The sequence below is a fragment of the Amborella trichopoda genome, chromosome 3 (assembly GCF_054954075.1).
Source record: "Amborella trichopoda isolate Santa Cruz 75 chromosome 3, AtrichopodaSantaCruz75HAP2 v2.0, whole genome shotgun sequence".
In the NCBI taxonomy this organism is placed as follows: domain Eukaryota; kingdom Viridiplantae; phylum Streptophyta; class Magnoliopsida; order Amborellales; family Amborellaceae; genus Amborella; species Amborella trichopoda.
Genome location: NC_142338.1, coordinates 38,156,603 through 38,300,781, shown reverse-complemented (window position 1 = coordinate 38,300,781; position 144,179 = coordinate 38,156,603). Strand labels below are relative to the sequence as shown.

Here is a 144,179-nt window from a genome sequence, read left to right as displayed (position 1 = left end):
TTTTGATTATTTGAATTTTTATGAGTCTCTGGATATTTTATTTTTGCAAAATGGATTTATAAATTAAAAGATATTCAATTTATAGTATTAAATATTCAGAGAGAAAAAAACTTTATTTCCCATATTCTAAAATTTAATTTTATATTTTCATAAATCAAAAATGATAAGGGGGTCCATGGGGGGCCCACCATATGACCACATGGGATATGCATGTGAGGCCCACTTGGGAGCATCATGGATATCACGCCACCCTTAGTGGGTATATCTTTTTCCTATTGTTTATATCTTGTTAACCTAGGCAATTAACAAGATATGTATTATGGGAACTTTTGATAAATAAGAAGTTTTGGATATTCAAAAGAAATGTAATATAGAAACTACATATATATATAAGAAGATTGGATACCTAAAAAGGATTTGCATAAATAAAGAGATTTATACAAAGACGGATATTATTTGATTTTTTTTCATATTTTTAGTATTTGATGAGATAAGGTTTAGGAAACTAGAGGATGAGGTTTTACCACTTTCTTTTGAATCATGATGGTTGATCCAATAAATAAATGACTCATATCTCTTACCCAACAGGTCTGCTACGATCAATAGTTTGGATCTAATCTCCATAAGGATGGCTAATTCGAAGAAACCTTAATTCTAAAGAAAATCTATAAATAGGAGCACCCCCTAATTTTCTACACATTTTCTTCTCTCTCTTCTCTCTAGGATATCTATATTTCTTAAGTAATAAGGGCACTCCCCAAGCTAGGACTAAAGATGGGGTACATACAAGGTATTGAGGCCTTGTTGTCTATGTAATATTCTATATTGCTCTCATATTAATTAAGGGTTATAACCAAGGCTTTCCCATGTTTCAAATATATGAAATAGACCATTGATCTCGTGCAGCATTAGAGGAGGAGACCCAGGATAGGGTGTACTAAGTTCTGTTGAGGTAATCTTATTGTAACTTGCTTTGTGGTTTGCAATATTTTATTTATTATGTTTTCTTATTCCAAAAAATATTGTGTTATTTTTCTTTTATTGAATAAAAGAAGTTATAATAAGTGACAGCAAGAGAGAACCACTTTTGGTTATCTATTTGTTTATTTCTAAGGTTAATTGTACTTGGACCTTTGTAAGTGTTCTAGTCGGTGAGAAAAAAAATTAAAAACTATATACACCGTGTGAGATCACCATTGGTATCAGAGCGATGTCTCTTACTACCATATCCCTTTTATTTCATAGTTTTGGTAAGTTGAAAGCTAGAGATTTAGGAGACAATGGCTCTTTGGTCGTATGGGAAACCTCCGAAAATATTATTGACATGAATCCTACACCAAAAAGATACTCTGCATAATAGGGTATTCTGAGGTGTTTTGGACCAATGATATGAACAAGAGGATTAGGTATTTCTCTCGCACATACCTCAGTCATATTTTGTATATTTGAGAGTAGGATCTTGTTGCAAAATTTCATCAGGTGATCATGGGGCATTTGAGACTTATGGACTAATCATTGAGATATGTCAGTTCTGAACCTGCAAAACCAGAAATTGTACACTGAATTTAGTGAATTTTTTCACCAAGAAAATGATTTTTTTTAAAAGTAATATTTGACAGTAACATCAAATTGAGTATTTCAAAAAAAAGAAAAAACAAATTGTGGAGAAAACCAACGTGGTTTGAAAGATATAATCATTTTATTGAAGGGTGCGCAAGTGTTGTTTTCTGCAACAAAATTTGTTTCAATAAGATAAATGTCATGATTTTATTTTCATTCTTAACATAATGTTTTGAGGCTCATACTGAGTTTTAAGCATTCACTTTGAGTTTAGTTTCTAAAAAAAATTATTTAAGAGAGAAATTTCCATGGTAAATAAATAAATAAATTCTTTATTGAAAAGAGGTCATTCTAAATTTCTGTAGTTTGATGTATTTCATTGAGATGTTAATGTATTTATATTTGTCAAACATACTTAACATAGTGATATGAGTCCTGTAGAAAGACATTTAATGCCCTTCTGTGTCTTCATTTAAACAAAAGAAGCTTGAAAAGGAAATCTCATGTGGGTAGAGAGGAAATACAATTTTATTAGATAGTGTTCTTCATAGAATTATGTAGTATAACATATTTTGTAACATTAATATCACTCATTTAATTCCATGAAGAAAAATATTATTTGGGTTTCACACTATGATGTTGAGTTTTGGTTTTGAGTCTAGTTTTCAATAGAAAAGGATTAGGAAGAAAATATTTTGTGAATTAAGAGAAGTAATTATTTTATTGAGAGGTATGCAACCTGATTTTCTATTGTGAAAAACTATATTGTGACTTGAAAGGTACTAATTAATATTCATTAAATTATGTTATTTGAGGATGGCACTGAGTATTGATTTTATTATTTCGAGTCTATTTTTTTTATACGAAAAAAATTTCAGAGACAAACTCTTTGTGAGTTGAGAGTTATCATATTTTTTATGAGATGCTCATCTTCTATTTTGTAGTAAATTGAAAGATGTGACATGTTAAGACACATATTTGTACTCATCATAATGGAAGCCTTTTTTTATGCTTATTCATTGTTTTATAAGTATGCTACTAGTAAGAGAAGTAATACAATGTTGGAGAGATATGACGCTCTATGTGAAATGTGTTCAATCAGGGAACTGCAGAAAATAGAAGAAAGATATGACGCTCTATGTGAAATGTGTTCAATCAGGGAACTGCAGAAAATAGAAGAAACACAATACATGTAAAAGTATATTGGTTTCTCTTTATAATGAAAGAATATGCAGAGAGACACAGTGACAGCGTAGAAACTCTAATAGATTAGTGGGAGAATCGAAATTGTAGTTTTTAAAGTTATAGCATGAAGAAGAGTGTTTATTTATGGTATAAGAAAGGAAGAATCCAAACACCGAAGAGATTGACACTTCGATGACTAAATAATTCTCCATCAGGTATGTGCTTTCTTAAGACTACAAAAGTTTGTCAGCAAGAAAAATCAAGATCAAGGAAGCCCTAGTACCACATACTACGTGATCATAAGAAATGAAATCTATTCCATATAGGGAAAGATGATTCATTAATTTATTTTTTATCCTTTATGCCTCTTTAATTGTATCTTGGTTGGTTTTGTACATAAATATGGAGTGTATGAATGTTAGTTGATACGTGATAACAAGTTTAAAAGAGCAAGGTTTTTTAATACTATGTGTTTTTGTGCCTCCTTGTAATTGTGTGAACCAGCGTTTTAAAAAACGCCGAGTCGAACCGGACTCGCCCGGTTCGACTCGAAAATCGTGAAAGGGGACCGGATCGCCTAAAAAATCGGAAATCGTCCGGTTCTAGAGAGAACCGGACGATTCTGTACAGTGAATCGCCGATTCACTATACAGAATCGGCGAGTCCGTAAGGATTTTTTTTTTTTTTTTTTTTTTTTTTTTTTTTTTTTTTTTTTTTTTTTTTTTTTTTGTAATCCATGATAGATTTTTTTGTAATACTTGATCGATTTTTTTGTAATCCATGATCGAATTGTTTTTGTTTTTATGTAATCCGTGATCGAATTTTTTGGTTTTTTGTAACCCATAATAGAATTTTTTGTAATCCATGATCGAAATGTTTGTTTTCTTTTCTTGTAATCCATGATCGATTTTTTTGTTTTTTTTTTTTTTTTTGTAACCCATGATAGAATTTTTTGTAATCCATGATCGAATGTTTTGTAATACATGATCGAAATGTTTGTTTTTTTTTTGTAATCCATGATCGAAATGTTTGTTTTTTTTTTTGTAATCCATGATTGAATTTTTTGTTTTTTGCTTTTTTTGTAACCCATGATAGAGATTTTTGTAATCCATGATTGAATTTTTTGTAATCCATGATCGAACTGTTTTTTTCTTTTTTTGTAATCCACGATTGAATTTTTTGTTTTTTTTTGTTTGTTTTTTTTTGTAATCCATGATCGAATTTTATGTAATCCATGATCGAATTTTATGCAATCGATGATCGAATTTTATGTAATCCATGATCGAATTTTATGTAATCCATGATTGAATTTTTTGAAAATTTGTGATTTTTTTTTTTTAATCCATGATCGAATTTTTTTTTGTAATCCATGATAGAATTTTTTGAAAATTTGTGATTTTTTTTTTAATACATGATCGATTTTTTTGAAAATTTGTTTTTTTTTTTTTTTAATCCATATTATTCAAAGAGAAAATGAGAGAGATGATGATTCTGAGGCCACCCTATCCCAGCCATATTATTCACATATCGAGTCCCAACAGCAACAGTGTAGGGATGAGCATGAAATACTGTAAATTAAATGCTGAATGGCGGTTCATGCAGAGAAAGAACGTATCAATATTCGCATATTCATTCAAAAACATGAAAATTCTTAATGGAGTACCCTCATTTTTTATTGAATTCCTAAAAAACAATATTTATAATGAATTTTAATAATTTTTTTGAATTTTTTTTAAGCTTTATTTTGACCGATTCACCCGATTCCCGATCCGGATCTCCGATTCGCCGATCCGAATCGGTTTTTTGGAAGCCCAATTCGGGTCACCGATCCGTTTTTTAAACCATTGGTGTGAACTACTTAAGGTAGTAAAACACATGAAGATGCGATTTGATCAAGGTATATAGATCTAAGTATCAAACATGAGAGGTGGATACGACTCATTCAAATATGAAGCACAAATGGAGTGTCATGAAGGGAACCCGGTCTTGGTAATCATTCTATTAATAATGTCAAGTGATATGGTGTCTTGCATGTGATTAAGATCTCATATTTAGGTCTCCAAATATTTGCCAAGAAAATGTGTATTTTGGATATTTGTCGGATTTTGATAACCTCCTTTAGTCATATTTTATTTTTGGATAAAATCATAAGGTAGACTTTATGATTTGTTTTTGTGGCTATAACTTCGGAAATCCTTCAAGGTGTATGTGGCAAAATGATTTTTAAAGACTATGTTATTTAGAAATTAGATTGAACCTTTTATATTGAAAAACTCAAGTCTACGGATATAGATTTGAGAAAAATTTATAGTCTTGCTAAGTCCACTAAGTCTTGGTCGAAAACCATTTTAAACCACCATGCTATTTTCTAACTATTGCTTGTGAAAATATACCAAGTCAAGGGTTTTTTTATACAAGGAAAAACGTTAAGTCTTGAAGGTATTCTATAAATTTGGGAGAAAGTGTCATTTATCTATGCACTAGTTTTAAATAGCCATATGTCATGTAACAATCCTAAACTTTCAAAAAAAAAGAAAAGGGAAAATAAACTTTTAATAAGTGATGGTCCATATGAGCATGATGGTCCTTAGGGACCATCATTATTTTCAAAAGCTTTTGACTTAACCTTTTCTTATCTTATGACGTGGCTTGTAGTTTCTCTTATGTGTTGGCCCTTGACAATCCACTATGACGTGTAAGTAAATTAAATGTGCCACCTTCCTATGGTATAACCATGAGATGCGTCTTTTTAACTAAAACTTTTATCACTGAGCTCTTGTGCGTACTGATTCCTGAAACTTTTATCACTGAGCTCTTGTGCATACTGATTCCATAAGATCTACTGTAAACGGGCGGCCTTTTAGTACCCCAACTAACAAACACAAAAAGCATCAATTTCGTGAGTGATTATAAGTAAGTGACATCATCTTTCTGAAAAATAGTCTGTTTTTAATAAATAGTGAGATTTCCATCCAGGATCTTTATTTTATAAGTTTTGTGTGTAAGTGATCTCATTGTCTCGAAAAATAATCCACTCTTTTTAAAAATGATATGAAATAATTATTTCTGCTTATTATCATGAATTTTAGGCGCGATAAATTTTATGTGCACGTGACCTCATTATCTTGAAAAATAATCTTTTTAATAAAAATTGTGATATTTTATCTATGTTAGAAATTTTGAATGTTGTAAATTATGAAAAAATAAATTTATTTATTTTTTTTGTCTATTGTTAGAAATAAATGTGATATTTCTGCTTTTAGTAAAATTGTGATATTTCTTTCTACTGTTTTGAATATTTAGACATTGTAAAATTCATATGCAAATGACTGCCTTATTATTTAAAAATTGACATTTTTGCAATTGATTATAGTATTGTTGTGAAATGTTTATTTGTGGATTGATATCCCATAAATTGTGATAATTCCATATTCTTGAATTTCTATAAGAGTTTTTCTATACATATTAAATTGGCAATTATGCTAGAATGCCTTTACAAACTGCTACCTTTCTAAATTTGAGCCCAAAATATTTGATTGGTTATTTTTGAAATGTTATAGAGAGTGACTGTTATTCATGGTTTAAGTGAAATTCATATTAATGATTTCAGTGATATGTTGAGTACATGATATTGTTGCTTTCGAATGTTTAAAGAGATTTAGAAATAATTTAAGTATGCAAGTAGACTCATCTGGTTCGCCGGTGAGGTATAAGTGGACCTATCGGTAGGGATTAAGTGGACTCATCCGGTATGCCGGTGAGGTATAAGTAGACCTGCAGGGATTAAGTGGACCTATCTGGGACGCCGATAGGGATTAAGTGGACCCATCAGGACGCTGATGGGGTATATAGGTGACCTACTTGGGATGCCAATAAGGTATTTTGTGAAATCCTTTGAATTATGCACTGCCGTTAAAAGCGTTATAAGCATTTCAATTACTCACATTATACTTAATTATGCATTTATTGAAAGTGAAACTGTTGATGCATTTCTGTTAATAGATCTTCTTTTTGAAAATATTGATATCTTTCATTCATGATTATTTTTAGGATTATGATGATCACTTACTGAGTAGCCAAACTCATCAAACTATGGTAAACATTTTTTCAGGATAACTGCGGATTCATTTTGAGTGCTAGTCAAGATCAACCTTGGAAGATATTGTTGTTGTGCTAGCTTTCTTTTGTTACTTTGTAAGACCTCGCCACTGTAAATTTGTCCTATCAATAGATGTATATATGTTTTCTCTGTCACATCTCAGGAATAACAGTATTGTAAATTCTTGGGGTGTGACATGTCTTGACTCATGTTTTTCTTTTATAAAATCAATTATGTTACCTATTTTTGAGTTCTATAGAATTCTTGAATTTCTAAGACTATGAACAATAGGGAATGTGATAGGATAGCCATCTTGTTAGGCTTCCTCGAAACATTTTGTCTGCATAAGATAATTTGGTTTGTATTGGTTTACTATCAACAGACTAGTGTGGTGAACCTTTGTGATTCAAAACGGTTTTGCATATTACAAAACCAACGGGCATTGAATATTTTTTTAGCTTGAGACTTGTTGTGCTACCTCATAATATAGGTATGAGTATGCTCATAAATACATTTTTTATGTGTTATGTTTGAGTGGGAGTTGTAACAATCCCACGATCGTTTTTAGTAGCTTGGATATTCAGAAATACAGGTATGCTATTATGGAAGATCAAGATAGCTTAAAACATTTCCTTGGGAGTTCTTGCTTGTGTTTGGTAGGCTAGCTGGAATAACACACTCTAATATTGTTCACGCATAGAACCTGGATATGTTGTGCTAATTGCATGGCTACAGAAGGGAGCAACTTGATTGATTAACTCACTTGAGATGTTGAGATACAACCCTATGAAATGATGATACATGATGATCTTCAACGACAATGAGTCCATGATTCACGATGTGACACAAAAGATAGACTACGATCATGTTCGAGATACGATCCAAGCAGCAAAGTGAATAAGCTTCATGACTTCTGCAGAAGTTGCAGCTATAAATCATTTATGAAAGGATTGATGGTGAAATCATTAGCCAAGGTTAATATAATGAGAGATAATAAGTGAGAAATTCTTGATAGAGAGATTATATTGGAGGGATGAGAATGTAAGAAAGATAGATTGTAAGGCCTTTAAAGGTCAAGTAGGAGATGTTGAGTTTCTATAGCCATTAAAGGCCTTATGAGAGCATGTAATCAATATCTCATATAGTGGAACATAAACATAGCGAAAGTGTTGTCCTTTGTGGACCATGATAGAAAAATGTCATTTGCCGAAAATGTCATTTGCCGATACTCATACTTAGCTTGACGTGCATATCGGTTGACTTTTATCACCCAATCATGAATCCCTGCAGTGGTCTATGGGTCATGGGAACTGCGGGAAAAGTTTGAGAAAGTAAGTGTGGATGGAATGCAAAATTTAATTATTAAATCAAAATTATTTGGATTTAATTATTTTGATGATTAATAATTTTTAGATTGATTATTTGAATTTTATGAGTCTCTAAATATTTTATTTTTACAAAATAGATTTATAAATTAAAAGATATTCAATTTTTAGTATTAAATATTCAAAGAGAAATAAAGTTTATTTCTCATATTCTAAAATTAAATTTTATATTTTCATAAATTATATATGATATGGAGGCCTATAAGGGCCCACCATAGGACCACATGGGATATGCGTGTGGGGCCCACTTGGGAGCCTCATGGACATCATGCTACCCTTGGGGGGTATTTATTTTTCCTATTGTTTATATCTTGTTAACTTGGGCAATTAACAAGATATGTAGATGAAAATTTTTGATATATAAGAAGTTTTGGATATTCAAAAGATATGTATTATGAAACCTATGGATATATAAGAAGATTGGATGTCTAAAAAAGACATGTACAAATAAAGAGATTTATATAAAGAGGGATACTATCTTATACTTTCCATATTTTTTATATTTGATGGGATATGGTTTAGGAAGCTGGATGATAATGTTCTAGCAATTTTCTTTGAATCATAATAGCTGATCCAAGGAATGGATGACTAATATCTCTCACCTCACAGGTCTCGTATCAATAGTTTGGATTTAATCTTTATAAAGATGAACAACCCAAAAAAACCCTAATTCTAGAGAAAATCTATAATTATGGACCAAATCTCTACACTTTCTCTACATCTCTCATCTCTCTCTTCTCTCTAAGATCTCTCTCTCTTTAACAAAATTATTTCTTGAGTTAGAACTAGAGGCACACCCCAAGCTAGGAGTAAAGAGGGGGCACGTCCCACACATAGGTATTGGGGCCTTGTGGTTTATGTGATGTTTCATATTGCTCTCGTATTGATTAAGGGTTGTAGCCAAAATTTTCGCATGCTTTAAAGTTCTGAGATAGATAGATCATTAATCTCGTACGCCATGGGATGTCTCCATGCTTTAAAGTTCTAAGATAAATAGATCATTAATCTTGTAGTCCATTGGAGGAGGAGACCCGATGCGGGGTGTACTAAGTCCAATTGAGGTAATCTTTCGACAACTTCCTTTATGGTTTACAGTTTTTTATTTCTTATCATTTCTTATTCCTATAAATATTGTGCTGTTTTTTTTATTGATTAAAAAAATAGTAATAAGTGGCAGCGACTGAGAACCACTTTTGGTTATTTATTTATTTGTTTCTAAGTGAATTTTATTGTACTTGGACCTTTATAAATATCCTAATAAGTGAGAAAAAAAATTTAAAAAACTTTATATACCGTATTTGATCACCTTGTCGAACTTTCAATTAAAGAGAGAGAACAAGAAATAAGGTGTGGTGTATCAATAAGAAACTAAAGAGGTGGCTTCGTGTCTGTTTTTTTAATGCTTTTTTTTTAAAATAAAATTGAGCTAGTAATTTCTCTTAGTGCGCGTGATTACTAGTATGTGTGTGTGTCTTCGTTTTTATACTTCTGATTGCGCGGGTGCTCGTTGTGCACTTGGATTTCCGCTGTGTGACTAAACAATTTCAAACTCGTTGTGCACTCTTAATGGACCCGGCCATGGGCCGGTTCTTGATAACCCGGCTGGGTCTGATTCAACCAGGCCTGTTTGTCTTACACTGTGCCTTTGTATTTCACACCCTAAAGCACCTAATAAAAGTATACAAAAAACTATTTGAAGAACTTGCAATGATGGAAATACCCTCATGGATGGTTGGGAGCATGAGTGAGTATATCTATATATTTTACTAACACATCAGAGACGTAAAGTGCTATCAATATCAATTGTCAAATCTGGATTGGTCAGTCCAAAGCATGTCTGCGTATTTTAATTTTGAATTTTGAATTTTTCATTTACATTAGATAGAGCTGAAATTTTAGTGTACATATTAATATCATGCACCGCACGTATGAAAATATTAAACAATATTTTGTGAAAGGAACAAAATATCTTGAAACTTTGAGAAGTATTTTAGTTATTTTATTTTATTTAAAATATTTATTTATATTTCATCTTGATTGACTTCAAAAAAATAAAAAACTTCGTTAAAGTTTCGTGTCATATTTTTAAAAATGATGAAACAGCCACAACAACAACAAAAAAAGGAAGGGAAATACCCTCAAGTTTGAATTTTCTAGACAACCTTTCCCCAACAAAACTTTTCTTTACAACTTTTAAATCATCCTTTTCTAACAAATACAACCGCAAGTCGAAAAAAAAAGGTCAAAAACTAACAAAATGCCCTCCTTTAAGTTAAAAGGCCTCTCTCTTTTCAAGTGTTCATCTGGGTTTGGCAACAGGATAGGCAGTCTAGCACTAGCGGCATGCGGTCTGACACATCCAACATTTAGTCCGGCAATTGTTTCTCTGTCTAGGGTTTAGATCTAGCAAAAGGAAATGTGGTCTGGCACTGGGTGCCCTCAATTCGGCAACTGCTCTACACGGTCTGGCATGTGATGACTTCAGTCTGGTGTGTCTTTACCTCGATCCCTCACGTCTTTACGTCCGTCCAGCAATTGTTTACTACATTTCGGCAGTCAACATTTGGTTGTGTATTTTATGAGGATGTGATGCGAGCTTGTACGGACAATAGCATTTTGGTCTAAATAAATATAACTTTTAGATTTGGGAGGTATTTGTTAGAAAGATATTTTTTGGGTAAAAGTTGCGAAAATAAAATTGGTTTGGGGGAAGGGGGGTTTGTATAGAAAGTCCAAGGTTGGGAGGTACATGCAATTTTTCCAGAAAATAAAAAATAAAAAAAAGATGAGAGAGAGAGAACCCACTTTTAATTTTTTATTTTTTATTTTCATTTTTTAGAATCATGGACTTTGCTTTCACTATGACATTTCCAATTTCTTAACTCGAAAATGCTATGACTTTTCAAAAATTTCGGCATCTGGCAATCTAATTTTGAGTTGCAAAAATCCCATGAGGAGCTCTTTGGCCCAAGCATGGAGTATGGGAGGGGACCCTTGGAAAAGTTCATAAACATTTTACTATCCCATATAGCAAGTTAGGTTGGAACCATGTTTAATGATAAGGAGTTAAAGACTATCAAACAACCATAAATGCGTAATAATTTGATAAACATAAATAACACAAACCAAGCCAAGAGACAAAATTTTATTTTTCCACCAAAAAAAGCAGCCCCATGTATAAAACCTACTTCAAGGTATTTATTGAGCATTTGCGTGGGTAGTGGCCTTAGAAATCATAACCTCTCTTTTCATTGTTTATCCTTTGGATAAATTATGGGACATTCATTTATATAAAAGAAATAAAAGGTTAGTAGTTGATATCCAACACTAGACATTGATTTTATGCCAGGAAATTATAGTTGCAAGTAGTAGTACACACCGGCACGAGGTACGGGTGCTGCCATAGCGTGATCGAAAAAGTTCCTCTTTTTTTTACGGACACGGTTTTTATGAGTCTACGTATAAATGAGTCACCTCTTAAAAATCTATTTTTGAGATGGCTTTTTGGAATTAATTTTTTAAGGATATACAATCTCTATTATGGAGATGATGAATTGAAAAAATAAATAAATTTTAAAAATGAGAAATAATAATTTTATTAAAAAAACAGTTGGACCATTAATTTCAATTGTTTTTAGATTGACCATAAAGATTAATGCTTTACACCTTGGGGACCCCAAATGCAAAAATGTGGTCTCCGAAGCATGAAACAATTTTCTAAAACAGTATATGTTCTGTTCAGTAGTTTAAAACCTATATTATTGGGACGGAGGGTTCATTCCCAAATTCGTGTTGGATAATTAAATTGTAGATCTAGATCAGTTTTATATGGTGATCTAAAAAATATTAAAAATAAAAAGAAATAAACAAAAATAAAAAGGGGTTATGTGATGGGATTAAAAGGGATCTAAGAAATCATTATAGACAAACTTAAAAAAAGAAGAAATTACAAGAGGGGGAGTTTTAGGGGGGAATCAGGCCAATACCTATATCAGGTCAAAACTGGTTTGGTCCCAACATATAACATATTCTCAACTGGATCGACGATTCAGATCGAAAATCGTCAAGTTTAAAGCATTGTTCTATTGGTTGATGGGATTTCTAAAAGGGGTATTACGGGTGTTTCCTAGTGCAAATGATAAATTTATATTATTACAATTGTATGGTCTCAGTTGACATTCAGATTTCACATGGAAATCCCCTCTCTCTCTCTCTCTCTCTCTCTCTCTCTCTTACACACACAGCTATGGGGGATGCCCGTCCTATAACTATTATAAGGGTTCCATGGGGACAATGCTGTACATTGTGACCTCCCTAAACGATTGCGACGAAAAGAAATAATTAGTTGATATGGCAACACTCGACATTGATTGTGATGCCCAGGAAAGAGTCCAAAACCCAAATTAGTAATCAACTTATTAATATTGCACATTCTTCTTTTGCCCCCCAATTAAGTGCATGCGCCTCATTTTATTCACATCACAATGTGGGCATATTCATTATGGAATATATGAGAGAGTAACAACCATGTCGTTCAGATCAAGTAGGGAATATATATATACTTTTTGGTATTTAAAAATTTCAACTATATTTTTATCCACGTTTTTTTATCTATTTTCAAGTAGCCTGTAATTTTTTCTATCGAATTTCAAATAGCTCATCAAAATAAACTTGAAATTTATCCAATTACACTTGTAGTAAAATGTGAAATAGTTCAATTTTAGGTGTATTTTGTAAATAACTCTTAAATAAATATGTGAAACATTCTCCAAGTTTCAAATTTTGAGGTTGTCCTGTCCAACCCCTTAGAAATGTGTCCGTATCACACAATTTAAATTATTTCAATTTAAGTGATAAAAATGTTAATATTTTATAATGTCAATACGATTAAGTGATAAAAATGTTAACATTTAGCGAGAGAAATCACGTTAAATATATTAAAATACTCTTTTTTTATTTTTCAAAGCTGGTTCGTCTTTCATTCAGCAACATAAATACTTCAAAGAGGTATAATTTGTTGGGTTTGGTGATAGCCAAATCACTATACCTATATTTCTTATAAAGATTAATGGTATTATGGTGAATAAAAAATAGACTTTCTTGATAAACAAAAAGATGATATTTTTATAAGAGAGTGAATGAGGACATAATACTCGTCCGTTTGAAGGTTACCCTTTTGGGATCTCCAAGATAGAGATAGGTTTATCAGAGAGAGACATGGCCTCTGAGAGAGCGGCGGTATTCTCATGAGTTTTAGGTTAGTTAACTTTCACTTTTAAAGAGAGAAAATCTATCGGTTGCTCTCGATGTTATTTTTCCGATTGCGGTGGAAAAGAAGGTATTGATCAACGGTGTTGCTCAGTCAGCATAGCAAGTTTAGAAGGGAAGATCTGGTCTTTTATCGATGTTTAGGAAAATGAATATCTCTTGTAACTCAAAATTGTAATCTTCATTGTGATAGTGGATTTCTACTTGCCGCTACTGTGGATGTAGCCATACATGGTGAACCATGTAAATGGTGTGTTGTGGTATGCATTTTTATATTTGTTTTAGTTCTTACACTTGATTTATAGTTGTATTTATCTACTTCGCATTTAGTCAATCATGTATACGATCTTGGTAGGGATCCCAGTATTTGGGATTCTCACTTCCACAAGCTAAGGGTTCCTGAGAACCCTACATAAAATTACTTTATTTTCTTTAAAAAAAGTTTATATAAGATGTTAACTTTATACTGTACAAGTAAGGTGCACCTAAAAACCCCACCAGATAAGGTTGTTCTTAGGCTACAAAACCCTCAAATCGGTCATCTCGACTTTGAAGATTCATTCACATGAAAAAAGGGGATTTCTAGTCATTAAAATAATTCATCTTCTAACATATGGACTGTTCATTTTCAATCTTTTCAAGTGTCAATAGATCAGCTTTATCGTCATCATTCCTGGAACTTTAAATTTCGTAATAAAGGAAAACAGCAGGTTTTTCATATCATGGCAAGGCTTTGAGGCACCAAAACTGCATTTTCGGCATAGTTTTGAAATACACCTTACTTCAATAGCACACCTTATACAAACCTCACCCTTTTATTAATAATAGGGAAAGTTACTTCATTATTATTATTTCTTAACATTATTATGGACTGGTCCCAAAACACCCCCCCCCCCCCCCCCCCCCCCCCCGGCTAGGTTTCTCTCATTTTTTTCAACTAATTACACAGATCGGTCCGCACAATAATTTTTTGCAATTTATTTTTTGATACTCATGTGGTGGTATGATGTACATAACATCGGATCGCATAATTTTTTAAGAAAATGATAACAAACCGCGGTCTAATAGTTGCAACATTGCTCTGCTTTGTTGTTCACTAGCCGTGCTTGGGGCTTAAAAGCCCTAATTTTCCCCCATTTCCCATTTCACTCTCTCCATACTCGCTTTTGCTTTTTCTTTTTGACATAGCAAAGACACTGAAGTCAGAAGAACCAAAGCTCTTCTAGTAAAATATCGGGATAACCCAATTACCTTTTTTGAGGAAATCGGGATATTTTAAATCCTACTAGATGTGGTGAGCACTCCACCACAATGATTTCAACACTCAAATAGCATGCCCAAGATACAATAACGAGTGCAATATAATTGAGAAAAATATAAAAAACAATAAAACATGCAATATGAGAAATCTTCAAAGCACAACACAAATGGAAATAGAGAGGGACACACACATATACGTGGTTCACTCAAAATGAGCTACGGGTAAGATGACAAAGGTGTATTCACTATTAAGAGGAAAACTTACAAGATTGAGGTTTTATAGAATTATCTCATACAATCTCAAGAAATGCTCAAACAAAGAACTTTTTACCACAAAACCACCTACAGTCTTCAATTTACAGCAGCCGCGAAGAAATGCCCACAAAAACAGCCCAAGATGAGTCCAAATGGTGGTGCTAGAGTTATGTCGCATAAACCTCAAATTTTCTCCCCCCAAGACTAACTCTTCTTACGTTTTCATTCCTTTTATTCCCTTTTATAATCTCACGCATGCGCATACCTCTTTTCCACCCACGCCCACGTGCGCCTCTTTTTCTCTACCTCATTCGTGCACCTCTCTCTGTATAAAACCCCCTTAAAAGAGCCTTTACCTAAAAGGTGTATTTGATGAAAATGCCCTTTACCAAAAGGAAAAATACCACAGGAGTGGCGATTTGGCATTGCGCCCCAATTGGTCTACAGTACGCCAAATAATTTTAAATTTTTTGTCTCAATTTCTATTAGTTCGAAAAAATAAGAGCTTTAAGTTTCCTATTTGTGTTTGCTTAATCTTTTTATTCAATAATTAATTTTTACATTCATTACTTGTAGAGTGGTAGAGTGCATAATTATAAGTAACTTCTGTTTCCCATATTTCACTATGTTCTGGTATCTAGAAGCATATTTTATACTTTATCAAACAAATTGAATCCGTGTCTCAATGTTTCTTGTGCACTATCACAATTGAGGGATACTACAATTTTGTATATTTCATTCTCCTCCTGATATTTGGATGCATATTTTATGCTTTGTCAAAATAATTGAATTAACTTGATGTTTCTTGTACACCATGGCAATTAGGGGCTCTATGCTGGGATTTATTCCAACTTTTAACAAGGGGCTCACTTGATTCTAGAGAGATGTTCGTCATTTTCAGTTGTTGGTGGTTGTCTCTGTTTTTCAAACTTTATTTTTTCATTTTATTCTTTTTATGAACATAAAATTGATCCAATTGAATGCCTCAATTTCCATGTTTATTTTTCCTTATTTTCAATATTTGTGCAATTGCATAGCAATTGATTCATTTTTTAACCATGGCTATTTCAGTCTTTGTTGTTTATTCGACATCTGGTAAATTGGAGGACATTCTTTTTCTCATGCCATTCAGTCCGGTAAGTGTTTATTTGATTCGGATGCATAGTAATATTTTTTTTTATGATGTGGGTAACGTTTACTGCCGTACAATAATTTAAATGTAATTAATTTTGGGTTATACACTGAATTTTGGTTTTTAGAGTGTCTTTGATTGGGCTACCTCACATCAATTCTATAAGGCCCTCGTTTGAGTCATCACAATGGGCACATGTGGAATGAGGCTGCTATGTTGTTATGATGGTTTTTTCGAGAGAAGTCTAAATAATGGATGAATTTGTTTACGGGCGGGAATGTGAAAACTACAGTATATAATGGAAGTCACTCATTTGAATAGTTAAAGGCACATAAAGGGGTACATCATGTGTGACCCATGCAATCTGACAATTATGTATCAAAAAAATGATGATTTAGTAGACTTAATCAAAGACGGAGATGTGACATGTATGTTATGGGTGGCTTTCCATGCTCATGTATGTATTGCAAAGAAGCAACACACAGGGAACAACAAGAGTACCTTAGTCTCTATTGATCTTCTAAATAATAAGTTCGGACTCGGCCAAGGCAATACTTCAAGCATTCTATTTTCGCTAGATTTCATATGTGAACACTTGGCTCATCAACCCTAAACAAAGGCAATTTGGATATCTTTTAAGATATTTTTGAAGTGATACCTAAATGAAATGAAAGTTAAAAAGTAAACTCTGTTATTAATTAGAATTTTTCTCTCTCCCCTTTAAATGATCCTTTGCTTAATAGTATTCCTTCCTATAAACTTTGAGCATGCTCCTCAAGAGCATATTGTATGCTATATTGTATGCTATATCCCTTGGGAGATCTACAATAAAATATATTCTTTCAATTAGAAAAATTGATATCCAGTTAAAAATCTGTAGTTGATTATTTTTAAAAAACAAAAATTGGATATTGAATTACTTAACACCTGGATTTCACCCTCCGAAAATTACAAGGTCTTTGCGATCTTGTGTAATATTTTTTGAAAGGAAATTTTTCAAAATACCCATGAGAGATGAACTATTTGACATTTTGCCAAATTACAACTATCCAACTCAAGACAATGCATTTTTATAGGTATATTGAAAATATATGAGTAAAGAATTAAATTGTTCATCTCTTATGTGTAATTTGACAAATTTGACTTTTTGAAACACATATGCGATATTCTAAAAGTTAATTTCTAAGTTGTATATGCTACATCTCTAAAATTTAAGAAAAAATGTATCGGGAGACCATTTACCTTTAGTACAAAGTGGCCACAATTAATATTGATCATTGGATGAGAAATTAGATGGCTGCATTTATTCTATTGACCAAATTTAAACTTTAAAAGAAATTTTCTACAACTTTGCAACATACTCAAGCTATCAGATTTTGCATTGGATGGTTATAAATAATGGTGTAGTTTGTATAAAGCTTAGGCTCTAAACATTCAAATTAAAGTGCACATTCAAATAGTATCGAGAAATATGGTTTCAATACTAAAAATATTTGTGATAGCTTTAAAATATATTTTCATCTTTAAGTATAAAATTTAAAAATATAAAAACACATATCTATAAAAACTTAAAAATCTTGAAAATTGACGGTCCAAAAATACGTTACAAGATGTACTATTTTCAAAACTTGAAATCCATTTTTTCTCATATCCATGTATCGTGATGTTGAGAGGATCAATTTGACGATATTTGGGCATCAAAACAAACTCTTCTAGTGGAATTTTTTACTTGGGCTCTAATTTGATTGTTTAGATGCTCGGCTCTATATAAAATTTTTCCTATAAATAATCAGTGACTTCGTTTTTGTATACAATCTCAAATTTTAGAGCACTAAAAGCTGATGGATTGGTATTTCTTATGGAAGTAGAAAATCTTTTGGCTAATTTAAAATTTTGAATATCAAACAATTTCGTTGACACCGGAAAACCCCATGGTTATGACAATGGTTTCCCTGACTGTGAAAATACATCAACGTTTCCGGGAAAGACAAATGCTGCCCCAGACTCCCAGTTGAGTACGAATTGAAGCGGCTGTATTTTACAAGAAAGAAGAGGGTACTGTTTTCATTGTACTTTGTGGATGGACGCAGAAGAAAGGAAACCTAGTAAGCAGCAGTCCACGTGAGTCAAGAAAGCAACCTGCTCAATCTAATATAACACAGTTTCCCAGGATTTAATCCCGGTAAGATCGCCGTCAAAGCACGTTTCTTTGTTAGAAGACCTAGAGAGAGAAAGACGGTCATAAATAAGGGAAAAAAAACAAAGAAAATTGTTTCATGAGGGCTCGACCGCATTTCTATACATGCACTCCAAAAAGTGCAAATCATCCATCTTAAAGAATTCCATCTAGAAAACAATGGCAGCTACTGTCCAAATATTTTATTATTAAAATTATTATTTTTAGTTTTAAAATTTTATTTATTTTTCATATTCATGATTTTCATGATAGATATTACATATCCTTAAAAATTAAAGCTTAAAATATTTCTCAAAAATAGATTTATTAAAAGGCCCGCATTTCTATATATGCGAGCTTGACAGCATAAAAACCGGGTAAAAAAATAAATAAATCAAATTTCCCTTTATAAAACTGAAATAAGAAACCCCTTTTCTATAATATGGAGGCTCTTAGCCTCACACTTCTTCATCAGCTCTCTCTAGTTTTTAAATATGGCAGTATAACAAATTAGATTGGAATCGAATTGGGCACTTACCGTTTCCGCATGCATGTATGTTAAAAAAAAAAGGGAAAAAAATTAAATATTAGGAGAAATGTGTCAACTTTAAACAATAAAAAAGGCGCACCTCTAAATTTTATTGATAGTGCAAGACATCTTTCTGATAGTTTGATAATATTTTTAATTAATTATGCAATTTAAAGTTAAAAAATAATATAAATTGAATAAATCTATAAACACTTAAAAACCTTAAAAATAGATTGTCCAAATAATGTTTTACAAAACACAATATATATGACTTCAAAACCATTCTTTTTACATCCATGTACCTCAAAGTTGAGGAATTGAATTTAAGGGCTTTTCAACATGAGAACTATGTTTATCTATAGGTTTTGAAGTGTGCCTTACTTGTATTGATGCATTATACAAAATTTATCCTTTCTTTTTTTAAACATAACAGGAGAACAAGGGGAGGAATGCACTTGCTGCCGTAAGCAAGCAACCAAGAGAGAGAATGTGCTTGAAGTTGTGCGTGTGAGTTGGACCAACAAGTAAGAGAGCAGCGTAGGCCAGAGAATGGAAATGGCATGTGGGCAGCGTAGTGGTGGAATGGAGTGCAAGACCATGATAATGATCCTGGTCTTGATATGATAAAAAGAGGAATGACCATTTTTTCCCTATTTTTAATGGAATTTATCCTTTATTTTTATAATTGCGAAAAGAAGAAGGGGGAAGGCCTGGCCCCCGCTGCGGGATTCCCGAGCACATAAGTAACTCACAATTGGACTCAAATATTGTATTTGAAATTTAATTTAAAAATTGAGACATTGTTAAAAAAAGGGAAACGACGTCGTATAAAATATGTAAAACCGGATTGGGTGTCAGACTCCCGTGTTTACCGCACGGGTGATGGGACCACTCGCGATTAATTGGAAACATAAAAATAATAAGTTTCCCCCCATTATCAACAATAATATTTTCTGATAGTTTGATAATATTTTGTACAACAATAATGGTTAAGGTCGAGAAGATCGATTGGAAGGTTTTTCATCACGAAAACTATAAATTTCAATGAGTTTTAACATGAGGCTTTATTTATTTTGATAGAATTGCAACCATATCAAAACATATTCCTTTTAAAAAAATAATATGCCAAGAAAAAGAGAAAGTAAATATTTTTTTAAAAAATCATCAAATTACACCAAGAAGTTCAACTATTAACATCACATTTAATTCTTTTTGAGCTAGTTACGAATAAGCCACTTATTTCTTAAAATAAAAGTTCAAATAACTTACGCGGAAAAGTTATTTAGAGCCTAGGCTCTGAACGATCAAATTAGAGCCTACATCAAAGATTTTACTAGATGAGATTATTTTGGTATCCAAATAACATCAAATGGATCATCTCGACATCAAGATATATGGACATGAGAAAAAAATGGATGTCAAAGTTTGGAAATAGTGCATCCTGTATCGCATTTTTTGACCGTCAATTTCCAATATTATCAACTTTTCATAGATCTACTCAATCTACACTATTTTTGAAGTTTTAAATTTTATAATTAAAAATAAAAATATATTTTAAAGCTATTACAAAAAATTTAAATATTAAAATCATATTTCTTGATAATATTTAAAGGTTGATTCAAAATAATTGATTGTTCAAACCCTCGACACTATACAAACCGCGCACCGATAACTTATTATCAAGGCACCAACTAAAATAAAGTTTTCAAGTGATTTCCTTTTTCTTTTAGGACTGATTTAATTAATTTTTAAATTTGAATTTGGATTTAGGGGAGAGAGAGATCGTGATGTGGAGGTGCGTTTGCGGAGCCAGGTGCCGTGACCTTTGTTGGGTGGGCCCTACCTTGTAGGAAAACTTAACCAGGGTCAAGACAGGAGGACATGCGCGATTTACGAACTGGTCCTACTGTTTTTACCCGCTTTATTACCTTCAATAAAGATATGTGAAAATAAATAATAAAAAATTATGGAGTTAGGGATAATGAAAAAAAGAAAATAAAAGAAAAGAAAAGGCCGAAGGGCTATAAAAAGGGGACAGTACGTGCGAGCAAGAGGTCCAGTCCCTCAACGCACTCTCTTCTCTCTCTTGCACACACTGTGAGGAGTTGCAGAGGAACAGTAAGAGGAAAACGCTTAATTCCGAAGCCTTGTTCTTCGTTCCAAAAGCTTCTTTTGAATACTTTGATTTCTTTTTTTTCACAGATAAAATAGCAGACAGAGGAGCCAGAGCCGATCTTTAGAAGGCGATTCTCTTGTTAAAATTCGAACTTGCATTTCCCCTTTCAAGTAAGCAAGAGCCGCGTAGAGCCGCTTCTGTTTTGCACAAATACTTTCCATATATCCAATTCTCCAAATACTCTGGTTCTTGTGGCGGTCTTTCAAATCACTTTATTTCCGCTTCTTTGTTTGCGGAAAATGGATATTTAACTTATCAGTTGCTTACAGCAAGGGCAACTTTCTTGTTTTTTCTTTTCTTTATAGTAAGTTACCAACTAGAGCGATCTATGGAAATTTTGCAGGATTTCTTCTGAGATGTTATAAGAAATAGAAATGCACAGTACTTTTCTTGAGGAATAGGTCAAAGAAATCACCTTTTTTTTCGAGCCGGTGCCTCTGTTACTCCTGATCTTCTTCTATAACCAAGGAAATCTCCTCAAAATATATTCACAGGAACAGAGCATTTTAGTCTGAACTCTGAAACAATGGTTTTCGTCAAATATCTACTCAATTCTAGTTCATGTTTGTAATTCCAGTTCTTTTTGGACATTTTACGCTCTGTTTTCTGCTTATCAAGCTTTAATGGAAGAGGAGCTCTCTTAAGTCAAATCCCGATCGAGTTTTCCTTACCTATTTCTTCTCCATTCTCTCTCTAAATCTGTACAGAAGCAGAGCTTCCTCCGAAGTTTGTATGGACAATAGCTTTTTCGAGATGGATTCCATTAAAGCTGAGAAAGCAAGCGCCATGACTAAATACAAAAGGATCCAAAAGATCGGCACTTTTTTCCGGTTCCTCGAGGTTTTTGTTGTCCTCGCCCTTTTTTCCTGGTTCTCCTCGTCGCTCCCAATCGCCGCCAGAATCGCCGTTTCCTACTTCCGTTACCTCTGCCTCGTTGCGGTTAGTCCCACCTTCGTCTTCATCCTCGGTAACGCCATCGTTATAACGTTAGTTGCAAAGTCGGGGCACTTCGGTCCTCGAGCTTCTTCCAATTCGTGCCCCGATATATACGACGAGTTCGTGACTCGCAGCGAAAGTCGCCGATTCAGAGACCCTCAACAAGGAGACAATCGCCGAGTTATTGATGAGAGTAGCCCAGCTATTGAGGCCGTGCCGGGGGAGATCGTATACGAGGACAAGGCCGTATGCGAGGAGAAACTGACAAGCCATCCTTGTACGGATAAGCACACGGATTCGGATAAGCAGGGGTTAGTGTATAGGAGGAGTCGGTCAGAGAAGACGCCGGAAGAGGGGGGAAACGGACGGAAAAGTGGCTTGAAGTTGCAGAGATCGGAGACCGAGATCTTAAAAGGGGAGAAACCCTTTGGGCGACGCGTGGATGGCTCTGATTTTGACAAGTATTCACAAGAAGAGTTCAAACTCACCATTGATACTTTCATAGCAGAAAAGCTGAGGATTCAAAGGGAGGAGTCCATGGCTATGGTTCTAAAGAACGTGATATGAAAGAGAGAGAGATCGTAACAATAATAAGACACGATATTTGAGGTTTTTTGTTTTCTTTATGTCACTAATATTGCAGAGAAATGGGTTTTGGTTCTGTGTTTTGTCTAGTAGTTTCTCACTCTTCTCTTTTGTTTTCCGTTTTGGTAATGCAATGTACAAAATGCTGTATCTGTACAGATTAGTTAATAACATGGGTACAAGAAGCTCAAGGAGCCATGAGTTTTCCTTATCTTGAAAGGCAGATCTTTATTTTTTTACTCTCGCAATATTTTTTGTTTTCTTTCTCAATTTGTTGAGACAATGATTCGGTGTTTTGTTATACTTGGACATCTGTGTAAGCTTTTCCTATGATAATGTAGCTCTGTTCCTTATTTTGTGTTTGGGCATACATATCTATGTGCTTTATGTATGTACATACATGGGCATTCCCATGATATTTATTCCTTTTGGCTCTCTCTCTCTCGCTCTCTCTCTGACAGTATTTCACCTTTTGATGGTCTGGTTCGAGACAAAGCATGTATTTTCATGATGAGAAAATATAATGGAAAAGAAACAGGAACGGCAAAATGTTAGTCATGTGCGCGGGGTTTTTAAAAGCAGGCTTTCCTTTTGAAGGTTCACTTTTCGCACAGACGGCAAAGTCTTACTTCTACAGGTCACTAACTCTCTTTCTCCATCTAAAGAATGCCTCTGTCTTTTCCTTATTTTTCCTAATTCGTATTATTATTTTCTCGTCTTAATCTTAATTTTTAATTGAATCTCTCTTTTGTAATGTGCGGTTAGGAGGTGAGTTTGGGATCATGGGAGCCAGATCGGGGAACAAATACTTGCTGGCTTCCATCAAAAGGTTTTTTTCTGAGTCATATTCTCTGCTTTCCATTTTTCCCTCTATTATTCGAATTTTACCTTTAAACAAGAATATGCTCCCAGCTTATTTTATTCAAAGTTGAAAATCCCATTACCATCCCTCCAACTAAACCCAATAATGTATTTTGCTAGCATATTTTTTCTGTACTCCCCTAGTTGGAAGGATTTGGAATCCTAGATGATTATTATCAAAAGACCTTATTTTTTTTTTTTTTGAGTTCTCTACTACATCATATCTCACTTTTTAAAAATTCGACAGTTTCGATTCAATCTTGAGACATTATTTTTTCAAGTGCTTAGAAGGTGTAGTTAAGAATTTTTTTCATTGAGATTATTCTACGTGTTGAAGCCCAAATTTTGGGTGCAAAAACTAATGGGGTTTTACCCAAGGGTATAAAATATACTTCCAAGGGAATAGAATATTTTTCGAGTTTAAGTTTAAAAGTTTTGCTTTTTTTCGTTTCCTCATTGATCATAATGTTTTACCGATTGGTTTCTTTGTTTCTTAAAGAATGGAATTTCTTAACTCCTTGAGTTGCGCTTTTCTTCTTTTCTTGGACTTGAATGGTCGTGGATAAACCCTAATTTTGGTGGGCGATTCCAATTTGGAAGCAGCCTGTCTTTGTGGATAGATAGAGACAGATATATATCTAAAGTGACATATAATATACCGGTTTGGTTTAATGGATAGTTATACAAGGAAAATGGTTGGATAGGGCTGCGGCCCTATCAAAATAAGTAAAGCCCCACCCCTTTAAATTGATCATATTGAACGTTATGGTTGTACAAAAAAATTAAGATTTCAAATTCTAAAAATAGTATATATTACAACAAATCATCTAGAGACCTCAAAAATAAGTGTTTTCATATCCGTAAGATCTGTATTGTTTTTTGAGTTTCAAATATTTATTGTTGGGGTTGAAAATTAATTTTAGATCTATCATGAAGATTTCCAATGTCAAAAGTGCTTTCGACTGATGATTTAAGGTAAGGATTTATTTTGTTTTCATAAAGCCTAGGCCCTATAAAACCTTCATCTTTTACATAATGTCTGGATACATATGTACATTAAAAAATGGGTGGTTGGTTTTCTCGAGGCTTCTCTATTTATCAGTAAAAAAACCAATATCATTAAGACTAGTGCGGTTGTTGATGACCCACCCTTTGTGGGGCACATCTACTATTCCACCGCAAGGTCCAACTAGTCCCCAGTTTTAAATAGGAAAAAGGTCCAACTAGTCCCAAGTTTTAAATAGGAAAAAGTTTATAGAAGATCTCAACCTTATTTCTCTACGGGTAAGGTGCACCTATGAAGCTCACCAATGAAGGTTATTTTTATGCTGGAAAACGTTCAAATCAATAATCGACTCATAGACGTACAAAAGAAAGGGATTTGTAGTCCAAAAAATAGTTCATCTTCTAAAATATTATCTGGATTGTCCGTTTTTTAAATTTTCAAGTGTTTATAGATTTGTAAAATTTTCAAGTGTTTATATCTCTGTTTGATCGTCACCATTTTTGGAACTTTAAATTAATTGGGTGTCACAATAGATTTTCATATCATCGCATTTTTTTGACATGGTTTTGAGGTGCACTTTACTTCAATAGCCTCACCCTTTTAAATTTGGGAAGCTCACATTAAATTGATCAAAACACATGCGATAGTGTGTTGGTCCCAATTTTCCTCGGGAAAAGTTAGTGAACCTTTCTAAATGCTTGTCAGGGTATATTTGGATATAATTATTACTGATATTTGAAAATATAACAAGCAGTACGTGATTTGGCTTGGGCTACCTAAGTGGGTTAAGATTGTCAAACTCAAATTATATGTGGATTGTTTACAATTTGTACAATGTCACAACTATTCTTACTCATTATATGTCAAATTGGATTGCTCAGAGCGAGTCACAAAATAAGAGATTTTTTTTTTATGCAACTTTGTGTCTAATCAATGACACTCTTATAACCACCCATTTTGAAATCTAAGGTATAAAAACGATTATAAAATCTTTGTACAAAAGGTACATAGTCTCTTTATAGGCAATCACAATGGTATGGATTCATATGATGTGCATGCTTTATAGGCAATCACAATGGTATGGATTCATATGATGTGCATGCTTTAAAGGTGTACGAACACCCACTAGCATTTCATATTCAAAGAACATGGATGCTCACTATTGCATTTAGTATTTTAATTTTAATTAAAAAATATAAAACAAATGAATCAATAAAATTAAAGCGATGAAAATAGCTTAGAATACTTTAAGGGTAGTTTGCTCAATTTATCTTGAGGTATTTTTTATTTTTTTGCTTTTAAGATAAAAACCATTTAATTAGATTTTTAAGAAAATAAGTTTATTTAAAAGAGATTGTCTACAAAGAGGCCATGTAGCTTTTGTACTTAGAGGTCATAGTCTTTTTTCTCTTAAAATTAGTAAGAAGGGGTTGTAAGAGTGTTATTGATTTGACATAAAGTTTAAATATTTTTTTTTTCATACTTGGTGACTCACCCTAAGCCATCTATTTGACATTTGAATAGTGGGAATAGTGGTGACTTCCTTGTATAAAAGATAAAGAGTTGCGGTTTGTATAGAGCCTACCTTCAACACCAATGTGGATTCAATATTGAAAATCTTTGTGATAGCTTTAAAATATTTATCTTTGGGAAAAGTTTATATAGAGCCTAGCCTCTAATCAATCAAATTCGGGCCTACCTCAAAAATTTCACTAGAAAAGGTTGTTTTGATGCTCAAATATCTTTCAATTGCATCAAGATGCATGAACATGAGAAAAAAATGGATTTTATGTTTTAGAAATAGTGTATCTTGTAACGCATTTTCGGACCGTTAGTTTTTAAGATTTTTAAGTTCTTATAGATATATCGATCTACAATATTTTTTAAGCTTTGAACTTTATAAATAAAAATGAAAATATATTTTAAGGCTATCACAATGGTTTCCAATATTGAAACTACATTTCTCGATACTATTTGAAGGTAGGCTCTAATTTGATTGTTTAGAGCCTAGGCTCTATACAAACCTCACCCTTTAAATTTTATTTTTTATTATTCTATAAAGCTAAATTCCATCCATCAAAAGCTAATGCTATGTGGATTTAGAAGAAAGATGGGTTAAGAGAGAGAAAGCTGGGTAGAGAAAGTAGAGAGATGAAGAGAGACTAAAAACCCACATATGCACAGCTCTAGGTAGGGGATTTCTTGAACTTCATTTGGAAATTGGGGACTTTAGAAATTTCAAATCTTCTATTACATTTTTCTATTTTATTTCTCCTTTTCCTTTTTTGCTTCCCGAAAGTTAGACTGGACTACTTTTTAGAGAGAGAATTTAAAGAAGGGAATAATATGTTGCTTTTTAGGAAGAGAAAGTGAAGAAATTTTTAGGAGAGAAGGCAAGAAAAGAGAAAAAAATATTAGATTTTGTTAGAGAGAGAGAGTGCGAGGAGAGAAGAGCTCCAGTTTGAGAGAAAAAGTGAAAAAAACTTGCGCTCAGTGAGGGGAAAAATGAGATGGGGCAAAAGAGAAGAGGGCCGGACTGATAATTGCCTCTCTCAAAAGTTTCTACCATAAGGCCTAGGCTTTTTGAAAACAAAATAAAGCCTCACCTCGAATCTTTGTCTAAATCAATTTTCAACTGTGATAATGAAATTCAAAACTCAAAAATTGGTACACATCTTAAATATCTATGAACACTTATTTTTAGGGTAAAATGAACAGTCTAGATAATTTATTATATATACACTATTTTTATAGCTTGACATCTTTTTTTTTTTCATAATCGTAATGTTCAGGCCAAGATGATCCATGAAAAAGTTTTCTAATACTTGAATTGCAATTTTGGATGAGTTATAAGATGAGATTTTACTTATTTTCATAGGGCTGCAGCCCTATAAAACCATTTTCCTTTTATAATTTTAGATTTCACCCCATTAACAACTTTATTTGAATACTGTTTAAACAGTCTACATTAAGCAAATAAATTTATTTTATTATTATTCTTATTTTTGACATTTTACTGGTGGAAATAAAGGGTGGGATGCTATGTTGGGGCATCCGCCTCTCCAACTACTGATTCCACTAACCCATTCGTAAGCAGACAGTTTCAAATTAAAATTAATGTAGGATTGTCTTTTATCCTAAATGGTCATAAATTTCGTAGGCATAGCGAATGCGAAGGATAGGTTAGAAAAACAAGTAAATAGTAGGCATTACATACATGGTTTGTATACAATGAGAACATTTACCTTTTGTATAAGGAGGTCACAACTACTTATAATCATCCGATGTGTAATATGATAGATATCTTGGGCGTGTCATAAAGTCTGAACTTTTTTTTTTTCAGCTTTGAGCTTGGTCACTGAAAGCCACCCAATTTCACATTTAATAATTAAGACTAATTGTGACCACTGTGTATCAAAGGTAAATGGTTTCATTATATACTTTTATTTACATTAATTTCTTTGTTTCTAAATTGTCTGTAATGAAGCAGGCGCTAATTTGAAATTTTTATCATTCAAGAGGAAGGCTGTTTTTGACTTCTCTTGCTTGTTTATCTGGCTTTTAGGATATGTTTTCATGTGGGAAACTCTCATAAACATGATTTTTAAGAAAAGTTGATGCTTTCTCATGAGTAGATTGCCAAAGGGGCATTAAACAGTGTTTTAAAATGCACGATGCGGCATGATGCATTGGGGGGACGATGCGGCGATGTGGCTTGATGTGATTTAGATGTGGGTGCATCATCCTGATGTGGTTAATAAATATAAATTATTTTTAAAAAATTTAAAAATTAGATTAATGATTAGAAAAAAATATGAAATTGATTTATGTGACAGTAGGTATTTAATTTATTCATTAACTTCAAAAGTATCAACTGTTGGAGATTCTGTATCCTGATATAATTGTTGAAAAATGCCCTGATATAATTGTTGAAAAATGCCCTCATATACGTATTTCTACAAAGAGTACAAATAATACAATTTCAGTTTTTTTGGACTGTTTAGTTGTATGTATTTCCAAGCCAGATCCTTATTATTACAAAATTGTGAAGAAGACATTGCCCCAAAATAATGTATTAGTTTACTAGGAAATAAAAACTTACCGATTGCTTGAAGAAAATATCAATTTCTTCTTGGCCCTTGAAACCCTCTATTTGTTGCCAAAAATTTGCTAAAACTTACTCAAATCAATACCCAAAATAAACAATTTGATAACCAAATATCATCCAAAATAAAAATCCAAGAAATTTGAAAAATAAAATTCCCGCCAAAGCGCATATGCAGTATCAGGCGATGCGGTTGCCAGCACATCCCGCATGATGCGGCTACATTTTAAAACGCTGATTTTAACTAATTTTCGAGAAATGAGCCTAAGAGTTTTGCTATAGAGATTAGTGTTGTTTGGTGATAAATTTATTTCATTCATGAGATAGATGTCCAATTACGGGAAATCAATCCATTTCAAATTTCTTTTTCGAAATAGATTCTTATGAACCGTGCCCTTTGGTTAAATGCATGTCTATCATCTTTCATTGTATTGGGATATCCTGCTCATCCATGATGTTATCGCAGTTTTAATCCTTATAAAGTTTTCAACCTTTAGACATTGGTCTTTTGATCCTTATTCACGCACCGCTGTTTGCTAATGTTAAGGGCCACATGCTTGATATTTTGTCCAGTCTAGTATTCACAAGTACTCTTACTCAATATCTACCATCAATAGCTCAACATCTACATCCATATTTTAGAGGTGGAGAAGTAGAGCAATTATTTTTGTGAGGAAAAGATTAGCCGGCTATAAAAGTGAAAAGATTTGATTATGTTAAGATGTTCACACTATACATCATTTTGTAATTCTACTCAACAAATTTTGATACTTATATGCCTTTGTTTTGTAATTACAATATTTTTTTAATGGTGCAGTTTATATAGAACCTAGGCTCTAAACAATCAAATTAGAGCCTATCTTCAAATAGTATCGAGAAGTGTGGTTTCATTATTGGAAATCTTTGTGATAGCCTTAAAATATATTTTCATATTTATTTATAAAATTTAAAGCTTCAAGAATAGTATAGATCGATAGATTTATGAAAACTTGAAATCTTGAAAATTGACGGTCCAAAATTGTGTTACAAAATACACCATTTCCAGCATTTGAAATCCATTTTTGTCTCATGTCCATGCATCTTGATGTCACGATGATCAATTTGAAAATATTTGAGCACCAAAACAACCTCTGCTAGTGAAATTTTTGAGGTAGGCTCAAATTTGATTGTTTAGAGCCTCGGCTCTATACAAACTTTTCCCTTTTTTTAATAAGGGTATTTTTTTGTTATCAAAAGTGGTGTGACATCACCCACATGAAGCATTAAATACCACTAGGTTGCTCCATGTGGGTAACATCACATCCCTCCTAATGATAAAAAATACCTTTATTAAAGAAATGCTCTATATACAAAACAAAAGCATATAAATGTTCAAAACTCGTTGATTAAAATTATAAAATGCTCTATATCATGAGTACCCTAACATAACACAACATAATCCTTTACATAATCCTTTACTTAATTCCGAAAAGGTTGCAGCCTTAAACAATCCAATTAAGGCGAACCTCCAAATTTTAGCATGACATATAACTTTGATATAACTTTGTTTAGGATTATCTAAATATCTATTTTCATATCTGATTATAAAAATTTAAACTCCAAAAACGATTAAAATCAAGTAGATCTATAAACATATGAAAATATTGAAAATGGACGGTCTAGATAATATGTTGCAAGATACGATATTTCTGAGAATATATATATATATATATATATATTTCAGATTCATACATCTCGATGTCGAGATGATCAAATACAATTTCAACATTAAACCAACCATCTTCGATGGATTTTTGAGGTACATCTGTAGTTCTACATTTTAAGGTTGCAACCTTATATAAATGTTTTCCTTCCTTAATATACTTAATACTTTTAGGGAAAAAGTTTATATAAGGATGCTACCTTATAATGTAGAACTATGGATGCCCCTCAAAAATCCATCGGAAAAGGTAGTTTTAATGTTGAAAAAGCCTTTGATTGACACCTCGACATCGAGATGTATGACTATGAAAAATAAAAAGATTTTAAGTTTCAGAAATAGTGTATTTTACAACATATTATCTACACCATCCATTTTCAAGATTTTCATATGTTTATAGATCTACTTGATTTTAACCATATTTGAAATTTAAAATTTTATAATTAGATATAAAAATAGGTTTTGAGATAATCCTAAAAAAATTTTACATCAAAGTTATATACCATGATAAAATTTGAAGATGCACCTTACCTCTACACCTACGGATGCATCTGTAAACAAATTGCACCCATACTTTTACACTTTATACCTTTATCCTACAAAGTAGTAATTTTTTTATTTGGGTATTTTAAGTAATTAATCAATGATAAAATAGAATTTTTTGATAATTTTTTAATATTAAATATAGTGTAGAATGACATTATCTAGATGAAGTATAATATCACCCACGTAGAATTTTAATTACTTTTTAACCACTAATAAAAGGGTGGTTTCTTTAAGGTTGCAACCTTAAACAATCCAACTAAGGTGCACCTTCAAATTTTGTTAAAACATATAATTTTGATGTAAAATGTTCTTAGGATTATCTCAAAATCTATTTTTATATCTGATTATAAAATTTTAAATTTTAAAAATCGTTAAAATCAAGTAGATCTATATATATATATGAAAATCTTGAAAATGGACGGTGTAGATAATATGTTGTAAGATGCACTATTTTTGAAACTCAAAATCTTTTTGTTTTTCATAGTCATATATCTCGATGTCGAGATGATCAATCACAAGGTTTTCAATATTAAAATAACCTTTTCCGATGGATTTTTGATGTGCATCCGTAGTTCTACCTTTTAAGGTTGCAATCTTATATAAATTTTTTCCTTTATAAAATGCGGCTCAAATTTTTTTTATTGCAAAGTAAAGGTAACGATTATTGAATGAATGTTGTGTACAGAAAGAAAATATTTCCTACCCTAACAGATAACTCGATATTGGGATTGAGTACTTATTCGATACTTCAAATCTATATAGGGTTTGGGTACTTATTCTGGGTATAGAATATTTTTCCAAACGGTAACAAACTACATTATTCTTCATAGTGATGACGGAAAGCCACTATTGAGAACTTAAATATTAAATCTAAAGACGCATTCACTAAATTTGAGAATCATTTTTCTCTTTTCTTTTGTAAAATTGAAAGAGTGAATTGCTATTTGCCGTCATCTTTTTGCTTTCCTCTTGAGGTGTGGAAATTCCAAAGGTATGGGTGCAACAAGCAATCCCCTTCAAAAATTTGGCCTTTTAAAAAAATATCATGTATGGCATGCTCCTGCAGGAGCAATACTGTACAACAACTCCATCACGTAAAATCTCTATTTTGGAGATTTTATTTTTGAGATTGTATATAATGAGACCATCTACCTTTTGTATAGAAAGGTCACAATTACTTACAATCATTTGATGTGAAATCTGATAGCTTGGGTATGTCACAAAGTTCGAAAAAATTTATTTTAACCTTTGAGCTTGGTCAATGAAGTAAATTATGTCACCCAATTTTATATCCAATGATCACGATTGATTGTGACCACCTTATACCAAAGGTAAATTGTCTTATTATATACTTTTTTTTTTTTGTTTTGAAAATTATGAGATCTTATGGGATCTATCTAAGTATCAATAGATAGTTGTTGTCAAAGAAAAAAAAAAAGGTTTTGAATTCTTGAACATCTAGATCTTTCCCTCCAACTATTTGACGGTTCTTATGTTAGAATTTTATTGTTTTAAGCACATAGAAGTGTGGGTTTATTGTTTTCTTCTCCTTCTTCATCTTTGAGGTTGGTCGTTGGGTTCTAGAGATTTCATCCCCAAAATTTGGGATCTAAATAGTTTTCGTAGGATTAGTGTTTTCCAAGGAAGTAAATAAACAGTATTCTCCCGCAGGAGTAGGAAATCTTCTGCTGCGTTAAGTATCCTTTACTCAAATTGCAAGAACTGCATCAACTTTTTATAAAGTAAAGGATACTCTAGAAATTTCCTTAAAAGCGGCTTGAATGATATTACAGCGTATTTTTACCAAAATATTATTTTGTAATAAAATTAGAACAACTAATTTTTAAGTGCTGGTTACTTTAGGAAACTTCCACTATCTCTATGTGTAATTATTGCTAGTTTTGCCTTTATTTCATTTAAATTAATTTTAATTTTGAGTGTCCCACAACCAAATAAGGGGCCCCCAACCTTTGACAATAAACTTGGCCTTTCGCTTTATTTCGGTTTATGCTGGTGGGCACCCATCGACTCCATTTAGCTATTGGCTCCCCATTACTTATTTCTTTTTTTTATTTAAAATTTTGTGCCACCTAATAAAAATGAAAATATTTTTATAGGGCTGCAGCACTATAAGGAAAGCATCACCTTAAAACTCATAAAAAATTGTAGTTTCCTTGTAAAAAATCCTTCAAATCGATCATGTTGACCTTGACCGTTATGGTTATATACAAAAGAAATGAGATTTCAAGCTCTAAAAGTAATACATATTACTACATATTATCCTTTTTTTGTTTTTTGGAAACCATATTCTAATACATTATCTAAGACCATCTATTTGACCCCAAAAATAAGTGTTCATGGATCCACAAGATCTATACATTTTTTTAACTTAAAATTTCATAATCGGTGTTGAAAATTAATTTTAGAGCCATTTCCGTTACCCAAAGTGCTTTTCTAATGAGAACTCAAGATGAATCTTTACTTCTTTTTTTTTTCATAAAGCCTAGGCCTTAGAGAAACTGTATCCTAATAAAAAAAAGGACCACTCTTGACAAAATTCACTAAAAGAAAATCTCATTTTAGTAGACCCTTAGAATATAAGAAATTTTGAAATACATGAAAAATCTTTTATCCTTAACCGGAAGTGAAAATTGCAAATCACATTATGGCAGTTTTTCCAGTTGTAGTCCCATCCGCCCTAAAACCAAAACACGTCGTGGGAATTAATGAGAGAGCGATGACAAATTTTTCACTTTTTATTTATTTTTTATTTGCAAAGAAACAAATACTGTTTTCTCCAACAAGATGAGAACGGATATAATTTGTTAGGGCCGGCGTTTTAAACCCAGTGATCCTATGGGAAATCCATGTATTGGCCAAAGCTGAATCAGTTTTGGGAAGGTATTCATCGGGGCCAGTCCCCCTGGAAACTCCCCACCCCCATTTACTTTTTATTTTTTCTCTTTTAGCTTATCTAACGTTCACTTATGTTCCCTTTAATCCCCACCCCCTGCACCAATCATAAACAAATTCCTCCCCCCCTTCAAAAAAAAAAAAAAAAAAAAGAAAAAAAGAAAAAAAGAAAAAAAAAGAATAGAAAAAAAAAGAAAAGAAAAGAAAACCAACCGCAATATACCCCGATTAGGATTTTTTTGGAAATTTAACAAATTACTTATGACAGCTGAAGAATTTAACGTTTTACCCATATCTTATGATTGAATTTTAAAATACCCATGAAAAAAGTAATGGTCTTGAGTTGGAGTAGTTTCATTTGGGCAAAATGTTAAATACTTCATTTCTATGGGTATCTTGATAAAATTTTCCTATTTTTTTAAAATTTTTAATATTTTTGGATTACCAATGAATTATTGATCCAGTAATCCATACATATATGTAGGGTGTATGATCCACCCCACTGATCCAAGTTTTGAAACACTTAATGGGACTATTAGCGGATACAAGCAATGCCATAGTCTTTATCTTTATTCTCGATAAATGATCAAAATTATCCCCATCCGATCCGAGAACAAAATGTCCAAAATGCAGGTCATGGGTCCATTTTTTATTTTTCATATATGTAGAAGACTATTTTATTTGGGGTAAATACATATGTAGAAGACTATCCACATCAAGATCTCCACCTCAAAATCAACATATAATTTTATAATTACGTACAACGACATTTAAAAGTGATTATAATCTTTTGATATCGTGCGAGAGCTTTGATTAAATAAATGTTTAGATATGATGTTGCTTGTGTATTGAATGTAAGCTTCCCTCTTGTCCCTTTTGCCGATGGTCTAAAGACTTTGAATTTTACATTACACATCTCTATTAACATAATCTGAAGTCTAAAGCAAAAATCAAGAATTCAACTAAAAGTAAACTTGCGCTAGAAAAAGGAAAAGATTGGAGATTTTTGGATTAAAATAATAGGAAATATTTTGTCACTTTGTCTATTATTCTAGCAATAATATTTTTGTCTTTGCTTTTGGATGAGGGGACAAATTCCGTGGTTTTCGCCTCAGTGCATATTCGCTGTCACAAAATGATCAACATTTCCGCCTGAATTTTACCCCAAAAACTTAGATTTCGGGGATTTCGGTGGCTCAATCTTTCTATTTACTTCTTGGAATTCAATTTGTCATCCGAATGTTATCCTAGTTATTTGGATTTTACTGGACAAAATCTTCTTCGATTGCTCTGCTCTTTCAAGAGCTGTACTTTCACTCATATCGTAAGCCATTGTATTTTTTTTACATCCATCCATTTGGAACTTTGTTTTCGTCTTTTTAGAGTTTTTCATTTGAATCAAATCACTCATCCTAAACGATGTTATTAAAGGTTGATGTTGCACATGTCCATCCACTTGGAGCTTTACTTTCGTCTTTTTAGAGTTTTTCATTTGAATCAAATCACTCATCCTAAACGATATTATTATAGATTGATGTTGTACATTAGAGTTTTTCATTTGAATCAAATCACTCATCCTAAACGATATTATTATAGATTGATGTTGTACATGACCAATCATAAGTCATTGTATCCTTTCTTACTATGTTCATCTATTTGGAGCCTTACCTTTATCCTTAGTTTTCCACTTGAATCAAATCACTTATCCTAAACGATGTTATTATAGGTTGATGTTGCATATGACCAGTTGTCTAAGTTTGTTTTCCCTTATTTTAACACTTATTGGAGCTACAACTAAGATCTCTTAAATATATTCATTTCAAATTCTATCATTTCTTGTCTCGCCACTCATTCAACTCAACATCTTCCAATCATTCGACATATATGTAGTTTCTTGATCAAAAATTTTGTTTCTACTTATTCTACAGATATGTAGTTTCTTGACCAAAAATTCTGTCCCATAAAATATGGCCGGTCTTATAGCTGCCCTTGAGAATTTATTGGAATTCAATTAAACGCACTAATTATAGGAAAAGACAAACATGGTATGTTTTGTTGAAATTCATAAAGCATTAGCCTTCGGCAACTGCTTTCTTGCGTGACTAGAAGCCACCCTTTTAATGAAAGATTGGATTTCATTTGGTCTGTATTCCATTCTTTAGTCTTGCCCTTCTTTTTCCTAGGCCCTGACAAAAATTCCCCATTCAGATCTTGATTTTGAAACTTGTGAGTGTTCAAATTAGATAGCAATTGCAATTTTTGAAAAACCCAAGTAAAATAAATATAATATATAATTTTTGTTTATAATATTAAAAAAATTTATTACTCAAAAAAAGAATACATAGTGATACGACTACTTGACCAAAAACCCAAAAAGCCAGAAAGTAAAGGAGAAAAGCTAAGAAACTAACTTTTAACTACCACTACTAGTGTTCGGTTAAGTGGAAAAGCTTCATCCATTAACCCTATGGCCCCTTGAATAGGATGTGCAAAACCGACCCTAGCCTTTACTTGGACAAGGAACCAAAACTCCAAACCATTGAAAAGGAGACCCCTACACACAGTTGATGAATGACACGTGACAATCTAGTTAAGGGCCCCGGACTACAAGAGAAAGGACAGTTGGGTAGGCTGCATAGGCAAGGAAGGAATAATTTTTAATGGCTAAACGCCAATAATTTTGGAGTTCAAACAAGGGATTCCCAATCAAAGCTAGCTTTTTAAAGCAAGGGTGCAATAATTTGTTGGGGGGGGGGGGGGGGGGGGTCTCTATCCATTTGAGTGAGTTGGGGGAGACATGGAAAAGCAAAAGGAGTTGGCAATGAGGGGAAAAAAATCCACTGAGAAAGAGACTCTACAAATGGACATGGTCTTGTCTCCTCTAATCACAAATGAAGCACCATTCTTATTCTAAGACACTTCCCTATCTCATCATTGAAATTCTACTAGATTGGAGTTTGAGATTTATATCAACTTTGGTGATTTTGTTATCATTTGTGTGCTTTGCATAAAATTCTATTGAGACATTGGGATCTGCCTTGATTGATCGCGCTCGTTGAATGAATGCCAAGTGGGTATTCATATCTGTTGAGCAACTGCCAGATGAGTGAAGATGGACTGTGAGCAACTGCCTTGTGGGTGGTGTCTTCCCTTGTAAAACTACTATGTGGCCGACAATGGGATGTCGAATATTCATCCTAACCCTAATGACATTGCTACCAAACACACTATTAAGTTCTTAACTCTCAAATTTGAGGATGTTTGTTTTTGTTTTTTTTTTTTTCAAAGTAAATCCTGGTGTTTATTTAAGATATTAATGGATCAGTTCGTAAGGTGAAACAGTTAGACTTTCTTCCAATCTGTAAATTTTGGATCCACTGTAGGATCACTAGATGAGTATTAGATCATGGAACAATATTTTCTTTCACGGCACATAGTTATTGTGCTTGATTTCTTTCCTTTTTTTTTCTTTTTTAAGTTGCGAGGTTCCTCTCTAGGTTGAGGAGGTTACAAACCCGAAATTTGGAGTCCTAAAAGTACTTCTAGATAGGGTCCCCAAGAGAGTGAATAAAAGAAGTCAATATGAGTTAAGTGCCTCAATTCTTCTCAAACATTTAACATTAGAGGTTGCATACAAACATTTAATATCAAACAGTTAAGTGCCTCAATTATTCTCATCCCTTAAATTTCAAAACACATGGTTTAACATCAAACAGTTAAGTGCCTCAATTATTCTCATCCCTTAATTTCAAAACACGTGGTTGTAGGAGTGTCATTGAATAGACACAAAGTTCAAAAAAAAGAAAAATTATGAAAGTTCATGACTCACACCAAGCCATCCAATTTGACATCTGATACTGGGCGAACCTGTATCTTTCATGGCCTAAACCTCAAAATGAACAAGGCCACACTCCTAATACTTTCGAAAAGTGACTCGCTCTAAAAGAAATAAAGTAGTAGGCTCTATTTCGTGATTTTTTTGAGTGCATCCTTATGGTAAGCTTATTGCTCTGAGCATCTTACCCCCCCCCCCCTCCCCCTCCCCCCTCCAAAAAAAAAAAAAAAAAAAAAGAAGGTTAGTTTTTTTTGACAAATGTTATTACCTTTATCGAATACTAAAGAAAAGAAATTACATCAGCAATGACAAGAAAAGGTAAAGAGGAACCACCCTTAGCCAGAGCATCAGCTATAGAGCTAGCTTTTCAAAAAATATGAGAGAAGGAGATCGATAAAGGGAGACAAGATCTAAGATCTGCAACCATAATGGCCGGAGTTCCCATAGCACGTGCTGCTCCTTGTTACACTATTTAATAATATTCAGTGAATCCCTTTCAATCCAACAATTGTTACCAAAATTCCTTACAATAAAATTTTCAAACCTTCGAGTAACACTCTTAATTCCGCATAATTAGCTGTTGCAACACCAATTGGTCCAGCATAGGGAAAAATAATGTTACCCATATGATCATGCACCACTCCCCCGATTCCAGCTAAAGTAGGGTTGTCGAGAGAACTGCCATCAAAGTTGAGTTTCAAACAACCTGCTTTAGGCGCAATCCACATATTTTTCGATCTATAACTAACCCAATCAAGAATAAAGAGATTGTGTAAGTTTACCATAACATCCACTTTCGAGATACCCCATCCCTCCTTTAACACATAAAACCACGACTATATTGAGCATTTGATAGTATAAATCAGTCTGTCAAAACCCATGGAAATTCTTTCAAAGGTCCTCCTATTTCATTTTTTCCAAACTTCCCATAGGATTACACCTTTAGCAATCTCCCATAAGGCTTTACCCACCTTGGGTAAATGAAGAAGGGATAATTGTGAAACTACCCCTTCCACCGATTGAGGAAGTGCTAAACTGATACCTAAATTACCGAACAACCAATGCCAGATTCTCACCGTAAAAGAACAATGGATGAAAATGTGAGCATCAGATTCACCATTAGCTTTGTAAAGAAGGCATACATTAGGTAAAATTTTCTCCCTTTTAATCAGATTATCAATGGTCAAAACTTTATTCATAGCAGCCAACCAGATGAATGGTTGTACCTTGTGGGGTAGTCGCTACTTCCAAATCTGAGAAATCTAGGGGCATGGCCATCTTCATCGATCATGAAAGAATAGACTATAACAGGTTTTGACAGTGAAAACACCAACACTTTAAATCTCCTAAACCAACTCATCCCCGACATTCTGTGAAACATAGACCATATCTAGCATTTCTATAAGAGAGCACCATAGGGAGAGAAGGACATTATTCAGCCGGCTATAGGCCAACTGAATGTTCTACAAGATATTATTGCCCCTTCTATCCACAGCTTAATTGACTAACATGTTCGCCTTCGTAACAATCCCAAACAAATAAAAGAAAATAAACTTAAATAATAATAATAATAATAAAAAAAAAAAAAAGAAAAAGAAAAAAGAAAGAGCTTATTGCTCTAGACATTGAGTGAGATTGAAGCAAAATTGTACGAGGAAGCTAGAAATCAAGTGAAGCAAAGAGTGACACGACCAAACACAAAAGCAAAGTGCACTAAGACAGAAAAAAAAGAAGATAAAAGCAAAGGCACACCCCCTTTTTTTTTATTCCGTTTTTTTTCTTTTCTTAACATGAGGGACCTCCTCTGTTTAGCGTGTTAGCAAATTAGCATGCCACGATTAAGGAGTAGACATTGGGGGGATGATAAATGATTTATTCATGTAACATGTGTGTGTCTTTAATCTGTCGAAAACTCCATTTAAACCTATATTCCATGGTCTTTTTGAAGTCTTCCCCTTATGATAACCATTGCATCTTTTAATTTTTATCAAAGATGTGCTCTCTCTTTAATCTGAAATAACCCTAGATTAGACCCCAAGTATTATTTTATTATAATAATAATAATAATAATAATAATAATAATAATAATAATAATTATTATTATTATTATTATTATTATTATTATTATTATTATTATTATTATTATTATTATTATTAGTTGTTTCCTTTTTATCCCTTTATTTGTCCTCCATTCATTCGATGTTGTAAAAGAAATTGCACATGTGATTGACATTATTATCAGCATCCGTATGACTAGTGCTTGCTTCCACAAAACTTTTGTTCCCAATAATCCAAACAAAAAAATGCCTCTATCATCACTTATTCATAATAGGAAGCTTTTGCATTTATGTTTTCAAATTTGTTCGTAATAGGGAAGAGGCTCATCATAAACGATTACTTTCCTAGTGTATGTCCCTTTTATAAGTCAAAAGTAAATTTTATTGACATCCGCTTTCTTATCATAATTTCACAATAAGTCTCCCTTTCAAATTGGTACTCGAACCAAGTTGCACTAAGCGATCTTTGTCTTGCTCTTCGACAAGGAAAAGAAAGATTAGGTTGAGTTAAATAATGGCTTCTAGGTCTCCTCCACGTATATCGTATATCGATCATTTTTCACTAAACATATATTGCGTTGCAAAAAGGCCAAAGAAGGAAGTTTGAAATCTACGATTCACACTATTAGATAGAGCTCTCTCTATCTCTCTCTCTCTCGATAAGGAAAAGATGTTGAGCGCCCAGGTGTGTACTGCTATAGTAAATACTTATGATTTAGATTGAATCTGGTCTGATCTGACGATTATGGATGTCCGATAGTATTTGAATTTTAATTTCTTTTATACAAATCCAAATTAGTTGAAATTTTAGACATGTATTATTCAAAAATAGAAGAATCCATGAAAAATATCAAAACTTTTTTTACATGAAATAAATTGACCAAAATACCTCAAAAAAGCTCTGGGGGGTATTTTGGTCAATTTATTTTTCACAAATTTTTTTTTATATTTTTATTAGGTGCGTTTTGATGAGAATAACACATGCCTAAAATTTCAAGTGATTTAAATTTGTAGAAAAAAAAATTAAAATTCAAACACTATCAAACATCTGTGAGCGTCAGATTGGCCACAGAATGGCCCAGATTCAATCTAGGCCATTCGCACATGGGCGTACAGCAGTGACTCCCATATATATATATATATATATATATATATATATATAGGAAAACACTACACAACGCCTATAGGCGAAAATGAATAGTGATTTCGCCTATCCCCATCACCGTCCAAAGTTCGTCGCGTGGTGATGATCGACTACCTTCATCATCATCCAAACTTCATCGCTTGGTCACAGTTGTCTGGTAGTGTTTCTATTTTCATTTGTTTTGTCTACAAATCTAAATTACTTAAAATTTTGAGTGTGTGTACATCTTAGTGAGGCGCACCTAATAAAAATATGAAAAAAATAATTCGTAAAATATAAATTGATCAAAATTCCTCTGACTAATGGCCTATTTGGGGAAACTGGTGGATAACAGGTCAATGGTGATCTGGGAGATGATGGAACAATATCCATAGGGGCTTTGCCTTTATTTGTATGAGTCATATTTTTATTCTTATTGAAAAGTATTAAAGCTAATGGCTGCTGATCTGTCTCAAGTGCTGGTAGAGCCCTGCCCCCCCTGTAAAAATTCATGCGTGAGAAAGTCTGGAAGATGATTAGTAGAACCTTTAAGATGTTCAATAATAAAATCGAAAGAGGATAAAAATGGCTTGCCAGCGGGCAAAAATTTATTTTGAAACAAGATTTTGAACATCTTTTACTAAAATATCGCGTGCAAATTTGCAATCGGCTTTAATTAGAAAAGGAGTATTAAGAATATCATTTTGAAATTTAGTGACACACTGAACAATAGCGAGTATTTCCTTTTGTACAGTAGAATAGTTCTGTTGAGTACTATTCCATGCTTTAGAGGTATACTGAACTAATTGTTCTTGCTCGTTGATTTTTTGTTTTAATATGCCCCCTAGTCCAAGCTCAGAAGCATCACATTCAATAATCTTAAAAGCATTTGGATCAGAAAGAACTAAAGAAGGTAGTTCTTTTGCTTTATTTTTAAGTATTTTAATAGCATTTGTATGCTGATCATTCCATTTTGGAGGATTTTTTTTAAGTCTTTCATATAAAGGTTTAGCGATAAGAGCTAAATCTTTTATAAAATTGGCGATGTAATTTAAACATCCTAAAAATCTTTGTAGTTCTGTTTTATTAAGAATGAATCAGGAAATTTAGTTGAAAATTCAATTGCTCTATCTATTGGGACAATAGTTCCTTGAAATATATTTTGACCTAGAAACCTGATCTTTGTTTGACATAGATTTACCTTTTTAGCATAGACCACTAAACCTGCATATTTGATTGCAGTCATAGAAGTATTCAGATGTTTGAAATGCTGATCGATATCTTCTGAAAAAATTAATACATCATCTATATATACAGTCATAAATTTTATATAAGGGTTAAATATCTCATTCATAATTTTTTGAAATTCAGAAAGAGCAGTTTTTAATCCGAATGGCATAACATTCCACTCATACTGTCCAAATGGAACGTTACAGGCTGTTTTATACCTGTCCTTTTCATTTATTTGTATTTGCCAGTATCCTAATTTAAGGTCAAATTTTGAAAAGATACAAGCATTAATTAATCCATCTAATAAATCCTTTTTATTGGGTATTGGATATTTAATCCATTTTAAAACTTTATTAAGAGGTTTATAATTTATAACTAATCTTGAAACTCCTCTTTCCTTTTCAGCTGCATTTTCTATAAAAAAGGCAGCATAGCTTCAAGGAGAAGAGCTTGGCCTAATTAAATTCTTTTTAAGGAGTTCATCAACTTCTTTTTTACAAATTTCTAGTAATCTTGTATTCATTTGTATCGGCCTAGCTTTAGTAGGTATTTTGCTTACTGAGAATCCCTCTTCATAGGGTAAACTTACCATGTGTCTCTTTCTACTCCAGAAAGCATTTGGTAATTCACTACATATTTCTCGTTCTATTTTTATTTTGAGTTCTTCAATTTTCTTTTTGATTTCGGGAAGCAAAAGATGCTGCTCTATTGTTTTATATTTGATTTTCATTTTAAGTTGATAAAGAAAACTTTCTTTATTATGAATAGTTTGTTTAATATTATTTATTTCTTTAACTTTTGGTTTATCAATAAAATTGAATTTAACAGGATGACCATCTAAATTGTCTTCTATGCCAGTATTATCTATTTTTAAAGGATATAGTGAGTTTAAGAATGGCGTTCCTAAGATTACTGCTTGACTTAGCCGTTTTACCATAATAAATGACATATCTAAGCAATTTCCATTGTTACAGACAGCTGCATCAGATTGTTTATAATTTTAAGTTCAGAGGATTCAAGACGATATGAAGATGATAGTATTTTAGTATTTTCTATTAGGTCATTGAATTGTATTTCATCATCAGTTTTGTTTTCAGGAAATTATTTCTAATATTTTAATTCTATTTTTTAATTGCTGAATTTCAGTTTTTACTTCGTTTATTTCTTGTTTTAATTCAACAATGGTAGGTTCTTTTTGTATAGTTTCTCTTTTATTTATTCTTTTTAATATTTCAGATAAACTATATTCTTCTTGGGTTTTTATTAATTGAGGAGGTTTATTCTTTCCTTTAGCTAATTGAATATATTGGGTTATAGCATCTCATTTTTCATCAGAGTCAGAAATTTTGTCTATTAAATCAAGTATTAAATTTTCTTCTTTTGATAGTACATTATAGAAACAATCATGGATTTTTATATCTTGATTTGAGTCTTTACTTGAATCAGAAGTATACCAAATCAAATTTTCATCTTCAATTTTTTCTATTAATGTTTCAGTATCTGTGCCGTCACCGTCAGAGGAGCTATATGAAGTATCAATTACTTGAATTATATCATATAATTGATTTCGTATATTTTCATCAAGCATTAGGGTATCTATTTTATTTTTAACACAGGCAATTACTTTTGTAATGACCAACTTTGCCACATTCATAGCATACTAGGAGTTATCTCTTAAATTTTGCTTTTGGAGCAAATTTTTGTATGAACTTATTTCTTTTTTCTTTTTTATTTTTTTGAAACCTTTTTGAAGTTTTATCTTTTGGATATTGTTTATATGTTTTTTTCTTGTGCCTTTTATTACTAGAAGAAGGAATTGTACTGAACCCAAATTGTTCACAGAAATCTCCTAGTTCTTTCTTTCCAGTCATTCGTTGTTTATCGAATTGTCTTTTTAATTTCATATCTGTACAGAGGGCTAATCCTTTAGCACATATTTCTGAAGAAAGTTCTCCTAAAGTATATGTGAATAAGGTATCATTCCTCCATTTTTATTTTTTAACCTATTTTTTACTTTTTCTACGAAAAGATATGGTAGACCGACAATAAATTTTTCTTTCTAGTGATCAGCACTAGAATCTTCTCTTAGTAATAATCTAGAGAAAAAAACATCTTTATACTATTTATAATGTGAAAGCGTAGGACATTTTAAAGTAGAAAGCAAACCTTCAGATCTAGCTTCTAATAGCGGTGTGCTACCTACAAAATGTAAGGTTATTGTATAGATGAGTGTATTTACCGCATCGCTTTCGCTATGTGGTATATCTTGATTTAATTCATTTTTTAACCCCCATTGTCGAGTTGCATTTAATATTTGGTTTTTTGTATTTTCAGACATATGAAAATCCCACCAGCCACGAAGCCAACCTGTAAAGCCACAAACAATTGCTTTAGCAACATCTTGATCGTGGCTACCAGAGACTTTACATGCTATGACATACATCGTCATATGCCTCACTGTATCTAAAATTTGATGGTCTGACATTCCATCAATATTCCAATTTACTATAGTTCGTCCTGAGTAGGAGACTGTATGAGATATTAAATCTTCTTCGAATTGTATATCTACTGGCGTGGGCCGAGTATGGTACATTCTTGCTTGAGACACTGGTCTCCATTTTTTTTCCATAGTCTATTATATTAATATCTAGACTTCCTTCTTTAGAGGCTTGTTCTAGATTTGATATTTCATTATCAGTATTTATTGCTTCTTCTAGTAGAACCATGGTTTCTGATTCTACTATTTTTTTTTTCCCTTTTGGGTCTATATTTAATTGGGATAATCTTTTTACCAGTCCATTCATTAATTCTGTATTGTATTCTTTTAAGACAAATCTATCTTTATTTCTGTTAGGAGGAGGTTTGAACATAACTGCTTTTTTCTTTTCTTCTTGTATTTTTTGGGGCTGACTAATTAGATTTTCTATTCGAGTGGCCACCTTACCTAAAGATTTTAGATATAGGTTGGTGTAATTATTTTGTTCTACTAAGGTATAATTTCGACTTTATGTGTGTGATCACCAGGGATTAACTTATAGGGTGTAGCTTTTGTTTCTAATTTTCCTTTTATTGCAAGGGTTTGTTCTGGGGGATGAATATGTTGTATTTCCTTTCCTTCAGTAGTATGGTAAGTTGTATACTGATTTTCTAATGTGTTGAGTTCAGGATTTAGTACTGATTCTGGTATTTGATAACCCTTTTCTTTTAAGGTAGCAACTAGCCAGTCAAAAAAACCTATATTTTATTTTTTTATTTTTAAAAATTTATTGTATTTTTTATGGCATGCATCTATTAACTCTTTTGAAAAGTTTTTAAAATACCAATTTCTTAGGGTAGCACTTTTTTCAGATAAATAATCATTCTTTAAATATTCGGTGTTTACCGTTTCTTTTTTTTGCAAAGTCATGATATTAAAATCAAGATTGGGTGAAGATGGTTTGGATTTGGGAGATTTGATTTTCTTATATACAGGTCTTTGTATATTACTTTGAGTTCTAGGTAATCCTTGTATTATTGGCTCATTAATTGTTGAAGTAGAATTTCTTAGAGTAATTCTTCTTCTGGCGGGTCTAATTGCATTATCATATGAGATTCTAAGTCTAGTATTTCTATTAGTATTAAATTGTATTTCTACTTCTCCGTTTGGATATTCGATAATTTGTTTAGGAGTATTATTTTTAGGAGTTTTGAATTGCTGATTTTTCGTTTTGTATAGACCACTTTTTTGGTAATTCTATTTGAGACCCATTGACTGCTTTAGGTATGAAAGTGTTAGATTTTTCAATATTTGTTTGAAAGACGATTGTCTCACCTTTTGTATCTATCACTATTACATTTGGATTAAGAGTAGTCATTACTTTATAGCATAGTCGATATATTAATGCTATATTCTAAGATCCTAGGTTCATGTCGAAACCCTGGGTTTTTAAATTTAAAGTAAGGACTTTTAATAGATTTGGGTCTGTTAAGGATACAGAAAAATTGGAAAAACAGTTAAAATAAATTGGCCCATTTCACAGACTTGATTCTACTATTCCTAATAGTGAATCAGTAAATTGATTATGTCGATTATCACGTAAACATAATAATAAAGAATTATTAAGTCCTAGCCTTCTTAAAGGCTTAATAGCTATATGGATTAATCCTATATGTAAATAGTTATAATTTTTGGTTTTATGAGATTGTATTACTTTATGAGATAGTAATTGAAAAGATTCTTGTTCACTTGTAACCGACAAACTTTGTTCAACAGTTTTGATTCCATAGCCTGTTTTTAACTCAATGATTCCCCTTTTGTAAATATCTGTAATAGGTACTTTAGGTATATTCCAATTTCGTATATGTTTTTTTATATTTTCAATAACTATTTCTTCTTTGTTTTTTACCCTGAGAGGATTACTTGTTGAAGGTAACGTCTTATTGGCTATGTTTATAATAAAATTTTTCATTTATAGGTTACGGATAATGCTATAGACAACCTCTTATGGCTTTTTTTGACCTCAGCGGCTTCTCTTGGACTAAACTTTCTTTAAGCATGGGCGTCAAGTAGCTTAACTCTCGGACTAACCTTTAAGTGAATTTTTTTTTTAGATTCCTAACTTTTAAGGGTTACTTTAACAAGACTCTATTGATAACTTACAATTTGGAAATAGTTTTCTTATATCATGGCTCTGATACCAATAGCACCAGGATCTAAAGATCTACAAACATCTAAAAACTACAAAACGAAATGAACTAAAATAACAGAAACGAAAACATAAAAGAAACTAACAGGTGGAAAAACTAAATCTAACAGAAGTACTTAAAACATTTGCATATAACCAAAATAAATTAGGGTAATAATTATTGCAAAAATAGGAAGAGTAGAAATATCTAGCAAAACTCAGCTAGTATAAGTGGTTCCAAATATTTTAACACTAAATATGAACTTTAACTCCATAATCGTTTATTATTCATAACGACTGTTATTCATAACAACTCATAGTAACTGTTTACAGTGACAAGAAAATAATTACAAGAAATACGTACTGGTTACAAATACAGAAACTGTAGAAAAGTTTCCATTCTTCAGGGCAGAAGCTAGGGAGTGAATCAAGATGGCAGTGACACATGCAGGGTGGCTTATAGTATTCCACCAAGATTACAATATATAAGACATGAAAAACTTAGATAAGAAGTTCGGAGTTTTACCTGAGATTTACAAAGTAGAAGACAAATAAGTATACAAACTTCTTCGGATAGAGATAAATTTTACAGGGAGTAAAAGGCTGAGAGAGAGAAACTGAGAGAGAAGAAAAAGATTAGGAGAGCTGATTGCAAGAGTCCCTTCCAAGCCTGCTCAGTGCATTGGCTAGTCTTCTTTATATAGTGGGCAGACCTCAAAGCCTTCTATATTGTTTTACACTGGCCACGTCTTCGGCGAATCTTGCAGGACAGGTGGATGGCTGTAGATAAGGGGGTTTTTTCTTAGTGGAGAAGAGGTCAATGGAGATCTGGGAGATGATGGAACAATATCCATAGGGGCTTTGCTTTATTCATACGAAAACCCAAATACATTTTCTGAATATATTACCAGAATGAAAAGACAAAATCCAAAAGCAACGAAAGAAGAGTTGCAAAAACAACCTTTGCAAATGTTTGAAGAAGAATTAGAAAATACGAATTCTTCTCAAAATGATGATACTTTTGAAGATTACCAAACAGAAGGAGGAGACTGTGCTGAAATAACCTACCCAGAAGAACTCCTTCGTTAAAACAGACCAAGGCTTGAAAATATTGAAATATGTAATATTAATATCCCAGAAGACTCCAGAAGGTTCTAGAAGATTTCAAAAGGTTCCAGAAGGTTCTAGAAGACTCTAGAAGATTCCAAAAGGTTCTAGAAGACTCCAAAAAAGTTCAAACGATGGCAGACCGTAATAATTATCCACTAGCACCAGTTCTGCCAGCTGCCCTATAATCATTCGGCACTGACACCACTGACAAAAGGAATCTTCTACCTGCCTACACACTGTAGCCACCGACATGCCACCTGTCTATACACTGTAGCCACCGACATGCCACCTGACTCAAGAATCTCCTACAGTATCCACCACCTGTTCCGACAAACAATCACAAATCTGCCAGCTGTCCAGAAAAAGCGAGCCTCTTCTCCACTAAGAAGAGACCCCCTTATCTACAACCCTCCACCTGTCCTGCAAGATTCGCCGAAGATGTGACTAGAGTAAAACAATATAGACGGCTTTGAGGTCCGCCCACTATATAAGGAAGACTAGCTAATGCACTGAGTAGGCTTGGAAGGGACTCTCGCAACCGGCTCTCCTAATCTTCTTCTTCTCTCTCAGCCTTTTACTCCCTATAAAATTTCTCTCTATCCAAAGAAGTTTGTATACCTATTTGTCTTCTACTTTGTAAATCTCGGGTAAAACTCTGAACTTCTTATCTAAGTTTTTCATATCTTATATATTGTAATCTTGGTGGAATACAATAAGCCACACTGCATGTGTAATTGCCTTCTTGATTCACTCCCTAGTTTCTGCCCTGAAGAATTGAAACTGTTCTACAGTTTCTGTATTTGTAACCAGTACGTATTTCTTGTAATTATTTTTCTTGTTAATGTAAACAGTTGCTATGAGTTGTTATGAATAACAGTTGTTATGAATAATAAATGATGATGCAGTTAAAGTTCATATTTAGTGTTAAAATATTTGGAACCACTTATACTAGCTGGGTTTTGCTAGATATTTCTCCTCTTCCTGTTTTTGCAGTAATTATTGCCCTAATTTATTTCGGTTATATACGAATGTTTTAAGTACTTCTGTTAGATTTAGTTTTTCTGCCTGTTAGTTTCTTTTCTGTTATTTTAGTTCGTTTTGTTTTGTAGTTTTTAGATGTTTTTAGGTCTTTAGATCTTGGTGCTACTGGTATCGGAGCCATGACATAAGAAAACTATTTCCAAATTGTAATTTATCAATAGAGTCTCGCTAAAGTAACCCTTAAAAGTTAGGAATCTAAAATTTTTTTTCATTTAAAGGTTAGTCCGAGAGTTAAGCTACTTCACGCCCAGGCTTAAAGACCGTTTAGGCCAAGAGAAGCCGCTGAGGTCGAAAAACGCCATAAGAGGTTGTCTATAGCATTATCTGTAACCTATAAATGGAAAATTTTATTAGAAACCTAACCAATAAGATGTTACCTTCAACAAGTAATACTCTACGGGTTAAAAACAAAGAAGAAATAGTTATCGAAAATATAAAAAAACATACACGAAATTGGAATATACGTAAAGTACGTATTACATATATTTACAAAAGGGGAATCATGGAGTTAAAAACAGGCTATGCAATCAAAACTGTTGAACAAAGTTTGTCGGTTACAAGTGAACATGAATCTTTTCAATTACTATCTAATAAAGTAATACAATCTCATAAAACCAAATATTATAACTATTTACATATAGGATTAATCCAAATAGCTGTTAAGCCTTTAACAAGACTAGGACTTAATAATTATGTATTATTATGTTTAGGTGATAATCGACATAATCAATTTACTGATTCACTATTAAGAATAGTAGAATCAAGTCTGTGTAATGGGCCAATTTATTTTAACTGTTTTCCCAATTTTTCTGTATGCTTAACAGACCCAAATTTATTAAAAGTCCTTACTTCAAATTTAAAAACCCATGGTTTCGACATTAACCCAGGATCTCAGAATATAGCATTATTATATCGAATATGCTATAAAGTAATGACTACCCTTAATCCAAATGTAATACAGATAGATACTAAAGGTGAGACAATCTTCTTTCAAATAAATATTGAAAAATCTAACACTGCCATACCTAAAGCAGTCAATTGGTCTCAAATAGAATTACAAAAAAAGTGGTCTATATAAAACGAAAATCAGCAATTCAAAACTCCTAAAAATAATACTCCTAAAAAAATTATCGAATATCCAAATGGGGAAATAGAAATACAATTTAATACTAATAGAAATACTAGACTTAGAATCTCAGATGATAATGCAATTAGACCTGCTAGAAGAAGAATTACTCCTCCAAAAAATTCTACTTCAACAATTAATGAGCCAATAATACAAGGATTATCTAGAACTCAAAGTAATATACAAAGACCTGTATATAAGCAAATCAAATCTCCCAATCCGAACCATCTTCACCCGATCTTGATTTTAATATCATGACTTTGCAAAAAGAAGAAAAGGTAAACATCGAATATTTAAAGAGTGATTATTTATCTTCAAAACTACTACCCTAAGAAATTGGTATTTCAAAAACTTTTCAAAAGAATTAATAGATGCGTTCCATAACAAATACAATAAATTTCTAAAAATAAATAAAAAAAATATAGGTTTTTTCTACTGGCTAGTTGCTACCTTAAAAGAAAAGGGTTATCAAATACCAGAATCAGTACTAAATCCTGAACTCAACACATTAGAAAATCAGTATACAACTTACCATACTACTGAAGGAAAGGAAATACAACATATTCATCCCCCATAACAAACCCTTGCAAAAAAAGGAAAATTAGAAACAAAAGCTACACCCTATCAGTTAATCACTGGTGATCACACACATAATGTCGAAATTATACCTCTCATAGTAGAACAAAATAATTACACCAACCTATATCTAAAATCTTTAGGTAAGGTGGCACTCGAATAGAAAATCTAATTAGTCAGCCCCAAAAAATACAATAAGAAAAGAAAAAGGCAGTTATATTCAAACCTCCTCCTACCATAAATAAAGATAGATTTGTCTTCAAAGAAGACAATACATAATTAATGAATGAACTGGTAAAAAGATTATCCCAATTAAATATAGACCCAAAAGGGAAAACAAAAATAGTAGAATCAGAAACTATGGTTCTACAAGAAGAAGTAATAAATAATAATAATGAAATATCAAATCTAGAACAAGCCTTTAAAGAAGAAAGTAGATATTAATAGAATAGACTATGGAAAAAAATGGAGACCAGTGTCTCAAGCAAGAATGTATCATACTCGGCCCACGCCAGTAGATATATAATTCGAAGAAGATTGAATATCTCATACAGCCTCCTACTCAAGACGAACTATAGTAAATTGGAATATTGATGGAATGTCAGACCATCAAATTTTAGATACAGTGAGGCATATGACGATGTATGCCACAGCATGTAAAGTCTCTGATAGCCACGATCAAGATGCTGCTAAAGCAATTGTTTGTGGCTTTACAGGTTGGCTTCGTGGCTGGTGGGATTTTCATATGTCTGAAAATACAAAAAACCAAATATTAAATGCAAATCGTCGACGGGGGTTAAACAATGAATTAAATCAAGATATACCCCATCGCGAAAGCGATGCGGTAAATACACTCATCTATACAATAACCTTACATTTTGTAGGTAGCACACCGCTATTAGAAGCTAGATATGAAGATTTGCTTTCTAATTTAAAATGTCCTACGCTTTCACATTATAAATGGTATAAAGATATTTTTTTCTCTAGACTACTACTAAGAGAATATTCCAGTGCTGATCACTGGAAAGAAAAATTTATTTTCGGTCTACCATATCTTTTCGCAGAAAAAATCAAAAATAGATTAAAAAATAAAAATGGCGGAATGATACTTTATTCACAATATACTTTAGGAGAACTTTCTTCAGAAATATGTGCTGAAGGATTAGCCCTCTCCACAGATATGAAATTTAAAAGACAATTAGATAAACAATGAATGATGGAAAAAAAGAACTAGGAGATTTTTGTGAACAATTTGGGTTCAGTACAATTCCTTCTTCTAGTAATAAAAGGCACAAGAAAAAAACATATAAACAATATCCAAAAGATAAAACTTCAAAAAGGTTTCAAAAACATAAAAAAGAAAAAAGAAATAAGTTCATACAAAAATTTGCTCCAAAAGCAAAATTTAAGAGAAAACTCCCAATATGCTATAAATGTGGCAAAGTTGGCCATTACAAAAGTAATTGCCGTGTTAAAAATAAAATAGATACCCTAATGCATGATGAAAATATACGAAATCAATTATATGATATAATTCAAGTAATTGATATTTCAGATAGCTCCTCTGACGGTGACGGCACAGACACTGAAACATTAATAGGAAAACTTGAAGATGAAACTTTGATGCACCTCACTAAGTTGTATACACACTCTAAATTTCAGATCATTCTGATTAGTAAAGAACACATGAAAATTGAAATACTACCGAACAACTGTGACTGTGCGATGAAGTTTGGATGGTGATGAGGGTAGAAAAAATCATTGTTCCTTTTTGCCTGAAGGCGTTTTGTTATATCTTCTATATATTATTTCGGTACGAGTTGGTCAGATGTGCACACATCCAAATTTCAGTTAAATTTGGTTTACAGAAAATTTATTAAAATTCAAATACTATCAGACAGTTGTGACTGTGTGATGGATATTGAATGGTGATGAGCCGTGAGTGACAGTAGAATTTCACCGATAGGTGTTTGTCAGTGTTATCCTCTATATGTGTATATGTGTGCAGTGATTTCACGTCACTATCTCATCATAATATAATGAAATCGCACTTCTATAAAACCCTATTTGCACCATTTATATTACCCAAAATTTTTTGTAAGCATCCTCTTCATCTAAACCATCAATCTCAAGAAAAAAAAGAAAAAAGAAAATCAATTTGCATATAGTCAAAATGATCCCTCTTCAAGTGGATTTTAAGTGTAAGCCTCAAAATAAACATTTTATATAAATTATCGTTTCCACATGATTCAGAAAAAGGGATCTTAGTTTTCTTATTATTTTCTCTACACAAATGCAATACCATGGTAAAATAGACCATCACAAAGACGCAAATATTTTTGGCCCGGATAGGGTTAGGGTTACTTTAAAGTAGTGACACGTATTGGACGTTCGCTCTTGAGCTTAGGAAAATGTGACCATCTCACGAGGCTGCTATCTGAATCAATCACCTCCCACCTGATTCATTGCACATCAATGAATTAATAATTTTTTAAGTTTTTTTCTTTTTTTTGGCTTCCTAATTCGCCGAAATTCATAAGCACCAGTTTATATTTACAAAACGAGATAAAATTTTGGCTTTCATTACTGGGAGAAATAGAATAAAGAAAAAAAAGGAGAGATATAAAAAGCCACTACACCTGTAAGTGGTCACTAATCGGTGCAAGAAAACAAGCATCATAGCCTTGGCAAGGTTCATTCCCAGCCATGTTCGGAGGCCGGCTCCAAAAACCAAGAATCTATAAGGTTTTTATTCTTCCTAATGACTACAAATAATATTCAATCTGGTTTCATGTATTACTCAAAAAAGATAACAACAAAAGACAATGCCATTAAAGGAAACCACAGACAAAATAAGTTGCATTGCAGTGAGCTTCTTAACAATTACAAACATCATTCAGTACATGTGACTCAAAATGCTAGAAGCCACTAGCAACACAAGAAACATACATGCACACAAAAAATGTCTAAAATTAACTGCAAACACAAGTAAAAAGTAGACAAAACTATTGGAAGTTAGCGATGCCTGTAGTTGTTGCATGTAGGTTGTTATTGGCGTGTTCTAGGATTTTGCTTGTTTAAATTCCTTTTGCCCTATTATATAAGGTCTTGTTTTCTATGACTCCCTTTTTTAATTGGTTTTATCTTATTAGAGAGAGAGGCATGGAAAATTTCTAATTTGGGGCATCTTGTCATTACTATTAATTTTGGGGGTATTTTTGTCCTTATTCAAAATAAGTCATATAAAAGGACACTAAAGGCCATTGAGATCCAATCCTTCCTGTTGAGTCATATAAAAGCACACTCAGGCCATTGAGGTCCAATCCTTTTCGTTTTCTCTTTTCTCTAGAAAGGTAGGGGTTTTGCCTTTTAATAAAAATGAGAAAAGGAAAGGGAATGAAGAAGGAGCTTGTTTTCACGCTTGGTATAGAGGCTATGCAAGCTTATTTTGTTCTCATTTTTGATAATCCAAAACACTTTCAATGGTTTTTCTTTGCTTGCCCCTTGCCTCTAGATATAGCCTTAGTTGTGAACCACTTAAATTTGTGTTATGACTTGTCCTTAATTTCCATTTTTGGTTTGCTTATTCCATCTCTTGTTCATGTTTCACCTAATTTTACTGCAATTGCTTGAGCATTCTTATTCAGTTTTGAATCCCACGTATTTGAGGTTTGAGTGTACGATATTATGTGATCGACATACTCGGGGTTTCAGGTTATCGACACTGAATAAGTGGTATTAGAGTATTATATTTGTGCATTATTTTTAGGAGAAATTATGAGTAACTAGAAGTAGAGAAATTCAATGGTCAAATGGATTTTGATAATGAAAAATTAATATTCATGAACTTTTTGTCCAACAAGGGCTAGATATTAGTTTGAAAGAAGAAGTCCGAAGCCATAAGTATTGGAGATTTGGAAGCAATGGATTATATAGCTTTGGCTACAATATGAGTTTGTTTAGCTGATAGTGGTTTGTTCAACATTGTGAGAGTAAAGACGGCAAAATATTTGTGAAAATCCCTACAAATCACATTTTATTGAAGAAAAGTTGTTTAGCTCGAGGATGAGAGAGGAGGAGGAAGTTTTTTATTATTTAAACACTTTTAATAATATTATTTAGGAACTTGAAAGTGTTGAAGATAAATTATTATTTAAACACGTTTCACCAAGGAGGATTTAGTTAACTTAGGTACATGTTGGAACATGTAGCTTACCAATTATTGATCTAGAAAGAGTCCTTTCTTTGTGGGTGCAAGACCACCCTATGGAACTAGGAGTTGAAAATTAGGCAGCAATGGGAGAGAAAAAAATTAATGTTGGATATATGGCATTTTCAAGGCCTAGCATTATTCTAAGTCACAGTGGGAATGACGAGTGGCTACTAAACCTTTTGTGTACAGGGATCCAGATAGGCCAAAATAACTCTGTTTAGACGAAGGTGAAGTTTATAGAGCATATTATGAACTGAGAGGTTTTAGGGTTCTAGTCATGGTCAAAAGGATTAGTTTCCCTTCATGCCATGTGAGCCAAGGCTTGGGGATAAGTGGATACCAGTTTGTGATATATGTGTATTTTGTATAAGCCCTATGTGAGCAGAGCAAGACATAAGCCCAAAATCCCTGACACGTGTAGCTTGCTCACAGCGCGTGCACATACTATTGCATTTTAGGACGTCATTTTGATATGGTAAGATCCGCTTTGTGCTTAAATCCTTGCTGAAAGAGGACCCCTGGTGCATATCCTTGGGGGGAACCTGTAATCCACTAAATAACCTTGGGGTCAATCCAACTATCGGCGAGCTTTGATAGGCCCTATCAAGTTCAAACTGAAGTCTGTAATGCAAAGGCACCTGTTGGGTTGGTCTGAGAAATTAGATTGGATTTCTGAGTCTAGCCTAGTAGAATATCATACAACCCGACTACATGTAGAACGGGGTTTTTTCACCCCAGCCAAACCCTAATGTTTTGATGTGGAATGATGAAAATTGATTTATCATAAATTTAGAAGATATTTGGGAATTGTTTTTCAAAGGAAAGTACTTCGAGAATATTTTGGTGTAGTAATTTCAATTAAGGACATTCACACATGTGACATGTGGCACACAAATGGCCAATGTGTGCCACACGTGCAACCTAAAGGGCAATTACATGCCCTATGGGTGTGACATGGAAAGCCTAAAATTTGGTGCAAGACCTTGTTTGGATATAAGACATAACATAGATAAGTGTAAAGGGATTTAAGACGCATTTGTGAATTACATGTGTGGTGGCATGTGTGAGCTCACATGTGTACGTGTAGAAATTTCTCATTTTCATGATTTATTTAATTCTCAAATTTTGTGATTTGTTCACTCATTTAAAAGTTGAAATGATGGCTTCTCATTGGTTCGAAAGAGACAAGGGGACAAAATTATGACATGTCCCCTCCTTTGAAAGTGATACTTCATAAGAGGAAGATTCACTCCACATGAAGCTTGAGCGTGCATGAAGCAAGACCAACCCATATGGAATGGTGGCGAGCCACCCTCATTTCAAATTCAAACATGAGTTATTTAGTCAATGGTGTTGACTTGATGATGATGAACTGAATGGTGGAGATTCAATATTTTTGAAAATTAGGGTTGGAGAGCACATTTGATATTGTTGAAAGGTGGTATGTGGGTATAGTGATAAAGATATGATAATTAATCACCATCCAATTCTTGGTAGGCTAGAACTTTAACCTCTCTCAACTCTTGGATCATCCAATGGGTGGTTGAGATCTAATCAAAGAAAAGTACCCTACATGAAAAGTGTATAACTAGGACCATGTTCCCACTAGAGTTGAAGTTAGGTGGTTCTTGTTTTAAACCCTAATCTCTTCTCCAAAGGGGCTCCACGCCCCACTCTTTCAAGCTTTGTTCTTCACACTTGAAAGTGCACGCACCCTAGTCTTTCTCCTATGCATCATCTATTGCTTGATGGGTGCCATTGAGCATTGTTAGGCTGCTGTTATCACTATAAAAACCGTGCTAAATATTTTCATAAACCACCTTGATGTATTATCTCAAGAATGATAAAGGTGTCATCCTCTCCAAGCTCTTCTCCCATGATGAAGCCATTTCTTGTGGCTTCATCACGCATGATCTATGGCATGTTGGATGTTGCTTTTAAGTCTTGGATGTCCATGTTAAGCCAAAAAGGCTGCTAGAAATTTCTTGGTTCACTTTGCCATCATATCTCCAAAGTCTGGAATAGAGCTACTGTTGTGTATGGAAGCTCTAAACCCAATGGGTTGATTTTTAGCAAATAAAGTATGAGAAATAAAACATAAAACACAAGAAGGGATACATCCACGGGCATGACAAACTGAAATCTACTATACCAATGAAACTTACATCATAGATTTTGAGATATAGAGTTACCTCTAACCCTCGATACAACGCAGTCGAGAAAAATCCTTTGGAACTGCTCTCCCAAATGGCACCACTACTGATCTCTCATCTCTATTCCATTTCATAACTAGGCCACTGTCTAGGAAAAAACATAAATAGACTACTGTCTAGGAAGAGACCATAAATAGACCACTATCTAGGATGAGAACTTTGAGTAAACATCTCATTTAGACCCTGAATCCCTAAACGAACATTCCTATGAAAATCCTCTCATAGGAGTTCAACATCGACTTTTGGTTTAACAAACATCGAAGGTGAAAGGAGAAAAAACTCCTATTTTTTCTTTTTCTCATGTTTTCTTTACTGTTTACCCCTATATTTTAAAAAGATTTTCAAAATTCGTCCTCCTACTTTGTGTATTGATTTTTAAAACTTATTCGGTTGTACACAAATGTAAGCCAACCCCCTGGCCGACAAATTGTGAAAAAGAAGTCATTAGACCTAAAGTTCTTATTTTGCAAGAAACTAATTTTTATGCTCCAGATTTATCTGTGGTTAGAGACATTTGGGGTAATGGGGCAGTTAATTTTGAGGGGGTAGATGCTTTAGGGGCTTCGGGGGGTTTATGGATCTTGTGGGATCCACTTCTTTTTCATTGTTTTGATGTAGTTAAGAGGGATAGAATTTTGGGCATCTTCTTTGAGGGACCAAGTGGTGGTTTCAAATGGGGTATCGTCAATGTCTATGGCCCTATGGTGCCTTCTCTTAAAGAAGTTTTTCTTATTGATTTGGGTGATGTGCTGCTTTCTCATGATATGCCAATTTGTTTGGGTGGTGATTTTAAGTTCGTTAGCCGTATGAGATGTCGTCGTCCAATCCTCCTATTAACTCGTTGATGTGGATGTTTAATTCGTTCATTGAGCGTTTTCAATTGTTTTACTTGCCTGTAGCGGGTGCTAAATTTACTTGGTCAAATTGTCGTGCTCATAATCTGATTATGTCTAAGTTGGACCCTTTTTTGGTAACTCAGGATTGATGGAAGCCTTTTCTTTGATTACTATCAAAGCACTGCCTAGGCTTTCATCTGATCACACTGCTCTTTTGCTCAATACTACGTTTAGTATAAGCGGAGAAAAGCCTTTTTGTCTGGAGCTTTGTTGGTTGGATGAACCGGGTGTTGTTGATCTTATTAAGTCCATCTGGGTGAATTCTGTTTTCTTTGGGTAAGTGGACTTCATTCTCCATAAGAAACTCCTCAATGTGAAACATAAGTTGTTGGCTTGGAAAGCTGAGAATTGGTCTTTGGTTAAGACTAAAATTGATCAGGTGTTGTCCGATATCCAAAGGTGGGATCAGGGTATCCAACATGTAGGGCTCATTTCTAAGGCTGATATGGTGGAGAGAAGTATGTTGTTGTCCACTTTGGAGTCTCTTAATAAAGTAGAGCAGATGTATTGGAAACATAGATCCAGGGTGAGATGGTTGAAAGAAAGCGATCGCAATACTAAGTTCTTTCAAGCCATTGCTAGTGCTCGTCAGAAACATAATGACTGGTCTGGTCTGGTGTCGTTGAAGATGACCACTCTGGCTGGGAGGAGGGTATTATTGCTCATTTTCTTAGAGCTTTATCTAATGAAATCCCTTTTAAACCCACGTTGGATGGCTTAGCGTTTTTTTCTCTTTCCCTTTCTGTTGCTAACAATTTGGAGAGAGAGGTTTCTATGAATGAACTTAAACTTGTCGTTTTTAAACTTCCAAGAGATAGAGCCCAGGCCCTGATGGCTTCCCTCTTTTTTTTTCCAACTGTTCTGGCACCTAGTTAAGGGAGAGCTATTGGATATGGTTAAGGAGTTCATGGAGACTTTTTTAAGAGAGTTAATGCTAATTTCATCGCCTTATCCCTAAGAGATCTGCTATCTCCTCTCATTCGGATATCAGGCCTACTAGCCTCCTTACCAGCCTCTATAAAATTGTAGCAAAACTTTTTGCTGAAAGGTTGAAAGTGGTTCTCCTTATCATCATCTCTGATACACAATTGGTTTTTATCCAAAATACGTTTTTATCCAAAATAGTTTAATTTCAGACATCGTGTTTATTGCCCAGGAATGCATCCATTCTAGGCTTTTGAGCAGTGAACCGGGTATTGTCATTAAATTGCATATGGAGAAAACCTACGATAGAGTTGAATGATGTAGTCTGTTAGAAGTCATGAAACAGATGGGTTTTGGTCCTAAGTGGAAGAGATGGATTTTTGGTTGCCTTTCCACGGCTGACTTTTCGGTTCTTATTAATGGGAGCCTTAAAGGTTTCTTCAAGGCCTCTCGAGGCCTCAAACAAGGGGATCCTTTATCACCTTTCTTATTCACGCTCTATGTCGGATGCTTTGTAAGATGATCTGTAACATTGTGAATAGAGGGTACTTTTCAGGTTTCGTGGTTTCTCATAATGCTCCATGTATCTCTCATCTTCAATATGCGGATGATACGTTGCTGTTTTGTGATGTGAGGAGAGATCAAATCGAGAAGATTGAAACTTTCTTGATTTGTTGTGAGGTTTCACTTGGCCTCAAGGTCAACTTCTCTAAAACAACATTGATTGGTGTCAATTGTGATGAGGGGTTGGTAAATGATTTAGCATTGAGGCTTGGATGTAGGGTGGATAAATTTTCCTTCAAATACCTAGGCTTGCCAATCTCTGTTGGAACCTTACCTATTTCTGTATGGGATAATGAATGTCATACAGAGAGTTCAAATCAAGCTTGATCTTTAGAAGCCTAAATATCTCTCTTTAGGAGTCAAAGTTACCCTTTTGATTTCCTGTCTTGCAAATCTTCCTATTTATTAGATGTCTCTGTTGCGAATGCCTAGGGCTATTATTAAACGTATTGAAGTGTTGATGCACAACTTTCTATGTGGTTCTTTTGGAGTTGAGAGGAAATTTCATCGTATTCGTTGGGAAAAGGTGTGTACTCCTAAACGTGAAGGTGGTTTAGGTGTGAGGAGACTTTCGTTGATGAATAATACTTTGTTATGTAAATGGTGGTGGTGAAGCCTCTTGAATAAAGATCAACTTTGGTACAAAGTGCTCGTTTCAAAGTATGACATAGATGGTTTCGTTATGTAGATTAAAAGAGGAGTGGGTAGGGATAGTACCTCTTCGTTGTGGAGAGAAATCTACACACTCAAGCAAGTGGTAGATCGCAATATCTGTTGGATCCCAGGTGTGGGGAATGCGGTGTCATTTTGGCGCCATAAATGGCTGGGTGAGGAACCATTAAAATATGCATTTACTCTTCTTTTTGGTAAGGTCAACTGCTCCCAGGCTACGATTGCTGATTTGGTGGATTTTAGCCGCGATAAGGTAAGTTGGAATATAAGCTTTCCTTATGATAGAATTCATGATCTTCTTTTTCAACAACTTATCAATTTGCTTGAAATATTAGAGCAATCTTTTATTAGGGAGCATAGTGAGGATGAAGTGGTGTGGGAAGTTGAGACTGATGAACAGTTTTCGGTCAAGTCTGTTTACCGCTTACTCTTCTTTGATAGAGTACGCTGGTCTTTTCCAGTGTTAGCCAAAATTTGGAAGTGGCCCATCCCTCATAAGGTGCAAGTATTCTTATGGCTTGCGGCTCAAGACAAGATCCTCACTATGGATAATTTGATCAAGAGAGGCCAAATTATCACAAATGTCTGTTTGATGTGTAAGGAGGATGGAGAGTCTGGGATGGATTTTTTTTACATTGCTCCTTTATCTCCAATATTTGGTCCTGGTGCTTCCAAATGTTGGGGTTTAACCTTACTCTACCACAACATAAGGTGGATTTGCTAACTCAGTTTGAGGTGCCTTTGCCAAAGGTTGGTGCTTCTATTTGGAGGCGAGGTGTTATTTTATGGGAAGTTTGGTTGGAGAGAAACTATAGAACCTTTGATGGGAAGATTTGTTGCGTTGATAGAGTTCTTAATAACATCAAACTCACTATCTGGTCTTGGCTGCATGTTGCTAAAGAATGTAAGGGTATCTCTAAGGTAGATATCATGATTAACCTCCTCAACCTGTTTCAGTTGGATGTTCTTTTGTTTAGACTGGTCACTAGCTGGAAACCACCAGACATTGGTGTTCTCAACCTTAACTTTGATGGAAGCTCGATGGGAAATCCTGGTCTGGTTGGTTATGGAGGAGCCATTTGGGATTGGCAAGGAAATGTCATTATTGCTTATGCAGAGCCGGAGTTGCGATGGCTAATCATGCGAAACTTCGTGCTATTTTCCATGGGTTGAAACTTTTAACGGCAAGAAATAACATGGAGGGTTTTATTGTTGAAGGGGACTCGCTAAATGTGATTAAATAGTGTAAGAGGGAACATTGTCTTCAGTGGCAACTCAAGTCTTTGCCATTTTTTCTTCTTTGACAATGGCCCTAGTTCATGTTTATAGGGAAGCAAATGCTCTGCCTGATTCCTTAGCTAAAAAGCGAGTTGAGTTGGACATGTTGGTAATTTCTACTAATATTCTTGATATCTTGTAATTTTTTCTGCTATCAATAAATTTGGAACATTCATCAAAAAAAAAAAATTGTGAAAAGGAAGTCTCCTTCGAGATCGATTCCTCATAGAATAGGATTTGACGGATTCATCTCTACTAATTATTTAAATAACGAGTTTTTGTGTGGATCGGGATAGGATGGACACTGAGTAGTCTGCTTCGTCCTCCCGTGTAAAGAGTGTTTCATGCTTTTCATTTTTATTTATTAATGATTTAATATTTTATAAATTTTTACAAAATTTTCAAAAAGTAGAAACCAATTCTAAAAGATTTATGGTTCTAATTTTATGAAATTTTAATTGTTCAAAAGAATTATGGAATAATTAGTCATTACCATTTTTCAATGTTCATAACTCAAAATAAATAGACAACTACTTTTTTTTTCTTTCTAAAGTTAACAAATTTAAGATTTTATGCTTCAAAATTATTTTATGGGTAAATTTTTATTTTCTGGATTTTAAAAGTTTAATATTTTAATTTTGGCAAACTTTCCCTTTTTCACTATTTAAAAAGCTATTTTAATTATGATTTTAAAATAAAATTTTGGTTTCAAAACCATTTTTTTTTAAATTAAGGATTTTCATTTTTTTATCGATGATTCATCAACCCATTTTCTCAAGGGCTTTCAAGATATAAAAAATGCCAATTTTTTTATTATTAATGATTTTCTTTTGTTGCGAGTATTTTGGCCTCTTTTCTTTCTATTTTTTTGCGCGCCTCATTTCATGACTTTAATATTGTATTTTAAGAAAAATATTTAACAGGTATTCATATTTTCTTACTTTTTATTAATTAAATAATACTATACGTTTTGTAGATTTCTTATGTCCTTATAAAATTTAATAATAAATAATTTTAAATATCAAATTTTATTATTAAGGATTTTCAAATGTTAAAACTACCTTATATTTAGTACAAAAGTTAGAGCACCAATATTGAAAATGTTTGTCGTTATATTTAATTTTTAAATGTATTTATGACTTCTTTTATGTTTGGATTGCGAATTTTTATGACTTGAAATTGCATGTATAACTATTTCTCTTTTTTGTTAAAATTAGTAAAAATGACAAAAATATCAGGGTTACATAGCATGTATGTCATTTTATTTCTTGATAGCTATATTTGTAGCAAAACTAACTTTATTTATTTTAGGTATTTCAACTTAGCATGCCATCTTTGCTGTAAGAATTCAAAATCTTTTATATTTTTGAATTTCGAATTTTAATACTTTATAGATTTCATTTATGTCAACATTATTTGTTTTCAAGAACTTTAATAGAAAACATAATTCTAATGGAAGTTTTCATTCTTTAAAAATAATTTATGACGAATTACCAATTTCTGTATACTAGGAATTTTAGACGCTTCACATAAATTGAATTGACTTTTCTTATAAATAGGACATATGAAACTATAACTTCTTACTTTTGATTACTTAAAAAACTTTTCATTTTTAATGAAATTTTACGATTTTAAAAAATATTTATAATGAAGTTTTTAAATTTTTATGTGCAATAATTTCTTAAGTCTGAAAAGTAAAAATGTTGTATTTACTAAAAAAAGAAAAGAATATCAACTCTAACATCTTTTTAAATTTCTAAATTCTAAATTTTTATAGTTTTCAATTATCGCACAGGATTTATGTAGGCAGCCACATTTGAGTTCCACAATATATTAGCAGTGTCTTTTGTTATGAACTTTTCGATATTATTCGTATATTATATTTTGAAACTTGGAAGTAGAATTCATGTTATAGCAAAGGTGTACCATTATTCAATTTCTAATCTATATTAATGTAATTATCTTACTGTTTTGCTTATATAATGCATTATGAAATACTAGGTTGAAGAAATCATTTCATTGATTATCAACAAAGCATAATTTGAACAACGAGCACATTGCTTGAACAAATAGACGGTCTCAGGAACATCTGGGATCGACTAACGAAAACCTCGATTAACAGCAGATTGAACAAACAGATCCTCAGGAACATTCGGGATTGAGTACCGAAAAACTCGATCAATAATTGACAAACAGGCTTTCAGAATTTCCAAGATCGAGTAACGAAAAGCTCAATCAATAGACATGATCGAATAACAAAAAGAAATTTGATCATCTCACATGATGGAGCAACGGAATACATCATCATCCAATATGATTGAGTAACGAAAAACTCAATCATTAAACATGAGCATCCAAAACAGACGGGATCGAGTAAACTCAATCATCACACAGGATGGAGTAACGGAAAACTCCATCATACAATAAGATTAAGTAACGAGAAACTCAATTATCAAATATGATCAAGTAACGAAAAACTTGATCATCAAACAAGATCGAAAGGCTCGATTAATCAAACATGAGGCACTTGGAAGAGCCAACAGAAATCAAAAGAAAATCCGAAACCTTTGAAATACCTCCATCTTTAGTTAGCATAGATCCAAGCAACTTGCTCCCACAAGGAATGAGAGCTTCCCACAATAGTGCTCCTCAAATTACCCCAAATGGCTAATGCATGGCTTATCTTGAGCAGATCAGAAGATCGTAAATCCTATAAACGTGTAGGCTCTCTAATTTATTTTTTTCTCTTACTCTTTACTTCTCCCTTCTTTCTCTCACTTCTTTTTCTCTCTATTCTCTCTCTTTCTCTCTCTTTCTCTCTCTCTCTCTCTCTCACAGAGAGAAAACCCCTAGATCAATGGTGCACTAAATCAATCTCTCTATCAAAACCATCTCCAATTCTATTGTCAGAACGTAAATACCAATCTCCAAACTCTATTGGCAGTAAGTAATCTCCAAACATAACCAAACGCAATGAACCCAACTCAACCCAACTCGATCTCCCTCTTCTCTCCTTTATGGGTAGGAGTTATGATGCTGCCTCTCTTTTTTTTTTGTAAACTTCAAATTGCTATACTTCAGCACTGATGACTATAGAAACAGAGGTTTCTATATACTATAATTATTGAAGAAGATGGCTTAAGCTTAACTATTTTCAGCTATTAATAAACAATCATCTTTTGAGTACATTTACATCATTGTGCCTGAGCTCCCGTCCAACGAAAAAACTCTCAATTGGACAGTCAACCTTTACTGAATGATAGAAAAAAGTAACAATTTCTTTCTGATGTTGGGGTTGAGATAAGAGCGTAACAGTCACGCAAAAGATTCCAACAAGAGCGTAACCAGACAAGTAAGATCGCATACCAAATTGAGCAGAAAATCGACAGAGATGACAAGGGCCTAAAACATAGAGCGTAAGAAGAAAAACAGCACCAACATCTACCGCACCGCACTAGATATTGCATGCTCATCACAATCCATGCTCATTGTACCATATATTGCAAAAACATTCCCCAGCAAATTGGAGATTGACTCAATGTTTGTGGCAAAGGCATAAGGATAGCTTCAACTCGTTCCATGAATATGGATGAACCCATATAGACCATGATCAAGAGCGACGAAAACAACCCCATTTAGCAATAGATCAACCTCGCTCTGATACCATGTTAAAATTTGTGGGAGCATATATGCACAGACATTGCATGGAGAATGGAGAGAGAAAAAGAGAGAACATAACATTTACGTGGTTCAGGCCGAAGACTTACGTCTACGGATCCAAAGCCCAACAGACTACATCTTCACTATTTTGGATGATTGTTTACATCAATAGGTACCTTTATATATAGAAGACAATCACACAATTACAAGAGATAAATATCGTATGATTCTTGGAGATAGATGTAAATAGTAGGAGGCCTTATCACCAAATTAATTTGATGACCAAGTAACTTTGACTTGGTCTCTTCTTATGTTTTATATACCTAATCTTATCAAGAGATATATATCCATACATCCATAGTGATGTATATCAATATGAACTTGAGATATCCATATCCTAACATATTTTGCTGCCAATTTTCTCAATTACCGATTTCTCCCAATCTTCCACATAAACATACTTCACATGCACATACAAAATACTCAAGGTTCAAAAAGTGAATATAGTTGAATTTGACAGCCCTAATATTTTTCTACTTTATGATGTATCCATTGCTAAATGTGGAAAATTGATGTTCTGCTAGAACAAGTGCAAATTGCACTATGACAAGAAAAAAAGAAAAATAAAAGAAAAGAAAAAATAAAGTAATGGTTTAATCGGCTCCCTTTATTTTCTTGAAAAATGGTTGTTGCCTCCTATATGTTACCTTTGTAGATTGCATTGCCCATTTGCATTAGGAAAAGTATATTTAAAGTCCATTTACTTTTGGTATGAGGAGATCATAATTACTCGTCTATCGGATTTCAAATAAGATGGTTGTGGATGACACATTGGTTGAGTTCAAAATTCAAAGAAAAATTTCTTGAACTTCATGACACATCGTATGCTGTCTAATTTAAAATTAGATGATTAAGGGTATTTATGATCTCCTTGTAACAAAGGTAAAAATTGTTAGGTGCGTGTGGGCATTAAAGGTCTTATGAGTGCTTCTAATAAATATTTTGATATAATAGAACATGAACTTAGTGGGAGTGTGGTCCTGTGTGAACCATACTAAGCAAACAATGTTTGTTGATACCGGACTAAGCTTTTCGAGCTAAGCCAGTTGGTTGGGAAAAACCTATGTTACATGAACATAAAAAACTATCTAATCAGGGTTCGAATAGATCATTCCTTGATGAGGTTAGAGTATGCCCAGATGAGTGAGCCAAGGGATTGTGTGACCCTTGTGTGTGATGGTGGCTTTCAAATACGGTGGCCAAAGCCTCATCCGCGAGCCATCACATCCCATACATATATGATAGTCATTTCGGGAAAGTGAACCACATTTCAGGGTGAAGCTTATGTATGTGCGAGAGATACCTCTATGCGCCATAAGAGCTGTGGTCGCATCAGGTCTAGGTGACCTTGATACGTCTTTAGGGAAAAACCTGAAATCCATAAATTAGGATTACTACCCCTTGGCTCATTGACCTAACTTTAGTGACCCACTAATGAGCTCCTTCATAGACTGTAGGTCATGGGAAACACTGGGTTGTTTGATAAAGTAAGTGTGGACTGTTGTCCACACTTGAAGGTGGTGTGCCCCAATGTTTATTTATTTAATTCTTAGACCATATGGATCATTTTCCCATCTAATGAATTTAATTATGTGAGTTTTAATGTTATGATTTTTAGAACTGTTATTTGAATTTTTTTAAATCTTTGGATATTTTATTTATCAAAGTTAGATTTATAAAAATGGAGATATTGATTTTAGATTAATTAAAATATTCAAATGTGATTTTATGGATTTCTAAAAATAATATTATTAATTTTAATAATTTTAATATTGCATGGGAGGCCCAATATGTTAATGGATCTACCATTGCATATGGGTGGGGCCCATGAACCTAGGGTAGCACGACTCACCCTCATGAAACTTTCATTGTGTTAGTTCAAGCTTTGGCTTGAGGAGAAAGCTTTGTAGCGTTTTGAAAAAAAATTGCCTTGAGGAAGCCTTCAAAGTATTTTGGAAAATATGCGAAGGCTTGTGCATAATTTTGGTAAACACTATATTATAAATAAAATTATTTTATTGAATTTCTATTGAGAGGGAAAATAGTTTAGGAATGATGGATAAAGGTTTCAAAAACTTCGATGATCTTGATGACCCATTTATGGAATGGAAGGATCAAGTCTCTCATCCCACAAATTACCCAAGATCAATGGTTCACATTCAATCTCACAAGAAGAGGCAAGCCAAGGAAAACCCTAAGAAACCCTAACCTTGTTCAAGTACTATAAAAAGGGATTGATCCCTACCCAAATCTCGACACTTAAATCTCTATTCTCTATCTAAATATATATATCTCTCCAGTTGGTAAGTTAAAGGGGGCACGCCCCAAACTAGGAGTTCTCTCTCTCTCTCTAAAGCCTAAGGGGGCATGCCCAACCTAGAAGCGCTCTCTGTTCCAAAGTTTTGTAAGAAGGGGCACGCCCTACCTAGATCTATCTCTCTCTCTTGGCTTATCTTGTGGTGGTGTTGATCCTAAGGGTTGGGTAGTAGTAAGCAGATGATATCTCTCTTGAACTAGGTTTCATGGGTTTGAACATAAGTTTGAGATTTGTGATCTGAGAGGAATTCATAGTTCCATTGGAGGGTTTGGTTAAACATGCTTTCCTGGTTAAGATTGAAGGTTTATCATTGATCCTGCGTCATCGAATGGTGATATCTCGTTGTGAAGCGTAATAAGTTTGGTTGAGGTAATATCCGTCACTCTGTTTTTGTTTCTTACCATATTTAATTATATAGTATTTACGTTCTCAAGCATAAGAATTGTGGTTATTTTCTTTAATTAAAGAAAATTGGTTTAGTAGAATCAACGTTTTTCATATTTTGGATTTGTTAGTTTTATTTTCTTTGAAGCAAAAGTTGTTGTAAGAAGACTACTTGTAAGTGATCTTTGCCAGAAGAAAAGAAAAATAAAAGAAAATAGACGAAAAGAAGAAAACTGAAAAAAATATATCCCTCGACAAGATCACATTTAGTCTTTCATCAAAAAATCTCATAGTATATAATCCCTTTGCATTACAAGACCACTTTGTTCATATTTCTTTAATCATTCACAAAACTCATTAAGATTCAATTCTAAAAGGACAAAAACTTAATTTTAGAGAAGAAATGTAAATTGCATGTGTGTGTAGAAAATATAAGCTTAAGTTGTTTCCTACAAGGGAATGAGGGATGATTGAAATTAAGATACCCAAAATAACAAATAAAAGATGATCATATTCTAAGAGCAGGGGAGATGGAGTTATTGCATCTACATGCTTATTTATTTAAAAACTGAAGTAAAATTTTCCTAAATTAGATTGATTTGATGAACTAAAACATTAATAATAATCTTAATAAAAGAGAGAGGCAAAGGGGGGAATTTAGGAAGAGTCTGGGTGGGGGATAACTCACTTGGAATCTTAGTAGATTGAATTCCATGGGTTCCTTGTATATGGAGGGATCATGGTGTATTGCCCTAGCATCAATGTTCACAATCCACCCTTTCCTTATTTGGAAACCTGTGAGAGGGGTTAAAAAAAGGATTAGAAATCAACAAAATTTTTTAATATAAAAATAAAAACTAAAGAGAAATCTATGCATAGATTCTGTAGATTTTCAATTATGAAAGAAATCTCCCCCAAATTTTATTCTTTTATTCATGTACCCTTTTTTTTCCTTTTTTTTTATTTTTTTAATTTCCCCATGTACCATTACTTTCGATCTTTAAGATCTGAAGACACATAGTAATTTACGTCAAGCCCCTATATACCCCGTTCTAACCTCAATCTTTTATGTTTTCTATTTTGACACTAGTTCGGATCTTCAGATCTGAAATCACCTATAAGTTCCAATCTTGAAGATCAATAAGTCATATCATAAGTGACTCCAGAACTTCAAGATCCGAAGTCACTTGTGATTTGGGTTTTACCTTTTAAATAGTAGAAGCATCCATCATATTTTTATCTATTATTATTTTTTAACTATGTAAAAATAATAGAATGTGAAAGCATACCACCAATTAGACAATCAACCAGGGCTTCCCTAGGAAACCACGGCACTATTGTTGCCATTTGTAAGGCCTCTTTCACAACCTGCAGGACAAAAATATATCATTTTAAGTGAAAATCCAATTATTTCCCTAGCATTTGCCCGGTTTGGGCCAGGTCTTCAAGTTTTAAACTATATGGTACCCATGTTAAAAAACAATTCCCATAGTTATACAAGCCCTGCCCATCCCGGCTCGACACGGTTCTTTCAGGCCCAACGCCAAACAAAATTTTCAAGCCCATGCTGGGAGTTACCTCGTAGGACTTTGGGCTGGGCTCAAGACAAGGCTGGCCCTCCCTAACCTGAGCCATTAACAGGCCTACCTTCCCACAAATAATGCTCCTAGGCGTATATGCTTAGGGTTAAAAGGCATCTTTAATGATTTTCTCTACAGTGAAGTTAAGCCCTAGACAACAAATTGTAGAAGAGAACCTTCCTAAATGGCACTAGGCGTGTATGCTACGGATAGCATCGGCCATAATGTCACAAGTGAACCTTTGATCGTCTGATCTTATTCGGATGGCTCAACGGATTTATTTTAATTTTTTTGTACAAAACATAAGAATATGAAATTTGGGAGTGCACCTAATTAATATATATATATATATATATATATATATATATATATATATATATATATATATATATATATATTCCTGACAAAGAAAAGACCATACTACCCAAAGAGTTTCAAGGCTAGTGTGGTCATTTTATTTTGGCATGCACATTTTTAATTTTTTTTAGGTCCACCCCGATAAGAGGATGAGACCCCCCCAAATTTGGTGTCAATATAATCTGTGTAAAAACAAATAAAAATAAAATAGTGTTTACCTAAGCCAACCAATAAGATCGGGGTATAGTTAATGCATAAAGAAAGGTTCCCCAATTGGTAAAGGCACATTTCAATGTCCATAATCATGGTTTGTTGCTGAAAATCTCTACTTGTGCTGTCATGGTGCATATCAAGGTCTTGGGTTCAAAGCCCAGCTTGACGCCGTCTCCCTCTCTATCAAATATCCTTTAAATCTATTCTCGCTTATTATAAAAATTGAAGCAACAAGATCTCTTCCACTATAAAAAAGCCGCACTCTGCAATAAGCTTTTTCTTGTTTCTAAGTTATGAGGTTACAGGCGTCAATGTGGACCCTTAAAAGGGTGAACAAACACCCTTCCAACAGTTCAGTTCAGATTCAAAAAGTCCATCATGTCCAGATTTGTGCAAAAACTCGTTACCAATAAAGTTCAGTCCCGTCATGCGTCAATCGAAGTGAAATCGAAAAGAGATCTCTTCCTCATGGATCGTCAGTCAGTAGTCGGGTCAAACTTGTGTAAAACCAAAACACAGGCTTGTGATGTCAGTAGGAAAATGGGAAAAGAGTTTTCAAAGAATTTTCAAATAGAAGCATAAAGATATATGCAGAGACAAAGAAAATACATGGGAAGTTGGTTCCTCTAGCCCCGCACCCAATGTTGGGGCCCAAATCAAACCGAAAGGTTGTCTGTAGTCCTTTTTCCTTTGAGGTTTGGTGAAACGGAGTGAATTTTAGCAGTGAGTTGCATAAGGTTTAGGGTTTACTGTCACCTGATGTCTATGGGGTGTTGCTAGGATTTAGGGTTTGCTAAGTTTTGCTTAATTGGGAACTGTTGAGAGTAGGGGTCTGGTTTCATATTTGTTCTCTCTCAAAACTTACTCAAGTCCCCAATTTGGAAGATTTTGGATTTTTTATTTATTTATTTATTATTATTTGGGAATGTTCATAAATTTGGAGCATGGTTTGGGGGTAGAGTAGACCTTGGTTTTCCTATGGTTCATCATGCCAGTTGGGTCCCTCGGGTTTTAGAAGTAAAAAATAAATCAAAATTTCAGAGGGGGTTACATAAAAACAATAAGGAATATTTTCAAAAACGTTTACCCTTGAATTTTTTTTTAAAATATTTCTTATTGTTATTTTTTATGTGCCATATAAAAGAACACCTATTTCATGAATTACAGCAAAAAATATTTTTTAAATAAAATTAAAGAAATTAAAAGTGAAAATTATAATCTATGAGGGCTTAGTCAATCTGAACCGTTGGAGATGTGCATCTAGGTTCACCTCTGCTTTGACTTCCATACCCTTTGCCAAAGGAGGAACGCTTTCTATGTCACAAATTGGTTTTTAACCATCTTGATCGAACGACTCAAGGTTTTTTTACTTTTAAATTTTATTATGCAAATCATTTTAAGAAAAATTTTTAGGCATGCATAGATCTGACAGGAGCGCACATGATAGAAATAATAATAAAATATTTTTTGAGATGAAAACTTACTATAATACCCCTGAAAATTGTAGGGTGATTTTGGTCATTTACTTATACAAAAAAAATTTATTTTTAATTTTTCCTAGGTTTGCCTTAATTTTATGAATATACGATCAAAATTTCATCCAAAAATATTTTGTAGAAACAAAATGAAAAATAAAATAACATTTGACATGGCATTCGGGTCAGATCAGCTAAAAAGTGGGATCACATACATATATATATATATATATATATATATATATATATATATATATATATATATATATATATATATAGTAACATTTCCCTTGGCAAAATGCACTACAATAATACGGGATTGTCATCAAATAAAAAAAAGGGTGATAGCGTGATAGTGGTCGTACCTTACAGGCATATGCCATCTTGTTCAAATCTTCTAGACTTAGAGTTGAAGCTCGAATCGTATGCGCTTCTATGGATGATTGGTGAGCGTATACCACAAGAAGTTTGTAGGGTTACATAGCCAATAAATCTTTAGAGAGATCCAATAAATCGTGAGAGAGAGAAATAAATTTTATTTACACCTACCCTAAGTGTTTGTTGAATGTTTTGCTTGTCGTCCAAATATTTCACCATCCATGCCATGGCAATTGCTGTTGTATCTTGACCTACAATACATTTGAAGAACGTCAACCATTACAAAAGAAGTCCCATAAAAGCATTATCACGGTCCACAACGCATCTTGCCGTAAAATCTGCTGGACAATCATCCTTGTCATATGAAATAGTTTCATCCCTTCAAGAGCATAATGCATTAAAAAAAACAAAAAAAAATTAGGAAAGAAAAAAAAAGCCCAGATAACACTATATATATATGGGCAGTGATTTCATGCAATGGTTGTATAGTAATGTAATACAATAATCTTCAAAAACCATGTTAGGGCCATTTGTTTGTTCCAAATTTTGAAATATAAACTCTTTTCATTCTATTGAACAATCACAAAAGAAAAATTTGAGAATGGAACCTAGATTCTTAGATCTAGGTCATCCATTTTGATAAGATTCTTAGATCTAGGCCTTGAAAGAATTTTTTCTTCTCCAATTTTTTAGTTGGTTTTATTATCATTAGATAAACAATGTTAAAAAAGAGAAAAATATTTTTGATTTCGTAAAGGCTAAGCTCTAAAAATTCACCAAATGAATGATCTTGATCCGTTGTTGGAGGGGTCTCATTTTGATCATATCTAAGGTCCAAATTGAACTTTTTTTTTGGGGATTGATTATTAAGATGAAGAGAGTGTGTGTACAAAAATTTGAATCATACGAATACGACAAACATGGTTTTCTAGAAGTGTGGTTGCCTTATACTATGACACAACTGTAGCATAAAATCACTGCCCTATAAATATTTATATAATGATTTCATGCAACAATTGCATAGTAATGTAATGCAACAATCTTCAAAAACCATATTGGGGCCCTTCGTTTGATCCAAATTTTAAAATATAGACTCTTTTAATTCTAATGAACAATCACAAAAAGGAAAAATTTAAAAATACAAGATAGAAAGTATATTTTTTGCCCAATAAACATAAGCCATCCATTTTGATAAGATGCTTAGATCTATGCCTTAAAAATATTTTTTTCTTTTCCAATTTTTTTAGATGACTTTATTATCATTAGATGAACAATGTTAAAAAAGAAAAAAAAATGATTTTGAGTGTGTAAAGGCCTAGATCTAGAAATTAACCAAATGAATGGTTTAGATTCGTTCTTAGAAGGACTCATTTTGACCATATCTAGAGTTCAAATTAAACTTTTTTTTTTTAGATTGATTATTGAGATGAAGAGAGAGTGTGTACAAAATTTTGGGTCATACAAATACCACCAACATGGCTTTCTAGAAGTGTTGTTGCATTTTACTATGATACAATTGTTCTACTAGATCATTGCCCTATATATATATATATATATATATATATATGGAAAAGTCTTTCCAATGCCTATAGGCGAAAATGAATAGTGATTTGGCCTACTCTCATCATCGTCCAAATTTCATCACGCGGTCATGATTGTCCGGTAGTATTTTATTTTTTATTTTTTTTACAAATCGGAATGACCTGAAATTTGAAAGGTATGTACATCTTACTGAGGCGCATCTAGTAAAAATATATAAAAAATTATCCGTGAAAAAAATTGACTAAAATACCCTCAAAAATTTTCAAGGGTATTTTGATCAATATTTTTCATGTAAAATATTTTTTTTTATATTTTTCAAAGATTTTCTTATTTTTGATGAATGCACGTTCCAAATTTCAGGTCATTTAGATTTGTAAAAAGAAATGAAAAATGAAATACTACTAGACAATCGTCACCACGCGACGTACTTTGGACGGTGATGGGGATAGGCGAAATCACTATTCATTTTCGCCTATAGGCGTTGTGTAGTGTTTTCATATATATATATATATATATATATATATATATATATATATATATATATATATATATATATATATATGAATATGAAAAAGTCTTCCCAACGCCTATAGGCAGAAATGAACAGTGATTTTTTCTACCCTCATCACCTTCCAAAGTTCATCGTACGGTCACGATTGTCTGGTAGTATTTTATTTTTCATTTTTTTTATACAATTCCAAATGATCTTTAATTTGGATCGTGTATACGTTTTAGTGAGACGCACCTAATAAAAATATATAAAAAATAATTCATGAAAACAAATTTGACCAAAATGTCCCCAAAACTTTTCGGGGGTATTTTGGTCAATGTTTTTCACATAAAATATTTTTTTTGATATTTTTTATAGATTCGCCTATTTTTTATGTACACACACTTCAAATGGGCTGATGAAACAGTGTAAGCCCTATGAGCCGAATTGAATTTGGGGCGATCCAATAATCACAGTTGTATTTCGTGATTGAATTTTGATTTATTTTTTTACAAATTCAAGTCACTTGAAATTTAGAGTGTCTATTCTTCAAAAAATTGGAATCTAATAAAAACATCAAAAAAATAATTCGCATAAAATAAATTGACCAAAATATCCTTAAATATTTTAGGGGTATTTTGGTCTATTTATTTTATACGAATGATTGTTTTTTTTTAATATTTTTATTAGGTGCATATTGATGAGTCTTTAATTATAAATTTCAAAGCTTAAAAAATAGTGTAGATCGACTAGATCTATGGAAGCTTGAAAATCTTGAAAATTGACGGTAAAAAAATGCATTTAAATATGCACTATTTCCAAAACTTGAAATACATTTTTTTCTCAAGTCCATGTACTTTGATGTTGACATGATTAATTTGAGCATATTTGGACTTCAAAACAATCTCTTCAAGTGAAAATTTTGAGGTGAGCTCTAATTTGATTGTTTAGAAGCTCGGCTCCATGTAAACTCTTTCCTTTATCTTTTTCACATGGAGGTTACAATAAGGAAAATTGACCATAAAAATTAAATGTTTAGCTGAAGGGAGAATAGTAATTTCTCTATTTTGGATTCCAAATAAAGAAATGATTTTTGGTAAAATAAAAATAAAAAATATTCCTGCCCCAGATTTTGGATTCAAACGGCGGAAATGGGCATTTTCCCAGAAAAATCATTTCCTGTCAATCTTTTTCTTGGGATCCAACAGCCCCTTACATTAAACGTGCGATGAACAAATGTGATCAGGAGGGTCAGTATGTGTTTATGCTTGCGGGAGCAATTGTGCAATTTTGTCCACTAAGAGCACTTGATCCGAACTTAAATTATTTTGATTTCCACCTTGAAATTGTCCGAGGAGTCTCATTTGGAAGGCTACGCTTTTTCTTTTCAAATCTATTTGAAAGTGAGATAAATATGTTTTTAGAGTTTGTTCATTTGACCTGCAGGTTCAAATGAATAATGTGTTCCTGCTACACTACCCAATCTTTGGGTTGTACAAATTGTGTTATGCATATTTTGAGGAAATTTAAAGAAAAGATGCATTTTATTATCAAATTAAAAATATTGCCCTACTCTTATATTTTACATTCAAGTACCAATTATGAGGTTGTATATTGTATTTTAATTCTATCACTTTTTCGACGCATACTCAAATTTTTGGTGTCTATACTTCTTACCATCGTGCAGATTGTAGAAGATATATATAAAAAACATTATGACAATAAAATTATCAAAACATATTTCAAAGGTATTTTGGTCATTTTATATCTCTCAAATTCAAGTTTTGTATTTTTATTGTGTGTGATGGTGAAAAATATTTACACCCCGAATTCGAGTTTCCCAAATTCGAGTTCAATTCCATGCATATAATAAATTAAAACTAAATTACAATAGTAGCTCTCATGATTGGGTGCCATCATCATCATCAGAGCTCTTCCTCGACTAATTGGGGGTTACATGAATCTTGGTCTGCTATTCTACTTTATTAAGGGTCATATATTCAGTGAGGTCATAAGTCCTTATATTTTTTTCTCATTATTTCTAACCATGTCTTTTTCTGTCTACCCCTTGCTTTTTTTGAGCCTTCCATTTGAACTAACTCGCACTTCCCAACCGATGTTGAAATGGGTTTGTACCATACATGAATAGCCTACCTAATTCTACTTTCTTTCATCTCATCGCCTATTGGTACCACACCTAAATTCTCCTTATTGTACATGCAAAACTTGAGTGTAAAATATAAAATATAAGATAATATTTCTAGATTTCAATAATGAAATCAAATTCTTTTGAAAATTTATTATTTTATAAAAATTTAGACAAAATCAAGCATCCAAACCTTTGCAAACCTAATTGGAAGCATCACCTGCGATTATGAGTGTTAAAATATTGTCACAAATTTGTTTATCGGTAAGCATCGCGCCATCTTCATCTCCTCTTTCACATAGTAGGGATTGTACAAAGTCGTCGTGAATTTCTTCTTTTCTTCTTCGTTTCTCAATTATCTTTGTAAATGTATTCATAATTCTTCTCCTTGCCTGTAGAACCACACCTAATTTTCACGTATTCATATATAAAAGGAGATTTTGCATGCAAAATATGGTTTTTTGTTGGTGTGAAAGACGGGACGATGCCATTAAGGCAAGTGATCATAGCTCCTCTTAATGTTTTTTTTTTTTTTTTGGGTATGTTATATAACTCGTCTAATGCTATGGCTTTACATGCAAGCTAAAAGGAGCTGGGCATGCACATGGAGAGGTAGTTATGAATCTCTTTTAAGTGCAACTCTCCAAGTTTCAAAAATTTTCTTTGTCAACAAGTTAAGTGCAAATAACCCAGGTTACCAATTTGACTATGAAAATCAAACATATTAAGTAAAAGATCGAGTATCCGGATTTGGGGTTGATCATTATTATTTTTATCATAGTATCGTATACTATGGCAGGATTTATCATTATTATTATGACGTTATAGTTCCTTATAGACATTAGATGTTAAATTGAATGACCTAGGTATGTGATAAGAAATTTGTTTTTGAACTTTTAGTCTAGTCAATGAGACTATGACAATTATCCGATTTGAAATACAACCATGATTGCAACCTTTTTTGTACTAAAAGTAAGTGGTCTCTTTGTATACTTTTCTTTTATTTTAGTAAAGGGACGATTGGTAGGTTGGTATAGAGCTAATGCTCTGAGCCATCAAAGTAAAGCACACCTTCAAATAGTATCGAGAAATGTGGTTTTAATATTGAAAATCTTTGTGATAGCCTTAAAAAATATTTTCATCTTTAATTATAAAATTTAAAGCTTTAAAAAAATTGTAGATCAAGCAGATCTATGAAAATCTTGAAAACGGACGGTCAAAAAATGCGTTACAAAATATACTATTTCCAAAACTTGGAATCTATTTTTTTTCTCATGTCCATGTATATTGATGTCCAGATAATCAATTTGAATATATTTATGCATCAAAACAACCTCTATATAAATTTCTTTTTTAGTAAAAACATGGCTCTTATTTATAATAGGAATAGATGCAAGTGGTATGAATACAGAATTTTCATGGATATTCACGACAGATATCAATAAAAAAACTTGATCAAAATTCTAATCATAAGTAGTGAAATGATGTGTTCTTTTATGTGGTCTACATTTAGTTTCTTTTGGGTCATACTTTGCCAACAAATTTGACATATATGTGGGCACCGATCAGAGACAAAGGGAGATTTTCATCCAATAGGTATGAAAAAAGTAATCAGAACAAAGCACATAGCTATGGGAAATTTTCATAAATATCCAATACATTTTGTTGTATTCAAAAAAAGAAAATGTTGGTGTAGGCCAACTAGTCTGTAGCTACATATAAACCCATCGGCTCAAATTGAATATGGCTAATCCAATGATCACAATTGCATTTCGTATTTGAATTTTAATTTCTTTATATAAATCCAAATCACTTGAAATTTTGAGCGTGTGTTCTTTAAAAATATTAGAATCCAATAAAAACATCAAAAAAATATATCGTGAAAAATACGTTAATCAAACTACTCCCAAAATATGTCAGTGGTATGTTAGTCAATTTATGTTTTGTGAATTATTTTTTTAATATTTTTATTAGGTGCATGTTGATGAGAAAAATAGACGCATAAAATTTCACATGATTTGGATTTGTGGAAAACAATTAAAATTAAAATACGAAAAATCGTGTCCGTCAGATTGGCCCATATTTAATCTGGGCCGTTGGGCCTATATGTAAGCTAGTGCCTATGCCAGCATTTCCCTTTAAAAAAAGGGTGCAATTTGTATAGAGTTGAGGCTCTAAACACTCAAAGTAAAGCCCACCTTTAAATATTGTTGGGAATGTGCTTTCAATACTAGAAATCTTTGTGAAAGCCTTAAACTATATTTTCATCTTTAATTATAAAATTTAAAACTTAAAAAATAATGAAGATCGAGCAGAACTATAAAAACTTGAAAACCTTAAAAATTGACAGACAAAAATTTGTTACAAGATGCATTATTCCAAAACTTGAAATCCATTTCTTTTTTTTCATGTCCATATATCTTGATATCGAAATGATCAATTTGAGGATAATTGGGTAGCAAAACAACCTCTTCTAGTAAAATTTTTGAGGTGGGCTCTGATTTGATTATTTAGAGCCTTGGCTCTATATAAATTTTTTCCTTAAAAAATTATCTCCCTTTGTCATGCTCATCACTACTTTTTGTGATTTTTTTTTCTAAAATACCCACAGTTTGGAAATTCAAGTTCCGAACTAATGTCATTTATTTACGAGTGACATATAAGCTCAAAAGTTGAAGTTTCGAATTGATAATTTTTAGAGTTGAATATTTCATAACTTGAAGCTCCAAACCACTTATTCGTTCAAACAGTCGATAATTGTCCACAGTTTCAAAACTTGAAGTTCCGAACTGAGAACTTTTTGAAAATTAAGCAGTTCGGAACTAAGATTCTAAGCCTCGTATTTACTCAAAAAATATAAAAGTTATTCAAGTTCCAAACTACGGACACTTGTACTTTTTGAGTGAAAAAGTTGTAAACATCTAAACTTTCAAAATAGTTAGCTCCAATGGTTTAAAAAACAGATTGGTGCCCTCGATCGGGCATCCAAAAAATCTATTTGGATCGAGAATCGACCGAATCAGTCAGATTAAGTATTAAAAAGAATCCAAAAAAATCATTAAAATTCATTATATATGTTTTTTTTTAGGAATCCAATAAAAAATAGGGGTACTACATTAATAAACTTTATTTTTTTGCATCAATATTCGAATATTGAGATATTATTTCCCTGTATGAAGATTCTCAAAAAGATTTATTAAAACATAACTAAATTCAATGTTATACAGTGAAATTAGAATTATTGCTTTATATTTTATTATTTAATCGTCATTTTACTATACAAATAAAAATAAATTTGAAATTTATCTTATAATATCATCTAATTTAAAAATCTAATTTACAACTATAACAAAAAATAATACATCGCATATTTTATAATGTAAATAAATTAATAAATAAAATATAAGATTTTATTATCTTTGTAATTAGTGTAATTACTAATCACAATATTATAATATAAATGATTCAAAAAACAAGGGTATGACCCTCACAAATAAATAAATCTAATGTGTAATAATTAGTGTTGATAGAAATATGGAATTTAGCAATATAAATTTGCAATCATATTTTAATAAAATTAAGAAAAGAAATAAAAAAAATTCATATTTACAATGTGGGATAATTGATAAAGCGATTTGAAATAAATTCTAAAGTGGTATAAGATAGCCTTATTTTTCTCTTAAAATATCCTATAAACTATTTTTCTTAATATTCAATAAACCAATATTATTTTTTGGCTTTTCTGATATCCTATGAACTAGTACTAATTTTTTAAGAAAAAAATCTTATTAACAACTATAAAAATAAATAAAAAATTCACTAAGTATTTAGAAACTCAAAATATTTTTTTTATTTTTTATAATATTGATAGATTGTGTAGTGGAACACAATATTTTAGATATTTTTTTATTGTTCAAAATAAAATATTTTAGATCCAAAACTACATCATAAGTATGCTTTTTCAGCTGAGGGAATAAATGTATATTGTGATCCTGCAGGACTATGGTATATGCACTTTTTATTATGCCCCTACGAACCTTACCACTTGTAAGTTATGCGCATTGCTCGCAACGCAATCCCACATCGAAACTTTTACTTGAAGGAGCACATAGAAATAGCATCGAATGGACCACTCTGTGCTTGTGAGGTGGAGAATCGTGTACGTCAATGTACGCGCATGAGGTGAAGAGTTTGCGTTTTGAAGTCTATAACGATCTTGTGACGTGGAGCAGTGAGGTTGGATAGACATCATTATGTGAGAAACACGGCCGGAGCAACGACGTTGGATAGACATCATCATGTGAGCAAAACGGCGGGAACAACAATTTGTGATCTCATCAAGTGAGAAAGAAAAACTGCCCGTTTTTGTTTTATAGTTGCCGATTTTGATTTGGCCAATTCTGCTCAAGATTGTTCGATTCCATGTCAAATCATTGATATGTGACATCATTATTATGTGAGAAAACGGTCGAATCTTGTTTTATAGTTGGATTTAGAATCTTGTTTTATAGTTGGATTTAGAACGATCCAGTCGATTTTCGATCCTGATCGTTCGATTCCGGATTTCATCAAGTGAGGAAAAAAGGGGTATGTGATGTCATCATGTGAGAAAAACAGTTGGATCAACTATTTGTGATCTCATTAAGTGAGAAAATACAATACATGATATGTGAGCGATGTCATCATGTGGGAAAAACGGTCTAATCTCGTTTTATAGTTGGATTCGGAACGGTCAAGTCGATTCTGATTCAGATCGTCTGATTTCGGATCAGATCGTTGATCTGTGACATCATCGAGAAAAACGGTCGGATCTTGTTTTATAGTTGGATTCGGAACGGTCTAGTCGATTTTTTATCCGGATCGGATCGATGATTTTTGAAACACTGGTTGCTTCAGAACTTCAAATTCCTAACAAAAATGTCGGTTCCAAAAAATAAGAAAAAATTGGAACTAGTTATTTTGAATAAATAAATAAAAACTAAACTAAGAAGGAGTATAAAGTATGAAAAATACAAGCAATTCTTAAATACAATATGCCGGATCAACGATTCATGATCTCATCAAGTGAGAAAACATGGGATATGTGAGTGATGTCATCATGTTAGATGTGATATCATCATGTGAGAAAAACGGTCGGATCAACGATTTATGTCGGATCAACGATTTGTGATCTCATCAAGTGAGAAAAAACGGGATATTGTGAGTGACGTCATCATGTGAGAAAAATGGCCCGATCCTATTTTATAGTTGGATTCGGAACGGTCCAGCCGATTCTGATCCAGATCGTCCGATTCTGGATCAGATCGTTGATCTATGATATCATTATGTGAGAAAAACGGTTAGATCCTGTTTTATAGTTGGATTCGGAACGGTCCAGTTGATTTTCGATCCGGATCGCATCATTATGTGAGAACAACGATCGGATCTTGTTTTATAGTTGGATTTGAAACGGTCCAGTCGATTTTTTATCCTGACCGCTCGATTCTAGATCTCATCAAGTGAGAAAAAAAGGGATATGTAATGTCATGAAACGATATGTGATGTCATCATGGGAGAAAAATGGTCGGATCAACTATTTGTGATCTCATTAAGTGAGAAAAACGGGATATGTGAGTGACGTCATCATGTGAGAAAAACAGTCTGATCCCGTTTTACAGTTGGATTCGGAACGGTCAAGCCGAATCCCGATCAAATCGTTGATATGTGACATCATCATGTAAGAAAAACGGTCGGATCCTGTTTTATAGTTGGATTCGAAACGGTCCAGTCGATTTTTGATTCGGATCGCCTGATTTTTGATCGGATCGGCGATTTTTCAAACACTGGTTGCTTCAAAACTTCAAATTCCTAACAAAAATGTCGGTTCGAAAAAAACAAGAAAAAAAACAACAACTTGGAACTAGTTATTTTGAATAAATAAATAAAAACTAAACTAAGGAGGATAAAGTATGAAAAATAAAGGCAATTCTTAAATACATTAGGGATATTTATGAAATTTTCCCTTCTCTAAAGTCTATGGGATGCATATGTATAACTACTTAAAATTTCATTTCTTTTTGTTACAAATTAATTTTAAAATATTAAAATTATTTAAATTGTGAAAAATAATAAAAACATTTTATTTTTTGGGTCATTCGGAGGCATGTGACATCATCCATGCTCAGATAAACACAATAGTGGCATTTAATGCTCCATGTGAGTGATGCCATACTACATGTCGATGATGTTACATCTCTCCTAATGACCAAAAATACCTGTATGAAAAAAATTCTTTATGTATTCAATGGTATATAGGTATCCAAAATGTTGAGTACAATGATAAATTACTCCATAGTGTGAGCATCCTAACATAACCCACCATATATATATATATCTATATATATGAAAAAGTTTATATAGAACCGAGGATCTAAACAATCAAATTAGAGCCCACCTCAAAAATTTCACTGGAAGAAGTTGTTTTGATGTGCAAATATCATCAAATTGATCATCTCGACATCAAAATGCATAGACATGAGAAAAAAATGGATTTGAAAATAGTACGTCTTGTGATGCATTTTTGGACCGTCAATTTTCAAGATTTTCAAGTTTTCATAGATTTGCTTAATCTACAATATTTTTGAAGCTTTAAAATTTATAATTAGAGATGAAATTATATTTTAAAGCTATTACAAAGAATTCCAGTATTAAAACCATATTTCACAACACTATTTGATGGTGGCCTCTACTTTGATTGGCTAGAGACTCGGCTCTATACAAACCGCACTCATATATATATATATATATATATATATATATATATGTATTTTATTTTTTTGATAGAAATTCAGTAGTTTTATTAAAGAGCGACTTGAAGGAAATTATAGAATCAGAGACAGAAGTCTCTGTTAAAAAAGTCCCACCTTTAGCAAGATAATCCGCCAACACGTTGGCCTTTCGATAAACATGTGCAAAAGAAAAATTAAAAAGCCTAATTAAGTCAAGAATCTATAGCATTACCGATCTCAGCTCCCACGACACCTTCTTCACCCCTTTTACACCAATTGATGATATTCAAGGAATCACCTTCAACAACACAATAAGGACCTAAATTCCTTGCCACAAAAAGTTTTATGCTATGAAGTAGAGCCAAGAATTCAATATAGTTTGTTGTTTTCTCCCCAAGATGACCTGCATACGTAAACACTATATTTCCATCCCAATCCCTCACCACTCCTTCAAATCCAGTGAGACCAAGGTTCCCTAAAGAGCTAGCATCAAAATTAAGCTTCAAGACACCCCTCGAGGGCGGAGCCCATCTCCCTTTAGGCTTACATTGATAAAGCCCAATTGGAATAGGTTCGATAAGTTTCCCATAACATCAACTTCCAAGACATCTCTCCCAACATTGGGAATCGATAAATACATCCAGATGGAGTGTAAGATCCTTTCCAGAATTCTTTCAAAGGACAAACTTATCCCATCGAAAACTCTTCTGTTTCTTTCCTTCCAAACCTCCCACAGAATCACACATCTCACAATTGTCCAAATCACCAAATGTGTTTGTGTAACAGGGACAATGATAAGCCCACAATAATCCCTTTGACTTCTGGAGGTATAACTAAAGCCACCCTAATCTGATAAAAAAACTGCCGACATATTCTAAAAGTAAAAAGACAATGAAGAAATAGATGAACACCTGTTTTACCATCACCCTTGCACATCAGACAAATATTTGGCAAAATATACCCTCTCTTGATGATATTATCAATAGTTAAAACTTTATCTTATAGTGACAATCACAAGAAAGCTTGCACCTTAAGAAGTAACGTCCATTTCCAGATATGGCAATTTCAGGCATGGTGGAGGTCATGGAAAAGTAACAGATACATATATTTAACTGAATAGGTACTATCTTTATCAATGTGCCAAACCACCACATCAGCTACATTTAGAGGAATATACACATCATTTAGTAATGACAACAAACCAGTAAACTCCAAGAAAAGGTCATCTGGAATCCTATTGTAGGGGAGAATTAGTTTCCAAGCAACCTGAATACCCTTCATCTCAAAAGAATCAGCAATAAGCGCATTGAGATTATCCACCTTAGGAAAAACAAGTGGAAAGACATATTTCAAGGGTGATGAGCCTAACCATTTGTGATACCAGAAAGAGATTTTGCTGCTATCATCCATATTCCACCGATTGTCCCTATGAATCAAAGATTTACATGAGTTAATAGATCTCCAATAGCGAGACATCCATTTAGTATCATTTTTAACCCCAACCCACATCTTATATCTATCATCTCCATACTTTGAGGCAATCACTTTATATCAAAGCTTATCTTTGTAATTTAAACTTCTCCACCACTATTTAGAAGTTGAATTTTTCTTATCCCCAAACTACCTTCCTTTTAGGTGTGCACACCCTATCCCATCTAAGAAGATAGAACTTTTTAGAAACCACTGATGAGCCCCAAAAGAAATTTCTCATTAAAGTTTTTATTTTTCTAGCCACCGATGAGGGAATCTATAAAATAGATATTTGGTAAATAGGTAAGTTTCATAAACATGCCTTTACCAAAGTAATCATACCCCCCAATGAGAGATATTTAAATTTCCACAGTTCAAGCTTAACTTGTATCCTTTGGATTACTATATCCCAAATAGCCAATGACAGTCGATCATTTGAAATATGCATACATACCTAAATACGTAATTGGAAAGTGATTCAACTTAGAACCTAGCACCTCAACAATCTCAAGGACTACAGATTCAATACAATTTATGCCAATCACTACAATTTCCTCAAAGTTAACCTTAAGACCTAAGGCCACTTCACAACATTTAAATAAAATAGCTGATGACCTAGTCCAACTCAGCCTCACAAAACAACAACGTATCATGTGCATATTGTAAATGAGAAATACAGGGTCCCTCATTCGGTAATTGAAAGCCAGAAAAATGTCCTTTAGTTTCAACATTGCGCACAAATATGCCGAAGCATTATGCATAAATAGTGAAAAGGAAAGGGGACAGAAGATCACCTTGACAAAGAGGCATTAAAAAATCCAGTCGAGCTTCCTTTATACATAATGGTAAAGTGTGTAGATGAAAGACACCCATAAATCCAGTTTCTCCACTTCTCACCAAAGACCATATTCTTCATAATTTCCAAAAGAATGCTCCATTCAACCCTATCATAGGCTTTTTTCATGTCCAATTTAATCACAATTCCAGGATTACCATTCAAAACTCTCGAAGGAATGCATTCATGTGCAACCAAAACGCTATCAGTTATCAATCTATCCTTAATGAGAACTGACTGTGGTCTGGTGATAATGGTCGGCAAAACCACCTTAAACTGTTCAGCAAGCACCTTAGCCACAATTTTATAAAGACTCTTTAAGAGGCTGATGAGTCTAATATCACCTAGATTAGCAATGACAAACTTTGTAGGAATAAGGGCAATAAACTTGTAATTAACCACTTTAAATAGTTCGCCTCTCCTAAGGAAACCCCTAACCATCTCCAACAACTTGCCACTAATCAAATTCCAAAAATTATGGAAAAAAATGAGAGGAAACCCATCAGGCCCTGGTGCCTTATCCCCCAGAAAGAAAAAATACCGATGTTTTCAATTCTTTCAGTGAAACATCTCCCTCTAAAAGATAACAAATTTGAAGGGAGAACTCTGAAGCCCACCCTATTAAGCCTGGGGGTAAGTTTTATCTCAAAGGTGAAAACTCTTTAGAAGTGGTTAATGATAGCATAAGACATCCCATTACTATCCTCAGGATCAACTCTATGAATCAGCAGCCCCGAGACATCATTCTGTCGACTACGTGCATTTTCCATGGTATGGAAGAACTTAGTATTCGAATCCCTCTCCTGCAACTACTTGACTCTAGACCTTTGCTTCCAGTACACCTCTTCTACCCTTCTAAGCTCCTAAAGCTCAATGGTTTTAGAACATCTTGTCATTACCAACTCTTTAGATAAAGTCCTGGAATTTTGCACAATGAGATCCACCTCTTCAATACTTCTTAGGACTTCATCAATTTTACCGCTAACATGAAACCTCTTTTCATTTTTCCAAGCAATAAACTTGTGTTTAATATTTAAAAGTTTCTTGTGGAGTTGGAAATTCAGAAAGCCAAAGGAAATACTGTTATCCCAAGAACTTTTAATATTGTCAACCAATTCCTTATCCTTAAGTCAACCAATTTCCAATCTAAAAGGTTTAGGTCTGACAATGACAACTTTAGAGCAAAGCATAATAGGGGTATGATAAGAGGAAAGCCCATGTAAAGCTTCAACCGAAGCAAGAGGGAAAGAGTTTGACCACTCTCATGAAACCAAAAATCTGTCAAGTTTAGACATGGACATATTCACAGTACTCCCATTAGTCCAGGTAAAAATTGTGCCTGAAATAGGTACATCTATTAAAGCATGAGCCTCGATGAACCTATAAAATAGGTGAATGGCAGATATGATAGGTCCGCCATAGCTACTCTCGTCCGGCCACCTGATAAATAAATATCCCCCCTAAACAAATCAAATGTTCAAAGATATTAAGGACATCTGACATCTCATTCACAAAGATTTTTTTTTTGAGCAAAAGCATGAGGTCCATAAACATTCATTAAACCCCATTTAAAATCAGAAACTAACCTCATAAAACCAACCATCACAAAATTTACTTTTTTTACAATACAAAAGGATTGCAACACTGTAGGATCCCACATAATCCACAGACCCCTGGAAGCTCCAACAGAATCATTCCCCACAAAGTCAACTGACCCAGGTCCCCAAACTTCCTTGACACTAGACAAACTAGGATACAAAAGTTTAGTTTCTTGCAGAATAAATAAAGAACGTTTAAATTTAGACACCAAAATGTAGACATCTTTCTTACGTTTGAGGTCACCCAAACGTCTAACATTCCAAGAAATAATAATAATTAAAAGGGGTTAACAGAGGAAGAACCTAGGCCATCCTTGGTTGAACTAAAGTAGGCTTCTGCGAGGAGAAAAACTTCCTCCAAGGTGTCACTCAGATATTTGTCCCCAACCGACGATCCCAAGCTAACCACAATAACATGTTCATAAGAGATGATGACTCCTCTCGTAGTTACATTAAGATGCAAAATTCCTCAAGTCTGCAACCTCGCAGAAGATCTCGTGCCTTTTAACGCACTTTTACCTTTGTTCTTGCCTTCCCACCTACAACAGTAGGAGTCTTCTCCAAAGCACTTGACTGCTCCTTTTGAGCAACAAACTTCCCCTTTTTCTCCACCTTCTTCTTTTCGATAATTTCTAAAGACCACCCCAATCGGGACATTAAAGTCCATTCCACAATCAGAAACAATTGAAATAATATTTCCCTGTCAGGGTCGTCTTGAACCTCATTCTCAGGAGTCATCTATACAGGCGAGATAACTGGATTTTCAGCAACCAAGTGAAGAAGAAGAAGTCTATCATCCTATTGGATGACGTTGACTGGGGGAGAAACATCCATTTCCCCTAATGCAAGACCAGGATCCTGAAGCACATCCTCAGGAGCATAAGCATCTGTATCCAAAATTTCAAGAAATTCGAGTACAAATTCCTCTTCTTCCAAAAGCTACTGAACTTCACTCTCATCAATCGTCACAATAGCCATAGGGTCAATTGCTAAAGGATCAAAGGATGGGCTCGGAGATGAATGGATCCTCCTAGCTGCACGACGATGCATCAGAGGGTACATCTTACCCAACAGCACTAGCACTGCTTGGAGAGCCAACGACGAGCAACGCCGATGACCAGCCACTACCAAAGCATAAACGAAGAAAAACCAACTGAAATTGCGTTGTTTGCAGTCGGTCACCGCCTTAGCACCTGAAACAGGTAAGAGTGAGGGAGAAAAAGAAGGCGGTCCAACTGCATACATCGGCGTAAAAGCCGAGGAGGTCACCATGATCCTATCTCCCTCCGAAACTTGTGCCGTAAATCGCTCGTGCAAAGATACGCTGCCTTCTTCATCACCTTTTTTAGAAATACAAGGAGCCGTTGGTGGTGAGCCCACACGACCATTTTGGCTACATAGACCCTCACCTCCAAAGGAAACGTACGGTGAGAAGGCAGTAGGACTTTCCGTAAACCACCCCACAGGAATCCACCTCTTATGAATTTTCAAAACTTGAAAACCCTTAAAGCCTCCCCTAAAAAAGTGTTGACCATTCCATCTATGAACTTTCCAATGAATGCCTGCCGGAATAGTTGTGCTAGGGATAGCATGAACATCCACCATTGGAGTTGAGCAGCGGGAATGAACCTCTTGCCAACCCTCAACTTCAGCTTGTGGAAGCACAACTGCCTTAGACAAAGATTGAGATTTTATGATCGCCTCAAAAGACACCCCAATAGAGAAGATTCTTGGCCCACTACTAGTCTCACCATTTTAGGAATGGAAGCCCCCCGCAGCTTCCATATACGGACTCTCACAGGCCTCAAATCTACCCCACCAAAGGAGTCTTTATCAATATCACAAAATTCTCCACATCAATAAGCCAACTTACGGAAAGTATCCAATTTCCAAGCATGGAAAGGAATACCAGACAATTTGATCCAAAGACTTTCCTTCCTCAAGTAAGACAAATGTGATGCAGTTTTCCAGAAATCTAATGACAAAAGCTTTCCGTGCACTCTCACAAAATGATTGTCTAAAGCTTCCTCCTTGGTACGCAAAAAGAAAATAATCTTATTTTCACCCAAAATTTTAACCAACGGACCACAAGATAAACCCCAACCCCTTTTAGCCCAGTCACTCAAGCCAAATATCATTCGATGGTAGGGAGAAACACCCACAATTGAAAAACGCGCCTGAAAGTAAGCCACATGACATATCATCCTCACCATCTTCTTCCCCAAGCTCTCCCATGATGAAGCCCCTCATATCATATTCTTTTTGGGGAAATTTACCGTGGTAGGAGTGGGACGTCTCCTTACCCAGCCTTGCTCATATGCGAGTCAAGTAACTTCACTGGACTTCCTATCTTATATATATATATATATATATATAGATATCGAGAGAGAGAGAGAGAGAGAGAGAGAGAGAGAGAGAGAGAGAATTTCATGTCACCATGTCATCATAAAATAATGAAACCATACTTTTGAAAAGCCATGTCTGTAGCATTTGTATAACCCCAAATTTTACTTCGGTAGTCTCTTCATTCTAATAAGGGAAAAGCTTATATAGAGCCCAGGCTCTAAACAATCAAATTTGAGCCTACCTCAAAAATTTCACTAGAAGAGGTTGTTTTGATGCTTAAATATCTTTAAATTGATAATCTCAACATCAAGATGCATTGATATAATTGATAATCTCAACGTCAAGATGCATTGATATGAGAAAAAAGTGGATTTCAAGTTTTCGAATAGTTTATTTTGTAATGCATTTTTGGATCATCAATATTCAGTATTTTCAAGTTTACATAGATATGCCAATCTACACTATTTTTGAAGTTTTAAACTTTAAAAATAAATATGAAAATATATTTTAAAGCTATCACAAAGATTTCCAGTATTGAAATCACATTTCTTGACACTATTTGGAGAACCGTACCCTTCTAATAATCAATTCTTAAAAAAAAGAACAAACCAGCTTGCACCTTAGATATGGTCAAAAGAAGTACCCCTCCAACGTTGAGTGTAAATTGTTCATTTGGTATATTTTAAGATCTAGGCCTTAACAATTCAAAATCAATTTTTTTTTTTTTTAACATTGTTAATCTAATAATAACAAAGCAATCTAAATAACTTATAGAAAGAAAAAAAAAATCTTTCTAAAGCCAACCTATATTAAGTGGGTTAAAAAGCAACTTTTAGCTTCTTTTTTTTTTTGATTGTTCATCAAATTAAAAAGAGTATGCCTTTAGAAATCAAGATCCAACAAATGGCCTAGTATGGTTTTTGAAGATATGGTTAAAATGAATATGCTTCCAACAATGAATATAAATCGTCTATTTGGTGAATTTTAAGATCTAGGGCTTAAGAGTTGAAAATTATTATTATTATTATTATTATTATTATACTACTTTGCCCTCAAAAATAACAACAATTCTCATACCTGGTTTATCCAGATAAAAGCATCCATTATTGAACCATTCCCTAGTTGGTTCAGAAATTGGTTTATGATATGGGGATCAGGATCTCAGATTCTACCTCAAAGGTTACAGCTATCTCAAGCTAAATTGGTCGAATACAATAATAAAGACCCAAATATTGACTATCATCTATACTTCATGGCTTTAAACCAAATTCCATGGATCATGAAAAGGAATTTTGGAATTTAAGAAAACCTCATTAATAATTTTGAATATATTCCAAGATTGGAAAAGAAAATTTATATCAAATGGTGGGATGTTTTTGAGAATCAAGCCCTTGAGCTAGACAATATTAAATTAAGAAAAATACCAGGGCATGCCTCATATGAAAACCCAAATAATTTATAAGAATACATCCAAAGAATGCGGAAGAAAAATCCCCTGGCAACTTAAGAAGAACTCGAGAAGCAGTTACTCCAGATTTTCGAAGAAGAAACAGAAAAAATGACTACATCCTCCAATAATGAAGAAGAAACTTTCAATGAAGATGATGACGAGTTTTCCCAAAGGCTCGAATAGTTCAAGGTCAAAGCCCAAACAACGACCCGATATAATCAATACGAAATTCCCTACCATTATCTCTTTGTCTTCCACTCAAAGATTCCTCGTCTCCCACTCGAAAAAAATGACAAAAGTAAAAGCCAACCGTACCTGACACCTGTCTCTACAGTACCTTGCCGACACAATAATACCCTGCCACCTGTCAGCAACAGTATCCTGCCGACGCATGCCGACAATACAGTGTACATCTTTGCTTTTTATCAATGTCTTAAGAAGCGCCATCTGTTCGGATCTGAAGCAAAAATTAAAAGGCTATCTATAACCTGCTCGAAGTCCAGTGACTATAAAAAGGGTTCAACTCATCTGAAGGAGGGCAGAGTTTTTGGAAAAGCTCAGAACACTGAAGACTCTCTCTGTCTATATCTCTCCCTCATCCACTCTCTCTCTATCTCATCAGGCTGTTTTTCGCCCAGCGCAGCTGCGAGCCTGTACAGTTTTATCAGACTTATTCGGGTAAACTCTACCTTTATGTAACTCTTTCTCTATTGTATAATTATGTGTGATTGTAACATTGACGATCTTCCAAGTTATTATCCTGCTGAATGGAAGCTGTTTGCCAGCTTCTGTATATGTACGCAGCAGTATGTCTTGTATCTTTTTGGTCTTGTCACACCCCAAGAATTTACAATACTGTTATTCCTGAGATGTGACAGACAAAACATATATACATCTATTGATAGGACAAATTTACAGTGGCGAGGTCTTACATAGTAAATAAAGAAAGCTAGCACAACAACAGTATCTTCCAAAGTTGATCTTGACTAGCACTCAAAATGAATACGTAGTTATCCTGAAAAATGTTTACCATAGTTTGATGAGTTTGGCTACTCAGTAAGTGATCATCATAATCCTAAAAATAATCATGATTGAAAGATATCAATATTTTCCAAAATGAGATCTATTAACAGAAATGCATCAATAGTTTCACTTTCAATAAATGCATAATTAAGTATAATCCGTGTAATTGAAATGCTTATAACACTTTTAACGGCAGTACATAATTCAAAGGATTTCACAAAATACCCTACTGGCGTCCCAAGTAGGTCACCTATATACCCCATCAGCGTCCCGATAGGTCCACTTAATCCCTATCGGCGTCCCAGATAGGTCCACTTAATCCCTGCAGGTCCACTTATACCTCACCGGCGTACCGGATGAGTCCACTTAATCCCTACCGGCGTCCCGGATAGGTCCACTTATACCTCACCGGCGAACCGGATGAGTCCACTTGCATACTTAAATTATTTCTAAATCTCTTTAAACATTCGAAAGCAGCAATATCATGTACTCAACATATTACTGAAACCATTAATATGAATTTCACTTAAACCATTAATAACAGTCACTCTCTATAATATTTCAAAAATAACCAAATCAAATATTTTGGGCTCAAATTTAGAAAGGTAGCAGTTTGTAAAGGCATTCTAGCATAATTGCCAATTTAATATGTATAGAAAAACTCTTATAAAAATTCAAGAATATGTAATTATCACAATTTATGGAATATCAATTCACAAATAAACATTTCACAACAATACTATAATCAATTGCAAAAATGTCAATTTTTAAATAATAAGGCAGTCATTTGCACATGAATTTTACAATGTCTAAATATTCAAAACAGTAGAAAGAAATATCACAATTTTACTAAAAGCAGAAATATCACATTTATTTCTAACAATAGACAAGAAAAATAAATAAATTTATTTTTCTAATTTACAACATTCAAAATTTCTAACATAGATAAAATATCACAATTTTTATTAAAAAGATTATTTTTCAAGATAATGAGGTCACGTGCGCATAAAATTTATCGCGCCTAAAATTCATGATAATAAGCATAAATAATTATTTCATTTTATTTTTAAAAAGAATGGATTATTTTTCGAGACAATGAGGTCACTTACACATAAAACTGATAAAATAAAGATCCTAGACGGAAATATCACTATTTATTAAAAATAGACTATTTTTCAGAAAGACGATGTCACTTACCCACAATTATTTGAGAGGGAGCTTCCGATAAAAAAATTCGGTTCGAGAGAGAAGTTCACTGTGTTTCGACCAGAGAGAGAGATCTCAAAATTTTGTTTTAGGGTGGGAGTGCTCACATCCCCTATTTAAATTCTTATAACGTATTATTATATTGTTTTATTACGCTCTACCTCATACTTGAGGTGTTGCGTTAAAAGCAGACTTTTATCGTACGAAAACCACGTCCGCTAAAGGACGTTGCCAGCTGCAAGCAGGAAGCAAAATCAAGCAAGCAAAACAGGCAAGCAAAAGTTAAACGAAGTAAAAGTTTTTGAAAATAGTGATGGTCCCCAAGGACCATCATACTCAAACAGACCATCACCTATTTAAAAGCATCTTTTCTCCTTTTTTTTTTTTTTTTTTTTTTTTTTTTTTTGAAATTTTAGGATTGTTACATTCTTCCCTCCTTAAAGAAATTTAGTCCTCTAAATTTGTGTACCTGATTACTGAAAAAGATAGGGGTATTTTTCTCTGATTTCGTCTTCTCGTTCCCAAGTCGACTCTTCTCTGAATGGTACTGCCATAATACACGGACTAAAGGAATTTCCTTGTTACGCAACACTTGCACCCTTCTATCCAGTATCAAAATTGGCTGCTCAATGAAGGATAGGTCCTTCCTGATCGGTACAGGTTCATATTTTAAGATATGGGACGGGTCGGGCTGATATTTTCGTAGTGAAGATACATGAAAGACATTATGGACATTTGCCAATTCGGGTGGTAAGGCAAGTCTATAAGCGACACCTCCGATTCTTTCTAAGATTTCAAATGGTCCGATGTAACGTGGGCTCAACTTTCCTTTCTTGCCGAATCTCATAATGCCCTTTATTGGTGAGATTTTTAGGAAAAATCGATCACCTTCCTCAAATTCAAGATCTCTCCTTCGGTTATCGGCATAACTCTTTTACCAACACTGAGCTGTCCTGAGCCTTTCACGAATTAATGCTATTTTATCTGTGGTTATCTGGACAATTTCTGGCCCCAAAAGCTTTCTTTCACCAACCTCGTCCCAACATATGGGTGACCTGCATTTTCTTCCATACAGGGCTTCATATGGTGCCATTTGAATACTGGCTTGGAAGCTATTATTATAAGCAAACTCAATCAGAGGTAAATGGTCATCCCAGCTTCCTGTAAGGTCAATAACACAGGCCCTCAGCATATCTTCCAAGGTTTGGATGGTCCTCTCCGATTGTCCATCAGTTTGGGGGTGAAAGGCAGTACTAAAGGCGAGTCTCGTCCCCATGGCTGACTGTAGTCTAGCCCAAAATTTAGAAGTAAATCGAGTATCCCTTTCCGATACAATACTGACTGGAACTCCATGCAACCGTACTATTTCCTTAATGTACAGCTGAGCCAGTCGATCCAAAGTGTACGTCGTGCGAATCGGTAGAAAGTGGGCAGCTTTGGTTAACCGGTCCATAATGACCCAAATGCTATCATGTCCTGAATTTGTTCTAGGCAAGCCAGAGACAAAATCCATAGAGATGTGCTCCCATTTCCATTCTGGCACCGGTAAAAGCTGCAACAACCCAGCGGGCCTTTGATGTTCAGCTTTTACTTGCTGGCATGTTAGGCATGTAGACACAAATAGTGCTACCTCTTTTTTCATATTATTCCACCAAAAGGTTTTTTTCAGGTCCTGATACATTTTAATACTTCCGGGATGTATTGTATAACGAGAATGATGTGCTTCTTTTAAGATAGCTTTCTTTACACTCTCATCATTCGGGACACAAACCCGACTTTTGAATCTTAGCAAATCCTCACTACATATAGAGAATTCATCTCTCTTTCCTTGCTTCACCTCTTCTATAATTGTTATAAGCTGATGGTCTTTCTTTTGTGCCAATCGAATTTGTTGGATTAATTGGGGTTCCGCCTTAATATTGGCAATCATACTTACCATACCATTAATGGACAGAGTTAGATGCCAATCCACTATTTCCTCTAACAATCGCATTTCTTGGATCATTAGATGAGCTAAGACTCCGGTAGATTTTCTACTTAGAGCGTCGGCCACAACGTTAGCTTTTCCTGAATGATAATGGATTGTACAATCATAATCTTTTAAGAAATCCATCCATCTTATCTGCCGCATATTTAAATCCTTCTGAGAGAAAAGGTATTTCAAACTCTTATGATCCGTGTATATTACGAATTGCTCACCATATAGATAATGCCTCCATATTTTCAAAGCGAATACTATTGCAGCTAGCTCCAAATCATGAATTGGATATTTTTTCTCATATTCTTTCAACTGTCTGGATGCATATGCCACTACTTTCCCATATTGTATTAATACACAGCCCAAACCTTTATGTGAAGCATCACTATAAATCACAAATCCCCCACTCCCCTCAGGAATAGTTAAAATAAATGCTGAAGTTAATCGAACTTTTAGTTCTTGAAAACTCTCCTCACATTTACTTGTCCACTCAAATTTGACATTTTTTTGTGTCAATCGAGTCAATGGGATTGCGATTCGAGAAATCCTTCTACAAATTTTCTGTAATGTCCTGTCAATCCCAAAAAGCTTCGAACTTCAGTCACATTACTTGGTTGTTTCCAATTAACAACGGCTTCAACCTTTGAAGGATCAACTGACAGACCTTCCTTTGATATGACATGTCTTAAAAATGTCACTTGTTCAAGCCAAAATTTACATTTACTTAGTTTGGCATACAATTTCTTCTCTCTTAATATTTGCAATACCATTCTTACATGTTGCTCATGTTCCTTCTGATTCTTGGAATAAATTAAAATATCATCGATGAATACCACAATAAATTTATCCAAAAAGGGCTTAAAGATCCGATTCATCAAATCCATAAGTGCAGCTGGTGCATTGGTTAATCCAAAAGGCATGACTAAAAATTCATAATGGCCATACCTTGTTCTGAAAGCTGTCTTGAGTACATCTTCACTTTTAATCTTAAGCTGATGGTATCCAGATCTTAGATCAATTTTTTAAAACACTTGTGATCCTTGTAATTGATCAAATAAATCATCAATTCTAGGTAATGGATACTTATTTTTCACTGTCACTTGGTTCAACTGTCTATAATCAATACACAATCTCATAGTCCCATCTCTCTTTTTGACAAACAGTACTGAAGCACCCCAATGTGACACACTGGGCCTGATAAAACCTTTATCTAATAATTCTTCCAATTGTTGTTTCAGTTCTTTAAGTTCTGCAGGAGCCATTCTGTAAGTCGCCTTAGAAATTGGTGCTACCCCTGGCAATAATTCAATGGAGAATTCAATTTCCCTGTCAGGCGGTAATCCTGGCAATTCTTCAGGAAAAACGTCAGGAAATTCTCGGATAACCGGAGTGGTATCCAAATTTATTTCTTCCTTCCTATCTTCTTTGATATAGGCAAGAAAGCCTTGACACCCTTTTCGAAAGAAGCGATTAGCTCTAATACAAGAGATTAAATATGATGGGGAGTCTTCTTTGACACCATTGAAGTAAAATACTGGTTGATTCGGAATACTAAAGGTAACAATTTTCTTATAACAATCAATACTTGCATGGTATGCAGAGAGCCAATCCATGCCTAAGATTACATCAAAATCTTGAATTTCCAGGAGTATTAAATCAACCAACAGTTCCTTTTCTTCTATCTTTATTACACATGATTTGTACATTATATTGGTGTTAATTGAATCTCTCATCGGTGTGGCTACCTCTAGAATGTATTCTAATTGTTCTGGTTCTACCTTTAAGTGGCATGCGAAGTGTTGTGACACAAATGAATGAGTAGATCCAGGATCAATCAAAACATGAGCTACTTTTTGGAAGATAGTAAGAGTACCTTGGATCACTGATTTTGAGGCCTAAGCGTCTTGCTCGGTAATCGCAAATACTCTTCCCTTCATCTGAGGCTTCGGAGCTATCTCTCCCTGCTTTGGAAGCTGTTGTGTCTGTAAGCTAGGACATTGTTTAATCTGGTGTCCCAATTTTCCACATTTAAAACAGGCTCCGGTATTCCAATAACAAGGGCTTGATCCATGATTTTTCCCACATTTTCTACATGGTTCTATTGGGTTTTGAAATGGCGAGGGCCTTGGCTTCTTGTTTGGCCTTTCAAACTGTTGTCGATTAGATGATGTAGGTCTAACATGACTGTTCTGATTTTTCGTCTTTCAGTAATCTTCAAAATCTTTTTCGACAATTTGGGCACGATCCACTATTTCAGCATAAGTTCTTAATTTCAAGACTGATATTCTGCTTCTAATAGCTGGCCTGAGACCCCTTTCAAATTTCTTCACCTTTCTTGCCTCATTATTAATCATATGCGGTGCAAACCTGGCCAATTCAGTAAACTTGGCCTCGTACTGTGCTACTGTCTTATCTCCTTGGATTAATTCTAGAAATTCCATTTCTTTTTGGTCTCGAATAAAATCTGGGAAATACTTTTCATTAAATGCCTCTAGAAATACTTCCCAAGTCAAGGTTTTATTTTCTTTTACCAATACTCCTTTTGCCATTCGCCACCAGTGTTGTGCCTCACCTTCTAGCATAAAAACTGCCAAGGCCACCTTCCTATCATCAGGATATTCCATAACCTCGAATATTTTTTCCAGTTGCATAATCCATCCCTCGGCTTCTAGTGGGTTTACAACACCCTTAAAAGAAGGTGGGTTTAACTTCTTAAATTGTTCGATATTGCTCCCACCATTTCCTGTAACTGACTGCCTGGGTGGATTGTTGTTTTCCATCTGATGTTGCATTAGAGCAACCATATTTTTCAAAGCTTTGTGAATTCCTTCCATTATTGGCTTCAGCTATTCTGGATCCTGACTTTATCCCGATCTATACACACAATAAATGCGATTTTAAGTACATTCTTTTTAAATTTCCTAAGGATCTTAAACCTATTGCTCTGATACCATAATTGTCACACCCCAAGAATTTACAATACTGTTATTCTTGAGATGTGACAGACAAAACATATATACATCTATTGATAGGACAAATTTACAGTGGCGATGTCTTACATAGTAAATAAAGAAAGCTAGCACAACAACAGTATCTTCCAAGGTTGATCTTGACTAGCACTCAAAATGAATCCGTAGTTATCCTAAAAAATGTTTACCATAGTTTGATGAGTTTGGCTACTCAGTAAGTGATCGTCATAATCCTAAAAATAATCATGATTGAAAGATATCGATATTTTCCAAAATGAGATCTATTAACAGAAATGCATCAACAGTTTCACTTTCAATAAATGCATAATTAAGTATAATCCGTGTAATTGAAATGCTTATAACACTTTTAACGGCAGTACATAATTCAAAGGATTTCACAAAATACCCTACTGGCGTCCCAAGTAGGTCACCTATATACCCCATCAGCGTCCCGATAGGTCCACTTAATCCCTATCGGCGTCCCAGATAGGTCCACTTAATCCTTGCAGGTCCACTTATACGTCACCGGCGTACCGGATGAGTCCACTTAATCCCTACCGGCGTCCCGGATAGGTCCACTTATACCTCACCGGCGAACCGGATGAGTCCACTTGCATACTTAAATTATTTCTAAATCTCTTTAAACATTCGAAAGCAGCAATATCATGTACTCAACATATTACTGAAACCATTAATATGAATTTCATTTAAACCATTAATAACAGTCACTCTCTATAATATTTCAAAAATAACCAAATCAAATATTTTGGGCTCAAATTTAGAAAGGTAGCAGTTTGTAAAGGCATTCTAGCATAATTGCCAATTTAATATGTATAGAAAAACTCTTATAAAAATTCAAGAATACGGAATTATCACAATTTATGGAATATCAATTCACAAATAAACATTTCACAACAATACTATAATCAATTGCAAAAATGTCAATTTTTAAATAATAAGGCAGTCATTTGCACATGAATTTTACAATGTCTAAATATTCAAAACAGTAGAAAGAAATATCACAATTTTACTAAAAGCAGAAATATCACATTTATTTCTAACAATAGACAAGAAAAATAAATAAATTTATTTTTCTAATTTACAACATTCAAAATTTCTAACATAGATAAAATATCACAATTTTTATTAAAAAGATTATTTTTCAAGATAATGAGGTCACGTGCGCATAAAATTTATCGCGCCTAAAATTCATGATAATAAGCATAAATAATTATTTCATTTTATTTTTAAAAAGAATGGATTATTTTTCGAGATAATGAGGTCACTTACACATAAAACTGATAAAATAAAGATCCTAGACGGAAATATCACTATTTAATAAAAATAGACTATTTTTCAGAAAGACGATGTCACTTACCCACAATTATTTGAGAGGGAGCTTCCGATAAAAAAATTCGGTTCGAGAGAGAAGTTCACTGTGTTTCGACCAGAGAGAGAGATCTCAAAATTTTGTTTTAGGGTAGGAGTGCTCACATCCCCTATTTAAATTCTTATAACGTATTATTATATTGTTTTATTACGCTCTACCTCATACTTGAGGTGTTGCGTTAAAAGCAGACTTTTATCGTACGAAAACCACGTCCGCTAAAGGACGTTGCCAGCTGCAAGCAGGAAGCAAAATCAAGCAAGCAAAACAGGCAAGTTAAACGAAGTAAAAGTTTTTGAAAATAGTGATGGTCCCCAAGGACCATCATACTCAAACAGACCATCACCTATTTAAAAGCATCTTTTCTCCCCTTCTTTTTTTTTTTTTTTTTTTGAAATTTTAGGATTGTTACAGGTCTTGTGTTTTCAGTTTGCATGCCTTGTACTCTACCTGTTTATAAATAAACTCTAAACTCTTTTTTTGCTTCATGCAGTTAAAATTCATATTTAGCATTAAAATTTATGGTACTGTTTATACAAGTTGGATATTGTTAGACATTTCCCCATTCCTACTTTTTATTATATTATTAGCCTTGATATACGTAGGATTTTTAAGAATGTTTTAATGATCTTTTGTTGACAATAAATAAATAGAAATTCAGTTAAATTAATCAGTTAAGTTAAATCAGTTAAATCGGTCTTGATTTCAAATGGTATCAGAGCCATAAGATGATATAAAAACTATTACTGTACCCTAGTAAGGATATATCTTAGAAGTCAGGAACCTAAGAAAATCTAACATTTAGAAGTTAGTCTGAGAGTTAAGCTACTTGACGCCCAAGCTAGAGACCGTTAAGGCCAGGTTGAGCCGCTGAGGTCGTAAGAGCCATAAGAGGTCGTCTATAGCATTATCCGTAACTTTAAATGGAAAATTTTATCATGAACCTAGCCAATAAGACATTACCCTCGACTAGTAGTACATTGAGAATAAAAAAAAAGGAAGAAATAGTAAGTGAAAATATATAAAAGCAGATACAAAATTGGAATATACCTAAAGTACCTATATCTGATATTTATAAAAAAGGAACCTTTGATCTAAAAATAGGATATGCCATGAAAACAGTCGAACAAAGCTTATCTGTTACAAATGAACAAGGGAGATTTCAATTACTATTTGATAAAGTAATTCAGTCACATCTGAATAAAAATTATAAATGTTCACATATAGGACTAATACAAGTAACAATTAAGCCCCTTACAAGACTAGGATTAAATAGTTCGATACTACTGTGCCTTCGTGATAGTCGCCATAATAAATTTACTGATTCTTTATTAGGAGTAGTAGAATCGAGTTTATGTAGTGGCCCAGTCTACTTTAATTGCTTTCCGAATTTTTCAGTATCACTAGGAGATTCTAATATCCTAAAGTACTTACTCTTAATTTAAAAACACAAGGATTTGACATGAATCCAGGATCTCAGAATATAGCTTTAGTTTATAGAATTTTCTATAAAGTAACGAATACACTTAGTCCAAATGTAATACAAATAGATACAAAAGGTCAAACTGTTTTCTTCCAAACAAATAGAGAAAAATCTAATACTGTAATCCCAAAGACAATAGAATGGTCCCAAATAAATTTGCCCAAAACATGGAACATTCATAATGAAAATCAACAGTATTTAACTCCAGTAAATAAGACCCCTAAGCAAATAATTGAACATCTAGATGGAGAAATAGAATTACAATTCAATTCTAGCCGAAGGACTAGACTAAATATATTTGATGACAATACTATTAAACCTTCAAGAAGAATTATTAATCCATTTAGATTTTCCACCTCATCAATAGAAAAGGAACCCAGAATACAGGGACTATCCAGAACCACAAGTAATGTTCATATACCCTTATATCACCCAATAGAATCTAGCTCTACAAATAATGAAGTCACCATTGATGACCTAGATCTGCAAGTCCTAACTCTGCAGAAAAAGAAAAAATTAGATTTAGACAAAATAAAAAATGGTTATATGTCAGAACAAAATAAAAAAATAAGAGATTGGTATTTAAAGACTTTTCCAACGAGGTTAATAGAATTATGCCAACATAAATATATAAAATTTATAAAAAAATATAAACAAAATATTGGATATTTCGAATGGCTAAAAATAATTCTTAAAGAGAGAGGACATCCTATTCCAGACTTTGAAATAAATACTCTTGAAAGTCAATATCAAACTTTTAATACACCAGAAGGAGATATTCAAAGTATACATCCTCCTGAAAAAGCTATCATTATAAAGAAAGGGAAATCCGACACTAGCGCCTCACCTTACAAATTACTTCCTGGAGAACATACTCATAAAATTGACTTACTTCCACACATAATAGAGGAAAATAATTATACTAATTTATATCTTAATTCTATAGGAAAACAAACTACTCGAATAGAAGATCTTATTTCTAAACCCTATAGACAAATTGGAGAAAAGAAAAGGGCAATAATGTTTAAACCTCCTCCTATCATAAATAAAGATAGATTTACTGTTAAAGAAGATAATAAAGACTTAATGGATGAATTCATAAAAAGACCATCCCAATTAGATATTAAAGAAGCAAAAGGTAAAGAAAAGGTTTTTGAATCAAAAGCTATGGTTTTACAGCAAGAACATATATCTAATGATATAGCACAAATCGAGGAAGCCTTTAAAGAAGAAGAAAATTTAAATATAAATAGAATAAATTATGGAAAAAAATGGAGACCCACTTTTCAATCAAGAATGTACCATACTAGGCCTACACCTGTAGATATTCAATTTGAAGAAGACTTAATATGCCAAACGGTATTTTATTCTGGTAGGACTATAGTCAGATGGAATATTAAAGGAATGTTCGACCTCCAAATATTAGATACAATGAGACATATAACTATGTATGCTATCGCATGCAAAGTTTCTGAAAGCCATGACCAATATATTGCCAAAGCAATCATCTGTGGTTTTACAGGATGGCTCAGAGGATGGTGGGATTTTCATATGAATGAAAATACAACAAATCAAATATTAAATGCTACTCGATAATGGATTGTAAAAATGAACATAACCAAGATATACCTCACAGTGAAAGTGATGCTGTGAATACTTTAATATACACAATAACTCTTCATTTTGTAGGAAGCACATCTTTATTGGAAGCAAGATTAGAAGATCTGTTATCAAACCTTAGATGTCCTACTCTTTTCCATTATAAATGGTACAAAGATGTTTTCTTCTTTAGACTTTTGTTAAGAGAAGATAGTAGCGCAGATCACTGGAAGGAGAAATTCATTGCGGGATTACCTTTTTTATTTGCTGAAAAAGTTAAAAATAGATTAAAAAATAAAAATAATGGAATAATAACGTACTCTCAATACACTCTAGGAGAATTATGAGCTGAAATCTGTGCAGAAGGTATAGCTTTATGCAAAGATGTGAAACTAAAAAGACAGTTAGATAAACAAAGAATGACAGGAAAGAAAGAATTGGGAGATTTTTGTGAGCAATTTGACTATAATATTCCAATACCACATAAAGCCAATAAAAAAACCTCAAGGCATAAAAAATATAAGTCTTAAAAAAAGATGGAGAAAAGGGATAAATTTATTAAAAAAAAATTGCTCCGAGAAATCAATTAAAAATAGGAAAAAAGAAAAAAATTCCAGTCTATTATAAATGTGGGAAAGTTGGCCATTACAAAAATACCTGTAGTGTCAAAAAGAAAATTGATACATTAAATTTAGACGAAGACATAAAAATTCAGTTATATAATATTATTCTAATAGAACATCAAATAAATGATGATTCTTCAACATCTGACGATAGTATTTTAATCGGAAGAATAGAAGATGAACATTTATTTTGGAGTAATTCTGAATCCAGTTCTGACACTAAAATAAAATCGGAATCAGATAGTGATGAGCCAATGAAAGATTACTTTTGTCATACTCTTACAAAAGAAGAAAATTTAATTCTTGATCTAAAAGATAAAATAATAGATTCCGAAGAAAAAAGGGAAGCTCTAATCCAATATTTACACTTGGCTAAAGGGAAAGCTAAGCCACCTCAATTAGTAAAAACCTCAAGAATATAGTCTATCTGAAATTCTTAAAAGAATAAATAAAAAATAAATTATACAAAGAGAACCTACTATAACAGAGCAAAAACAAGAAATAAATGAAGTAAAAACCGTTGTTCAACAATTAAAAAATAGAATTAGAATACTTGAAATGGCTATAGAATTCACAGAACCCTCTAACCTTGAAAACGATGAATTAGAATTTGAAAATCTATTCACCAATATAACAAAAGATGAACCTGAGTCTTTAGGAATTATCAAAGAAGAAATGCAAGAAAATCATTTAAATATTATAGATAAAGTTATAACCAAAAACGGTACACCTTAATAAGAATAGTAATTCAATATGAATATAGTTTTCAATCACTTGCATTAATAGACTCTGGAGCTGATCTAAACTGTATAAATGAAGGTTTAGTTTCGACTAAATATTTTGATAACACCCCCCAAATACTAAATATTGCTGATGGTAGTAAGCTTATTATAAATTAAAAATTCTCTAATGCACCTATAATGCAACAATGGAAATTGTTTCGATATACCTTTTATCATGGTTAAAGAATTAAGTCAAGCAGTAATCCTTGGGACTCCATTTTAAAACTTGCTTTATCCTTTAAAAATTGATCATACAGGAATATAAGCAAATTTAAATGGTCACGCAATTAAATTTGATTTTATAGAAAAACCAAAGGAAAAAGAAATTCATAACATTAAACAAATTATAAAAAATTAAAGAAAATTTTTTATGTTCTTTAAAAATAGAAGTAAAATACAAACAAATAGAAAATAATTTGCTATTACCTGAAATAAAAGAAAATATTGAAAATATTAAAAAACAAATAGAGTAAGAAGTTTGTCATGAATTACCCAATGCTTTTTGGAATAAAAAAAAACATATAGTAAACCTACCATATGAAGAAGGATTCACCGAAAATAAAATACCCACAAAAGCACGATTAATACAAATGAATTCAAGACTTTTAGAGATTTGCAAAAGGGAAATAGAAGAATTACTAAATAAGGATTAATTAAGAAAAGTGCTTCACCATGGAGTTGTGCCGCTTTCTATGTTGAAAACAATGCCGAAAAAGAAAGAGGAGTACCAAGATTAGTTATAAATTATAAACCTCTAAATAAGGTGTTAAAATGGATTAGATACCCAAAACCTAATAAGAGATATATATTAGATAGATTGCTGAATGCATGTATATTTTCTAAATTTCATATGAAATCAGAATATTGGCAAATCTAAATAAATGAAAAGGATAGATATAAAACAGTCTTCAATGTTCCGTTTGGCCAGTACGAATGAAATATAATGCCGTTTGGACTCTAGAATGCCCTTTCTGAATTTCAAAAAGTAATGAATGATATATTTAATCCTTATACAAAGTTTATAATCGTATATATAGATGATGTCTTGATCTTTTCAGAAGATATCCAGCAGCATTTCAAACATATAAATGCCTTCTTGAAAGCAGTACAGAATGCAGGTTTGGTTGTTTCTGCTAAAAAAATGAGTTTATTCCAAACCAAAATAGGATTTTTAGGACATAACATATTTCAAGGCACTATCGTTCCAATAGATAGAGCAATTGAATTTGTAAATAAATTTCCTGATATTATTCTTAATAAACCAGAATTACAAAAGTTTTTAGGATGTCTGAATTATATTGCTGACTTCATACAATATTTAGCTATTATAGCTAAACCTTTATATGATAGATTAAAAAAGAATCCTTCAAAATGGACTAATATGCATACCTATGCAATACCATCCAACAACATTTCATACATATAAATGCCTTCTTCAAAGCAGTAAAGAATGCATGTTTGGTTGTTTCTGCTAAGAAAATGAGTTTATTCCAAACCAAAATAAGATTATTAGGACATAACATATTTCAAGGCACTATCATTCCAATAGATAGAGCAATTGAATTTGCAAATAAATTTCCTGATATTATTATTAATAAAACAGAATTACAAAGGTTTTTAAGATGTCTGAATTATATTGCTGACTTCATACAAAATTTAGCTATTATAGCTAAACCTTTATATGATAGATTAAAAAAGAATCCTTCGAAATGGACTAATATGCATACCTATGCAGTACAAAACCTTAAAAAAAAAGCAAAAGACTTACCATGCCTAGTACTAGCTTATCCCAATGCTTATAAAATTATTGAATGTGATGCCTCCGAACTTGGGTTAGGAGGAATACTTAAACAAAGAATAGATAATAGTGAACAATTGGTTCGCTTTACATCCAAAGCTTGGAACAATACTCAGTATAATTATTCCACCATCAAAAAAGAAATATTAGCAATTGTATATTGTGTCACTAAATTTCAAAGTGATATCCTCAATCAACCATTTTTAATCCGAACTGATTGTAAAGAAGCCCACGACATTTTACTTAAAGATGTTCAGTATCTTGTCTCCAAGCAAATCTTTGCTATATGGAAAGCTATTCTTTCATCTTTTGATTTCACTATTGAACATCTTCCTGGTTCTTCTAATCATCTTCCTGATTTTCTTACCCATGAATTTTTACAGGGGGGGCAAGAGGAGGCAACTAGCCAACATTAGCAAAATTCCTTATCTAATATGAATACTGATAAAGGAAAAGCCATTGTTTAATCATCCCCTGTAGGTTCCCCAATAATAAGTTATCCACCATCATCACCTATTCGAACTATATCAAATTATCCAGAACATTCTAGCCAAGTAAGCATTTACCAGACCCCAGTATTCTTAAAATCTCCAATCCCAAATAAATTATCACCCTCTGGTAGATCCCAATTTGAAGAGACCACCTTTTTAATAGATTCTATTACTGAAGATGAGCATATAATGTTAGAACCAGAAAAAATTGCTAGTCTTTATTTACTAAATAATTTAAACCATTCCAATGGGAATAAAACTCGAGAATGGTATGAGGCCATTCTCCTTGAAACAGGCTCTATTACTCTGGTCCACTTTTACATAAAAATACCAATATAGTTGCCTATTCAAAAATGCAAATAAGAAAAATACTAACATACAAAGATTGGGGCTCAGATCCCTTAAGAGGAAAGAAATTACAAGCTCCTGAATTCCATGTTAAATACTATAAATATTTAGAATATATTGATGCCTGGTACAAAATATTTGCCCTCCAAAATATAAACAATTCTCATACCTGATTTATCCAGATAAAAGAATCCATTACTGAACCATTCCCTAATTGGTTTAGAAATTGGTTTATGATATGGGGATCAGGATCTCAGATTCTACCTCAAAGGTTACAGCTATCTCAAGCTAAATTTGTCGAATACAATACTAAAGACCCAAATATTGACTATCATCTATACTTCATGGCTTTATACAAATTCCATGGATCATGAAATGAAATTTTGGAATTTCAGAAAACCTCATTAATAATTTTGAATATATTCCCAGATTGGGAAGGAAAATTTATATCAAATGGTGGGATGGTTTTGAGAATCAAGCCCTTGAGCCAGACAATATTAAATTAAGAAAAATACCAGGGCATGCCTCAAATGAAAACCCAAATAATTTATCAGAATATATCCAAAGAATGCAGAAGAAAAGTCCCCTGGCAACTAAAGAAGAACTCGAGAAGCAGTTACTCCAGATTTTCGAAGAAGAAACAGAAAAAATGACTACATCCTCCAATAATGAAGAATAAACTTACAATGAAGATGATGACGAGTTTTCCCAAAGGCCCGAATAGTTCAAGGTCAATGCCCAAACAACGACCCGATATAATCAACACGATATTCCCGACCATTATCTCTTTGTCTTCCACTCAAAGATTCCTTGTCTCCCACTCGACAAAGCAACAAAAGTAAAAGCCAACCGTACCTGACACGTGTCTCTACAGTACCTTGCCGACATTACAGTACCCTGCCACCCGTCAGCAACAGTATCCTGCCGACGCATGCCGACAATACAGTGTACATCTTTGCTTTTAATCAATGTCTTAAGAAGCGCCATCTGTCCGGATATGAAGCAAAAATTAAAAGGCTATCTATAACTTGCTCGAAGTCCAGTGACTATAAAATGGGTTCAACTCATCTGAAGGAGGGCAGAGTTTTTGGAAAAGCTCATAACACTGAAGACTCTCTCTCCTTATATATCTCTCTCTCATCCACTCTCTCTCTATCTCATCTCGTTGTTTTTCGCCTAGCTCAGCTGCGAGCCTGTATAGTTTTATCAGACTTCTTCGAGTAAACTCTACCTTTATGTAACTCTTTCTCTATTGTATAATTATGTGTGATTGTAACATCGACGATCTTCCAAGTTATTATCTTGCTGAAAGGAAGTTGTTTGTCAGCTTCTGTATATGTAAGCAGCAGTATGTCTTGTATCTTTTTAGTCTTGTGTTTTCAGTTTGCATGCCTTGTACTCTACCTGTTTATAAATAAACTCTAAACTCTATTTTAGCTTCATGCAGTTAAAATTCATATTTAGCATTAAAATTTATGGTACTGTTTATACAAGTTGGATATTGTTAGACATTTCCCCATTCTCTGTTTTTATTATATTATTAGCCTTGATATACATAGGACTTTTAAGAATGTTTTAATGATCTTTTGTTGACAATAAATAAATAGAAATTCAGTTAAATTAAATCAGTAAAGTTAAATCAGTTAATCAGTTAAATCGGTCTTGGTTTCGAATGGTATCAGAGCCATAAGATGATATGAAAACTATTACTGTACCCTAGTAAGGATATATCGTAGAAGTCAGGAACGTGAGAAAATCTACCATTTAGAAGTTAGTCCGTAAGTTAAGCTACTTGACGCCCAGGCTGGAGACCGTTAAGGCCAGGTTGAGGTGTTGAGGTCGTAAGAGCCATAAGAGGTTGTCTATAGCATTATCCGTAACTTTAAATGGAAAATTTTATCATGAACCTAGCCAATAAGACATTACCCTCGACTAGTAGTACATTGAGAATAAAAAATAAGGAAGAAATAGTAATTGAAAATATAGAAAAGCAGATACAAAATTGGAATATACCTAAAGTACCTATAACTGATATTTATAAAAAAAGAACCTTCGATTTAAAAATAGGATATGCCATTAAAACAGTTGAACAACGCTTATTTGTTACAAATGAACAAGAGAGATTTCAATTACTATCTGATAAAGTAATTCAGTCACATCTGATTAAAAATTATAATATTTATATATAGGACTAATACAAGTAGGAATTAAGCCCCTTACAAGACTAGGATTAAATAATTCGATACTACTATGCCTTCGTGATAGTTGCCATAATAAATTTACTGATTCTTTATTAGGAGTAGTAGAATCGAGCTTATGCAGTGGCCCAGTCTACTTTAATTGCTTTCCGAATTTTTTAGTATCACTAGGAGATCCTAATATCCTTAAAGTACTTACTCTTAATTTAAAAACACAAGGATTTGACATGAATCCAGGATCTCATAATATAGCTTTAGTTTATAGAATTTGCTATAAAGTAATGAATACACTTAGTCCAAATGTAATACAAATAGATACAAAAGGTCAAACTGTTTTCTTCCAAACAAATATAGAAAAATCTAATACTGTAATCCCAAAGACAATAGAATGGTCCCAAATAAATTTGCCCAAAACATGGAACATTCATAATGAAAATCAACAGTATTTAACTCCAGTAAATAAGACCCCTAAGCAAATAATTGAACATCCAGATGGAGAAATAGATATACAACCCAATTCCAGCCGAAGGACTAGACTAAATATATTTGATGACAATACTATTAAACCTTCAAGAAGAATTATTAATCCATTTAGATTTTCCACCGCATCAATAGAAAAGGAACCCAGAATACAGGGACTATCCAGAACCACAAGTAATGTTCATATACCCTTATATCACCCAATAGAATCTAGCTCAACAAATAATGAAGTCACCATTGATGACCTAGATCTGCAAGTCCTAACTCTGCAGAAAAAGAAAAAATTAGATTTAGACAAAATAAAAAATGGTTATATGTCAGAACAAAGTAAAAAAATAAGAGATTGGTATTTAAAGACTTTTCCAAAGAGGTTAATAGAATTACGCCAACATAAGTATATAAAATTTATAAAAAATTATAAACAAAATATTGGATATTTGGAATGGCTAAACATAATTCTTAAAGAGAGAGGACATCCTATTCCAGACATTGAAATAAATACTCTTGAAAGTCAATATCAAACTTCTAATACATCAGAAGGAGATATTCAAAGTATACATCCTCCTGAAAAAGCTATCATTATAAAGAAAGGGAAATTCGACACTAGAGCCTCACCTTACATATTACTTTTTGGAGAACATACTCATAAAATTGACCTACTTCCACAGTTAATAGAGCAAAATAATTATACTAATTTATTTATTAATTTTATAGGAAAACAAACTACTCAAATAGAAGATATTATTTTTAAACCCTATAGGCAAATTGAAGAAAAGAAAAAGGCAATAATGTTTAAACATCCTTCTATCACAAATAAAGATAGATTTACTCCTAAAGAAGATAATAAAAACTTAATGGAGGAAATCATAAAAACACTATCCCAATTAGATATTAAAGAGCAAAAGGTAAAGAAAAGGTTTTTGAATCAGAAGCTATAGTTTTACAGCAAGAACATATATCTAATGATATAGCACAAATCGAGGAAGCCTTTAAAAAAGAAGAAAATTTAAATATAAATAGAATAGATTATGGAAAAAAATGGAGACCCACTTCTCAAGCAAGAATGTACCATACCAGGCCAACACATGTAGATATTCAATTTGAAGAAGACTTTATATCTCATACGGTATCTTATTCTGGTAGGACTATAGTCAATTGGAATATTGATGGAATGTCCGACCACCAAATATTAGATACAATGAGACATATGACTATGTATGCTACTGCATGCAAAGTTTCTGGAAGCCATGACCAAGATGTTGCCAAAGCAATCATCCGTAGTTTTTCAGGATGGCTCAGAGGATGGTGGGATTTTCATATGAATGAAAATACAACAAATCAAATATTAAATGCTACTCGACAATGGATTGTAAAAAATGAACATAACCAAGATATACCGCACAGTGAAAGTGATGTTGTGAATACTTTAATTTACACAATAACTCTTTATTTTGTAGGAAGCACGTCTTTATTGGAAGCAAGATTAGAAGATCTATTATCAAACCTTAGCTGTCCTACTATTTCCCATTATAAATGGTACGAAGATGTTTTCTTCTCTAGACTTTTGTTAAGAGAAGATAGTAGTGCAGATCACTGGAAGGAGAAATTCATTGTGGGATTACCTTATTTATTTGCTGAAAAATTTAAAAAAAGATTAAAAAATAAAAATAATGGAATAATACCATACTTTCAATACACCCTAGGAGAATTATCAGCTGCAATTTGTGCAGAAGCTATAGCTTTATGCACAGATATGAAACTAAAAAGACAGTTAAATAAACAAAGAATGACAGGAAAGAAAGAATTGGGAGATTTTTGTGAGCAATTTGGTTATAATATTCCAATACCACATAAAGCCAATAAAAAAACCTCAAGGCATAAAAAATATAAGTCTTAAAAAAAGATGGAGAAATGGGATAAATTTATTATCAAAATTGCTCCTAGAAATCAATTAAAAATAGGAAAAAAGAAAAAAATTTCAGTTTGTCGTAAATGTGGGAAAGTTGGACATTACAAAAATACTTGTAGAGCCAAAAAGAAAATTGATACATTAAATTTAGACGAAGACATAAAAATCAGTTATATAATATTATTCTAATAGAAGATCAAATAAATGATGATTCTTCAACATCTGACGATAATTTTTTAATCGGAAGAATAGAAGATGAACATTTATTTTGGAGTAGTTCTGAATCCAGTTCAGACACTAAAATAAAATCGGAATCAGATAGTGATGAGCCAATGCAAGATTACTTTTGTCATACGCTTACAAAAGAAGAAAATTTAATTCTTGATTTAATAGGTAAAATAATAGATTCCGAAGAAAAAAGGGAAGCTCTAATCCAATATTTACACTTGGCTAAAGGGAAAGCTAATCCACCTCAATTAGTAAAACCTCAAGAATATAGTCTATCTGAAATTCTTAAAAGAATAAATAAAAAATAAATTATACAAAGAGAACCTACTATAGCAGAGCAAAAACAAGAAATAAATGAAGTAAAAACTGAGGTTCAATAATTAAAAAATAGAATTAGAATACTTGAAATGGCTACAGAATTCACAGAACCCTCTAACCCTGAAAACGATGATTTAAAATTTGAAAATCTATTCACCAATATGACCATAGATAAACATGAGTCTTCAGGAATTATCAAAGAAGAAATGCAAGAAAATCATTTAAATATTATAGATAAAGTTATAAACCAAAAATGGTACACCTTAATAAGAATAGTAATTCAAAATAAATATAGCTTTCAATCACTTGCATTAATAGACTCTGGAGCTGATCTAAACTGTATAAATGAAGGTTTAGGTCCAACTAAATATTTTGATAAAACCACTCAAATACTAAATACTCCTGATGGTAGTAAGCTTATTATAAATTATAAATTCTCTAATGCACCTATAATGCAACAATGGAAATTGTTTCGATATGCCTTTTATCATGGTTAAAGGATTAAGTCAAGCAGTAATCCTTGGAACTCCATTTTTAAACTTGCTTTATCCTTTAAAAATTGATCATACAGGAATAGAAGCAAATTTAAATAGTCACGCAATTAAATTTGATTTTATAGAAAAACCAAAGATAAAAGAAATTCATAACATAAAACAAATTATAAAAAATAAAGAAAATTTCTTAGGTACTTTAAAAATAGAAGTAAAATACAAACAAATAGAAAATAATTTGCTATTACCTGAAATAAAAGAAAATATTGAAAATATTAAAAAACAAATAGAGCAAGAAGTTTGTCATGAATTACCCAATGCTTTTTGGAATCGGAAAAAACATATAGTAAACCTACCATATGAAGAAGGATTCACTGAAAATAAAATACCTACAAAAGCACGATCAATACAAATGAATTCAAGACTTTTAGAGATTTGCAAAAAGGAAATAGAAGAACTACTAAAGAAATGATTAATTAAAAAAAGTGCTTCACCATGGAGTTGTGCCGCTTTCTATGTTGAAAACGAAGCCGAAAAAGAAAGAGGAGTACCAAGATTAGTTATAAATTATAAACCTCTAAATAAGGTGTTAAAATGGATTAGATACCCAATACCTAATAAGAAATATCTATTAGATAGATTGCTGAATGCATGTCTATTTTTTAAATTTGATATGAAATCAGGATATTGGCAAATCCAAATAAATGAAACGGATATATATAAAACAGCCTTCAATGTTCCATTTGGCCAGTACGAATGGAAAGTAATTCCATTTGCACTCAAGAATGCCCTTTCTGAATTTCAAAAAATAATGAATGATATATTTAATCCTTATACAAATTATATATATATATATATATATTTTTTTTTTTTTAATTTTTTTTTTAACATTGTTAGTCTAACATTAGTGAAGCCATCTTAAAAATTTGGACAAAGGAAAAAAAAATCCTTTTAAAGCCTAGAACTACACATCTCACAGATGGCTTATGTTAAGTAGGTTAAAGAAAAATACTTTTTAGGGTGGTTTTTAATTTTTTTTTTTTTTTTTGTTTTTGTGATTGATCATCAAAATAAAAAGAGTATACTTCAAAAATTAAAATCAAACAGTTGGCCCTAGCATGATTTTTTATGATTGTTTCATCATATTACTATGAAACCAATGTATGAATCAAAACTACTAATAAATTGGACCTAAAATAAATAGTAGTTTAGGTTATGCTCCCAGTTGTTAGATCATATGATTGTATGGTTGAAAATGCATGTCATTATTAAAAGTTTGATTTTTTTTTCTACAAATTTGTTTAATAAAAACTTTTAGGCATATATACTTGACACCATCGACACTATATAAAATATAAAAAATATTTTCAAAATTTAAAATGACCAAAATAGCTTATCTTTTATTTAGGGTAGTTTGTATTTTAAGTTTTAGAAAATACTTGTTTTCTATTTTTTTCCCTTTGCACCCTATTATGTAGCATACACCGCCTAAAATTTTATCTTGATCTAATTTGTAAAAAAAAAAAAAAAAATTCAAATAATATTCTAATTTTCAGCACTTATATCAAGATCTGATGACCGGGAATATAACCTAAACTATTGCTAATTTTAGGTAACAATCTATTTTATATATATATATATATATATATATATATATATATATATATATATATATATATATATATATATATATATATATGGGTGGGAGTTTAGAGAGAGAGGAGTGTGAGAGATTTTGTGAAATTTGGAGGGTGACAAAGAACAATTTGGAGGAAGAGAAATACCAGTGAGAAATTTTTTAAGCCGCAGTTCTATCTTTTGTTTCTTACATTTAATGATATGAGGTTAACGCGGCAAGATACTAAAGAAATATACCAAAATTGATGAGGCACTAGAGAGGTGCGGCTAAATTTTCTTTTTTAGATGGCCATGCGTATGCATTCAGTAAAGCCAGGATTGCGCTGATTCGTGCTTGACTTCCATGGACACGTCTTGCGAAAATGAGAAATGCCTCTAATGTTATAGAGGTGGTAGGACATATATCAAAATTTTTTGCGTGTAGAGTAGAGATTTTAAAGAGAGAGAGAAATTATAGATTTTAACGAAAAGAGAGATATTGCTTCCATATCTTATCGATAAATAGGTTTTTTTTATCCAACCCTTTCCTAAAATTTGGACTTAAATAGTAGAGAAAAGATAATCTCTACACTTTCCTAATATTTTATGCATGAAGAGTATCTATTTTAAGAAGTGTATAAGAGATAATCTCCTAATACAAAATTTTAAGAAATCTACATTTTAATAGGATTTATTTGAGAGAATATGTACCAAAGAGAGAGATAATGAGAGAGTTTAGGAGAGATTTTGAGAAGGAAAGAGAATACATGCAACTGAGAATATGCACAAGAGAGAGATAATGAGAAATTTTAAGAGAGATTTTGAGGGAGAGTACGTGCAAGAGAGAGAATGAGAGATTTTAAGAAATCAAGATTTTAGTACGATTTTATTTGAGAGAATATGCCCAAGAGAGAGAGAGATAATGAGAGATTTTAGGCTAGAGTTTGAAAAGGAGAGAGTGAGTATATGCAAGAAAGAGAAAATGAGAAATTTTAGGACCGATTTTGATAAGGAGAGAGAGTACGTGTAAACAAAAAGAAGGAAAAAAAAAGAAGGAAGAGAGAGCTCAATATATATCTCACTTATATCTTAAACTCTATAGTTACTTTTTCTTCACCTAAAATATCTCTTTCATGCTAAGAGAGAGAGAGATTCCATATCTAAGAACTGGTTTGATCAATGATAGTTCTAGACCACCTGTCGTCAACATTAGATTACCCATTTTAGGGACATCTGATATTTCAGATATCATAGCAGTCCAAAAGTGACTTAAATCTTAAGTCACAATCCTATGATTGAGAAAACGAAAATAATAAAAATAAAAATAAACTGGTCACCAAAGGAAAATTGGAAGAAGAAAAAAAAAACGCGTGGCAACGTACCCTTCCCATAATATTTGAGAAAATACATATCTTTTTATATTTTTTCCCACTAGTTTTTGTGTCCACAAGTAACTTTTCCTTAAATAATGTACTAAACATGCTTAAGCCAAGATCAAGTGAAGCTTGTTCCCACTTGAGCTTGACCTGTTTAATTATCTAGCAAAAAGAGCCCATTATATGAAGTATAGTAACTTGAATTCCCTCACTTAAATTGATATGTCCATCACTAGGCCGAACCCCAAAAGATATATACTAAAGAGCCCGTTATATGAAACATAATACCTTGCTAAATTGGAAAAAGGAAAAATCGGGTACTACGTGATTTAATGCTCCTGAGAGACGCCCATTACGTCCAAACCTTTAGTGTTCGAAATTCTAATATGGAAAATTTTTATAGCAGTGCGATACTCTAAAGAATCAAATTAAGGCGCACATCAAAATTTCACTAGAAGGTGTTGTTTTCATATTAAGAAAACCTCAAATTGATCATTTCAACCTCAAGATGCACGGACACGAGAAAAAATGGATTTCATGTTTTGAAAATAGTGCATCTTGTAATGCATTTTGGATTGTCAATTTTCAAGAATTTCAAGTTTTCATATATCTGCTTAATCTAAATTATTGTTTAAGCTTTAAATTTTATAATTAGATATGAAGATAAAATTTCAAGCTATCACACAGATCCAGTATTGAAGCTACATCTCTCGACATTATTTGAAGAAGCGCCTTAAATTGATTGTTTAGAGCCTCCACCTTAGACAAACCACGCCCTTTTAGTATTTATTGTCAGTTTGGATTGTATACTACAAGGCAATTTATATATTCCTAGTCATTAGATGTCAAATTAGATGGCTTGGGGTGTATCATTAAGTTCGTAGAATTTTTTTTGAAAATTGAGTCTAGTCAATGACACTCTTATGGCAACTATAATTTAAATATGATGGCTAAGAGTATATCTTTCCATGTCTATAAATATAATGCTTGTAATATTCATCTTAAACATTATTGTCTCAACTATTTCTCTCTATTATATCTTTCCATGTCTATAAATATAATGCTTGTAATATTCATCTTAAACATTGTTGTCTCAATTATTTCTCTCTATTATAACCTCTTTTTTTAGTTGAGTCAATGGGGAGAGGGCCCCTAGCCTTGATAGAAATTGAACGTAGAACGTAGTGTTACAAATCATCACGCACTAACAAATTAACCTTGGGCTCTAATATATTTTTCAATACTTAAAGACATAACTATGTCTTAACTTTCCCTTTATCTTTGTTTTATTGGCCATCCCATTGGAATCGGTATCTGACCAGCCATATAACCAATAAGGAGTTTGATCTAATCAAAACCACTTCGACCATGTAGATTTGATTTTTAAGAAATAAAAAAAATAAGAATAATATTTAAAAATATAATAGAGAAAAACATATACCTCTCTAAACTTCCTATCCCAAATAACCCCTTGGTATCATAAAAAGCTCATGAAACCCCCCAAGTTAAATAAAAAGGGATTTTTACTGTTGAAAACCCTTTGATTAATCATCTTAACATCGAGATGTATGACTGTGAAAATTAAAAAGATTTTAAGTCTCATAAATAGTGCATTTTACAACATATTATCTACACCGTCTATTTTCAAGATTTTCATATGTTGATATATATATACTTGATTTTAACCATTTTTGAAATTTAAAATTTTATAATTAGATATAAAAATAAAATTTGAGATAATCTTAAGAACAATTTATATCAAAATTATATACTATGATAAAATTTGAAGGTGCGCTTTACCCCTACACCTACGGATGCGTCCGTATGCAAACTGCACCCTTTTAAAATGCACCTTTGTTTTTTTTTCTAATAACCTTATTATAAAATTCGAGGTTGTGATGATACCTCTTTTAACTTATTTGTGAGGTTCACAAAATGAGAGAGAAAAATATTCAAGGGAGGGAAGATGAAATCCACTGGTGAGGAAGAAAGAGAAGGAGAAGGCGAACTTCTCCAAGATCTAGATAAAGGGGTGATTAAGAAAAAGAAAAAAGAAAAAAGGGGTAATATTCTATCATTTGGACAATATAAGGGATAAAGAAGGGGGCTAAACATCCTATTTTATTTAGCAATGGGGTTTTCGATGAGATATGGATAGGATTAGGGGGTTATTTGGGAGTATAATTTTAGAGGGGCATATATGTAAAAAAAATAGAAGCTAATTTCTTACAATAGAAAAGATAAGATGGGGTTTAAACATTCTTTTTTATTTAGCAATGGGGTTTGATGGGGTTTAAACATTCTTTTTTATTTAGCAATGGGGTTTCTGTGAGATATTGATAGGATTAGGGGGTATTTGGTCTTAAATTTTCGAGGGGGGTTTATATATTTGTCCTAAAATAGAAATACTATAAATAGACCCTCCGACTTTATTTTACCACATTTACTGGTTGATCCAACCAACAAAAACTAGTCAAACATTCATTTTGGCTGATTTTTAATTTAATTCTTACTTTAGACTGAGTGGCCAAGTTGTTGGTTAGTGGTTCAATATCTGATCTTGACAACTGTGGGCATATCAGATCTCTGAACCTCGATGGGAACCCCAGTCTAAAGAAATAATACCTTGAGGCCCTTGTATTAAGCAGTGCCCGAAAACCACACGGGGAAGGACAACATGGCATCACAAACACTTGAAACATCTTCTAGCTTTTTCAAATCCTCCCCATCCTCTAGGCTCATTAACATCTAGCATACTACAGTGAAAGCAACCTGCAAATCACAACAGCTAAGAAAACCGAAGAGAAAGAGAGGCTAAATATCAATAGAGTAATTATTATATAATCAAGCACCAACTCTTTTTTTCCAAGACAAAATGCAAAATTTTGTAATATCATTCATGAATCAGAAAATATTTTACAGTTAAATAATTTATTAAGGTTATCCTCAAAGTTTCATCCAACACCAGGACTTTTCCTTTGCCTTCCCATTGCAGTAGAGCCCTTACGATCGTTTCATCGAAATTTTGCATGAATGAAGACAACGCTTTGAAGTCGAAAAGGTTGGATAGGCGATGCCTTATTAGTTTGTGGTTTTCTTTTGTAGCACAGAGAAGGCTCCGATCTCCAATGGCCTTTGCAGTTGTTCTTAGATATCGCTTTTTGAAACCCACAAAGTCAGAGCTTAGAACAGTTTTAGCTACTTCAGAGCTTGGGAAAAACACATGGGTTTTGCCAAATATTTTGGTCTTGAAACAGTTGCCATACGTGCAAGAAGAGAGAGAGAGAGAGAGAGATTACACGAGTTAGCGATAAATTTTTGGTGTTCACCCTCGTTTCGAACAGGTGACCTTAATAGCATTCACTCAAAACCAAAATTCTTTATCAATAGATGAATGTCTCGGCACCTTATACATAAATTTTTATGCAACTTTGATGTCATTAAATTGGTTAAATCGAAAATTGCAGTCTGCAACAAATTACTGAGGACAAAGCTCACCATGAGCTCAAATGGGTTTGGTTAATGGAATCAAATCAAGAGAAATTTTTTTATTTGGGTAGAGGAATGAGGAATCTCTCCGGGACTTTCGGTGAAATATCATAAATTTTGTGTAAGTATTATTGGATTTGTTGCTATCCAAAAATAACCCACATAAGAAAATCTCATATTACGTAGGATTAAGATTGATAATAATAAATTTGCTAAAGAAAATAAATATCCAATAAAGATCAAGACTCTTGGATATATCTCTTGATTTATCAGATATATGTAACATCGATAGGAAGTTTCCTATATAGTGTGGATATATGAAATGAAAGAGCAAAAAACTTTGTGTGCCATATTTAGGTCACCATATGGGAAAGGTTTCTAGAGAGAGGGGGTAGAGCCTCTTGTACATGAGATGTAAGGAGGTGCATGAGAAGCAATATCTCCCTTAAAGATAAGAGAGCTTCACTACTATGGTGCCCCTGTAGATTAAGACTTCAAGTTTCTGGTAGAGAAGTGGTTCCCATAGAAATTTTGGATGGTTTTCCCGTTTAGTTAGAGAGAAAACTAGATTATCGTTACTCACTCGTGTCTCTATCTAATGTTGTCGATAATAGTTGTCAGAAGTAAAAAGAAAAAAGAACGACTTGTGGTGTCGGTCGGGAGAGTGGTTTAAAAAAGGTTTGCTCAAATCGGTTTTGTTGGGGGTTAGAGAGGTAACTCTATATCTTTGTTACTCTCGTGTTTCTATCTGGTGTTGTCTGTAATAGTTGTCAGAAATAAAGAGAAAGAATAACGACATGTGGATTGGGTTGAGAGCGCAGTTTAAAATTGTTTGCTTAAATCGGTTTTATGGAGGGTTAGAGAGTAACTCTCTGTTGCAAAATCTTTGATGTAACTATCATCGATATAGTGTATTTTAGTTTGCTGTACCCATAGTGTATTTCGGAAGTAAAAAGAAAAAGGAACGACATGTGGTGTCGGTCGGGAGAGTGGTTTAAAAAAGGTTTGCTCAAATCGGTTTTGTTGGGGGTTAGATAGGTAACTCTATATCTTTTTTACTCACGTGTCTCTATCTGGTGTTGTCGGTAATAGTTGTCAGAAATAAAGAGAAAGAATAACGACATTTGGATTGGGTTGAGAGCGCAGTTTAAAATTGTTTGCTTAAATCGGTTTTATGGAGGGTTAGAGAGGAACTCTATGTTGCAAAATCTTTGATGTAACTATCATCGATATAGTGTATTTCAGTTTGCTGTACCCATGGATGTAGCTCTTCTGGGGTGAACCATGTAAATTCTGATGCTCGTTTTCTGTTATTTCTTTTCTACTTCTTTTTTCTTTCTTACTTTAGAGCTTTTGTGCACAACAAGTGGTATCAAACCCTGTTTTAGGGTTGTCAGTATGGCAGTAAAAGTTTCGAACACAAGGTTCGAGTTGGAGAAATTTGATGGCAAACATTATTTTAGAGCAAGAATGATGAAAAAAACTATTTCGCAAAAGATAAAATATCCATAAAGCTATCCAATGGATGTTTGTATGGTGAGCATGTGATTTTGATATAAAGGTGGAGATTATTGGATTTGGTTTTATCCAAAATCACCCATATAAAGAAGGGATTGAGATTAATATTAATAAGTTTCTTAAAAGAAATAGAAATCCAATAATATTAGGACTCTTGGATATATCTCTTGATTTTTTAGATATATGTAACATCTATTTAAAAGTTTCATATATAGTGTGAATTCCTAATCATATATATATATATATATATATATATATATATATATATGAAAATGGTGAGATTATCCCATTAGCTCATGTGAACATATGTGTTCATCAAGCCGTACTTAATAAAATATTTAAAAACAATTCACAAAAAATAACTTGATCAAAATGGATGCAAAATATTTCAAGGGTATTTTGTTTAATTTATTTATTACGAATTAAGTTTTTGAAATTTTTATTAGATTCTTCTATTTTTTAAGAATACACGCTTAAAATTTCAAATTATTTGGATTCGTAGAAAAAACATTAAAATTCAAATACGAAATGAGGTCGAGACTGTTAGATTGGTCTAGATTCGATCTAGGCCGTTTGGCTTATATGAACATATGTGTTCATATTAGTCCAACGGTCTAGAGTGTTCATATGAGCCCAACGACCTAGATCGAATCTGGGCAGATTTGACGGTCATGACCTCATTTCGTATTTAAATTTTAATGTTTGTTCTACAGATCCAAATAATTTGAAATTTTAGTCGTGTATTTTTTAAATAAGGAGAATCTAGTAAAAATATCAAAAAAATTAATTTGCAATAAATAAATTGACAAAAATACCCCTGAAATATTTTAGGGGTATTTTGGTCAATTTTTTTATTACGAATTATTGTTAAAATATTTTTATTAGGTACACCTTGATGAGAAGAATAGACGCCTAAAATTTCAAGTTATTTAGATTTTTAGAAAAAGACTTAAAATTCAAACACGAAATAAAATCGTAATCGTTAGATCGGCCCAGTTTTAATCTGGGTCGTTAGGCTCATATGTTCATACGAACTAGTGGGCTAATTTCAGTATTTTCCTTATATATATATATATATATATATATATATAAAGAGAGGGAGAGAAAGAGAGGGAAAGAGAGAGAGAGAGAAATGATCCTGTAGGACCCTCTCCCACCCATGTGTGTAGGACCCCAAAGGATCACCATTAAATTTGCCACGGATCTTTAGAAAAATCAAGTCTCATCTCATACCCATATGATAACGTTTTTAGAGATTTGTGCCAAATTTAATGGTGATCCTTTCGGATCTTACACACATGGGTGTGGGAGGGTCTCATAGGATCACTACTCATATATATATATATATATATATATATATATATATATATATATATACACAAAATGAAAGAGCATAGAATTTTTGTGCCCTATTTGGGTCACCATATGGGAAAGATGGTGTCTTCTACAGAGTAAGAGGGGCAGGACCTCGAGATAGAAGGTCTTTCTTAGAGAGAAGAGAGCTTCACTTCTATGGTGCCTCCTGTAGATTGAGACTCTTGGTTTCTAGTAGAGTAGCAGTTCTTATAAAGATTTTGGATGGTTTCCCATTTTAATTAAAGTGAAAGCCAGTTTCTCATTGCTTACGCGTTTCTATCTGGTGTTGTCGGTAATTATTGTCAGAAGTAATGAGAATGAAAAACAACATGTAGTGTCGGTCGAGAGAATGGTTTAAAAAGAATTGTTCAACTCGGTTTGTCCATGGTCAGAGGGTCGGGAGAATGGTATAGTGGATTTCAGTTTGCCGTGCTTTTGTATGTAGCGCTTTTGAGGTAAAAAACATAAATCTTTGTATTCTTGTGGTATGTTTTTTATGTTTTATTTCTTATACTTTATTTGTCAAAAACCAACCTATCGGATTTAGATCTTCTGTGCAGTGGTTAAAATAAATCAAACCCATAAAGTAATCAGTTTCAGGTTGAAGATTGCAGTCCCTGAAGCATAGCATGAAATAAATTCGATTTAGTCATGGTTCTGATACTAAAAGATACTCTTATTGCTATAATTATATGTTTTTGTAAAAAGATCAAGAATTTTGGACATGTCTATAGATTCCAAATAAATCACGTTCCTTACGTCGCTTCTTGTTTGCGGCAGACTATGTCTACACATAGTAAACTCGCGGAAAAGTTTATTTTACCATGCTAGAGGTTGCCAATGAAGCTGACATTTTGTGAGTATAGATCAAGATATTGGGATCAGTCTCAGTTATTTCGTCTCAGTCCTGGAAGTTTAGCCAGTCGGGAAGCTAGGCAGAACTTTCATTATATAATAGGGCTAGGCATAGATAGGTCGGGTCTTTGTTACAAAAAAAAATACGAAATGCTCCGCTTATATGTAAAAATTACAAAGAAGATCGGTCAACTCATTTTTTAATTTTTTTCAAAATTGTACATCGATCAACCCAAATTTTGATTTTTTTTTTTTTTTCGTTAGTAAGGGTGCCCCAAGATTTAAGGCACTGCCATAGTAACAAAAAAACTAAAAAATAAAAAATAAATCAAAATTTGGGTTGAACGAGCGGTAATTAAAAAAAAAAAAAAATGGTTTGACCAACCTTTATTATAATTTCTGCATATAAGTAGAGTATTTCATATTTTACCTAAAGTTTTAAGGTCCGTACGTAAATCACTTTAGTATAAATGCCTCTAGATGGGTTAATCAAATTTTTCTTCATACTAAGCAAGATTTAAGTAGCAAAAACAACTGAGAAAATAGGTACCATGTTGGGAATTATTTTGGAAATCAAATGATTTTATTTTAAGCTGAAATTTTTTGAAAAAGTGTGGAATTATATTTGAAATATCTATGTAAAATTTTGTAATTTTTTAACATTGGGAAAAAGGCCATTCATATTAATTTTCCCTCACTACCAATTTGCAATATTCTTTAAGGTAGAATTGTTCAACCTTAACCTTTATGGTAGAAACCTTTGGGGTTGTATACTTTGTGCACCATTTACTATTCTTACAAGGAGGTTACAATTGCTTCTAATAACTCAGTATCAAATTGGATGGCTTAGGGTGTATTACGAAGTTTGAGAAATTTTATTTTGAGCTTTGAGTCTAGTCAATAAAACACTTACAACTATTTAATTTAAAATTTGACAAGCAAAAGTGTTGTAATTTCTTTGTATTAAAAGTGAATGACCTCTTTCTATATTTTCCCGAAACCTTCTGCCTTTGCGGTAGACTTGTTTTTTGATGATTTTTGGTGATTCCAAGGTCCAAATTGGTCAGGATTCTTTATGGAACAATCTTAGTACCCTGGAGAAAGTTTCAAAAATGGATTGAGCAAGATATGGTTATACATTTTAAAATTAGAAAAAATTTGGAAAGAGTATTTCTGTGGTGCTTGATTTGAGATTTCTTCCAAAATATAGAAAGGGTTCAAAATGATTTGGTTCAAGTTATCATGAGAATAACATTAGTAAGTTCTTCCTGAAAGCTAAGGTCAAAGAAATCAAGGATTGCATAAAAATCAATAACGTTCTTAAAAGTTGAATCCTTTGGGAAAGCATCCTGATCTTAAAATATCTTAAGATTTCGAGCATCATTTTTAGTGCAACCATAACTATTAGGTAGATCGTTTGATGGGTAATCAAGTTGGATCTATGATGCTAAAAACTTGCTCAAATTTTGGTTGATTGATGGATTTTACTATTCATTTTTAGCTTCATCTGCCTCTCCGACAGACTTTCTAAAATCGAATGTTCTCCCCCTAAATCATGGGTTTTCAGACTCAATTGAGGAACAGATTAGGTGGACTGAATCTTGGATGTTTCTAACTTGGAAAATGCTCAAAAAGCATCATGTTTGAATATTTACACTCGCCAAAGATTGAAGATTTTCTTGGATATCAAGTTTCACCCATTATATAATAGTGTGCTTCAACATGCAAAAGAGGCTTTTTTTTACCACCCAAGGGGAAGATTTTCAGAGCCGGACAGATACGTATCCATATGATATGTACCCAAGGGTTCCGGGGTGTATTTGTTGGGTACCTAACATTTGGTATCCGAGTGACCACAGTGACTTAAGTTCAAGTCCTAGGAAAGGGCTACATGTGGAAACGGTTGCCTGAAAAAAAAAAATAAATCAAGAACCGCGATAGAGTGAAAGCCGCCTAGGACGTTTGTTATAGGTTATTTTCCGAAATTTGTATCCCTGATGCAAATAAGGAGGAAGCTAATTGCGACCTAGGCCTGCGAGTACCAGAATACCTGCAGACTACGGAAGCATTGTCCAAATAAATCTTGATCTGGAGCGAATTTTTGAAGGTCGTCGGATTGGTCCCAAAAAGCATGTGGAGGTAGAACTTAACTCTCTAAGAACACTCGCTAAGCTTCTTCACGATCCAGCAAAGTTAATGTGGATCAGACACAAAAGCAGTTTTAAAATTCAGCCCCTGACATGCTGAGAAAACGCCTTATAACTACACCCCCAATCATCGGGGACTCAGATGAACACCAGACCACTTCCGTCAGATTTAGAAGGTCCGAAAACCCCCAAATATCAAATTTCAACTCATTCAGATGATTCTTGACCATTATGAGGCCAATTTACCCAAAAAAAGTAGGTTATACACTATTATGGTGCACCCTCGGTATAACAGTTTCCATAAATGGAAACTGTCTTTTGATTTCGAGATCACCTTCAAAATGCCATAACTTCTCCATTTTCAGTCAGATCGAGCTCAAATTTCAGGATGTTCTTCGTCTCGTTGACACGCATGTTTTGATATATGGCACGACTTAGGACACGGCCCGAGATTGAAGAAATCCTAGAGAGAAGTTGCTCAAAAAAACTCATGTGCTCAAAAAAATATGTCCATTGCGACTGTGATGTCGAGGGCTTCGATCCAAAGTGAACATTATATGTGATAAACGATAAAAAATGCTATATTTTGAGGTTACAAAAAGGGGTATGCACATTTCGATAACTTCCATAATTCAAAAAGTGGTGGTTCAGTCATCAAAACCAGTCATTCTTGTCACAAAACGATCATGGCGGCTTGATCAAAGATTGCAAATGTCTTATCCTTTGTTGGATTTTCTCAAGAGTTCAACTCTTCAGTTCGAGGATCAAGTAATATGTCAAAACGATCGCATCGCTGAGATCATCACTTTCGCGGCATTCTTTTCATCGGAAGGTTGCCGAAAAAGCCCGAAACAAACCCCGAATGATCACTATAACCCATGGTCCCTTTTTAAGGACCATCTCATCATTTTCAAGATTGTGGGTAGGGGTAAAATTATCATTTTTCTCCAAAAACGGGATTTAAATATAAAATATAAAAAGTATAATTTTTAGCAATTAGGGTAAATTTTGAGCATCCACCCTTGTTCCAAGGGGGTGCTATATAAGAATTGCATGATCATTTCTAAGAAACCCCCCTATATACGCATTGCATGATCATTTCTAAAAAACCCCCCTATATACGCATTGCATGATCATTTCTAAAGAGCCCCCCCCCCCCCCTTTTCGCCCCATATGCTCAAAAATTAATAGAGTTAGCTTGAGTTCCCTTGGTTTGCAATATTTTTGTATCTACCCATTTCGCTAAAGAAGATAAGAGAGAAAAATTTTCTCAACAAACCACTACGCCTAGAACTCCTCACTTCCCACTTAGAACTCCACACTCCCAACCTAGCCCCCAGTCTGGTTCAAGGGCCACACTAGGTAACCCTCACTCTTTCTTTCTCCTCCGCTCTTCTCTTTCGCTCTCTTCCTCACCCTTTCTCTCTCTTACCCTCCCCTTTCATTCACTCTCTCATCTCCTCTCTGTCTCTATCCCTCTCTCTTCTCCCTCTCTTTCTCTCTCTCCCCCCTCTCTTCCTCCCCCTCTCTGTCTCTACACTCAACCGGGAAGGCGGTTGGCCTGCCTCCCTTTCTTATTCTCTTTCTCTCCCTCTTCTCTCTCTCTCTCTCATCCAACCAGGCCATTGGCTAAGCCGCCGGCCCACGTCCCTTCTCTCCTTCTCTCTCTCTCTCTCTCTCTCTCTCTCTCTTCTCTCTCAATCGGGCCACCGTTGTCGCCTCCCTCTCTCTATTTCTCTCTCACTTCTCTCTCTCCTTCTCTTTTCCTCTCTTTCTCTCTCTCCCTCTCCTTCTCTCTCGCCCAATTGGGAGCTGCCAGCCTACCTCCCTCTCTCTCATCTTTTTCTCCCCTCGCCCAATCGGGAAGGCGGCTAACCCTCTCTCCTTCTCTCTCTCTCCTCGCCCAACTGGGCCGGTGGCTAAGCCATCAGCCCGCTTCCCTCTCTCTCTCTCGCCCAACCAGGCTGGCGGCCACCCTTTCTCCTTTCTCTCCCTCTCTCTCTCTCTCTCTCTCTCTCTCTCTCTCTCTCTCTCCCTCAGCATCCGACTGGGCCGACGGCTAAGCCACCGGCCTACCTCCCCGTTTCCCTCTGTCCCTCTCTCATTCTCTCCCTCTATGCCCAACTGTAGCCGCCGGTCAGTGCCCCTTTCTCCTCTCTCTCTCTCTCTCTCTCTCTCTCTCTCCATGTTTGACCAGGCCAGCGGCTAAGCCAGCGGCTCACCTCCCCGTTTCCTTTTCTTCCTCTCTCATTCTCCCCCTCTATGCCCAATTGTAGCTGCCGGCCCGTGCCCCTTTCTCCTCCTCCCTCTCTGTCTCGCTTTTGCATCGACTGAGCCGGCGTTTAAGCTGCCGACTAGGTCGAGAGAGGGGGGAGAAGAAAGAGGAAAAGAGAAGGGGCCGGCCCCTCCTCTTTTCCTCTTTCTTCTCACTTTTACTCTCCCTCTCTCTCTCACGCACAACTTCCTCTCATGCATGCGCCTCCCCCTCTCTCCTCTCTCTCTCTCTCTTCCTCACCCTTTCTCCCTCTCTCTCCTCTCTCTCTTCTCCTCTCTCCTCTTCTCTCTCTTCTCCTCTCCCCTCTTCTCTCTCTCATCTTCTCATATTTATTTCTCTATCTTATCTCTTTTTCTCTCTCCTCTCCCTCTCTTCTCTCTTTCTATCTTTTCTTGTTCTCTCTCTCACTCTCTCTTTTCTTCTCTCCCCACTCTCTTTCCTCCCCATCCTCACCCTCTCTCTTCCTTTCCTCTCTTCTCCCCTTCCTCTCTCCTCTTCTCTCTCTCATCCTCTCTTCTTCTCCATTTTTCTCTCTTTTCTCCCTCACTTGTTTCTATCTCTCCATCTCTCTCCTCTTTTTCTTCCCTATTCTCTTCTCTCTCCTCCTCTTTCTCTCTCTCTTCCTCTCTTTCTCTCTCTTCCCTACTCTTTCTCTCATTCTCTCTCGCCCTCTTTCTCTCTTCCTCATTTTCTCTCTCTCTCACTTGCCCTCTCTTTCTTTTCGCTTTCTCTCTTCCTCATTTTCTCTCTCTCACTTGCCCTCTCTCTCTTCTTCGTTCTTTTTCTCTCTCTCTCTCTGCCTCTTCCTCTCGTTCTCTTTTTCCCCCCTCTCTCTCTCTTCTTACACTTTCTTCCTCAATCTCTTCTAAAACTCCTCTCTCTTTCTCCCTCGACTCTCAACTTCCTTGACTTTTACTCTCTCTCCTCCATCATTATGTCACCCCTCTTGTAACTACATGATTCATCACCCCTTTTGGAGATTTTTATTTTTTTGATGGCGTCAAAAAGCTACCAAACTAATAAATAGTCTCATGTTACCCCCACCTTTTATATATATATATCCATCTAACGACAAGTCAGAGTCTTCTGGCTTATTTGTTTGGTCATCTGATGCGTGCATGTTTATAAGGCACAGAGTGCAAGCAATGAAGCTAGAGGTGAAACTACCTCAGGCTAGGGGGCTTTCTATTGTGCTTTAAGAGGGCGCTTATAAACGACCGAACGTGTCATAAACCCATCATGAGGTAGGTCCCACTTCACACCTTGTAATTCTCTCTCAGTAGTTGGTACCTGCCTACACGTTCACCTCACACTCTTTGGTTTTCGAGAGAGCAATCTCGAACCAGACTCATACATCCGAGTCCCTACACGGTCTTACGACCCGACGAGATCAAGGCCAACCAATGTTGGATACAGAGCATGGTGGTATGTGATAACTTTTCGCTTTTCCACCACCCAAGGGTTCTAGGGGCGTATTAGTTAGGTACCTAACATTATTGTATCATAGGCACTGATCTTTTAAGACCTACTATCGAATTGTGAACCTTTGATCTGAGTCCTACTATCTTATCGTGTTTTGACTTCACTGAGAGCAAGACGACTCATCTGTTCTTTGATCTGCTCTCTAACCCATTTGTTTTCTGATTTTTTCTTTTTGTAGGGTTTTCGATAACCCCTTAGCTTGCGGAACCTGAAATCTCAAATACAAGGATCCCACCCAAGATCGTGTACTTTATTGGCTAAACACGAAGTAGATGAATACAACTATAAATCGACTGCGAGAAATAAAGCAAACATTAAAAAACACACCGTAAAAACACACGATTTACGTGGTTCACCCCGTAAGGCTACACCCTCGACAACTAGAAATCCACTATCATAATGAAGATCACAGTTTTGGGTTACAATAGATAATACCTATCTCTAAACATCGGTAAAAGATTATCACCTATCTTCCCTTCTGAACCCGCTCTCCAGAGCGAGCAACACCGTCGATCAACATCATCTTTCCCACTGCAATATCGTTACCAGAAAGATAACCTTGAGAGCACCCGAAAGACTTTCTTTCTTCAGAAGTGAAAGTTAACCAACCCAAAATTTATGAGAATACCGCCTCTCTCCGAGGCAATATCTCTCTCTCCTTTGGAGACTCATCTTCATATTGGAGATCCATTCCCATAACCCCCAAAGGAGTGACCCTCAAAGGATGGGTATTATGTCTTCATTCACTATATGATATAAATCTCACTTTCTAAAGTCTATTTTCTATTTACCATAAAATCTTTAATTTTCTAGAAAAAAATATGGGCATGGTAATTTAGCTATCACCAAACCCAACACTTATCACCAAGATTAAGATGAAACATCTATTCTATGATCGTTCATGTGCCCTTTGATGTTGTCTTTCTCTCTCTACAATGCTTATACCAAGAAAGCATTTGAGTATCATCAGATTGATCGAGCGATTTAAGGATTGATCTGCATCACTACAGTCCTCTAATCCAAGCCTTTTGTTTGAGCCGTTTCAACCTATCTGCTGATGTTTGCATCGTCTCATCGGTGGCTTTACTTCGTTGGCCTTCTCGTCACTCCCCTCCAAATGGTTTTGAATGTTGAGGTTTGGAGTTTTCAACATTAGAGATAGAGCCTCAGCCACGGAATGCAAAGGCGAAAAAACATTCATTCCTTGCTAAGTGTGCAGCATTGATTCAAAAGCCTTCTTTAACTCTTTCTCTCTCTAAATCAGCCCAATTCTTTGACTCTCTCTGTTGAGCCATCGATATTTGTAATGGCTAGTTTCCCTCTCATTGAGGATTATGGGAATTTAATAATTTTTCCATTCGTCTGAGAGTGACCGCCGGTTGTTGTAGTTGTAGAGAGCATGTGGCCATAGGCCATCCCCAAGAATCTATCGTGATCTCTGTATTTGGGGATTGGGATGATTACTTACATGGCCCTGAATCTGAAACTTGCTTTTAAATCCGCATCTAAAAAATGGCATTTGAAAATCACTATGATGTAATACTGTCATTAACCCTGCGAAACTCGGCCAAAAAAAAATCTATGAAAATTCATCCAAAAACAAAAAAACATTGTAGGTTTTCTAAGTTTATCTTCGCATTTTCTGTTATTATTTGTATGATCGAGTTTGTTTCTTCTGTTACTCGATCATGTCTATTATGGTCTGTGACTTGCTAAATCGGTCTTAGATCCGCACCGAGTTATGTTCGCTCTTCCAAGTGTCATTCTGTATTCTCGGCTGTCTCGACTGTTTTTTTGTCTCTGGTGAAGATCTGAAATTTTCGTGTGATTACTTGAGCCTACTCTGATATAGCCGTCTGATCTTAAGGCATGATGATATGTCGTTGCTCGAGCTTGTTATGTTCTGGTTGCTAATCTGTTGATGTTCCGCTTGCTAATATGTTGTTACTCGTATCTGTTCTATTTGAGCATTCTGTTTCTGAGGCTTGTTGATCCGTCACTGCTCTGCTGCTGCTTTCTATGCTTGTTGATCAGCTACTTCTCCGCCCCTGCTTTCTATGATTGTTGATCAAGCAATCTAAACATGACAACCACTGCTTCTATCGGACATGCTATGCCCCCGAAGATCCAACTGCTAGTTTTTACAAATTAGTATTCAAACTCTAGCTGCTCTTCATATGTATCTGTATGGATGTATATCTCTTAATAAAATTAGATGTCTTTGTATGAATAGGTTTCTCTTGATTATGATAAAATTAGGTATCGTTGATAGGGAGCTATCTATAATTGTTACTCATTGTACACTTGTATTGGTCTTGTGTATTCTTTGATACAACAATATACAAAGAGTTCTTTATAGATATTATGAGATTCTATCATCAGCAAGAATTTGGGTCTACAACTTAGAAGATAACTGCTGCAAATCACATGAAAGCTTCGGATACAAAAGATCAAGATATTCTTCAAGAGAAAAGAGAGAAAACCAAGAAATTCCAGAGCAAAGCTAGAAGAGTTCTAGAGAGAGAAAGTCATAGTTCCGATCCTTTCACATCGATAAACAAGGCCGGTGGGATTCATATTAGTCCTAGGATTATTGTAACTATAATTTTCCTTCCGAGTTCTTTAATATCTTTATAACTCATGGATCAAAGGTGTTCCATTCATTGTATGAAAGATTAGTTGTAAATGAAACAAGTTGCTTACGAGCGTTTGGAACTTTTCTTGAGCATAATGAAACATTCGCAATTCTTATATGATATTAAGTGAATTTGTTTGCTGATTTGTGTGCTCTATTTTCAAGCTGTAAATTGGTTGTAATGTTTTTCTTTCTTATATCTTAGTTATGTCCTCGTATTCATTTTCAAGTTTAAAGTGATAATCGTTATTTAAAATCATTATTATGTAATTAATTTTCTAATTGTTAAATATATGTTTATTTTTACTTGAAACTACGACAGTTTTTTTTAATCAAATCTGACTTAAAAACTTGATACAGATATGCTAAGAACTAGGCCTTTTTTCTAAAAATAATAATCCCTTTTCATTTTGGACAAGAAAAAGAAGAAAAAAGTTAAAAAAAGCAAGGAAAAGAAAAATAAAACAGACTGCCACTTAAAATAAAAACAAAACAAAAATAAGAAAGGTCATCCTCACTCCTAATCCCTAGCAAGGAAATTTGCATTTGACCAAAACCCCTTTTTAGCTGTTCTTATTTCCAAAATTTTCAGGCAATAATTTCAGGTTTCCTAGAGAAAACTCAAATTTTTGAGCCAGAGACACACTTCTTAGCCGTGGGCTTCATCCTCTTCCTTACATTTCAGGCAAATCTCTAACCAATACCACCAACCCCTTTTTGTTCACCTTGTAATGGCAGGACAGCTTTTGACAAGAATCCTCATTTTTCCGGCGTATTTAAGCAAAATTTTGGGCAAATTTCCCTCCTCATTGAGTAAAGGAAAGTGAAGAATTTTACTTTGATGGTCTACAAAGACACCATTTATTTTCAGAAATAGTTTGTATAAGGTTGTAACCTTAAAATGTAAATATACGGATGCACCTCAAAAATCCATCGTAGAAAGTTGTTTTAATGTTGAAAAACCCTCTAGTTGATCATCTCGACATAGAGATGTATGAATATTCCAAAAAAAAGGATTTTGAGTCTCGGATATTATGCATCTTATAACACATTATCTCGATTGTCTATTTTCAATTTTTTCATATGTTTATAGATCTACTTGATTTTAACCATTTTTGGTGCTTAAAATTTTATAATTAGATATGAAAATAGACTTTCAGATAATCCTAATAATTTTTTGCACCAAAATTATATGTTATGATAAAATTTGGAGGTACATCTTACTTGGATTGTTTAAGGTTGCAACCTTATAGAAACCACACCTTTTGTTTTTTGTACGAGGATGTCACACCTATTTATACTCGTTAGATGTCAAATTGGATGGCTAGTGGTGATTCATGGAATCCGAAAAAAAAAATTTGTAATTTTGTGTCTAATCAATGACACTCTTACCACCACCCATTTCGAAATATAAAGGACAATAAAAATCGTGACAACACAAGGTAAATCGTAAACAATCCCTATTTTACATGGGCACTAAAAATTAGTCCTAGGGTTTTACCGGAGGAGGTAAATATTTCCGAGGGTGCAAAATAAACTTTTGACTTTTACGATATCTATGGACATAATCATTTGGGGATAGAAAGTGCGAGTCTCTAAAATGGGTGCCTGCCTGCCAATATATACATGCTTCTACACCTCAAACTCCACTACAAGCATTTTCCTCCCATTGTTTTTTTAGGAATTTGCTCATTCTAATGTGTTCCCAAACTAGCCCTTCTCACATAGTAACGCCAAAAATCGCACAACTAAAATTCGTTAATAATCTAAAACAATATTGAGTAGGAACCACTTCATTGATAGTATCATTAAAATTGTGGGAGAGTAGGACCCTGACGAACTAGTTCCTTGGGGGAACCTGGAATTGATCCAACTCAGATGGATATGACCGGTTCTCTTAGGGAACCGGTTGATCTGAATCGGTCGAATCACTTGGTGTATACTTATTATATTTATTAAAACTTTTATTTTTATTTATTTTTATTTTTATGAACCCGTTCTCACAATAGAGAAACAGTTCACTTCACTAACCGGACTAGTTTCCAGAAGGCCGGCTCATCCAATGAATAATACAAAATGCCCGTACACAATGAAAATGGGGAATGGAAAAGAACGAAAAAGAAAATAATCTCCTCGGTTTGAAAGTTGGAAAAAGTTTATATAAAGTTGCAATTTTAACAAGCAGAATTATAGATGCACCTAAGAAATCTACCGAAAAAGATTGTTTTAATGTTGAAAAAACCTCTAATTGATTATCTCGACACTGAGATGTATGAATATGAAAAATAAAAAAGATTTTGAGTCTTAGAAATACTGCATCTTGCAATACATTATCTGAACTGTCTATTTTCAAGATTTTTATATGTTTGTGGATCTACTTGATTTTAACTATTTTTGGAGTTTAAAATTTTATAATTAGATATAAAATAGATTTTGAGATAATCCTAAGAATTTTTTTCATCAAAATTACGTGTTATGATAAAATTTGGAGGTACCCCTTAATTGGATTGTTTAAAGTTGCAACCTTATAGAAACCACACATGAAAGTTTGACCTTCCATCATACGAAGTTACCTGTACATTACAGAAGGTTTCACTACAAAACTTCTCCTTGAATCCTGAATCTCGTTTAACATTTTCAAATCTATATTAACATTTTCAGATTCTTTTTGCCTTTTTTTTCCTTTATAACAAGGGAAACAAAGGACGAAATAACAAGATAAAAACTTATCCATTTATCTTCTCATAAATTCAAACAGATACAGAAACTTCAGCAGCATAACCATGTCTTTTCGAACAAAACAAATACAGAGACAAGATTAGAAAACTAAGTAATTTTCCCGGTGTTACGGACAAAGAAGTAAGAAAGAGAAGAAATATACGAACCTTTTACGGCGTAGGCGTACAAATTCATACAGTCCTCCATTGCTGCTATTATTTGCAGCAATAACAAAGAGAGTCTCTCCAAACCCAAGGCCACCAGAAGGCTCATACGACATATGCATTTTCATATAACTACGGTTAGAGATATTTCTTATGATACAGTATATTGTAAAAGCCAAAATTAATGCTGCAAAAATACGAACAAATTCAAGCTCCATGGTTTTTGTATATTTGCGTTCTTCACTTAGGCTACCTGGTATTTATAGAATGAGAATATTACCTCAATTCCGTCGCTTTCCATGTTTTGCAGGGATATACTTTTTTTCTTACCCAAATATGGATCATACTGTACACTTAATCTCTCAGGCAAAGGAGATATTTCAGATTTTATTTTTTGGGTTCCGAAATTTTACGATCACCTGAAAATTATTTTTTTAAAAATTAGATTTAAGTTCTTAAACACGTGGATTTGACCATTCAAAAATTGGATCATTTGTAATCAATATTAATAAACTATTTTTTTCAAGACCCTACAAACTACATTTCTTCTTTTCTCTTTGGAAATGTTGGTTACCATATTGAAGAGGTTAACATCCCCGAAGGGATTCTAGAGGTACTAATGATTAATGTTTGAAAACCCGAATTAGTTTGGTAAATCGGTCATTTAGGGAACCGGTTTAGATTGGCAAATCAGCAATCCAAATCAGTGGATCGGTCAATTCGGACTGATCACCGGTGCATAATAGAACCAGCCAATTCTTTGATAGGATTCCCTGGTTCTAAGCAGAATAGACCGATTCCTCATTTTGACTAAGAACTAAACCGGTCCCATTGATTCTTGATGTGAATCGATCGATTCCGATCTAGATCTATGTTCCTTCAAATACTATCGATGAGCCTTAGCCGATAGATAGTATGTCAAGTTTGAAGTACGAGTATTAGACCAATATAACACATCAATATGTGCCGAGTGGTTTAAAAACTTATTGGAATCATCTGTCGGGTTATCATCATCATAGCTTTTTCCCCAAACTATTTGGAGTAAGCTACACGAATCCCGATCCGTTACTATGCTCTATCAAGGGTCATATCTGAGAAAAGGGTTGGGCTTGTGGTGGTAGTACCCCCATACCCTAGTCACCACATTGTGATTTCCATTCCCATCACTAACACCACCCCTACTAATACCTTCGGAAAAGCTAATTCCCAATCTACTTAAAAAACAGGTAGGGGTATGTTTTCCCCATTGAATCACCCAAAACAAATGGGTCATATCCTCAATATGACCATAAGTCCACATATTTTTTCTCACTACTTCCAACATATCTTTTTGGGTCTACCCCAAGTCAAGTCAAACTTGTTAAACAATTATCCATTTACACCCCATAAATTTGAAACTAAACAAGTTTGGCCCGGTTCATTGTATCAAATCAAGCAATAGATCAAGAATTACCCTATTTTAAAAAAAAATTAGGTCTACTTTTTATTTTCACTATCAAAAGTAGGCTTTTTAATGATGATTTCAATTATTTTCACTATCCTGAATGTGTTCATTTTAAATTTTGTCCTTTCTTGTTATGCCACTCATCCATTGCAACATCTTCATCTTAGCTACACTCATCCGATGGGTATATTGTTTCTTGACCGTTCAATATTCAGCCCTATAAAACAATGCTAGTTGTAATGAACAAATCTCATTTCTTCAATCCGTCATGTTTGATTTTTTTCTTTTAAATTTTAAAAACAAAAAGTATCTGGTCCACATCACATGGATGGGTGGACAAGCACTGTTGCAATAGCCAAAAATTAATTTCATATTTTTTATTTTTATTTAAGTAAAATTTTATCTCAATTTGTAGTGCAGGTTTATTTTTATAAAGAGCGCTAAATAAAAATTATTGCAAATTATTTTAAAACAAAATAACTGAAATACCCTTAAATTTATTTTGACTAATATTTTAATTCAAAATTTATTTTATTATTTTTATTTGATTCTACTCATAAAAATGGAGCTAAAATTCATATTTCAGCTTATATTATTTTTAAATAAAAACATTTATTTTAGCCTTTGGGTGCAAGTCCCATCCTCCAGTAAATACAATTATTATCATCATCCAAGTCTTATATCAATTAGTTAGGAAGTGGACGCAATACCAACCATTTTAAAAATCCAGCGAACAAAACAACCAACAATTTTTTAATCGCTAATTTTCTAAATCAAATGGGATTTTAATCAACGGTCCTATCTCAAACAGAAGTCCAGTTTTCTCTCGTTTAAATGGAATCATGAATAGCATGGCATTTCTTCCAATCAAATGACATTTTCTATCAATGTTTTTTATGGTGCATCTTACTTCTTCTTTTTTTCCCTTATTTGAATCCGGATCGCACTGGCATAGGTGCTCTATATTAGAATAGGCCATCCAACTTGTCGCTCTGTTTAGCGATGTGAGAACGATCTCCCCAATTACCCCTAACTTTATTTTGACCAATATTTTTATTCTAAATTTATTTTATTATTTCTGTTTGATTCTACTAATAAAAATGAAGCTAAAATTCATATTTCAGCTTATTTATTTTTAAATAAAAAATTTAAAAAAAATTATTTTAGCCCATGGATGGAAGTCTCATCCACTTTTTTAAGCCTCCGTAGCTTTTAGACGCAATTATCACCATCATCTTTGTCATCATCATCCAAAACTTATTCCAATTAATTAGGAGGTAGACAATACCAACCCTTTTAAAAAACCAGTGAATAAAATAACCAACAATTATTGAATCACCAGTTTTATAAATCAAATGGGATTTTAATCAACGGTTCTATCTCGGACAGAAGTCCAATTTTCTCTCTTTTAAATGGAATTTAAATCGCATGGCATTTTTCTATATATTTTACTCTCTTTTTTTTTCCTTATTTGAATCCGAATCGTACTGGCACAGGTGCTCTATATTAGAATAGGCCATCCAACTTGGACTCTTGGTGACTTAGAAAGACCTTGATTATGATTTTTGAATCAACATTTTAAATGATGAAATTCGCTCTGTTTAGTGATGTGAGAACGATCTCCCCAATTCGTATTAGATTTGTAGGTAACTCAAGCTCCTTAAATTGTAGGTACGCTAGTCAAATTCATGAACACCATAAACCGGGCTGGATAGTTCGGATGAATATTTTGCTCACTTTTTTGAGGAAGGAGTCGTTAGCAAAGTTCTCAGCTCTACTTTCATTACCTTGATTCCTAAAAGGGATTTTAACTAGTCATTACAAGATGTGAGACCCATCAGCCTTCTCACTTCCGTATATAAGATTGTAGCCAAAGTCCTTGCCACTAGATGAGGTAGTGATTGGACCCCAATCTGTGTTCATTAAAGACAGACAGATCTTAGATGGGGTTCTTATAACGCAGGAACTCATTCATCCCTCCACTCTTTGTAGTGATAGGGGTGTTCTCTTGAAATTTGACTTTGAGAAGTCCTATGACAGAGTTGAGTGGGACTACCTAGACATAGTAATGCAACTTATGGGCTATTTTAAAGCCTCTCTAACATTTCGTCAAGATGATTCTGTCCCCCTTTCATTATTCCTTGGTTGCTAAGTCCTTTAGTAAATGTTGGAGGGGGTTGCTATTGGGTTGGAGGTGGAAGGATTCCCTGCTAAGTACCTAGGCTAGCCAATTAGTAATGCCAGATTACTGGCTAGCTCTTGGGAATAGGTGGAAATGTAGGCATCTTTCTCTGGGATATAAGTTGACCCTCGTTAAGGCTACTTTATCCAATCTCCCCGTGTACTGTTTCTCACTTTCCTTGGTCCCTTCACAGGTGATCAAATGTTATAAAAGAATGCAGAGATATTTCCTGTAGAGTGGTTCAACATTAATATGTTTGTCTTAAAGGAACAGTGGCTTGGGCATCTGGAAACTCAGACCTATGAATGAAGTCCTTTTAGCCAAATGGTGATGGAGGTTATGCAAACAACCAGATCAGCATTGGAGCCGGGTTATGAAGTCAAAGTCTGGCACTTCTAGTGATGGGTTAATCTCGAGGAAACTCAGAAGAGGGGCAAGGGCATCTGTAGAGTGGAAATATGTTCATTACCTACAATAGGATGGTGGTCGGGGATGGAGCGACCACAAAGTTCTGGCATTCTAAATTGCAGCTTCAATTCCATGAACTCTATGAAACATCCACTCAGAAGCAGGCTTGGGTGAAGGATATTGCTATGGGAGAGGCAAATGATGTGGTGTAGAATTTGGAGTTCAGAACCAGGAGGGTAGCAGTGGCACTAATCATTGAAAGCCAATTCTGCTCTCTTATGGCTAGTTTACATAAAAGGTTCTACTAAGGTGGATAGAGTGGCTTGGGAACTCAAGCCTTATGGTTCTTTCTCTGTTTCTATCGAGGGACATTATATCCACGTTAAGCCTCTACTCGATGGAAAGAACCCCTTCGGTTCAGGGCATTACTTTGGCTTATTTAATGCAGAAGGCCACATGATGACTTTTTTTTTTGTAGGGAGTTGGCAACTGTTGGGTTTATGTGGCTTTTAAAGGCTTTATGAGAAACTGTATAAAACATATTTAATAAATGAAACATAAACTCGGTGGAAGTGTAGTCCTTTTGTGGACCATACGGGCAAATGTTATTTGCTGATACATGGAATAGGCTCGACGAGCTAGGCCAGTCGAGGCTTGAAAAAACCTAAGATATCTGAGCGTAGGGATCTAACTGAGAAGGGTTTAGTGGGTTAACCCTTGATGAGGTCAGTGTATGCCTGGATGAGAGCCGAGGGACCGTATGTCCCTTGCGTGTGATGAATAGCCTTTAGAGACTAGGCTGAAACCTCATCGTTGTATCATCACATGGCATGTACATAGATAGCCGTTTTGAGATTCGCCAATGAGAGTGAAGTGTGTATATGTGCAAAAGATTACCCCTATATCATAGAGTCATGGTTGTGTCATGGTCTGGAGGACCATGATTTTTGTCTTTATGGAAGAACCTGAAATCCATAAACTGAGATTGCGTCCCCTAGTCTATTCGCTAACTTTGGTCGTCCAATCATGAACCCCTGTATTGGACTGTGGGTCATGAGAACTGTTGTGTGAGTTTGATAAAGCTACGCGGATCGTGATTCACTGTTGAAGGTGGAGTGCTCCATGTATTAATAATTTCCTAGATCTAACGAATCTGATTCCCATTAAAATTAATTAATTTTAATTAATTTTATGTTATGTGATTTTTAGAATATTTATTTGAATTTTTGTGAATCTTTTAATATTTTATTTGCATTTATAAATTAAGAAAAATTAATTTTCTAATGTTTTAAATAAAATATAAGATTTTAAAAATCTAAATATAAAATAAAATATTTTTTAAAAATATATGGGACCTCCATAAAATATGAGGCCAAATATTTTAAAACATGTGGATTAGGTGGGTCCACACGTGGCCACCCACTTATTCACATATTCTTCTTGGGAAGAATGTTTATCCTTTTGGCTTATCTTTTGAGGTATATCCAACTTATGTAATAAGGTTGAATATTTGAGATATTTACTAAATCTTTGAATCAAAATTAGTTGATTTAATAATTAAAGAATGTATATAATAAAATATAAACTTTCTTTATTTGATGGGAAAAGATTTAGGAAATAGAGGATAACGTTCTAGCTCATCTCTTTGAATCTTGATGGCTCTTGATGGTGGATCAAGGAGATGATGGATGACTGAAATCTCTCACTCCACAATTCTCTCTAGATCGACGGTTGAGATTTAACCCTACAAATTGAGACAAAATCTATGACAAAGAAAATCTATGAAAGGAGGTCTCTTCCTCATAAAATTATATACCTATTTTCTTCTCTCTTTAAGAATCTCTCTCTTTCCCAAATTTAGCTCTCTCCCCCCAAACTTAGCTCTCTCGCTAGATACTCAAAAGGAGACATGCCCAAATTTTTATCTAGAAAATTGCTTAAAACCCCCAAATATGGACTTTCTAGGTACTTTACCCCAACCTAGCTTTTCATAGCAACTCCCCCCCAAAAAACCATGTTTCTTAGCAAATACCCCCCAATACAAAAAGTTCATTTTTTGGATGAAAATATCATTTCGTTACATAACAAATTATTTTCGCTGGAGAGGGTAGTCTAACGATTATTTTGTTGGAATTGGTGGTTCGGTGTTTCATTGTGGCGGTTCGGGGATTGTGCTATTGGAGAAATGGGCAATCCGGCATTTGAAGTGACGGTATGGCATTTTGAACGGGCAATCCGGCGTTTTAAAGTGGCGGTTTGACGTTTTGAAGTGAGCAGTCCGGCGTTGTACCAGTGCGGTCCAGCGTTTCCTTTTATTCGGATCCAAAAATGATTTGTTATGTATGGGAATGGTATTTTTGTCAAAAAAATAAACTTTTTGTATTGGGGGCTATTAGCTAAAAAAGTTAGTTTTGGGGAAAAATATATTAGGAAAAGATAAGCTAGGGTAAAATTCATAAAAAGTCCATATTTGGGGGTTTTAAGCAATTTTCTCAATTTTTATCTCTCTCTCCAAGTTGTTATGTGTGGTATGTACTACCTCTTTCCTCTTTGGGTGGCACGTCTAAGCCTAAGTGGTATTTTTTTATAGGGTGGTAAAGGGGTAGAATCCCTTGTTAGTAGATCTCTCCCTCTCTCTTGATATACATCTCTCATCCCTTTAAAATTAAGCTAAAAGGCTTGATCAAAACTAAGTCATTGAGTGGATTTTTGCCATAGTAGAAAATCAAAATACTGATCATAGATCCTAAGCACCATCGGAAGGAGGAGACTCGACATGGGTGTACTAACTAGTTGAGGTAATCTCTGGCAATATTACTTTTTTAAATATTTATTTATGTTTTGATATTCTCTTCCCATAAAGCAATAAACTTTAATTTTGTTTGTTGAATAAAAAATTGTATTTGAAGAGGTAGTAATTGATAACCGATTTTATTTTATTTTATTTATATCAAGAGTGGTTTGGCTGTAATGGGACATTGTAAGTGAACTTGCAGGCATAGGAATAAAGATTTTTTTAAAAAAAATATATACATCGGGCTTTATCATAAAGTCATTTCATTGGTATCAAAGCAAGATTTCTTGCGACCTCTAGGATTTATTTATTTATTTATTATTGAATTCTACATTGCTTTTGGGAAAAAGAGATAGATAGCCGCACGAACTTTCATCTCCGAGATCCTAAAAATCAAGAGGTTTGATGGGTCCAACTACTCCTCTTGGAAGCGCAAAATCAGATATGTGATTTATGATGAGGAGTTGGATGAGATCTTGATTGAAAATCGTCATCATAATCCCAGTAACTATTCATCCCAAGATGCTAAAGATTAATACACTACTTAGAAGCATAAAAATATGCGAACTAGGAATATCTTACTTTGCACGATGGTCGACTCATATGCATCGGAATATGAGTTAATAAGCACGACAAAAGAGATGCATGAGAGACTTGAAAGGGAGCATGTTGATCCGTCATTTATAAAACAATCCTCAACCATGAAAAAGTACAATAAACTCAAGATGAGCGAGAGCACAAAAATAATGGATCATGTGCATTCTTTTCGTGCACTCATTCGAGAAATACAAGCCACTGAACGCAACCTGAAGAGCCCATGCAAGTGGTTCATCTCATGAACTCACTTCTCAACTCTTGGGATACTTTCATCACTTCTGTTGCGGCGTGATCAAAAGCTCACAAGATGGACAAGCTAATCACTGCGCTCAAAGGAGAAGGGAGAGAAAGAATGTGCGTCACAACTCGAGACCGAAGGAGATGGTACATATGGTAAAATTTAAACCTTTCTCTAAGCCTTAGAAGGGAAAATGTAAGAACGTTTCTAAGAAAAAACAAGGATATAAGGAGAATAAATATAAAGAGAAAAGAGAGACTAGAACTTGTTTTTTTTGCAAGAAAGTAAGCCACATAGGACAGAATTGTAGGTTCAACAAAAATCTAGGAACCAACAAGGAACTTGCTTGTGTGGTCTTCAAAACCTTGTTGGCCGACCCCAAGGATGCATCTTGGTGTCTTGACTCAGGAGCTACGACTCTCGTGACAAACACTAAGGAAGGGTTCAGCACTTTCGCACCCATGAGGCTAGGCGAACAACATATCTTCAAGGGAGAAAATCAAAAGACCGAGGTGTTAAGTGTTAGGGACTACTCTCTTGAATTGAAGAATAGGAAGATGTTGATCCTTAAACACTTTATGCTCCCGAAATGAGGAAGTGCATGATTTTGGTTCCCAAAATGTCTAAGGTTGGATTTATTACTACCTTTGTTGGATAAAATGTTACAGTGAAAAATCATAATGAAGTTGTAGTGATCGGACGACATGTAGATGGTCTTTACTCAATTGAAATAAAAGAAGTGATTGCGTATGTCTCCTCTTCGAATGGTTTTGATGCGTTTTTATGGCATATGCATCTAGGGCACATAGGTTTTAATAGAATGGACAGACTAAGAAAATATGGGATCCTTGAAAGCTATAAAGGAGATTTATCAAAAGCATGTGAATCGTGTGTGCAAGAAAAATTAATAAGAAAAGGCTCCACCGGGGAACAAAGAGCTACTAATGTATTGGACATAATTCATAGCGACATATGCAGTCCTATGAATGTGGCTACCAAAAGCCATAAAAGGTACTTCATCACTTTTATTAATGACTACTCGCAATATGGCCACATATACCTTATGCACACTAAATCTATGGCTTTAGATAAATTCAAGATTTACAAAGCCGAGGTAGAAAACTAAACAAACTTGAAAATCAAAGTCCTAAGAACCGATAGAGGTGGCGAGTACTCTTTCGAACTCTTGAAAGACTTGTGTGTAGAGCATGAGATTATTCATCAATTTACTATGCCCTAAACACAGGAATAAAATAGAGTTATCGAGAGACGGAATAGGACCTTGGTAGAGATGGTGAGAAGTATGATGGGGCATGCAAAACTTTCCCTAGATTTTTGGGGAGAAGCAGTATTAACAGCCGGTTACATTTTGAACTAGACTCCCACCAATGTTACCTCTTTTACTCCTCACGAAATATTCACCGGTCATACTCCGTCCCTCGATAACCTAAGAGTATGGGATTGCTCAGCCCATGTCCTTATCCCATAGCAAAATCGGACAAAACTAGATTTTCAAAATTGTCAAGATCATCTGCATTGGCTACCTTGATTATGGTAATGGGTATCGATTCTACAACTTAGAAAATGGGGTGGTCATTAAAAGTTGAGATGCCCATTTCTTTGAGGATGAATTCCTTGAAACAAGAATTAGTCACAAACAAGCAAATCTCTATGAGATGGCTAGTGACAAGGTTGAGAATCGAGAACCTCAGCCTGAACCTCAATTCCAACCTCAAATAGAATCCGAACTTCACGAACCAAGAAAGAGTAACCGAGTTACAAGACCACCTCAGTAGCTTGAATACTTTACCTACCTAGGAGAACACTATGATAAGATTGGGGATAAACCAGGTAATGAGTCTAAGACTTACCGAAAAGCCATAACTTGTTTTGAAAAGAACTATTGGGTAGAAGCCATGAAAGATGAATAGTCATCCATTAACCAAAATCATGTTTGGGATATAGTACCTCTACCTCGAGACTGAAATGACATAGGATGCAAGTGGATTTTCAAGAAGAAACATAACTCAAAAGAGAAGCTAAAAAATACAAGACTAAACTAGTAGCCAAGGGATTCAACCAAAATGAAGGAATAGACTATGAGGAAACCTTTTCACCTGTTACCAAGTTTCAATCTATTAGAATCCTTATAGCCATAGCAGCCCATTTTGACTTTGAAATCCATCAAATGGATGTAAAGACAGCCTTCCTAAATGAGGATTTAGAAGAAAAAATTTATATGAAACAACCCAATCGATTCGAAGAAAAGGGAAAAGGGAACCTAATATTAAACTTAATAAATCCCTCTATGGCCTAAAACAAACATTACGCCATTGGTATCTTAAATTCCAAGAGACTTTGTCTTCGACAGGATTTATCCCTAACAAAAAATATTTTTGTATCTATAAAAGGGTCACTGGGAGTGATGTCATATTCATATCTCTAAATGTGGATGATATGTTAATTATTAGTCACTCAATAAACCTCGTGTTAGAAACTAAGAAATTCCTTACACAATACTTTGATATGAAGGACCTTGAGGATGCTTCATATGTGTTGGGTATAAAGATTGTAAGAAACAGAGAAAATAGAAGCATTCAACTTTTCCAAACGACCTATTACAAGAAGATGTTGGAAAAGTTTGACATGGATAAATGTAAACCTATGACAACCTTGATTGACAAGAAAACAAAGCTTAGTAATAAAATGTGCCTTAATGACGATGACATAGAGGAAATGAAAATTATGGAGATAGTACCATATAGAAGTGCAGTGGGATCCCTTATGTATGCAATAACGGGGACAAGGCCTTACTTGTCTTTTGTCATGAGCATGGTTATGTGATTCCAAAGCAATCCAGGAGTAGAACATTGAAAAGTAGTTAAGAGAATTTTGAGATACTTGAAAGGGACTGTGAACTACGCACTTACATATGGAGGAGGATCAAAAATCTCTCTTAAAGGATATTTCGATGCAAGCTATCAAGATGATCCAGATGATGCGAAACAACATTTGGATATGTGTTTATGCTTGGAGGAGCGATTGTTTTTTGGAAGTCAAAGAAATAAGATGTAGTAGCGTTGTCAACTATGGAATTAGAATATGTGGCGTTTTGCTTAGTAGCCAAAGAAGCTGTATGGATTAGGATGTTTCTTAATCAACTTGATTTCAAATCAATACAGTGTGGGGTTGTGAGACTCTATTGCAACAATACGACCACTATATGCCTATCTAAGAAGCCCGGATTTCATAAAAATTCTAAGCATATAAAGCCCTTCTTCTATCATCTGCGCAATGAGGTGTAGGA

The 144,179-nt window shown here is 33.7% G+C and overlaps 2 protein-coding genes and 1 long non-coding RNA gene across 4 annotated transcripts; 1 reads left to right on the top strand and 2 right to left on the bottom strand.

The window, feature by feature from the left end:
• Positions 1–20,886: 20,886 nt before the first annotated feature.
• LOC18422600 (tRNA-methyltransferase non-catalytic subunit trm6MTase subunit) lies at positions 20,887–22,765 on the top strand. Of its 2 annotated transcripts, XM_088862526.1 has the most exons (3): positions 20,887–20,967; positions 21,052–21,135; positions 21,733–22,765. In XM_088862526.1, exon 3 carries the CDS (start codon positions 21,758–21,760, stop codon positions 22,526–22,528), a length of 771 nt encoding a protein of 256 aa, XP_088718652.1. In that variant the 5' UTR covers positions 20,887–20,967; positions 21,052–21,135; positions 21,733–21,757; the 3' UTR covers positions 22,529–22,765. The 2 variants fall into 2 exon arrangements, with proteins under 2 accessions (XP_088718652.1, XP_020522905.1); XM_020667246.2 differs by having other exon boundaries at positions 21,052–22,765.
• Positions 22,766–40,717: 17,952 nt separating this feature from the next.
• LOC148782870 (uncharacterized) lies at positions 40,718–47,676 on the bottom strand. The gene is made up of 3 exons (XR_016052498.1): positions 47,112–47,676; positions 41,893–41,975; positions 40,718–41,190 (listed from the first exon to the last, which is right to left on the bottom strand). It is a non-coding gene; the product is annotated as an uncharacterized LOC148782870 (long non-coding RNA).
• Positions 47,677–52,798: 5,122 nt separating this feature from the next.
• Positions 52,799–117,835, bottom strand: CYP722A1 (cytochrome P450, family 722, subfamily A, polypeptide 1; the record flags this gene model as incomplete). The annotated part of the gene is given in 9 exon segments (XM_088860395.1): positions 52,799–52,895; positions 53,078–53,196; positions 68,308–68,414; positions 68,909–68,987; positions 71,610–71,696; positions 71,794–71,873; positions 76,021–76,192; positions 117,196–117,318; positions 117,491–117,835. Coding segments are annotated over 9 exon segments (1,209 nt in total), but the record flags the coding sequence as incomplete, so codon positions are not given.
• Positions 117,836–144,179: the final 26,344 nt, after the last annotated feature.

Excerpts from the sequence above, each read along its gene's own strand:
- LOC18422600 (XM_088862526.1), top strand. The coding sequence starts at position 21,758 with ATGGACAATAGCTTTTTCGAGATGGATTCCATTAAAGCTGAGAAAGCA.